Source organism: Chiloscyllium plagiosum, unplaced genomic scaffold (assembly GCF_037043375.1).
Source record: "Chiloscyllium plagiosum isolate Xiang-an unplaced genomic scaffold, Cpla_swu_hap1 HiC_scaffold_9, whole genome shotgun sequence".
Classification (NCBI taxonomy): domain Eukaryota; kingdom Metazoa; phylum Chordata; class Chondrichthyes; order Orectolobiformes; family Hemiscylliidae; genus Chiloscyllium; species Chiloscyllium plagiosum.
Window position 1 is genome coordinate 42168232 of NW_028270147.1, and position 124602 is coordinate 42292833.

At 41.3% G+C, this 124602-nt stretch overlaps 4 protein-coding genes, 1 long non-coding RNA gene and 1 pseudogene across 9 annotated transcripts in view; 3 read left to right on the forward strand and 3 right to left on the reverse strand.

Annotated features, from left to right (window-relative positions):
• Positions 1–40197, reverse strand: part of gpbp1l1 (GC-rich promoter binding protein 1-like 1) — a 95794-nt gene extending 55597 nt beyond the window's left edge. Inside the window, exons 1-3 of one of the 2 annotated variants that reach the window (XM_043699127.2) lie at positions 40002–40197; positions 3913–4743; positions 1298–1416 (exon numbers count right to left, since the gene is read on the reverse strand). In XM_043699127.2, the coding sequence (XP_043555062.1) occupies positions 1298–1360 (63 nt within the window). In that variant the 5' untranslated portion in view covers positions 1361–1416; positions 3913–4743; positions 40002–40197. The remainder of the gene's footprint in view (positions 1–1297; positions 1417–3912; positions 4744–40001) is intronic. The other variant, XM_043699128.2, reaches the window with a different exon arrangement.
• Positions 40198–45877: 5680 nt separating this feature from the next.
• Positions 45878–45990, forward strand: LOC122554816 (U6 spliceosomal RNA; annotated as a pseudogene).
• A 5437-nt stretch (positions 45991–51427) lies between these two features.
• On the forward strand, positions 51428–57888 carry tmem69 (transmembrane protein 69). Its single transcript, XM_043699130.2, has 3 exons — positions 51428–51537; positions 52431–52483; positions 55827–57888. The coding sequence occupies exons 2-3, from the start codon at positions 52439–52441 to the stop codon at positions 56535–56537; spliced, it is 756 nt and encodes a 251-aa protein (XP_043555065.2). The 5' UTR covers positions 51428–51537; positions 52431–52438; the 3' UTR covers positions 56538–57888.
• Positions 57889–60853: 2965 nt separating this feature from the next.
• Positions 60854–91759, reverse strand: ipp (intracisternal A particle-promoted polypeptide). Of its 4 annotated transcripts, none has more exons than XM_087990576.1 (8): positions 91274–91757; positions 82400–82831; positions 69425–69580; positions 67641–67808; positions 66146–66283; positions 64385–64507; positions 63108–63328; positions 60854–61327 (listed from the first exon to the last, which is right to left on the reverse strand). In XM_087990576.1, the coding sequence occupies exons 1-8, from the start codon at positions 91551–91553 to the stop codon at positions 61103–61105; spliced, it is 1743 nt and encodes a 580-aa protein (XP_087846702.1). In that variant the 5' UTR covers positions 91554–91757; the 3' UTR covers positions 60854–61102. The 4 variants fall into 4 exon arrangements, with proteins under 4 accessions (XP_087846702.1, XP_043555077.2, XP_043555079.1 ...); XM_043699142.2 differs by having other exon boundaries at positions 91226–91757; XM_043699144.2 differs by lacking the exon at positions 91274–91757 and adding an exon at positions 85084–85606.
• A 422-nt stretch (positions 91760–92181) lies between these two features.
• Positions 92182–99629, forward strand: LOC148149130 (uncharacterized). The gene is made up of 2 exons (XR_015758144.1): positions 92182–92715; positions 98508–99629. It is a non-coding gene; the product is annotated as an uncharacterized LOC148149130 (long non-coding RNA).
• LOC122554315 (riboflavin-binding protein-like) lies at positions 99614–121188 on the reverse strand. Its single transcript, XM_043699145.2, has 7 exons — positions 121097–121188; positions 116777–116938; positions 115422–115521; positions 109991–110119; positions 108834–108942; positions 101887–102139; positions 99614–99750 (listed from the first exon to the last, which is right to left on the reverse strand). Exons 2-6 carry the CDS (start codon positions 116919–116921, stop codon positions 101888–101890), a joined length of 735 nt encoding a protein of 244 aa, XP_043555080.1. The 5' UTR covers positions 116922–116938; positions 121097–121188; the 3' UTR covers positions 99614–99750; position 101887.
• Between the last annotated feature and the right edge of the window lie 3414 nt (positions 121189–124602).

Consider the following 124602-nt stretch of genomic DNA (forward strand, 5'->3'; position numbering starts at 1 on the left):
GCTGAGCATCAGTGGTGCAGGGAGTGGATGTTTGTGAATATGGTGTCAATCAATGTGACTGCATTGTCCTACTTGGTTTCAACCTGAAGTGTTGTTGGAGTTGCACCTTGATAATTGGAGATTGATATTTCATCTCACATCTGACTTGTGCCTTGTAGCTGATGGACAGGTTTTGCAAAGTCAGGTGGTGAGTTACTCATCACAGTATTCCTTGCCTCTGACCTACTTATGTAGTCACTGTTTATGTAGCGAGTCCAGTTGAGTGTCTGGTCAATGGTAACCCCAAGAATGTGAATTGAGTGATGGTAACACCATGGAATGTAAAGGAGCAGTGGTTACATTTTCTTATTGGTGATGGTCATCACCTGTGCATTTGTATGGCATTACTTGCCACTTGTGTGCCCAAGCCTGGATATTGTCCAGATCTTGTTGCATTTGAACATGGATTGCTTCAGTATCTGAGGAATCACAAATGGTGTTAAACACTATGCGAACATGAGTAAATATTCCCAATGCTGACCTTATCTTGGAGGGAAGGTCATTGACAAAGTAGCTGAATATGCTTGGGCCTACAACACTATCCTGAGGAACTCTTGCAGAGATATCCTGGAGCTAAGATGACTAACATCCAACGACCACAACCATCTTCTTGTATGCCAGGTACTCTAAGCAGCAGAGAACTTGTCCCCTGATACCCACTGATTCCAGTTTTGATTGGACTCTTTGGTGCCACATTCAGTCAAACTTAACCTTGATGTCAAGGACTATCACTCTCACCTCACCTCTGGAATTCAGCTGTCAGTGTTTGAACTAAGGCTGTAATGAGTCACTGAACAGGTTATTGTTGAGCAGATGCTGCTTGATAGCACAGTTGATGACACATTCCATCGCTTTACTGATGAATTAAATGCTCTTTCCCATCATAAAATGGTCCAGAGCGCTTCAAAAACGGACAGTGACCTTCATAAGACGATGAGCAAGCAAATGATTTAGTAAAAGAGTTAAGCTTTAACAACCTCTTAAAGGAAGAAACAGTGCAAGAGATGCAGAAAAGTTAAGGAAGGGAGGGAACTCTTGAGCTTAGGGCCTAGGTAGCTAAAGGCATGGCTACAAAACGTGGACAGACTAAAACTGAAGATGTTTGAGTTACTGGAATGGGATGAGCATTTATAACTCAAAGGGTTTCCAAGCTGGAGGCCAACAGGCTTTATGAAGCAAGAACAAAAGTTTTAAAAGGGCATATTGCTTGACCACTTAAAACAACATAAAATCTAAAGGGTTAAATATTGTACTATACCTTGTTTGAAGATTGAGATGTTGGAAAATTAAGCCAAGCAGGAACAAAGTCATGCTGCGCCATTTAGGTCCAATGACTTTTGTCAACGAAGTGAGGCATCAAACCTCATGGCAAGGATCCTGCAAAAGAAAAAGGTGTAAAGAAGGGATGAAGCAAGTATCTCAACAAATACACAAGTGTAACTGCTGAGAATGGGCTTACTCTTTTCATGATTCAAGTGATTTGTCATATCAATTTCTTCAGTGAGTAATTTACTACTTTAAAGTTATGAAATAAAATAACAATCTGGGCAAAATAAGCATTCACTCACAGGAGCTAATCTCAACAGAGACTGCTGAAGTTCGAAGAAAGAAATGACGTGGAGGAGTCGGCATTGGACTGGGGTGGACAAAGTTAAAAATCACACAACACCAGGTTCAACACATTTATTTTGGAAGCACTAGCTTTCGGAGCACTGTTCCTTCATCAAGTGGTTGTGGAGTCTTATACTCCACAACTACTGATGAAGGAGCAGTGCTCCGAAAGCTAGTACTTCTAAATAAACCTGTTGGACGATCATCTGGTGTTGTATGATTATTAACTTTGAAGAGAAAAAAAATCACGAAAAAAAATCAAAATCTTGCAGTTAAGTGCAACAACTGATTATGGAACAATAAGTGGGCCAATCCCTTGATAAATTAACGGGCTAGGCTACGTGATTACTCAGTCTTTTTTTTTGAGAAGATGGGAAGTGAATTTGTTGGCATTTACTGGACTGTAACTGGCGGAGTTCAAAAACCCCCTGTTTATTTTGTTAATACTTCCAAAACAAAAGCTTTTTGTACGAGTGAAACTGAACACAGATAGAACATAGAAGAATACAGCGCAGTACAGGCCCTTTGGCCCTCGATGTTGCGCCGATCCAAGCCCACCTAACCTATACTAACCCACTATCCTCCATATACCTATCCAATGCCCGCTTAAATGCCCATAAAGAGGGAGAGTCCACCACTGCTGCTGGCAGGGCATTCCATGAACTTACGACTCGCTGAGTGAAGAACCTACCCCTAACTTCAGTCCTATATCTACCCCCCCTTAATTTAAAGCTATGCCCCCTTGTAATACCCGACTCCATACGCGGGAAAAGGTTCACACTGTCAACCCTATCTAACCCCCTAATCATCTTGTACACCTCAATCAAGTCACCCCTAAACCTTCTTTTCTCTAATGAAAACAGCCCCAAGTGTCTCAGTCTATCCTCATACGATCTTCCTTCCATACCAGGCAACATCCTGGTAAACCTCCTCTGCACCCGTTCCAGTGCCTCCACATCCTTCCTATAGTATGGCGACCAAAACTGCACACAATATTCCAGATGCGGCCGCACCAGAGTTTTATACAACTGCATCATGACCTCAGGACTCCGGAACTCAATTCCTCTACCAATAAAAGCCAGTACGCCATATGCCTTCCTCACCGCACTATTTACCTGGGTGGCAACTTTCAGAGATCTGTGTACATGGACACCAAGATCCCTCTGCTCATCCACACTACCAAGTATCCGACCATTAGCCCAGTACCCCATCTTTTTGTTATTCTTCCCAAAGTGAATCACCTCACATTTAGCTACATTGAATTCCATTTGCCACCTTTCTGCCCAGCTCTGCAGCTTCTCTATATCCTGCTGTAACCTGCCACATCCTTCCTCACTGTCAACAACTCCTCCGACTTTCGTATCATCCGCAAACTTGCTCACCCAACCTTCTAACCCCTCTTCCAGTGGAATGTGGATACTGTGGAATGTACAAGAATGAATATTGAGGAAGGGTTATAAGACAGAAAGTCAAACAGATCAGATATCAATCTTTAAAATGAAACATTTTAAATTCCATGAGAGGTTTAGTTTTCTTTTGGGTGCCACTGGAAACCAAGAGTGAATGCTCCATACATAACTCAATGTCCCACACATAGAAATATAATGATTGTGACATTAGTACATGTGTATTAAAAATCTGTTTACTGTACACTGGACAGAATATTAGGACTATTATGAAATATAGTATAGGTTAGCGCAGTCATTTCTTAAAGAAATAAAAAGGAGCCAACTGACTGATCTCAGTGAACCTCCCTCTAATCGCTGTCAATCCCACAACGCTCTAATTTTGCTTTTTAAATGGTTCTGTGAAGCGACGTGGAAATATCCAATAGCACGAAAAGCACTTTATTGGTGTTGATTAACTAAATAGCAAGCTTTCATGGTATGGCAAATTATTCCAAGGTGATCCTCATACTGTGAAACATTTTACACTTGACAATAACTGAACATAGCTACGACTAACGAGCAGTACTTTATGACCAAACTCTCTCACTGAGTTAAATTAAGATCAATTTAAGAACAATTTTCAAAATCACATTTGGTACAGACATCAGTGCCTTGGTATTTTCATGCTTATTTATAACAAGGGAAGAAACACTCATTTGATGCAGAGATTTCACTATTTCTAGTATCTTACATTCAAGATCAGAAATTTACACAAAATTATGATTTAACAGAAAACAAGTGCACTGTTTGAAAACTGCCAAGTAAATTCAGTTTTCAAAAGTTTGAACCACATGGTCATGAAGAAACAACTTACCTCCAAGCAGAACTTGTGGGCCCTCAGCTTTGATGTGTCCAGTACAGGAGCTCCCTGATCTCTTCAAGGCAGATTTGAACACTGTAGAAAGGGCTTGCAGGGTGATCTGGTCAGTGAAGCACCAGAAGCAGCACTCCGTGCTTGCCTACACCTCAAACCCCCTCAGCTGTTCATTTTATTGTCAGTCTTTCCCAAGTATACAGAATAATCTTAAAATTTAAAAGTTAATTGTTTTTAACTGAGAAGAACTACGCTCACTTCATTAATGTTCTCTGTGTCACACAGAGGAGGGAAAAAAATTATATATTACATAAAATAACAAAATGACTAAGTCTCTAGTCAACAATGATTTGATTACAACATACCCAAAAATAAAGGAGTACCCAGATTATATTTTGTGAATTTACTAGATTTTCACCTTCACAAATTTAGTCTTAACATTCTTTTGCTTCTTCCCATATCCATCATTTTATAGCTGTGTCTAGGATACACTGTGTGTACTTTTAAAAGTCCTTACAGTGATTTTAAAGGTATCTGAATAGCTGCCACCCAGCATAAGTGTGTCTAACATCTACCTTAACATATCCAAATATTCAGCCAACCAAAACAATAAAAAAAATTAAAATGCTTCTATCTCCTTACAAGAATTTTTCAAAAACATAGGCCAATCTTTACAACACTTTCAAATTTACTTTTGATTTTTATATTTCAGAGCTGACCATATTAAAACTGACAAATTATGTAAATGATTCTATTTCTTTTCTTCATCTGCAGCAAAACAAAATGCTTTTTCTGGTACATTCAATGCAACCCTCTCATTTCCAGTAGTACCTGCAATAAAGCAAAACAATAAAAATTATTTAGCTGGAGAATTCTTTAAAGAACTGTATGTTCTTGAGCAGCATGGTTTTGTTAATACTCTATCTAAAAGAGATAAACAAAGAAAAACAAATATTACATAATATTATTTCATGGTAACATGAGGAAACTCAGTTGTCTATGGCCCCAGGGTAAAGCTTCAGAGGAGCTCTAAGAAAGTTTGACTCCCAGGTGTAGAGTATGCAGGTTTACTAGCATGTGAACATAGAGTCATAGAGATGTACAGCATGGAAATAGACCCTTCGGTCCAACCCATCCGTGCCAACCAGATATTCCAACCCAATCTAGTCCCACCTGCCAGCACCTGGCCCATATCCCTCCAAACCCTTCCTATTCATATACCCATTCAAATGCCTTTTAAATGTTGCAATTGTACCAGCCTCCACCACTTCCTCTGGCAGGTCATTCCATACACATACACCCTCTGCGTGAAAATGTTGCCCCTGAAGTCCCTTTTATATCTTTCCCCTCACACCCTAAACCTATGCCCTCTAGTTCTGGACTCCCCGACCCCAGGGAAAAGACTTTGTCTATTTATCCTATCCATGCCCCTCATAATTTTATAAACCTCTATAAGGTCACCCCGCAGTCTCCGATACTCCAGGGAAAACAGCCCCAGCCTGTTCAGCCTCTCCCTATAGCTCAAATCGTCCAACCCTGATAACACCCTTGAAAGGGTTCAGAAAATATTTACAAGTTTCACAACATCTTTCAGATAGGAAGGAGACCAGAATTGCACGCAATATTCCAACAGTGGCCTAACCAATGTCCTGTACAGCTGCAATATGACCTTCCAATTCCTGTACTCAGTACTCTGACCCATAAAAGAAAACATACCAAACGCCTTCTTCACTATCCTATCTATCTGAGACCCCACTTTCAAGGAGCTATGAACCTGCACTCCAAGGTCTCTTTGTTCAGCAACACTCCCTAGGACCTTACCATTAAGTGTATAAGTCCTGCTAAGATTTGCTTTCCCAAAATGCAGCATCTCGCATTTTTCTGAATTAAACTCCATCTGTCACTTCTCAGCCCATTGGCCCATCTGGTCCAGATCCTGTTGTAATCTGAGGTAACCCTCTTCGCAGTCCACTTCACCTCCAATTTAGGTGTCATCTGCAAACTTACTAACTGTACCTCTGATGCTCACATCCAAATCATTTATGTAAATGACAAAAAGTAGAGGGCCCAGCACCGACCCTTGTGGCACTCCACTGGTCACAAGTCTCCAGTCTGAAAAACAACCCTCCACCACCACCCTCGGTCTTCTACCTTTGAGCCAGTTCTATAGCCAAATGGCTAGTTCTCCCTGTATTCCATGAGATCTAACCTTGCTAATCAGTCTCCCATGTGGAACCTTGTCGAATGCCTTCCTGAAGTCCATATAGATCACATCTACTGCTCTGCCCTCATCAATCTTCTTTGTTACTTCTTCAAAAAACTCAATCAAGTGTGTGAGACATGATTTCCCACGCAAAAAGCCATGTTGACTATCCCGAATCAGTCCTTGGCCTTTCCAAATACATGTACATCCTGTCCCTCAGGATTCCCTCCAACAACTTGCCCACCAGCAACTTCAGGCTCTCTGGTCTATAGGTTCCTGGCTTGTCTTTACTGCACTTCTTAAACAGTGGGGGCACCACGTTTGCCAATCTCCAGTCTTTCGGCACCTCACCTGTGACTATCGAAGATACAAATATCTCAGCAAAAGGCCCAGCAATCACTTCTCTAGCTTCCCACAGAGTTCTCGGGTACACCTGATCAGGTCCTGGAGATTTATCCACTTTTAACCGTTTCAAGACACCCAGCACTTCCTCCTCTGTAATCTGGACATTTTGCAAGATGTCACCATCTATTTCCCTACAGTCTGTATCTTCCACATCCTTTTCCACAGTAAATGCTGATGCAAAATATTCATTTAGTATCTCCTCCATTTTCTGAGGCTCCACACAAAGGCTGCCTTGCTGATCTTTGAGGGGCCCTATACTCTCCCTAGTTATCCTTTTGTTCGTAATATATATGTAAATACCCTTTGGATTCACATGAATTCTATTTGCCAAAGCTATCTCATGTCCCATTTTGCCCTCCTGATTTCCGTCTTAAGTATACTCCTACTTTCTTTATACTCTTCTAAGGATTCACACGATCTATCCTGTCTCAACCTGACATATGCTTCCTTCTTTTCCTAAAGCAAACCCTCAATTTCTTTAGTCATCCAGCATTCCTTATACCTACCAGCCTTCCCTTTCTCAGTTCCACCCAAATAACTTCCCTGAATATATTTCCGGGAATATCTTCCCTGTAATGCTATCTCTTATCAAAAATGCCACTCCTCCCTCCTCTCTTGCCTCCATCTCTATCCATCCTGTAGCATTTGTATCCTGGAACATTAAGCTGCCAGTCCTGCCCATCCCTGAGCCATGTTTCCGTAATTGCTATGGTATACCAGTCCCATGTTCCTAACCATGCCCTGAGTTCATCTGCCTTCCCCGTTAGGCCCCTTGCATTGAAATAAATGCAGTTTCATTTTTTAGTCCTACCTTGTCCCTGACTGTTTGACTCTCTTCTGTTCTCAGCTGTACCCGCCTCAGATCGATCTCTTTCCTCACTATCTCCCTGGGTGACACCCCTCCCCCCCACCTTACTAGTTTAAATCCTCCCAAGCAGTTCTGGCAAATTTCCCTGCCAGTATATTATCCCCTTCCAATTTAAGTGTAATCTGTCCTTCTTGCACAGGTCACTTCTACCCCAAAGAGATTCCAATTATCCAAAAAATATGAATTCTTCTACCACACACCAGCTCCTCAGCCATGCATTCATCTGCTCGATCCTCCTATTCCTGCCCTCACTTGCTCGTAGCACTGGGAGTAATCCAGATATTACTACCCTGGAGGACCTCCTTTTTAAATTTCTGCCTAACTCTCTGTAATTTCCCTTCAGAATCTCAACCTTTTCCCTTCCTTTGTCATTGGTTCCAATGTGGACAATGACCTCTTGCTGGCCCCTCTCCCCCGTGAAAACATTCTGCACCCTCTCTGAGACATCCTTGATCCTGGCACCAGGGAAACAACACACCATTCTGCTTTTGTCTGCTGGCCACAGAAACGTCTGTCTGTACCTCTGACTACAGAATCCCCTAACACAATTGATCTCTTGGAAGCTGACGTACCCCTCATTGCATTACAGCCAGTCTCAATCCCAGAAACTTGGCTGTTCGTACTATGCTCCCCTGAGAATCCATCACCCTCTACATTTTCCAAAACAGCATACCTGTTTGAAATGGGTATATTCACAAAAGACTCCTGCCCTAGGTGCCGACCTTTCTCACCCTTCCTGGAGTTAACCCATCTATGTGACTGTATCTGAGACTTTCCCCCCTTCCTATAACTGCCATCCATCACATACTGTTGTTAACGTCCAGAAAGATAGTACAATTTAATCTTTTCACATTACAACTGAAATTACACTTATAAAAACAGAAAGCCCTTGCAGCAGACCACACGACGCCGCAGTCCAAGCCACTCTCTTCCCCCAGAACACAGACTCAAGCAGTCTCAAATTTTGCCACTCGGGAACTTGAATCCCTTGCACACTTTACTCCTCCCGTGGGCTTAAATCCCAATCAAACACAGAGGACTCGAATCTCAACTGCACACAGACGACTCAGATCTCAATTAAAATCAGAGGACTCGAATCCCATATAAAACACAGAGAACTCAAACCCCAATACAGCATGGAGGACTTGAACCTCAATTTAACCCAGAGGACCCTAACCCCAATACTGCGTGGAAGACGCAAACCTCAATTTATCAACAAGGTTCCCTTGGGAGACTGGTTAGCAAGGTTAGATCTCACAGAATAAAGGAAGAACTAGCCATGTGGATACAGATTGGCTTAAAGGTAGAAGATAGAGGGTGGTGGTGGAGGGTTGTTTTTCAGGCTGGAGGCCTGTGACCAGTGGAGTGCCACAAGGATCAGTGCTGGGTCCTCTACTTTTGGTCATTTACATAAATGATTTAGATGCGAGCAGAAGAGGTACAGTTAGTAAATTTGCAGATGACACCAAAATTGGAGGTGTAGTGGACAGCGAAGAGGGTTACCTCAGATTACAATAAGATCAGATGGGCCAATGGGCCGAGGAGTAGCAGATGGAGTTTAATTTAGATAAATGCGAGGTGCTGCACTTTGGGAAAGCAAATCTTCGCAGGACTTATACACTTAATGGTAAGGTCCTTGGGAGTGTTGCTGAACAAAGAGAAAGGAACAAAGGGACCTTGGAGTGCAGGTTCATAGCTCCTTGAAAGTGGAGTCACAGTTGGATAGGATAGTAAAGGCGGCGTTTGGTATGCTTTCTTTTACTGGTCAGAATATGGAGTACAGGAGTTGGGAGGTCATGTTGCGGCTGTATGGGACATTGGTTGGACCACCGGAAGAGGCTGAACAGGCTGGGGCTGTTTTCACTGGAGCGGCGGAGGCTGAGAGGTGACCTTATAGAGGTTTACAAAATTATGAGGGGCATGGATAGGGTAAATAGGCAAAGTCTTTTCCCTGGGGTGGGGGTGTCTAGAACTAGAAGGCATAGGTTTAGGGTGAGAGGGGAAAGATATAAAAGAGACCCAAAGGGCAACCTTTTCACACAGAGGGTAGTACGTGTATGGAATGAGCTGCCAGAGGAAGTGGTGGAGGCTGCTACAATTGCAACATTTAAAAAGGCATTTGGATGGGTATATGAATAGGAAGGGCTTGGAGGAATATGAGCCGGGAGCTGGCAGGTGGGACTAGATTGGGTTGGGATATCTGGTCGGCATGGATAGGTTCGACCGAAGGGTCTGTTTCCATGCTGTACATCTCTATGACTCGAACTCCAATACAGCGCGGAGGATTCAAACCTCAATTTAATCCAGGGGACTTGAACCCCAATACAGTGAAGGATTTGAACCCCAATACAGCGCGGAGGACTCAAACTTCAAATTAACCCGGGGATTCGAACCTCAATTAACCCCCCCAAAACAGCACAGAGGATTTGAACCTCTGTTTGTTAGTATACTTGCAGGCATGTGTCTCTCGACTGAACTAATTATCGTTCAAGGAGTCTGTAGCATAGAGAGCGATTGAACGAGGGGACTGTTTCCGACACACAGGAATATCAAGAGGGACCAAGGTTTAAAATCTTAGCTGGTGCGCCTGTCCGTCTCGAGATACCAATGTTCTGGGTGATCTAATCATAACTATTTGTTTGAATCTTGCCAACTATGCCAAAATCGTCCTCCCGTTCTGCCTCAGTCGAAGCAAAACGCTCAGAGACACAGTATAGTTTTACCTCCTTCATCTTTATTCCGGGCCCTGGAGGGAGAGAGAACGATCGCCCATGTTCAGAGAGACATGAGTTCTCGGTCTTCTCTGGAACAGCAGATTCTTAATGAATTATATAATCATTTTACAGGGAGGACCATCCAGATAAGGCAACATACATATTGATTGTAACAGTCACCCAATCAGCGAGTGTCAATAGTAAAGATTAAGCCCATCTACTGTGACACAATTAATGTTCTTAACCTTGTTAACTGGCTTCACATAATGAATACGTTTCACTGAGTTAACTGACTTTACATACTGAATGCAACTTTATCTTACGAAAAAGCGTTTTTTCACCTCGTCAACCCACTACCTTAGTCTCCAGCACCCCATTGGTTACTGCAAGTTCTTATCTGATCTCAGTAATGCTAGCTGAATCTTTTGTTTCTCAAAACGTAACTCTTTCCTTATTGCTCATATCCTATATAATCTCACCAAGGAACTGGTTTTCTTGCAGAGGGTAGCAAGTGTCTGGAACTCTCTACCACAGACAGGTGTGGAGGCTAGATCACTGAAAATGCTGAAAGTGGAGATAGATGGATTTTTACAAAAACAAAGTCAGCAAGTTGAGGGCTATGAGGAGCTAGAAAAAGAAAACATGAGTTGAGGCTATGTACAGATTAGCCATAATCGCAGAATGGTGGGACAAGCGCATCTATTTCTTGTGTCCTATTAAAAGCTCTCTCAGGAATGAAACAAGTCAGTCATCAGGGCAAAACCAGATCAATCATTTACAAAAAACCGACAGATATGAACTGATGGAAATGATTATTTGTAATATTTGGAATCATTCCAATTCTATCACTTGTGAAACTTGCTCATCCTGACAGTTATTTCATTCTCTTTTACGCAAGCATTAACAAGAGCTTTGAAATTATACGTTCTATATATTTCCAACACCTTCCAGTCAATAATAATGTACTGAGGTTGCTGCTAACCACGAACAACAAGATCTTATCAGATGGGTTAGTGGGCCGAGGAGTGGCAGATGGAGTTTCATTTCGAATCATGTGAGGTGCTGCATTTTGGATAGGCAAATCAGGGCAGATACTTTATGGTAAGGTCTTAGGGAGTGTTGCTGAACAAAGACACCTTGGAGTGCAGGTTCATAGTTCCTTGAAAATGGAGTCCTAGGTCGACAGGATAACAAAGGTGGTGTTTGGGACGCTTGCCTTTATTGGTCAATGCATTAAGTAAAGGAGTTGGGAGGTCATGTTGCAGCTGCACAGGACACTGGCGAGGCCATTTCTGGAAGACGGTGTTCATTTCTCGTCTCCCTGCTATAAGGAGGATGTTGTGAAACTTGAAAGCTTCAGAAACGACTTACAAGTATATTGCCAGGGTCAGAGGGTTTGAGTTTTCAGGAGAGGATGAATAGGCTAGGGTTATTTTTCCTGGAGTGTCAAGAGGCTGAGGGGCGACCTTATAGGAGGTTCTCCCTTCTGCCATCTGGCAGAATATATCGGAGCATGCAGTCTCTCATGGCCAGACTGTGCAACAGTTTCTTTCCCCAAGCCATTAGGCTCCTTAACACAGTATGATTGGACTCTCTCCTATCGTAAATTGTTTGCATGACTTCAAACTGCTGCTAGAAATATATCGATTATTTATCATTCTTCTTTTACACTATAACTTGTGCATTTTGCACTTCTTCTGCACTTTGTACAACGTACGATTGTGTAGTTTGTGCTGTCTATGTCGCGTCCTCGGTCCTGGAGGAACGCTATCTCATTTGTACAGTATCAGTTGTGTATGGTAGAAATGATAAATAAAAAGCTACCCTACTCTGCACTAAAATTATGAGGGGCATTGATAGGGTGAATAGACAAGGTCTTTTTCCTGGGGTGTAGGGAGTCCAAAACTAGAGTGCATAAGTTTAAGGTGAGAGGAGAAAGATTTAAAAGGGACCAAAGGGGCAACTTCTCCATACAGAGGGTGGTGCGTGTATGGAATGAGCTACCAGAATGATGGAGTGATGAAGGCTGTTACAATTACAAAATTTAAAAAGGCATCTGGTTGGATATATGAATAAAATTTTAGAGGGATAGGGGCCAAATGGGACGTCATTAATTTAGAATATCTGGTTGGCATGGACTAGTTGGACCAAGAGGTCTGTTTATATGCTTTACAATTACTGAAAACTTTGAAATAAAATATATTGAGATTAATTAATATCAGAAGAAATCCTTCCACTGCTTGGAGTCATACTTGACACAAAGGGGGCAAACCATCTAAGTTTGAAGATATCATTGCAGGAGTTCCTGAAGATAACATCCAAGATTCAACTACAGTCAGCTGCTTTTGCCGAAAGAAGGACAGGTAAAGTTTTTTCTAATAATTTCAGTCTTCAACTCTTTGAAATCATAAATGCCTGTACGTATCAAGGAACTTATTATATATGAGCTTCAGCCACTAAGTATCAAGCAATATTTGTGCCAAAGAGTATAGGAGTAAACACCACTGAAAACAGTTCAAAGCAGAAAGCTGTACGATTCTAATGAGGAGCTGGATACAGTACTTGGGGCTAAAGGGATCAACGAAAGCAGGAATAGGCTACTGAGTTGGGCGATCAGCTCTGATCATAACAAATGGCAAAGCAGAGTCTACTCCTGCTCAGATTTTTCTCAATAATAGTAAGGGATGGACAATAAATGCTAGTGAAACCCACATCCCAAGAACAAACAGACTGAAGTGAAGAGTCAAAATACCAAGGATGATCATCGCATGACCATCTTCAACTTACTTCCCAATGATACCGAGCACCAGGAAGATTCACCAGAATTAAACTCTCAACTACACAGATGTCGTAAATGCTGTTGGTAGAAACACCTTTAGACTCCACAAAGTTTCTGTATTACCTAAAGGGCATTTTATTGAACACTGTCCATTTGCTTGGCTGTGTGCAACTGAAATATTTAACAAAACTTGCATTTTTCTAGCAGCTCCAACACGGTAAACATCCTAAGAATTTCAGTACCATTAATACCACCCACCATTTCAATTGACACATCATCCATTTGCTAAATATCTACCTACCTTGTATTTTAGTTGCAATGTATATTATCTCCAGCATGAAACAAAGCAATTTGCCATGTGCAGCAACTTGCAAACTCATTCTCCACTACACAAACAGACAAACCAGCAAATGCACAGGAACACTATCATTTTCATAATGTAGTAGCCTGCCCAAGGGAAGATGCTCATCACTTCACAAGCTCATGCCCATAAGTGTCCTCTACTTTCAATTTCAAATTGTCTAAGCCCATCATTCTCCTCCTCCTCTTCATACACAACCCTCTAATCTTCCTTCAATCACACCTTCAGCCAATCCTCATGCAATAGATTACTTTGTTGCACTTTTTCTTCCATCTGAGAACTTCTTCATGCTCTAATACAGGAACAAAAGAATTAAGAGCAAGAGTAGCCAAATCAGCTCAAGCCTGCAATAGCATTTAATATAATTATTGCTGATCTCATCTTGGCCTCAACTCCACTTTCCTGTCCAAAGTGCATAACCCTTCAACTAATTTCTCGTTAAAAATCAGTCTGTCTGCTCCTTCAATTTACTCTATGTCCCAGCATTCACCATACTCTAGGGTACTGATATTCATTCCAGCTGACCTGCCTATTCTGTTCCAGAACCACATTCCATTCAAGATACTCCAAAATACAGTCAAGTTGATTATTTTCTTAAGATCTCTGTTCATTATGGTCAGCATTTACTTATATTTTGAAAATGTAGTCTTTTCCACTACCACTTTACCTCTAATTTTAGATTAGATTTGATTCCCTAAAAGTATGGAAACAGGCCGATCAGCCCAAGTAACCCATCCAGACCCATTCCCATAAAGTTATCCCTGACTACCTAATACTATGAGCAATTTAGCATGGCTAATTGAAACCAGAGCACCTGGAGGAAACCCATGCAGACGCAGGGATAATATGCAAACTCCACACAGACTGTTGCCCAAGGCTTCAATCGAACCCGGGTCCCCGGCGCTATGAGGCAACAGTGTTAACTACTGAGCCACCGTGCTGCCCATTTGTCCATGACATTTACCAACCTCTGACCAGATGCTTCCCAGCATTGAATTGAATTTATTGTCACAGTGAAAAGCTTCGTCTTGCGAGCAATATAAGCAGATCACATAGTTCAGTAGCATAGCTCGTAAATAGAAAGTAACCAGCGGCAAAAACAAAAATGCAGGTACAGGCCAATGTTAACAGTTTGTGAGTCCATACAGTATTCTAACAACAGTAGGGTAGAAATTGCTGTGAAACGGGCTGGTACGTGTATTCAGGCTTCTGTATCTTCTCCCTGATGCTAGAGGTTGTAGAAAAACATTGCCAGGGTGAGATGAATCTTTAAGAATGCTGGCGGCCTTTCCTTGACAGCCAGCCTGGTAGATGGATTCTATAGATGGGAGGTTGGCCTTTGTGATTGTCTGGGCCGAGTTCAACAATCTTTGTAACCATCTTGAGTAGTACAATTGGCATACCAGGTACTTAAATTGTGGTATCTGTTCCAGCTGTGAACTATTTCTTTTAAAAAAACATTTGAATAGATTCATGAATAGAAAAGCTTTGAAGGGATATGGGCCAGGAGCAGGACTACTTTAGTTTGGGACTATGTTCGGTATGGACCAAAGGGTCTGTTCCCATCCTGTATGACTCTATTAATATGAGTCCCACATTCCACCATTGTTATTTACAATCTTCACAGATGGTGTCTCTTATTTAAACATTTATTTCAATTCTGTAGGCTTTCACTGCTTCATTTGTTCATTCTATCTACAAGTATTGTTATGGAGATCATCTGCTACTTTAGTCACTAGGATCTGGTCATCTGCAATGCTTCAAGATATTAAATAGATTTCTTTATCCTTTCATTATATTACTTGTATTTAAAAGTTCAATGCAAAATCATTGTGGGAGCCAATGGAAAAAGCATTCATAAGAAAACAAAAACTCTGGTCAAATGATCAAGAAATTAGCAGAAAATTCAAGTAATAAATGAAAAAAAGCAGAAACAATTTGAAAAATATAAAAGGTACAGAGAAAACCCTGTTGCCTGGAATCCTCAGATTATTTTTCAACAGAGTAATCCAGCAATTAATGTTTAATTTCCATCAGCATAACGCAATGTTTGATACGAGATCCACAACAGCCTTCATTAAAATCCCTCATATTTTCCCACCTCATTGATCAAAAAACCTATGTCTACCATGTCTAAAGAAACACTCAAGCCAATGGACATAATGTTAAGTTGACCACGTCCAAGATTTCACACACTAGCATTCAAACTGGGTTTATCAAAATCAAAATTATCCAGGGACATAAAGATATTTCCATACACACCAATTTCACTGTTCACTCTCACCCTCGTGGGTAAGTAGACCTGTGCAGTTCCATTCACAATTCTTAAAATATGAAACAGTCCACACCTCTCTGTCGCCAGACCCGGACAACACTTGGGATGGTAAATGACAAATAGGTCCAAGCAACAAGCAACTTCAACAAGAGATAGAAAGTGACATTTAACCACATTAGCATTGCTGAATTTCCCACCATTTACATCGTGCAGGCGAGTAGGCCATTGAGCCCCTTTTCTCAGCAACCAACCGTTTCAGCACTGTTGCCAGATCAGACATGAACTTACCATCGTGACTTACAAGTCCCAAGAACGATCTCAGTCGAGACATATTCTATGGTATAGCGGCCTTCATGGTAGCCTCCATGTTCTTTGATGCCTTTTTTAATCCCTTACCTTCGATTACATGGCCCAGATAGATATTTTTAGAGAATCTGTAGACTAATTTCTTTCTTTTTATTTGTAGGTTGTGCTCCTGTAACTTTATTTTTAGGGTTTCTTCTAGGTTTTTCAAATGCTTCTCTTTGGAGGATCCAGTAACCAAAATATCACCCAGTTAATACTGGACGCCTGGCAAATCAAAATCTCAAAACATGCTTCATCGCCCCTGGAAAAGTACCGGTGCTGACATGATGCCAAAAAGCAGCCAATTTTAGCAGAATAGTCTCTTGTGTGTCACGATCAGCAACAGTGGCTAGGACCCCTTTGTGATCTCCATCTCCAAGCAGGCCTGCACAGATCCATTTTTGAGAATTTCTTTGCCCCAGTCGACTGAACAGGTCCTCATTATGTGGAAGTGAGTATTGATCCAGGCACAGGGCTGGGTTGACTGTTGAGATAAAGTTAATTTGCTCTGCTGACCTGCAAGAAATTAAATGCCCGGGGGGCAGGGTGGTGTGTCTTGGTCCTATAGGTGGAATGTGGGAATGTGGGAGGTTTACATTCCCTTCCCTTGCCATTCAGGGATTATTTACATTTTCATCCCTGATTCAGAAATCAATGAGCATTACAGTTGGAATTTGACTACTCCCCTATAGTTACAAAAAAAATACAATTCACACCTGATCTGGCCATTAAGGAATGATCTGCATTACATTGTTTCTGGAGGTGAGGTGGTCACTGCATGGTATCTTGAGTGGCATGTGACTGTGAGGGAGTGACTAGGGGCGTCTTGTCAGCATTACTAACTGCGATATAAAGATTTTGTATAAAGAAGGACTGTTTCCTTTGTTCAGAGAGAGACTCCTAGACACACCTTGCAAGCATGGTGAGGAGTGTTCAGAGTTTCTCCACAGCTTGTACTGTACTGTGCTTAATAACTTCAGTTGTTGTTCACAGAAGTTGGCATTTGCAATTGCATCAAGTGTGTAAGGACCTCAGGCAAACAAGAACTTAACAATGTGATCTTAAAGTCATCAAAAATCCTCACTGCACCATGTGTTTTTAAGACTGTGATGAATGGAGCAGCCCACTTACTGATGGTTACTGGCACCAATGCTTCCAAGCTCACCTGCTGTTCCAGTCACACCTTCACTTTAGGCCGGAAGGTGTACGATTCTGGGCATACTTCAGACAATTGGGGTGAAATCCAGGTCTCTCCCTGTTAGCAACTTCTATTAGATGGCGTTGCAAAAGAGACCACAAATTAAATGGCCCTGCAAGGCATCTTGGAGGAATGCTCCAAATTTGCAATGTTTGAGGCTACCACAAACTGGGCAATGGACTTGCCTTTGGAGTATATCTGTTTATAAGAACAGAAACATTCCATGATCATCAGTGGCTCTGATGCAAAAAAAATCTCCCCAACACTTCGCATAGTTCATAGAATCTAGAATCTCTATAGTGTGGAAAGAAGCTGCTCAGCCCATCAACAACATCCCATACAAACACAACCACTACCCTATCCCCATAACCCTGCATTTACCATGGCTAATCTACCTCGCCTGCACATCCCTGGACACTACAGACAATTTAGCATGGCCATTCACACAAACAGCACATATTTGCATTATTTGGGGGGGGGGAGAGAGGAGGAGAAGATGGGGGGTGGGGGAGGGGGCCGTGAACCAGAGTACCTGGCAAAAACCCACATAGACACCAGGAAAACATGCAAACTCCAAACAGTCACCCAAATTTGGAATCAAAACCAGGTCCCTGGAGCTGTGAGGCAGCAATGTTAATCACTGAGCAACTGTGCTGCCTTTGTTCTTGGTATGGTCTTCTCCATGGGTTTCTCTTGTTGCACCAAATTCCTTCAAAACATGAAAGTCTTGCTCCCAATGGTATTCAAGAAAACCGGCACCATTATGTCTTCAGCCACCTTATTTGTCTTTAAATATGCATCAAAACGTTTGGTGTACAGATTCCAGTATTCTGTTTCTTCATTAAATGGTTCCATGTCTCGTCACCATTTGCATTCCACGTCCTGTCAGCAAACGCTCTGTGTGCCGGCTGCTCTGTCACCGACTTTGTTAACATGCAGTTTTACCCTGTCACTTGCAGCCTGAGTCCCGTTTCAACTGTTCCCTGCAATAAGCTCCCGGGTGAGTACTTCCCTCTTCAGCAATCAGCTGTGACTACAGTCCCCTCAGGACTCCACTGGCCACAGCATACCGCTCTTTCCTGCAGCCAGAGTCCCTGCACCACCACTTCCCTCGATGTCCTTCTTCCCGACAAAAAAAAGGGTTCACGCATAGTTTGGCCCAAATCCTTGTCATCAGTTGTTGTGCTCGTGGTTCACTAGAACCAGAAAGAGACCGCAATATATGAAGAGGATAAACTTGAACAGTGTCCCAAATTGTCCATCTAGCTCTCACCTCCAGGTCATCTGACCTGCTCTCTTAAAAAGAGACACACACAACTAAGTACATACAAAACAAATGCTTCATGCCTAATTTTTTGTTTTTTGTGTGTCTGCTACTGCTTAGCATGGTTGACCATTATGGTGCACTGGATTAGTGGTGCTGGAAGAGCACAGCAATTCAGGCAGCATCCAAGGAACTTCGAAATCGACGTTTCGGGCAAAAGCCCTCCATCAGGAATAAAGGCAGTGAGCCTGAAGCCTTTAATGCTGCCTGAACTGCTGTGCTCTTCCAGCACCACTAATCCAGAATCTGGTTTCCAGCATCTGCAGTCATTGTTTTTACCATTATGGTGCACTGTTTGACGATACTGCAGGCTGCCAGAGATGTTTCATTAAAAATCAGTTTTCCAACTCATAGAAACCTGAGGATGGAATATGGATCTGTCCCTGACAAACACAAATACAAAACAAATATTTTCAATAAAAAAAATTTACAAAGCTTCCATTCTACTGATTTCCCCATGAATGTATTTATGGTTCTAGTCCAAATAAAGGAATGAGTCTGGTCCTTATTAAAATGTTGCTTAATTGCTACTCTCACATGCACAAAGTCAGATGGAGTGACTTCATTTGTAGACATAAGTCCAGCATACATTTTAGCTTAGCCTTAGTGTAAAATTTAGCAAGCAGATGAATAGGACATCCTTATCTTACATATGGTGTACTGGATACTAAAGTTTGAGTTTACAAACGTAAGGAACAGAAATGGCAGAACAAGACCAAAATGATCCATCAAGTCACCACACACTTATGATGCTTGGTGCCTCATGATTTGACCATTGAGAAACATACGACCAGATCGTATGAGGAAAGGCTGAGGCACTTGGGGTTGTTTTCATTGGAGAAAAGAAGGTTTAGGGGTGACTTGATAGAAGTGTACAAGATGATTAGGGGTTTAGATAGGGTTGACCGTGAGAACCTTTTTCCACGTATGGAGTCAGCTATTACGAGGGGGCGTAGCTTTAAATTAAGGGGTGGTAGGTATAGGACAGATGTTAGGGGTAGGTTCTTTATTCAGCGAGTCGGGAGTTCATGGAATGCCCTGCCAATAGCAGTGGTGGACTCTCCCTCTTTATGGGCATTTAAGCGGATATTGGATAGGCATATGGAGGATAGTGGGCTAGTGTAGGTTAGGTGGGTTTGGATCGGCGCAACATCGAGGGCCAAAGGGCCTGTACTGCGCTGTATTCTTCTATGTTCTATATCCCTCAATGTGCAATGTCTGGGAAAACAACAACAAAACAATGGCCATTATCACAATTACAGGGTTTATCAAGATTATTAAATTTTAGGTCAGTGGCTTTAATTTTAGGGCAATATATCAGTCACGTGATCTGATTTAAAGCCTGCGCAGCTATTAACCTGGTTCAACTGTTAGAGTTAAAAAGAGTTAAAATTCTTTTATTGCGAAGGTATTGCAAGATATTTAAACAAAAGCAAAATATTGCAGATGCTGGAGAGCTTAAAACGAAATAAAGTACTGGAGAAATTCAGCAGGCCTGGAAGCATCTCTGCTGAGACAAACAGTTAATGTTTCAACTTCAATGTGATTTATTCAAAAGAATCTGAGGAAGAGTCACATTGTAACTTCTGAACCAATGAACTCAAAACATTAATTGTTTTTCTCTCCACAAATGCTGCCAGTGCTGCTGCATTATGCTGCACTATTTTGCTCCACATAACTTCAAGTCGTTGGCTGAAAGAATGAAAAGCTAGATTTCATTTTAAATATCTTTTACAGTCACAAATGACTAAATAATTATTATTGACAAGCATGGCATTTGCTCGGAAACATTGGTATTCCTTTGTATAGACCAGATTCGGAGACTCTCAAAATCTCAGAAAGGTGTTGAATATAACAGGTTAGATTAGATTAGATTACATTACAGCGTGGAAACAGGCCCTTCGGCCCAACAAGTCCACACCGACCAACCGAAATGCAACCCACCCATGCCCCTACATTTACCCCTTACCTAACACTACAGGCAATTTAGCATGGCCAATTCACCTGACCTGCACATCTTTGGACTGTGGGAGGAAACCGGAGTACCCGGAGGAAACCCACGCAGACACGGGGAGAACGTGCAAACTCCACACAGTCAGTCGCCTGAGGCGGGAATTGAACCCGGGTCTCAGGCGCTGTGAGGCAGCAGTGCTAACCACTGTGCCACCCACTAATCAGTAATCAGTAGTGCTGCAAACTATTCAGTTACTTTCAACAAGAAAGGAAAGTGGGGTCAAGGATAGTTAATTGGCATTTTTGCTTAGAAAAAAGGAAAATGAGTTTCATTTTGCCATGCTGAAGAAGACAGAGCTAGCCATTTTTAAAAGTCAGGTTATGTGCTTTCCTACAAATCAATGAATGTCATAAACAGACAGCAGTTGCACATTGTCAGCAGAGAGAAGAGGCTGTCTGCCTTTGCAAAGTACAATAATGCAGGAGACCAGACCTAGTTGAACTGGGGCACTCAATAGCGATGAAGATTCTGGGGGAATTATTTCACATATTGGACTATAATTCTGTGAAGAATGCAATGGTTAAGTATAAATACTGAATAAAAAAGAGTAAAGTTCTTCCCTAATTTAAGTTGCAAGTTTCCTAACAAGAAGAAAATAGTATTTTGCCAATAATATTTGGTTTAGTCATTTGTCACTGTAAAAGTTTCAAAAAGTGAAATTTAGTACTTCATTCTTTCAGTCAAAAACTTAAATTTTATTTTCTTTTTTAAAAATGATAAGCTTCTACATAGGCTGTAACAGCACTTAGTGCAAAAAAAAATGGATTTTTTTTAATCCAACTGTGTTTGGTAACCAAATACAACCCACAATCAGGAGGGAAAAAAAATTATCACATGGCTTAAGAAGTGACAGCCAATCCAAATTTATTGAAAATGTGAAGTATGACTAACTCATCTGATGAAATCTGTTCTGACAAAAGGTCACAGACCTTGAGAAAGGACACGAAGGGAAAGCATAGAATTAAAGAAACCAAAGAATGTTAGAAATAAAAAAGGAAAAAGTATTAAGTAAGATAGCTTTGCTGAGAAAAGCAGGAAGTCCAGCTCTGTACAAGAACAAGTTTAGGCAGCTACGAAACTTAAAAATTAGTCATTAAGGAGGAACAAAAGACTTTGATAGATCACTTCAAACTTAAAGTACCAACAAGGAAAGACAATAGGGGTTTGAATAAAGAGTTTACTGACCAAGCATGTGAGGTGGAAAACAATGAGGAATGGGTTTAAGATATAAAACACAGTCAGTAATCAGGTTTAAACAAGGACATGAGGTCACGAGTATGTGACCAAACTTTAGAGGATATCAACACTTAATGTCATCACCCGAGTCATTACAAAGGCAATTTCGTTATCGCTATTCTAGTAATGTGATCAAAAGACTAGCAAGTTTATCACAGGCACAGCAGGAATATGGTGAGGACATCATGTTCATCAGCAAGAGTTTGATTGACATGCTTAGTGGGCAAAAACTGTATAAATACTAAAGATTGTGAGTGCCATTTTCAGAGTAGCCTGAGAGAGCATGAGGTTGGTAAGTGCTGGTACCGCTACTTTGCTGAGGTTTTAGAACTCTCCTTAGACTAGGGCTTGGTGTCTTATTATTCTGTAATTGTGATACTGTAGTAAATGTTTAAATAAATGTGTTAAACCTTTAATGGACTGCTTGTAAGAATTTTCCAGGCAATTGAACGATCTCAGGGAAAGAACCAGGGAATGTTGCGTAGACTCCAGTAGGGAGCCCTCCCTTACCCACTGAAGTTCTCGTGGAGGCTTCAACAACCTGAAACGTTAACTTGTGTTTTTCTCTCAACAGCTGCTGCATGAAATGCTAGGTATTTCCAGGGCTTATTTATTACATCCTTCATTAAGTCCTTCAAATGAACTAATGAGGAGAGCACCAATTTAAAACTGAGATGAAGAGAAATTTCTTCTGAGGGTTGACAGCTTTTGGAACTCCTTGTTACAGACAGCTCTGGAGGCAAAGTCCTGGAGTATATTTAAAGCTGAAATACACGGATTCTTCATCAGTAGGAGAGTGCTGATTCAGAAGGTGTTACATATTCGGATTTTCACAAGTAATTTTCTAAATTACCACATAGTAAATATATTAGCAGTATTAAAGCATACACTGAGGATGGAAAATTCAGAGAGTATGGTGATTTTTTTTCCCAGATGCAATGCAAGTGCACAATGCTCTTCCACAATAGTCAACATCAGGAGCACCGCTCTTTTTAATTATGGCTTAGTCTTAGATAGAAACCTTAATTTTCATGTTCGGAGACAAAATTTAACTTGCAAAAGTAGTCAACAGTATCGTAGTAAACCTTGGGAGAACTTACACTGATGAAACATGGAAATATTCATGGCAGATTACATTTAATGCAAAGTAGTATGAAATGAAGCACAGGCAGAGGAAACACAAGCTGCAAGTTTCAATTTTAAAATGGGGGTGCAGGAACATGAGTGCTAGAGATTCATACATGCATACCTGATGCTAACCAAGGAAGTTAAGGAGAGTATGAAGTTGAAAGAATTAGCATATAAAGAAGTCAAAGTAAGTGATAGCCCCAAAGACTGGGATAAATTCAGAATCCAGCAAAGGGAAACTGAAAAGATAATGAAAACAGAAAATAAACGACAAAGACAAACTAGTGAGGAAAATGAATAGAAACTGACAATACAGCTTATTTAAGTTGCCTCACAGCACCAGGGGCCCGGAAATCGATTCCAACTTTGGACGACTGTCTGTGTGGAAGTTGCACATTCTCCCCGTGTCTACATGGCTTTCCTCCGGGTGCTCCAGTTTCCTCCCACAGTCCAAAGATGTGCAGATTAGATAAACTGGCCGTGCTAAATTGCCCATAGTGTTCAGCGATGTGTAGGATAGGTGCATTACTCGGGGTAAATAGTGTAGGGGAATGGGTCTGGGTGGGTTGCTCTTCAGAGACTCAGTATGGAGTTGTTGGGGTAAATGGCCTATTTCCACACTATAGGTATTCTATGATAGCTCTGTGAAAAAAGGATGAGAGAGGTGAAAGTGAACATAGGCTCTTTGGAAAAAAGGCAGAGGTGGGTTCTGCAGATGCTGGAGGCTAGAGTGGTGCTGGAAAAGCGCAGCAAGTCAGTCAGCATCTGAGGAGCAGGAAAATCGACGTTTCGGGCAAAAGCCCTTCATCAGGAATGAGGCCGCTCCTGATGAAGGGCTTTTGCCCGAAACATCGATTTTCCTGCTCCTCTGATGCTGGCTGACCTGCTATGCTTTTTCAGCACCACTCTAATCTTGATCCTTAGAAAATGAACCTGGAGAGACTGTTTTGGTGAACAAGGAAATGGCAAAAGAGTAAACAGATATTTTCCCATCACTGAAGTAGTATTAAACAAACAAATGGGGATAAAGGCAGATAGGTAGGTCCCCTGGGCCTGATGGCTTGCATCAAAGGATCCCAGAAGAGTTGTTACAGGGATTGTGGATGCATTGTTATAATTTTTGAAAAATCCTTGGATTTTGGAGAAATACAAAATGATCAGAAAACTGCTACTGAAACTAAAACTGACACCCCTTTTCAAAAAGGGAGGGGCAAAAAGCAGGCAAATCAATTATTAAGGAAGTAACAGCAGAACATCTGTAAACTCATAATTTAATCAAGCAAAGTCAGCATTATTCACGAAACAGAAATCATATCTTCATTTATAAGAGATTTGAGGAAGTATCAACCAGAGTGGAACCAGCAGATATGTTGGATTGAACTTCCAGAAGGTGTTCAACAAGGTACCTCACAAAGGTTAAGTCATAAATTAACAGCTTATTGTGTTGGAGGTAATATTTTGGCATGGATAGACAATTGACTCATGTGCAGGAAACTGCAAGTGGAGATATGGGGTTCTTTTTCAGGTTGGTGACACATGACCAGTGGAGTCCCACAGAGATCAATGCTGAGACCACAATTGTTTACTTGAGGAAGGAATCAAATAGCCACCTTTGCAGTTGACCCAAAAATAGATTGAAAGACAGATTTCGGAGGGGTACAAACAGCTGAAAGGGAGATATTGATAGACAAAGAAAGTGGGCAAAAAAAATTGACAAACGGAGTACAATTTGGGAAATGCCAAGTTGTTCATTTTGGATGGGAGAACAAAACAACAGGATATTATTTAAATATAGAAAATCTGCAGGGATCTGCAACACAAAGGGATTTGGAGGGTATCTTTATGTGAAACAAAGAGCTAGCACACCGGTGCAGCAAGTAATCGGTAAGGTTAATGGAGTGTTGGCCCTTATTTTAAGGGATTTGGAGTATAGGAATATGGAAACACTACTGCAACCATACAAGGTGCTGACAAGATTACATCTGGAGTACTATGAGCAATTTTGGTCTCCTTATTTAGGGAAGATATAATTTCAAGGGAGGCAGTTCAGAGAAGATTCACTAGGATGATTCCTGGTTATGGAGGGAGTGTCTTATGAGCAACGGCTAAACAGGTTGGGATTTTACTCACGGGAGTTTTGAAGAATGAGAGGTGAGCTCATTGAAACGTACAGGATTCTTAAAAGATTAAATGCTGAGAGGATGCTTCCCCTCACAGTGGCATCTAGGACCAGATAACAGTCTCAGAATAAAGGGGCACCAATGTAAGACTGAGATCCTTCCGCATATTTAAGGCCAAGACAGATTTGTGATCAGCAGGGAAACATGAATGGAGAAAGCAAAGTGAACGTGAGGGACATCAGATCAGCCATGATCCCACTGAATGGCAGTGCAGGATCAAGGAGCCGAATGGCCTACTCCTGTTCCTTCTTCTTATGGTCTTACCTCATGAAGTAAAAACAATGACTGCAGATGCTGGAAACCAGATTTTGAATTAGTGGTGCTGGAAGAGCACAGCAGTTCAGGCAGCATCCGAGGAGCAGTAAGTGGCAGAACAATCTAATAAAACTATCAAACAAAACGTTATTGGATCCTTAGATTTATCAATCAATAAAGTGAACACAAAAGCAAAGCCAAAACTCAGAAATTCATTATTTTGGATTTTGAGCATAATTCTGAGCACGACACTTTAGGAAGGATATTATGCCCTTGGAGGAATTTAGTTTTAAATTCACTAGTGGGATGTGGGCCCATGCTCAGTTGCCCAAGAGAAAATGGTGGTGAGCTGCCTTCTTAAATAACTGCAGTCCATTTGCTTAGGTACACTCAATGTCCTCAGGAAAAGAATTCCAGGAGTTTTACCCAGCTGCAGGAACGGCAATATATTTCCAAATCAGTGTGGCAGGTAACTTGGAAGGGAGCTTGCAGATGGTGGTGTTCACACATATTTGCTGACCTTGTCCTTGTAAATGGAAGTGGTCATGGGTTTGGATGGTGCTGTATAAGGATCTTTGACGAATGCCTGCAGTGCATCTTGTTGCCAGTACACACTGCTGCTACTGAGAATTGGCAATAGAGGGCTGTATGCTTATGGATGTTGTTCCAATCAACCAGGAGACTGACCAGAACAAAGTTGGTTCCCTCAATACAATATTGAGACGAAACTGGAGAGATGAGATTGTTTTCCTTCAAGATGATAAGGTTAAAGAGGAGATTTAATAATGATTATTCAACATTGTGAGAAGCTGTGGTATATTAGATATGAAATAATTTCCATTGGCATGAAATTTCATAAGCAGAGGACACAATTATAATTAAAGATCATTGACAATGACAGAGTGGGGGGGAGGGTGTTGCTGCACACAAATGGGAAGAATTCTTTTTAAAAATATTCAATGTTATGATCTGGAATGCTGTACCTAGGTGAAAGCAGAGTTAAGAACCATCTTCAGAACAAAACTAAATAATATATATCTGACATTAAAGCTACATTTCAGTCATTTGGGAACACAGTCAAGCATGGCTGCATATGGTACCTCCTACATTTCAACCCAACTGAAATTGGACAACCTATTGGCAAGGCAGCATCATGAACATCTGCTTTGTGGGGCCATGAACAGGGATCATCTCCTACACCATTAGAAAAGCATCAACTGGGTGGAAACAAATCATTAGATATGATAATTTAGACATTGGGACTGACAATGAAATAAATGTTTATAACGCTCATCCTGTCACTTAATCCAGGCAACTGAAACGAAGTCGCTATGTCCACATGTGACTCACTGGTCTGTTGGATAGGGAAGGTTATTTATCAAATACACCATGGACTAGATGGCTTAAGCAACTAGATTATCTGCAGAATGGAACAAGTAATTGAGATGGTAAAGTAGCAAGACGCCGACTGGGTTCTCTCTCTCTCTCTCCAGACAACTGGAATTATTGTTGACTTTGAACATGAGACTTTAAACAGAACAACTCAAATCAGCAACTGTGGTCTCCAAAGGAACAGGCAAAACATTCTGCTACATCTTTAAATTTCTCTAACATGAAAAACAGTAATACCATCAAGATCAACTTAAAGCCATTTCAGTCACCAAACCTTAAGAGCCATACACCATTTCAATTTTCTTAGACTCTAAATTGCTTAATCTACCTTCACACTCTAATCTATTTGTGTCAGTGTGAGAAAGTCAGAGCCTTTTCTGAATTATATTTGAGTACAATAAAAACTACCTTAAGAAAAATAAGAAAAATTGACTGTGTTTTGTGATCTAAGCACTTACAACAGGAAACACACTAAATTGGCAAGTATGCCTTTTTCAAATAACCTGTCGTCGTCAAATGTGGAGTAGGAGAAAGTTAAGTCTCGAACTACCCAAATAACTCTTTCATGGAGCTGGCACAGGCACAGGCACAATCGAACACCACAGAAGGCCTCTTGTTCTAAGCTTCGATCTCTGCCTCAGCTGAATTAATCCAGATCCCTTCATCTCCTTGCAAAATGACAATTCAACAAACTATTCCAAATGTTCACTCTTATTTGGCAAGGAAGAAACTTCTAACATTCAGAGAATTCCTATCTCTGCATAGTTTAAACACCTCAAACACCTCTGCCCGATCCTTTCCAGGCTATCTAATTGAAATAATCAACTTGGGCAAGCTATCCATCTTTCCTAAGGTGTCCTACTTATAATTGGGCACAATACTTCAAACTAATGATTTTCTGAAGGTTTAATCCTGTTTCGGTATACACTTCCTCTAGTTATGAAGCCAAGGATCAAATAATTTTAAAACAGTTTTATTGGATTGTCCCACCACCTCTTAAGATATGCATGCATGAATTCCTAGAACATACATGTCTGCACCGCCTTCAAAAACTTAATTTTTCAGTTTCTTCATAGATTTTATGACAATCGATGGATTAGCTTTGATTTCTATATTTATTGGGTGAATCTAAATTCCACCATTTACCATTGTGGAATATGAACCCATGTCCTCAAAATATTAACCCATGTAATCTCTGAACTACCAGTCAGTGATATTACCACAAAGCCACCATACACATTTTGCTTTGAACTTAATACAGCCAAATCTTTAATTAAACTTGGACAACTAAGATTCTTTAAGCCAGAAATTAATTTTATATGTACCTTCTAAAACTTGCCCAAAGTCAATATTTCACATATTATATGAAGAATCAATTTGGGCACACCACTCCCAATAGTTCAACCAATGATCTTCATGACAGATTGGTATTATAGAAGATAGAACAGCACAATACATGAACAGGCCCTTCATCCCACTATGTCTACACTGACCGTGATGTCATACTAAACTAATCCAAATCTCTGCCTGTTCATGTGTCTGTCAGAATGTCTCCTTGACATTGCTATTGTATCTGCTTCTATCACCGCCCCTGGCAGCATGTTCCAGGCACCTATTGGTCTCTGTAAAAATACTTGCCTTGCACATCTTCTTTGAAAACTTTCGCGCTCTACCTCAAATCTATGCTTTCTAGTATTTGACATTTCCACCCTGAGTATCTACCCTAGATATACCTTTCAATTTTATTTACTTATATTGTGTCACTCCTCAGCCTCTGACGCTCTAACAAAAACAATCCAAGTTTGTTCAATTTCTCTTTATAGCTAATATACTCCAATCCAGGCAACATTTTGGTAAAACTCTTTTGCACCCTTTCTAAAACCTCTACATCCTTCCCATAATGTGACATTCAGAACCCCACACAATACTCCAAATGTGGCCTAATTATACAATTCTTTAGTTCTGAAGGAGGTGACTGGACCCAAAAATGGGGTAATTCTGATGTTTCTCCCTGGATGCTGCCAGACTTGCTGAGTTTTTCCAGTAAATTTTGTTTTCATACAGTTTTATATAGCTGCAACATGGCTTGCTAACTTTTATATTCAATGCCTTGAACAATGAAGGCAAGCATAACGTATGTCTTTCTACTACCTTATACACCTGCATTGTCACTTCCAGGGAGCTATGGACTTACATCTAAGATCTTTCCATATATCAATGCTCCTAAGGGTCCTGTTTTACATTTCCTACTCCTATCTGAACTTCCAAAATGCATCACCTCACTTGCCCAGTCTGCCATTTCTTGGTCCAACTTCCCAACTGATCTATATCCTCAAGTATCCTTTGACAATCTTCCCTCACGAGTCAAAACTTCAATATTCATGTAATGTGCAAATTTACTAATCAGACAATTTATATTTTCATCCAAATTGTTTATATATATTATAAACAAGAGAGGTCCCAGCAACAATCCTTGTGGAACATGACTGGTCACAGACCTCAAGTGAGGAAAACACCCCAGCACAACAACTCTGTCTTGTATCAAAAAGTCAATTTCGTATCCAATCTATCAACTCACTGTGGATCCCATGTGACACTCTTTTTAGACCAGGCGACCAGGAGAGATCTTGTTTACATGCATTTTACTGAAGCATTTGACAAGATCCACTTCCTCACCCTCAATTATCTTTGTCACTTTCTCAAAAGACTCAATCAAATTTATCAGACAAGACCCCCCCTGCACCAATAAGTCTATTCTTTTCCAAATGAGAGTTCTTTAAGATACACTGAGTGGTTTGCTTTCATATTACTTATTACTCTATTAGCTGGAGCCATGACTTTATGATATTATTCTTTGAGTTCATAACCAATGTGTACAATAATACCCAGGTCCTGTTCTCACTCATTCATTTTCAATATTATTCCTTGTAAATGACAGGAACATTCGGTGTCAGTCCTATTCACATGAATCACAATGTATTTATCTACATCAAATGCCATGTCATTTTTTGGCCCACTTATCAAACACACTCCACCCCCCACTCCGCAACAGATTGTGTTCCTTTCCAGTCTTAGGTAGTGTATTACTTTTAGGGTAATGAGCAAAGTCACTAAGAATGTCCCCAACACCACCATCCAGGTCATTACAAGAAAGTGGAATGAGCTTAACACAGGAATCCTGAGTCCGTATCAGTGCATCAAATCTGGGCTCATCCACAACCATTAACTGAGAAAATGAAATATATACAATAATGAGATCAAAAGAAAGTGATGATTACAAGCCTTGAAGAAAGCTTTTAAAAATGACCTGCTAAAATATAATTATTTTAACATCACTTTGACAAAAATTAATCCTAAAGAAAAGAAAGTCACGCTTTATTAGTTCTGGGAAGAACTACAATTAGACACAAAAGATTCAAATGCAACAGAATAAAACCCTCTACAATCAGTAACTTGGCCAATTTGTTGAGGTTCAACTAATCAAAAGAGGTAAATAGCAAATCCCTAATTAGTTGGCAAACTTAATTTTGTAAATCCTGTTCCTATTTCAAAAAACATCCCGACTACAGTCAAAAGATAGGGAACTACAAATTAGCAGAGAAATTCAGTACACTCATTGAGAAAACATCATGGTCTTAAACCTCAAGTAAACCACCAAATTCAAAGCACGTTCGGTAACATACATAGATCTATAAATACAAATGAAATATATAGATCTTATACATCCGATGGCATTGTTGATAGACACAATGCTTAAAGCTCAGAAATATTACTTGTTCCACACAAATCAACAGAAGAATCTGGACACAACCTGGTCTAAGTTCATAAGGCTTTACTGCTGTAAGAGAAGTCAAGTTAGAAGCTATTTTCTTTTTCTGCAGAAACCTCTCACGAATGCAGGAAAATTGCTTTTGCCCCCACCTTCCACTGTAATGTGAGACAGTGAATTGTGACAGACATTTATTTTAAATAGCACTGATCTCTGTTGCTATTATTAAAGTATTAGGGAACGAACCCACTTGGCAAAGAAATCACACATACAGGTTGCTGCATTAGAGCAAGATGGATTTAGATTTAGATTACTTACAATATGGAAACAGGCCCTTCGGCCCAACAAGTCCACACCGACCCTCCGAAGAACAATCCACTCAGACCCATTCACCTACATTTACTCCTTCACCTAACACTACAGGCAATTTAGCATGGCCAATTCACCTAACCTGCACACCTTTGGACTGTGGGAGGAAACCGGAGCACCCAGAGGAAACCCAGGCAGACATGGTGAGAATGTGCAAACTCCACACAGACAGTTGCCTGAGGCGGGAATTGAACCCGGGTCTCTGGTGCTGTGAGGCAGCAGTGCTAACCACTACGTGCCGCCCCAAGCAAGATGGATGATTGTGAATATTTTAGATGCCAATGCATCAAAATGAACATAACCCCCAACTGCTGGCATGAAAAGTCTTATAATACATCAAGATGTACTCGAAATAGTTTGATGTGATCCATAGAATGTGTCAAGGTTATAAGTTGGAATCTGACAACCCCCCAGGAAATATAGACCTAGACCAGCACATTTGTGTTTTTGATCATGTTAACCACCTCAAACTGCAAGATTCATAACTTGATTTCCATTGTTTCTCATTAGCTTTGAGCAAAGGAGAAGGTAAATCCCAGAAACAAGGCTCCTGGTTTACCAGTTCCTCAAATTATCCAGATTGTGGCTGGAGACTCAAGGTCCACATAAAACCTCACATATAATACAAATCTGGTTTAGTTTCAGTACAGTGTTTCACTGCAGCTAATTTCAAATCAAGGAGATACCACAAATTAAATGTGCATTGCTGCTGTTATTTCTGATAAATATGTTCCATATAGTATATTCCAAATCACACTCAAGTGCTTAATTTACCATTTTTCAAAACCTGAAATAATTAAAGCTACTTTAAGTTGCATGCAATAATCTAGATGTATATAAACACATTCTAGTTCGCACTTGGCATTCAAAAGGAAGGAAGGGAAGAAAGAAGGAAGGAAGAAAGGTGAATACAAGTGAGTTTCAGATCCTCAAGACAATACGAGTACTTCACAATATATAGTCAATCTGTACCATTTGCAGATAATCTGTGTAGAGAATGATTTCTCAAAACAGCAAATAGATAAATGATCAGATTTTTAAGAGGTATTGCTTAAAGGAATGGATACTTGGACAACAGCAGCACTTTTCTATTAGAGCATTGAACAAATTGGTTAAACCAAACTCATTTGTTTAACGTCCTTCAGGTCAGCAATTCACTCTAGCCAAGAATCTGCAATTGAACGTTGGAGCCATCAGACGTAGATCTACAAGCCACTGTCAAAATTTTGTTTCATTGCTGCCATCTTTGACCAACAGGACCAATCTTGAGGGCTACAGCTGAGAAAGTAAACTTATTGTAAGATGATGGGGAAATCAAACTAAGCAATGACTTAGTTGATTACATTCTCACTTTCTGGGAAGATCGATCTAGTAGATGTGGATCAGGTGTTTCCTCTTGTGGTGCAATCTAGAATGAAAGGTCAGTTTTAGGATTGAGGGTGGCAACTTAAAAAACAAAAGATGAGGAGGAACTACTTACCTCAAAAGATCATGATTTTGTGGAATTCAATACCCCAGACTGTGGTGGCCGATGGGATACTGAATAACTTTGAAGAGATAGGAGATTAACCATTGATGGGTTAAAGGGTTATAAGGAACCCATAGGAAAGTGGGACTGAGACAGAGACGAGACCAGCCATGATCGTATTGAATGGCACAGCAGCCTTGAAGGCTGAATTGCCTACTCTTGCTCCTAGCTCTATGTTCTTACTTGCCGGTCTCTCTCACACTTGTTTTAAGACTGCATCAATAAAAAAGATCATTACCCAGTCCTGAAAGATAAATTCATCTACACCTCCAAAATGCACAGAATATCATAAGCATCATGTAGTGACAAGTTGAAAATAGTCCTAGCAGGCTAAAACTGTGAATCTAAAAGACATTGTGGGTAGTCAGCAGCAGCTGTATTGTTCTCAACCACGATCTCATAACTATGCACTTCATAACCAAACTTGGAAACAAATCTTGGATCTCTGGAGAGTGAATAGGCCATGCCAAGAACATGGATATTTAGGATGGGCAAGCTGCATGAACATGCCCATCCTCAACGATGGCAGAGTACAGAATACAAGAGACATGCTGAAATGTTTGTACATGCATTCAGCCAAAACATCAATTGTGGGGAATTTATATAAGAGACATAGTGACCGAGCACATGGACAGGTATCAGCCAATCAAGAAAAAAAACTGGGCATTTTTAAAAGTTCTGCCACAGAAATGTTAGCATAAGTTAGCAAGGCCAGGATTTGGTGTCCACTCCCAACTACCCTTGGTCATTAAATTGCGGGGGTTTTCAACCAGTGATATTAAAAAGTACAGCAATATAGTTCCAAGAAAAATGGTGTGGAGCCTGTGTGGGAACTAGCAGTTTCTGGTGTTGTACATTTGCTGCTGTTCTTCTTCTAGATGTTGGCAAGAACAGTTTTGGAAGGTATTGTCAAAAGGAGGCTTGGTCAGTTGCTGCAGTAGATTTTGGCAGCAACAGTGTGCATTGGGTACATGTGCCAAAGATGCAGGGAGTGAATTAGAAGGTGGAACATGGTTGCACTGTTAAAAGATTAAATTGGACTACTTCTCCAGACATCAATGTAATATTAAAGGGTTAAACTGCACTGACTGAACATTCTAGAAGTGGTGGGGACAACATTCATGCAGAAATGCAGATGACTCCTACTTCATTTAAACAGTCTTTTGCTGCTACTGTCCTATTATTATCAAATCGAACTACCATTCTTCACTTCCATTCAAAAATGTTTTCATAGCCATTCCCTGAAACTAGGTATGTCACACCTGCATTGTCTTGGGGAATCACGGAGTCAGGAAATCATCTGCATAATTATTCCCCAGGATTAGGGCATTTACATGGCATTATCTCTGAGGATGACCTCATCCTACCATTGTACTTGGGGTAACATGTGGTTATAGGGGGAGTGACCAGAGTATTTGTGAGTATTACCAACTGACCTGTATAAAGGTATTCTTTGTTCAGGTTCTCTTTGACTCAACTTCACACACCTGCAAGGAGGGTGAAAGGGATCACCTAGCTTGTACAGGCTTTAATAAGTTAACTGTTTGCAGAAGTTGGTGAGCGAGAATTGTACTGTGTGTGTGAAACCTTGGGAAAAGAACCTAACAGTGCAAATCAAACAGACTGCTTGATCCTTAATAGGTGGTGTTCAGCTGCTTGACTGTATCCTTCCAGGCAAGTGGAAAATGTTTCATTAAACTTTTGACTTGTGCCTTGGTGGACAGACTTTTGAGGAGTCGGGAGAGTTACTCACCTCAGAAATTCCAACCTTGGGCTTGTTCTTGGTACAAATACTGCATTTACAAGTGGCATTGACAAGTTGCTGAATGGTTGCATCAACTATGTGCTGGTGAGGATTTTAGTGACAGTCATCATAGAATCCCTACACTGTGGAAGCAGGCCATTTGGCCCATCGAGTTCACATGTTGTTAAACTCAAGGGGCCAACTGTTCTTGGTTATTGACTGTCATTTATGTTCCCTCTAAGGTGCTGCCCAAGTGGCCAGATGATATTCCATGAAGTGTTGTCCTGAACCTCTGCCACTCCACTCCTTGAGAAACTTTCTACTTAAAGCAGCACTGCCCAGAGGGGTGACTGCATCCTAATGATTGAGCACATCCCCTCTTTGTAAACAATATGCCTGCCTGAGCTGTTGCAGAGCTGCGGAGGCAGTGAAAGTCACTTAGAAGCAGCTGTTCACTTGTCTGTCACACTCAAACCAGATAAAGAGATGGGAGGATGCAGTGCGACCAGAGAAATGGAGTGAATTTAAATTTTCACACCAGACCACAAGGTTATTCAGTGAAGAGGGATGCAGGCAAGCTGAGCCGGTTGCTAAAGTTGGCCCGTGAGTTTGGGAGAGAGGGGAGGATGGAAAGATGTAGACCATTTTACTGTAGAGCCATGTTATCACATTACTTATTTCTTATTTAAGAACCTTTTCGTGTCTCTTCCTGCAAAAGGATATGTTTGGAACCTGATCCATTTTATTTCCTCATCCCCATTCTTGTATCTTGATTTTAGTGCACATTTTAAATTTAGTTCCCCTGAAGGATGGCAAACATTTGAGCAAACTTTGACTGCTACATTAGCCTACGCCGGAATGTTTTCTGGATCATGTCCCATGTAGGCAGAGAGTATTTCGCTATCTGAAGTACAAATAGTATCAGACACTATGCAACCAAAAGAACTATATCCTAACTTCTGACTCCATGATTGAAGAAAGTACACGCATAAGTAGTTGCATATGGTTGCACCTCAAACTCTACCCTGACAGTCTCCTGCAGTGATGCTATCTACATCAAGACGATTGATGGTTATCAGAGGACATTTTACATTATGCTAGGTAGGTTATTGCTTGGTATTAGCAATAACAATAACATTAGCAAATTTGCTGATGATACTAAGCTGGGTGGCAGGGTGAAATGTGATGAGGATGTTAGGAGATTACAGGGTGACCTGGACAAGTTAGGTGAGTGGTCAGATGCATGGCATCTGATGCATGGCAGTCTCTGCCACACTGGACAAAGCAGGCCCTGAAGATCCCTATACTTGAAGTTAAAATTCAGTTTTGACTCACAGACATCAATGTCAGTCAGCTCTTTTAGAGGGGTAGTTTTAAACGATAACACCAACACCTCACTTGGTTTCACTCCAACCTATCCAATGCAGCACAACACAATGACTTTTGCTTCTAACCACCCTCAATCAGCATCTCATTTATAACTCAATATTCTGCTCTGGACCACAACCTATCCTTCAGTTATCATCTCTATGTGATTGCCAGCATATCGTTGTATGCTGGTACAATACACAAGTTTTAATTCTGTCATACAAAAAACATTAAATCATGTCGATACTGGGAATTTGAAGTAAAACCAAAAACACTGGCAATACTCTAGATCAAGCAGAGTTAACATTTCAAAACAGAACTGATGAAAGGTAATTGATCTAAAACATTAATTCAATTTCTCCCTCCAAAAGATAATGCATGAGCTGTTAAGTACTGCCAACACTTCTGGCTTCACGATCTAATTCTCTGACATGGGCTTTAATTCCACGGCCCTTATGCTTATCAGATGTCAAAGCTGAGGAGGAGAAGTTTATTCCTTGAACAACATGTGCAAGACCAGGGCCATCTGACATCCACTGAGAATGCCTTATTACTTTGAGTCCAGAAGTTTGTTAGTATACTACTGAACTTTGTTTATTACTGTCACATATACCATGATACAGTGAAAGGTCTTAATTTGCGTGCTATACGGATAGATCATACTGTACAAAATGCAACAGGCTAACAGAACAGAGTGCAGACTACAATATTACAGCCGCAGAGAGAGAGAGATTAGAATTAACAGTCTGATTACAGTGAGGAAGAAGCTGTTCTTAAATCTGTTTGTACATGTATTCAAACTTTTCTATCTTCTATCCAAAGGAAGAGCACTGAAGAGATTATAACCAGCGTTGGAGAGGTCTTTGTTTATGTTGGCTGCTTTTCCGAGGCAGTGGGAAGAACAAATGGAGTCAATGGATGGAAGGCTGGTTTGCATGATGGACTGGGCTGTGTTTGCGATTCTCTGTAGTTTCTTGCGGTCTTGGGAAGGGTAGTTGCTGTACATGCTGTGATGCATCCAGATAGGACGCTTCCAAGGTGCAACTATAAAAATTGGTAAGACTCCTTGTGGACATGCTGAATTTCCTTAGCCTCCTAAAGAAGTAAAGATGCTGTGCTTTCTTGACCGTTGCATCGACATGGGTGGACCAGGACACCGATTGTTGGCAATCATTACTCCCAGAAAGTTCTCAACCATCTTTACCTTGGCATCACTGCTGCTGAAAGGGGCATATCCTCCACTCCATTTCTCGAAGTCAATGACCAGCACCTTTTGTTTTGCTGATGTTGTTAATGTCAAGATTACAGTGGTGCTGGAAATGCACAGCAGGTCAGGCAATATCTGAGGGGCAGGAAAATCGATGTTTTAGGCAGGATCCCTTCATTAGGAAAGCCCTTCCTGATGAAAGGCTCCTGCCCGAACCGGAAGCTGCCTGACCTGCTGTGCATTTCCAGCACCACTCCAATCTTGACTCAAATCTACAGTCTTCACTTCCGCCTGATGTTGTTAACATACCCACCTCAATCACTTCCACTGGGAGCTCATTCCATATACATACCATCCTGTCTAAAAATGTTGCCCAGGGAGAAAGTGAGGACTGCAGATGCTGGAGATCAGAGCTGAAAATGTGTTACCAACACCTTCCACCCAGACCTCAAATTTACCTGGACCATCTCAGACTCCTCCCTCCCACTTCCTAGACCTCTCCATTTCTATCTCGGGCGACCGAATCAACACGGACATTTACTATAAACCGACTGACTCCGACAGCTACCTAGACTACACCTCCTCCCACCCTGCCCCCTGTAAAAATGCCATCCCATATTCCATATTCCTTCGTCTCCGCTGCATCTGCTCCCAGGAGGACCAGTTCCAATACCGTACAACCCAGATGGCCTCCTTCTTCAAAGACCGCAATTTCCCGCCAGACGTAGTCGACGATGCCCTCCACCGCACCTCCTCCACTTCCCGCTCCACCGCCCTTGAATCCCGCCCCTCCAATCGCTACCAGGACAGAACTCCACTGGTCCTCACCTACCACCCCACGAACCTCCATATATACCGTATTATCCGTCGTCATTTCCGCCACCTCCAAACGGACCCCACCACTAGGAGGGATACATTTCCCTCCCCTCCCCTATCAGTGTTCCGAAAAGACCACTCCCTTCGTGACTCCCTCGTCAGGTCCACACCCCCCACCAACCCAACCTCCACTCCTAGCACCTTCCCCTGCAACCGCAAGAAATGCAAAACTTGCGCCCACACCTCCCCCCTTACTTCCCTCCAAGGCCCCAAGGGATCCTTCCATATCCGCCACAAATTCACCTGCACCTCCACACACATCATTTGCTGCATCTGCTGCACCCGATGTGGCCTCCTCTATATTGGGGAGACAGGCCGCCTGCTTGCGGAACATTTCAGAGAACACCTCTGGGAGACCCGGACCAACCAACTCATCCACCCCATTGCTCAACACTTCAACCCCCCCTCCCACTCCACCAAGGACATGCAGGTCCTTGGACTCCTCCATCGCCAGACCACAGCAACCCGACGGCTTGAGGAAGAGCACCTCATCGTCCGCCTAGGAACCCTCCAACCATAAGGGATGAACTTCGATTTCTCCAGTTTCCTCGTTTCCCCTCCCCCCACCTTGTCTCAGTCCCAACCCTTGAACTCAGCACCACCTTCCTAACCTGCAATCTTCTTCCTGACCGCTCCACCCTCACCCCCACTCCAGCCTATCACCCTCACCTTAACCTTCTTCCACCTATCGTATTTCCAACGGCCCTCCCCCAAGTCCCTCCTCCCTACCTTTTATCTTAGCCTGCTGGACACACTTTCCTCATTCCTGAAGAAGGGCTCATGCCTGAAACGTCAATTCTCCTGCTCCTTGGATGCTGCCTGACCTGCTGCGCTTTTCCAGCAACACATTTTCAGCTAAAAATGTTGCCCCCCTAGTTTCCCTTTCTTCAGATTGGCTAGATGATCCAAGGTTGGATGGTCACATCTTATCTAGTTTCAGCCAATTTCAGTCTTCTTTTCAGATAGGGTTTGACTCAAAAAATACAAGCTTTGAAACCAAAGTTAGTGCATCCAACAGGACAGCTGGCATCTATTGCACATGCTACATGAATCACTGATTCATCAAACCATGGATTCCAGCATACTACAACCAGGGACTGCAACCCCAAATCCTCTGCTTTGCTACTCTTCTCCTATGTTAAATATACATAATAAATCAGGTGTTCTCCCAGATGTATGCATTATTCACATTCTAAAAGCATCTATCAGAAAATTCAAAAAAGCTGTTTGCTTCCTTATAATCTCATTACATCCCAGTTGCACTTCATAGACATTTCTGTATGTTGGAAAATGCCAACAGCAGTGCTTGCTCCCACAAGTGGGCAACAGTGTCAGATAGGGCAATTAAAAAGAGCAATGCTATGATATGGAAATGTGTTTCTGCATACCCCAATGTCAACAGAAACTCTTCATTCTTGAGTAAGCAAATTAGAAGGGAAAGAAAACCAAGGTGAATTGAGAGTGGTGTTGATATCATTATGAATGAGGTAGTAAAGAATGATTGCTCTTTAAACCTGCAGAACAGGTTACAATGCATTTAAATTGGTCTGACAATTGAGGGATGTTTTGAAGTATACTCTTGTTGCCTATAAATAAATGAGATGCTTGCACTTTCCTGACCAAAAAAAAGTGTTAAATCAAAAACTATTCGTTCTGGAAAGAAAATAACAGCCTGCATCATTTGAATCATCAAGTTTTAAAATGTCCATGGGCAACAGGAAGATCTAACATTCCCAGAATCAAACTGAAAGTGTTTCGACATACTAACAACGCTGAATGTCCTGCCAGCTCCCATATAAATGCAAACTGTTGCTAAAAATCAAGAGCTACGTGCAAAACTCAATTCAAACAAATGCAAACCAGCACTACTATGTTGCCAGTGAATTATGACAACTCTAAATCATTTTAGTTTATACGAATCAGGACTCCTCGCACAGGAGGGAAGTGTCGTTTTGGTGCAAGGTAATATTGCACACTACCAGAAATGGCAGCTGTGGGTGGCTAAACAAACAGACGAGAATCGACACTTTCGTGTCAACAGTGTTATTCATACTATTTCACACTTCTGGGGAAAGAAGAATGTGAAGGGGAGATTCCTGACTTTCCAGAAACAACAATTAACAATAGAGATCTACCAAGCAAGTCGTGAGCACATCCAACGTCAAAAGAAAACAATAATTCAAAAGTCCACGTCTGCCTCGAACGTTTCATACTGCTTAAATTAAAATCATAAAATACAGCCCACAGTGCGATGCATAAATACATAAGCAGTGGACTTACAACTGCAAGTTTAGGCCAAAGACAAATGTCACGACAGACAAAAAAAAACTTGACCAAACACTATAAACCTTTCCCGTTTGAGGAAGAAAGTTAGAGAACAAAAATGTGCGGTGAATATTTTCCCTTTGGTCCTGAACGCCTACAACAGTAAGTGTTGATGGGAGGATGTGAAGAAGCTGCTGAAACCACGATAATGATAATAACAACAAACACTGGGGCCAAGATGGCGACAAAGCAGGCTGCAGGGCAATAACATTGGCTGCCTACCCACCTCCACCGGGGGAAACACTCAGCGTCACTCCACTTCCATTCCAGTCCTTTCTTCGTCTTCTCTCTCTCCAGCCCTGCGCATCAATCCAATCTATTTCCGAGGGATCGGTGTCTAATTTTCAGGGAAAAAATATATTTCCCTTATCAGCCAGTCCAATGCTACTGCGCCGCAATTTTTTTTCCTCCTGTCTAGGTGCTCGTGCTCGACGCTCCTCGCGCTAGCTAGTGCGCGCGCGGGGATTCCACCAAAACACGGAAGGAGGCGTCCGCGAGCGCGCGTCACCTCCCTCTCGGACCTCGACGTCACAATCAGGGGCCATTGTTGTGTTTCGCCAGCTGCCAATCATCCGAGTCCTGGGTGGGTGTGTCTGTTCGCGCTCTCTGTGTGCGGCTGCCTGTCGCAGCTTGGAAACAAGACCAAACACGGAAGGAGAACGCTGAACTCGGGGAGAGTCAAATCCCAGTGCTTTGCACTGAACAATTTGCCCACTTTTCTCCTCTCTCTATCCCCAGATCATTGACTGGAGGTGTCTGGCTGCAGCTCTGATGAGGGGAGTCATAAACCTGAAAAGTTAACTCGCGCTTCTCTCCACACCATGCTTGCCTGATTTGTTGAGCAGTTTCTGTTTGCAGGGGAACAATGCAGTGCGGGGTTGCGTGTGTGGCACGGTGTCTTGAGCCATCAGGAGGTATTTTCTTCTCACATTTCACACTCGTCGAAGGGCCGACATTTTCTCACGATTTATTAACGAGAAGCGCATTGACCATTATCAAAAGTTTTGCTCCACTGTTACAATGCATCCTGCTAATTAAAGACAAACGGCTTGATATTAATTGTTTCTGTCTCCATAGATGCTACCTGACTTGGGTAGTTCAAAACCTTTACTTTTCGGGCGATGACTTTTTAAAATTAGATTGGTTTAAACCTAGTAGTCCAATATTTCGCAGACTTTTTCTACTCCGTTATGTCATTTCCAAGCTTGAAATTTGTTCTGGCCCCTGAAGGAGGACTGTGAGGGCAGACGCTTGGCTGTAATGTTGTACCATGGTCACAGTTCTGCGGCGGTCATTATTACCTTGGAGTTTGCGATTCCAGCATATCGAATTGCAACCTCCACTTGGGGCCCCACCCTACTGTTCTCATCTGCCCTTCACCAGGACAATTCTACATTTGCATTACTACACACTGGATACCCGCTTCATTTTCATTACAGGCTATACCTCTGTTTCACTAACCCTTAATTTTTCATAGTTAAAAATCACACAACACCAGGTCTCCGAATCATGATTAATTTTTCATGTGTTGGATTTCAAACACCGGACATCTGTAACATATTTGTGAACTCGACGTTTTATAATGGATAGAAATTAGATGATGGAAATGTGTTGCTGGAAAAGCGCAGCAGGTCAGGCAGCATCTAGGGAACAGGAGAATCGACGTTTCGGGCATTAGCCCTTCTTCAGGAATGAGGAAAAAGGCCTCAATTGCATTTTGTGGTAGAGAATTCCACAGGCTTACCACTCTTTATTCTCAGTCATAAGTGACCTACCCCATATCCTTAAACTGTGATCCTTGGTTATGGATTTTAGAGTCATAGAGATATACAGCACAGAAACAGCCACTTGGTCCAAATCTTTTTCCTCATTCCTGAAGAAGGGCTAATGCTCGAAACGTCGATTCTCCTGTTCCCTAGATGCTGCCTGACCTGCTGCGCTTTTCCAGCAACACATTTCCATCTCTGATCTCCAGCATCTGCAGACCTCACTTTCTCCTCAGAAATTAGATGAGTCCATTCGGCCCATTAGGCCTGCTATGTCATTCGAAATGATCGTGGCTGATCATTCAACTTCATAATTGTAAGAATAAGGAACTACAGAATCTGGATATCTGAGACAAAAGAAAAAGTTCTAAAGAAAGGTCTGCCAGCATCTGTAGAGAAAAAAATCACGTTTTGAGCCAAAGGTCACCACTTCAAATATTAACTTTTTCTGTTTACAGGTGCTGCCAGACCTGCTGAGTTTCTCTAAGACCCTCTTTTTGTTTCTCATCCAACTCAGCAACCTGTTCCTGCTTTCTCTCTGTACCCTTTGTCCCCTTTAACTCTCAGAGCTAAATCTAACTTTTTCTTGAAAACATTAAATGTTTTGGCCTCAATTGCATTTTGTGGTAGAGAATTCCACAGGCTTACCACTCTTTATTCTCAGTCATAAGTGACCTACCCCATATCCTTAAATTGTGATCCTTGGTTATGGATTTTAGAGTCATAGAGATATACAGCACAGAAACAGCCACTTGGTCCAAATCATGAATGTTAACCGGATATGCTAAATAAATCTAGTGCCATTTGGCCATATCCCTCTAATCCCTTCCTATTCATACACCAATCCAGATGCCTTTTACATGCTCCACCACTTCTGGCAACTCATTCCATTCACAAACCACCCTCTGTGTGAACAATTTGTACCTTGGTTCCCTTTTATAAGGATAAGGAGTAGCAAAATGTGATGAAGAGATATGGAGAGAAGGCAGGAGAATGGGAGTGAGGAGCATATCAGCCATGATCAAATGGCAGAGCAGACTTCGAGAAGGGCAGCACAGAAACCAATCCTTTGGTCCAAACCATCCATGCCGACCAGATATCCTAACCTAATCTAGTACTATTTGCCAGCACATTTTTGGCCCATATCCCTCTAAACCCTTCATATTCATATACCCATCCAGATGCCTTTTAAATGCTGCAATTGGAGTAGCTTCCTCCACTTCCTCTGGCAGCTCATTCCACTCTCTGTGTGAAAACATTGCCCCTTAATGCCCTTTTCTATCTTTCCCCTCTGACTCTAAAACTATGCCCTCGAGTTCTGGACTCCCCCACCCCAGGGGTAGGCCATTTAGGACAGAGATGAGGAGAAACTTCTTCACCCAGAGAGTGGTGGGTGTGTGGAATGCTCTGCCCCAGAGGGCAGTGGAGGCCCAGTCTCTGGATTCGTTTAAGAAAGAGTTGGATAGAGCTCTCGAGGATAGTGGAATCAAGGGTTATGGAAATAAGGCAGGAACAGGATACTGATTGATGATGATCATAATGAATGGTGGTGCAGGCTCGAAGGGCAGAATGGCCTACTCCTGCACCTATTGTCTATCCTTCCGATAGGAAGACCAGAATTGCACGCAATATTCCAAAAAGTGGCCTAATCAATGTCTTGCACAGCCAAAACATAGCCTCCCAACTCCTATCCACAATGTCCTGTCCAATAAAGGAAAACACACCAAACGCCGCCTTCACTATCCTACCGACCTGTGACTCCATTTTCAAGGAACTATGAACCTGCACTCCAAGGTCTCTTTGTTCAGCAACATTCCCTAGAACCTTACCATTAAGTGTATAAGTCCTGCTCTGATTTGCCTTTCCAAAGTGCACCACCTCGCATTTATCTGAACTCCATTTGACACTCTTCAGCCCATTGGCCCATCTGATCAAGATCCTGTAGTACTCTGAGGTAACCTTCTTCGCTGTCCACTACACCTCTAATTTTGGTGTCATCTGCAAACTTAATAACTATACCTCCTATGTTCACATCCAAATCATTTATATAAATGACGAAAAGCAGTGAACCTAGCACCAATCTTTGTGACACTCCACTGGTCACAGGCCTCCATTCTGAAAAGTAACCCTCCACTACCACCCTCTGTCTTCTACCTTTGAGCACGTTCTGCATTTAAATTTCATGAGATCTAACCTTGCTAACCAGTCTCCCATGGGGAACTTGTCAAACGCCTTACTGAAGTCCATATAATCACGTTCCACTGCTCAGCCCTTTTGTTGTTTCTTCAAAAAGCTCAATCAAGTTTGTGAGACATGATTTCCCACGCACAAAGCCATGATGAATATCCCTAATCAGTCCTTGCCTTTCCAAATACATGTAAATTGTGTCCCTCAGGATCCCTCCAACAAATTAACGATCACTGATGTCAGGCTCACTAGTCTATATTCCCCTGGCTTTTCCTTATCACCTTTCTTAAATAGTGACACCACGTTAGCCAGCCTCCAGTTTTCCAGCACCTCACCTGTGACTATCAGTGATACAAATATCTCAGCAAGGAGCCCAGCAATCACTTCCCTCGCCTCCCACAGAGTTCGAGGGTACACTTGATTGGGACCTGGCGATTTATCCACCTTTATGCAATTCAAGATGTCCAGCACCACCTCCTCTGTAATATGGACATTATTCAATATGTCACCATCTATTTCCCTTCATTCTATATCTTCCATGTCCTTTTCCACAGTAAACACTGATGCAAAATACTCGTTTAGTATCTCCCCCATCTCCTGCGGCTCCCCACATAGGCTGCCTTGCAGAACTTTGAGAGGAGAAGGAGAATCGACGTTTCGGGCATAAGCCAATTCCTGAAGAAGGGCTTATGCCTGAAACGTCGATTCTTCTTCTCCTTTGATGCTGCCTGGCCTGCTGTGTTTTTCCAGCAACACATTTTTAAGCTGTGATCCCCAGCATCTGCAGTCCTCACTTTCTCCTAGAACTTTGAGAGGCCCTGTTCTCTCCCAAGTTACTCTTTTGTCCTTAATTGATGGGTTGAAAGGCCTAATTCTGCTCCTATATCTTATGAATTTATATACCTTTCCTCCCTCACCTTAAACCTATGCCCTCTAGTTTTTGACTCCCCCACCTCAGGGAAAAGACCTTACCTATTTATCCTATCCAGGCCCCTCATGATTTTATGAACCTCTGTAAGATCATCCCTCAGCTTCTGAAGCTCCAGGGAAAATACCCCCAGGCTATTCAACCTCTACCTGTAGCTCCAACCCTGGCAACAAGCTTGAAAATCCTTTCTGGATCCTTACAAGTTTCACTAGAACTGCACACAACACTGCAAAAGAGGCGGAACAAATATCCTGTAATCAGGAATCATATCCTTCTTTGATCCCAAACATGGACATTTTTAAAAATCTGCAAATCCCTCTCTTGACATCTTAGATCATCCTTCAATAATCCTTCCCATTTCTGAGATCCTCATTTTCTGCTATTCTCTTATTCCTTCTCACTGGTTGTCTTTCACTGACTTGAACTTCACATTTGCATGGACAGAAGATCTGGCTGACAGAAAACAGAGTATGCATAGTACATCGTTGATTGGCAGGTTGTGATAAGTGGAATCTTACTGGGGTGTGATGTGGGGTGACAACTTTCCACAATTTACATCGATGATGAAGATGACAGGATTGAAGGCACGGCAGCTAACTTCCCAGATTGTACCAAGAAATGCAGGAAAATATGAAGGCATAAGGAATTTTGAGAATGATTCCGATATGTTGAGTGAATGAGCAAATATCTGGCAGATGTCGTAAAATGTGGGGAAATATAAAACTTTTAATTTTGTGAAGAAGAATGAAAAATTGGAGTATGATTTAAAAGGAGAATAATTGCAGAATTGTGAAGTGGTGATGGATTTAAGTTTTCTAATGGGTGTGACAAAACGTTTGTGAGCAGGTACAGCACATAATCAAGATGGCTAACGTGATGCTATCTGTAATTATGAGAGAAGTTGAACATCAATGTATTTATACCTCCGTAATACAGAACATTTATGATGTCACATCTTGAATAGTATGTGCAGTTTTGGCCTTCTTACTAAAGGAAGGATGTAAATACATTGGAGGCAGTTCAGAGGAGGTTTACTTGAGTGATACCGGAAATCAGTATATTGTCTAATGGTCACCCTGTGCTCATTTCTACTAGTGTTTAGAAGAGTAAGGGGTGATTTGACTGAAGCATGTAAGACCGTATAAAAATATAAGTGGTCTTGACAAGAGATGTATGCAGAGATGCTTCCTCTTACACAGGAGTCCAAAATTAAGGGGTACTGTTTTAAAATTAGATGAGACAGCACATATACTAAAATTGGAACAATACAGAGAAGATTAGCATGCCCCACGCGCAAGGATGATACGCAAATTCGTGAAACGTTCCATATGTTTTCTCTTGAAAGTGGAGTTGCAGGTAGATAGGATAGCGAAGAAGGTGTTTGGTATGCTTTCTTTTATTAGTCAGAGTATTGAGTACAGGAGTTGGAGGTGATATTGCGGCTGTATAGGACATTGGTTAGGCCACTGTTGCGTGCAATTCTGGTCTCCTTCCTATCGGAAAGATGTTGTGAAACTTGAAAGGGTTCAGAACTAGAGGGCATAGGTTTAGGGTGAGAGGGGAAAGATATAAGAGACCTAAGGGGCAATTTTTCACACAGAGGGTGGTATGTGTATGGAATGAGCTGCCAGAGGAAGTGGTGGAGGCTGGTACAATTGCAACATTTAAGAGGCATTTGGATGGGTATATGAATAGGAAGGGTTTGGAGGGATATGGGCCACATGCAATCAGGTGGGACTAGATTGGGTTAGGATATCTGGTTGGTATGGAAGGGTTGGACTGAAGGATCTGTTTCCATGCTGTACATCTCTATGACTCCATGAGAAGATTTCTTTTCGGGGGAGTTGTGTGACTTGGAAGTCTGATGTTGGAAGCAGGGACAAGTAATGTTTAAATGCAGCGGTAGCAGATTCTTGTTTGGCAAGATGAGAATCATAGAATGTCATTTGGCCTATCGAGTCCACACCAGCCCACCAAAGAGCATCCCACATATACCCCCTCCCTCCCTTATCCCTGTAGCCCTGCATTTCCCCTGGTTAGTCCACCTAGCCTCTACATCTTTGGACACTGTGGGCAATTTATCCATAGATCTACCCAACCTGCAGGTCTTTGCACTGTGGAAGGAAACGAGAGCACCTGGAGGAAACCCATGCAGACATGAGGAGAATGTGCAAACTCCACACAGCCAATTGCCTGAGACTTGAATCAAACTCAGGGGCGTTGAGGCAGCACTGAGGCATTGTGCCACTGAGAGATTGTGGAACTCAAAACATAAACAGATCAGTCATGATCAACCTGAATGGTGAAACAGGCATTTTCTTTAATGATTGTAATGCTAAAGCTGCTTGGATGTACTTTGTGGAGAAAATGGAAATAGTATGCCAGGTTGTGCAAGCAAATGAGGATGGTTTTCTTTGTATCAGAAAACAAAGTAACACACGTTCCTTCTTTTACACATCACTTCACTATTGAGACTGGTCTAGCTCTTTTGCTATCCAGATAGAGAGACTGGATGTACCCTGAAAGATGCACATTGGGACCACTCGGACATTTTAATGCAATGCCCAGGAATTGTTTAGGAAGATGAAACTTCCAATGGGCAATTACTTAGCATCTGGAATCCTCTGAAGTCCTAAAATCAGAGCCAGCATGTGAGATTTTGGAGTGTTTTGACTGACTTTTTTAACCATTAACGGAGAAGGTTAGTAGAATTAAAACATGCTCCAACTCCTCGGTAACTAGACTACTGACCTAGTCACTCAGACTTGGCCACCCCTCACTAAAGAAAACTGAGCTGCAGCATCTCCAAACTTTCACATTTTTCAAAACTATCTATTTTTAATCATTATGTATTTCTCTTTCTCAATTTGTTATTGAAACAGAGTTCAATGTTTAACTGATATTTAATAACATTCAAAATTCTGCAGCTTTGCACATGCAAAAGTTAAACACTCATCATAATTACGTAACCACTCAATAAAAGCTGTTGTTCTGTATCAGCAGATAGTGTTGGATTATATTGACATTTAGCTTTTGAAGTTTCATTGGTTTTATTAAGATTTATTGTTTTGTTAAAGATGCTTCATATTGTACAAAACTGAAAATAAATTTACAGACACCCATTCTTGCATCCTTCAATGGTTGAAAATGATCCTGTATTTAATTAGGAGTGCAATTTTTTTATTCACTGCTGGGACATGGTTGCTGCTGGCTGGCTAACATTTATTGCCCATCCTGAGTTGCCCTTGAGAAGGTGGTGGTGAGCTGCAGTCTATGTAGGTTGCCCACAATGCCCTTAGGGAGGGAATTCCATGATTTTGACCCAATGACAATGAAGAAACAGTGATATATAAGTAGAAAACGAGATGAGGTCCTGAAAGAAGAATTCGGGGAGCTAGGAGAGAAGAGGAGGAACTCAAACGTAGTGATCTCGGGATTACTACCAGTGCCACGTGCTAGCCAGCGTAGAAATGATAAAATAGGCAGGATGAGCACGTGACTTGAGAGATGGTGGAGGAGGGAGGGGTTCAGATTTGTTGGACATTGGGACTGGTTCTGGGGAAGGTGGGACTATTGCAAAAGGGACGATCTACATCTGAACCAGACCGGAACCAATGTCCTTGGGGGAGTTTTTGCTAAACTAATGTGGCAGGGGACTGGGAACCAGAAGAGAAAACAAGTAGGCAGCGAGGTGGAGACTGTAAGAATCATGAAGATAGCATTAATAAAGGGAAGAGTAGGCAGAGAGCAGATAAGCGCAAGAGAACTGGTGGCCTGAAATGCATCTACTTTAATGCAAGGAGTATAGTGTGTAAGGCAAATGAACTTAGGGCTTGGATTGGTGCCTGGGAGTATGACATTATTTCAATCACAGAGACTTGGTTGAAGGAAGGGCATGATGACTGGCAACTAAACGTTCCAGGATATAGACGCTTCAGACAGGACAGGGAGGGAAGTAAAAGGAGGGGGGGGGGGGGGTGGAGTTGCATTGCTGGTCAGGGATGATATCACGGCTGTGCTAAAGGAGGACACTATGGAGGTCGTGGGTAGTGAGGCATTATGGGTGGAGCAGAGAAATAAGAAGGGTGCAGTTACATTGTTGGGGCTGTATTTCAGGCCTCCCAACAGTGAGTGTGAGGTAGGAGAACCAATAGATCAACAGATTATGGAAAGATGTAGAGGCAATATGGTAGTGGTGATGGGAGGTTTTAATTTTCCCAACATTGACTGGGATACACTTAGCGTCAAAGGTCTGGATGAGGTAGAATTTGTAAGAAGCAAACAGGAGAATTTTCTAGAGCAGTATGTCAATAGTCCGATGAGGGAAAGGGCCATATTGGACCTTGTACTGGGGAACGAGCCAGGACAGGTGGTAGAAGTTGCGGTGGGGGATTTCTTTGGGAACAGTGACCACAATTCTGTAAGTTTTAGAATACTCATAGATAAAGATGAGAGTGGTCCTAAGGGAAGAGTACTAAACTGGGCCAAGGTCAATTATATCAAAATTAGGCAGGAGCTCGGAAATGTGGATTGGACACAGCTATTTGAAGGGAAGTCCACATTTGATACGTGGGAGGCTTTCAAAGATAGGTTAAAGATAATGCAGGATAGGCATGTCGCATTGAAGGCAAAGGATAGAAAGAGTAAGATTCGCGAACCATGCATGACAGGAGAAATTGTACGACCAGCCAAGAGGAAAAAGAAAGCATACATAAGGTCTAGGCAGCTAAGAACAGAACAGGCCCTGGAGGTATATCAGAAGAGTAGGACAAGTCTTAAACGAGGAATCAAGCGGGCTAAAAGGGGTCATGAAATAGCTTTAGCAAGCAGAATTAAGGAGAATCCCAAAGCATTTTATTCTTGTATAAGAAGCAAGCAGGTAACTACAGAAAGGATTGGTCTACTAAAAGATAATGAAGGAAGGCTGTGTGTCAAAACTGACAAAATGGGTGAGATTCTGAATGAATACTTTGCATTAGTGTTCACTGAGGAGAGGAACATGAATCTTGAGATTAGAGACAGAAGTTTGATTCGTCTGGATCACGTTGCCATAAGTAGGGAAGATGTATTGGGTAGGCTACAGGTTATTAAGGTGGACAAATCCCCAGGACCAGATGGGATCTACCCCAAGTTGCTGAGGGAGACAAGAGAGGAAATAGCTGGGGCCCTGACAGATATCTTTGTGGCATCTTTAAATACAGGCGAAGTGCTGGAGGACTGGAAGGTTGCTCATGTTGTCCCCCTGCACAAGAAGGATAGTCGGGATATTCCGTGTAACTACAGATCAGTGAGCCTGACATCGGTGGTGGAAAAGTTGCTGGAGAGAGTACTGAGGGATAGGATCTATTTATATTTAGAAAAGAATGGGCTTATCAGTGATAGGCAACATAGTTTTGTGCAGAGGAGATCGTGCCTTACCAACTTAATAGAGTTCTTCGTGGAAGTGACCAAGTTGATAGATGAAGGAAGGGCTGTTGATGTCATATACATGGACTTTAGTGGTAGACTCATGGAGAAAGTGAAGTCACATAGTGTGCAGGGTGTTCTAGCTAGGTGGATAAAGAACTGATTGAGCAACAGGAGAAAGAGAGTAGTAGTTGAAGGGAGTTTCTCGAAATGGAGAAAGGTGACCAGTGGTGTTCCGCAGGGGTCAGTGTTGGGGCCACTGTTGTTTGTAATATACATAAATGATCTGGAAGAGGGCACTGTTGGTATGATCAGCAAGTTTGCAGATGACATGAAAACTGGTGGAGTAGCAGAAAGCATAAGGGACTGTCAAAGAATACAGGAGGATACAGACAGTATCAGATGGCAGATGGATTTCAATCCAGACAACTGAGGTGATGCATTTAGGCAAGTCTAATTCTAGAGCGAATTATACAATGAATGGAAGAGCCTTGGGAAAAGTTGATGGGCAGAGAGATCTGGTAGTGCAGGTCCATTGTACCCTGAAGGTTGCTGCACAGGTGGATAGAGTGGTCAAGAAGGCATATGGTATGCTTGCCTTCATCGGACGGGGTATTGAGTATAAGAGCTAGCAAGTCATATTAAAATTGTACAGATCGTTGGTTCGGCCGCGTTTGGAATACTGTGCACAGTTCTGGTCGACACATTACCAAAAGGATGTGGACGCTTTGGAGAGGGTGCAGAGAAGGTTTACGAGGATGTTGCCTGGTATGGAAGGTGCTAGCTCTGAAGAGAGGTTGAGTAGGTTAGATTTATTTTCATTAGAAAAGAGGAGATTGAGGGGGGACCTGATTGAGGTTTACAAAATCACGGAGGGTATAGACAGGGCGGATAGAGACAACCTTTTTCTCAGGGTGAGGGATTCTATAACGAGAGGTCATGCTTTCAAGCGTGGTGACCCTCAGGTTAAACCACGACTAATCGACTCTCTCTAATGTAAGAGCAGGCCGTGCGGTCTGACAGGAAGGACTATGGTGACTTTACCTCACAGACAAGACAATGACAGCTGCTCGTTTATCATTTCCTCAGCGACACGAGAGTCAATGTTGAAAATACGTCGGAAGAAAGAAAAGCAGGCAAAAATCTACTATGAAAATAAAAAAAAATGAAAGCCTGTCATAGTAACAGCCAGCAAAAGAGAGGCGGGGAAAAGGGAACATGCAACATTTCCGATTGTTATTTTCAAAACGCTGAAGGACCAGGTTTGTATTTTCCAGCATTTCCCGGTTGTCACCTGAAAGTGGAAAGTCTGTGACCTTACCGTGACCTCCTCCTGAACCGGAACTGAGGGACCATGACCCGGAAGGCGATGCCTTGGTCTGAGACAGGGTTTCTCTGCCTGTGACAGGGATTCAACAATAATTTGGGTTTAATTTCGCAGGGAACAGGGATCGGCCGCTTGCTTTCTGTCGAAGGTAAGAGCGAGTTTCTCTTCAGTCACGTTTAGGGTCACATCCAAAACGCCTTTGTCTTTTCGATCGAAAACCTTTCACAAAGTAAAACCGCCTCCAGGCGTTTCACAGGAAAACTTACCCCACCCCCACCCCCCAAACAAAAATACAGCCACAAGAGTAGCACGAGGATGTTTTACGGCACATAACCAAAAGCTTGGCAAAGAATTACATTTTATAGCAGCGTCTTGGTTGTTTCTGGATAAAGGGTGTCGGTGGTGGACAGGTCACTCACCACCTTTCCTTGGTTTTGTTTTGGGCTTTGCACCTGTGAACTGAATCCAGTTTGGGAATAAAACATTCTCCTCGTTCAACATTTTACGTGTATAGCATTAGGGAGAATGGGCACCATTAAAGCACCATGTGAGTCGCTGGTATTTTCTAAGTACTGTCACCATTTAGCGATGTTTCTGCATTTTGTAGAGTCGCTTTACTTTAAAGAATCGGGAAGACGTTATAGTTAGGAAATTGTGATGAATTTCTGTTAGTACGCGGATTGTAGTTAGCACTTGTGTGGCTCCTATGTGATTTTCTTATTGGAGGAGTTCAGTTCAAATTAGTCATTGCAAACCGGCATAAAAATTGCAATTTTAAGCATAAAAATTGAAAATGGAGATACACCAGTAAATACACAAAGTTAATTATAATTTTTCATTGCTACCAGGGGACTGAAATACTGTATCTAAATTCAAATTGTTGTCAGGCAAAATATAAATTTAAAGTTACGCTCTCAGGATTAAAAGACCACTTAAGCTATATCTACTTGATTTTTCAAAAAACTGCCTTTACTTTCACCCTGGCTATGCAGTTAATTAATTATAGAGACATACATTAAAATGATAATTCATTTTTTGCAGGTGGCAAGATGTTTGCTTTCTTGGTGAGAAGATGCTGGCAAACAACTGGTAGAGTAAGTATTGAACTTGTTTCAAGAATACATTTCCTGGAACTACACAAACTAAATTTCAGGGTACTGTGTGCAGATCTTTAACATTTCCAGTACATATTAAGTTGCAGAAATAAATGCTAAGCACAAAGGATCATAAGCCAATGCAAAAATACTATTAGAAATCATCTATTCGAACAGTAAATACATTTTGGAAAGGCATGTTCAAAAGTTTTTTATTTTATTTTTCATGGGATGTGGGCATCATTAACAGGCCGGCATTTATTGCCCATCCCTCAAGGCACTACTTGAGTTACTGCAGTGCATACAACTACAATGCTGTTAAGAGGGGAATTCCTGGAACCTTAGTCAGAGACAGTGAATGAACAGTTTTCCAAGACAGGATGGTGTACGCCTCAAATGGGAACTTGTTGATGGTAGTGTTCCCACATGTCTGCTGTCCACGTTCTTCCCAATGATGGAGATCGTGGGCAAATGAGGCACTGTTGAAAGAGCATTGTTGAGTTGCTGCAATACATTTTAAAGATGCTGCACATTTCTGCCATTGTGGGTCATTGTTGAAGGCGTGTATGTTGAAGTTGATGGACAGGGTGCAGTGTGCAGACTGCATTGTTCTGAATGGTGTTAGCTGCTTAAGTTTTGAAGTTGTGCTCATCCAGTAAAAATGGAGTATTGCATCACACTAATGTGTCTTGTAGATGGTGGACAGACTTTGGGGAGTCAGGAAGTGACTTACCCACCTCAGAATTCCCAGTTTCTGATTTGCTGGGATAACTTAGGTATTTGGCTGCAGCAGTTCAGTTTCTGGTCAATGGTTAATATTGTACAAAAGATTTAAGCCAATAAAAATATACTAGTGTCGGGATGGACAGGATTGGTGAGGGGTAAAAGAAGAACAGTTAAAATTCTTGTAATTGCAAGAACATTTGAAGTTTTCAATTAGTTGTTCAAAATAATCATGCTGCAGATGTTTCTCATTAAGAGTACTTCACAGAGATTTATAAGATGATTTATGATTTTTATTGCTCTCCTATTTACTGAAGAATTTGCTAATCTCTCGGCATCTGAAATCTCAACAGTAATACTTAACTTACACAATTGCTTTCATGTATTATGATCAAGTGAGATGGTGAACTAATTTATTTTGTTGTTTTTAATTCGGTTTCAGTAGAGCATGAGAGTTTTAAAAGGCTGAACTGTCAATTCAGTATGTACCTGACTGAATGTAGATTGTCAGAATTCAGCAGACAGGTATTCTGTTAAACATTTCGAAGGGTTTAGTTTCATCGCAAAAGCCCATCCAGGTAAAAATATTATATTATAGAGTGCTAACTCAAAATTCATGTAGATTCTCTTGAACCATTGTTTCATAGCCAGGGTGAATAATTTTTTAAAATATCCCCACCATCAACTCCTAAATGACCCATCCTTCTTCTTGATGAGGTGGAAAAAAGCTGTTCTAGCCTCCTGTGGTCCCATTGTCTGTATGGATTTTGTGTCTCCATGGAGGAGAATGTGTCTACACAGGTACAAATTAGTTACTTCAAGTCAGTGTTCTCTCTTAGCAAGGATCTTTTTTTAAAAATAATGTTTTATATACGCAGCCAAAGACACCATTACAAATGAATAAATGCACATCTTCATTGCCTGTCTAACAAGTACTCAGAAGCTACTTCACAGGGTATTTTGTACTTGCTGTGGAAGAGAAATTAAACTAAGTGATTAAAAGTGCAGTTGGAAGTGGGTACTGAGGAGGATTTTGAATACAAGGGCAGTTGTGGCATGAAAGAGAGGTTTGAGGAGAGTCCTGGAGTATACTGTCATGTGGAATGGAAGCTTTGCAACAATGGTGAAGCTGTGGATTGAAGATGATTGCATAGTTGGGTTGCTCTGAAATCATGGAATGTTTTGGAAAACTATTGTATAGACTTTAAAATAAATGTGAATCCAACTTAAAGCAAACAATCAGGTAAACGAATAAAATGAATGTTTAGTGACGTTACATTTTTGTAAGAGCTGGAACAATGTCTACTGACTTGATGTTTACCTGGAAATAGTCTCATGTACAGGATTTGGTGGTCCAGAGCTTGAAAGTAATAGTGAAATTGAGTAGCAGAAAGTTGAGTATCATTGACCTACATGTAAAAGCTGACCTCTAAATGCAGATTGTTTAGGGAAATGAAGAATTTTATAACCACTCATGATTCATATGTTGAAATGTAAGTGCACTGTCCTGTGTGGAAATGAGGCATAAAACCCCACAAAGATTCCAAGTTCAATCACAAATTTAAAACAAGATGGCCATTTTGACTCTGAAGTTGGCTTAAAGTTGGAAAGCAATTAGCAATCAGGAACTAACTCCTGCTTTACCAAGATGAATAGTTAAACATGTGTTGATATCAAACCATGATAGATCTGATAAGTTAGTGATGGTGGTTCACACACTGAGAGGAATGATCATTTGAATGAAATGGTAGCACTCATGATCCATTGACAGTTAGCACTTTCGAAGGATAATAGGAATGATGGCAAAGGTGAATCTGTCATTTTGGAGGTCCAAAATGGCCACAATCTAATGGAATAAATCATTTGATTGTGCCATTCACTTTTATCATATTTAATGGCAGTGGACTGAAGCATCAGCAAAAAGGGGGAATTTAGAGAAAAAAAGCCTCCACTATTCCAATAACAATGATGACATTATTACGGTGCACAAAAACACCCTTCCTGCCTAGATCATTTCTAGTTATCTTCCAACAGCACCAAAGTCAGATCCAGTGCAAGCAGAACAAGTCAGTGCATTTGACAATCAGTCCTTTGAACGTCATCAAATCCAAGTGTAGAAAACCTGAAAAACAGCAATGTACAATTTTGTTTGCTACCACAGCCACAACCTAAAATGATTAGTCGTGGTTTGTAATTCAAAAAAGCTCCTTGTCCTTGCCAAAAAAAGGGTAGAAAGTTTAGTTCATAGAGTGGAATTCATTTCTATATTATAGAACACAAATTATTGACTCATGCCCTACCTGCAGTCAGATCCTTGGCTCAGTGTCTGATGTTTCATGCTAAGCCATTTTCTTCAGTTTTATTTCAGTGGTGGTTTGCCATTGGTTGATAGAAGGTAGATCCCAATGAGAAAGGAATTCAGCATATGCTGCAGGCATTAATTTAATTTGCATTCCAGTCTTCTAGCCAACTGAGAGATCTTGTGTCCTAGTTCACTAATATAAATCACATTATACGTTATGTTATTGTGTGCTCAGGATATTCATATCTCAGCTTAATTTTGTACCTTTCTGCAGTTAATACGTATGTATCGTTTTAGTAATTGTTACTGTTTTTCCAGGTTCAGAAATTACTTCAGTTTCCAAATGAATCAAGAAACATCATGTCCTATAACTTATTGAGCCCTTGCACACAAAGAAGATTTAGGAGCTGTCAAGCCGTCAAGTACTTGCAAAAATCTACATTTTTCAGGACTCAGACAAGCAATTTTCATGTATCATATCAAGCATCCAAGATAAAGAAAGCAGAGGAACCAGAGAAACGTGAATTAGACTTACTACGATATGATTTCAGAGAATTGAAAAACAGCCCCAAACCAGCCCTCTATCTTTGCTATGGTGGATTAATTCCTTTTGTATCAGCTCCCCTTGGAATGGCCATAACAGAGACATATTTTCCTGAACTAGCTTTTGCTCAAATTGCATATGGAGCAGCAATTCTCTCTTTTGTTGGAGGAATAAGATGGGGATTTTCAATTCCAGAAAACAGCCCTGCAAAACCTGACTGGTTGAATCTGGGAAACAGTGTGGTTCCTTCTTTGTTAGCCTGGATAGCCCTACTCTTTCATGATAATCTGACTGAAGCAACAATTCTGATTATCATGGGTCTCGGTATAGCATTGCATTATGACTTAGCCTTACTTGAAGGTTATCCAAGTTGGCTCAGAGCTCTTCGAACAGTGCTGACTGTGATAGCAACATTTTCCTTGGTTGCCACATTAATAATCAAAAATACATATCCTGAAAAAAAGCTATTGCCAGATAAAAAATAAAATCTAAAGGGAAGAGATTTTTCCTTTCGTTAAAGCAACAGAAAGGACTTTGTTTTAAAAAAAACTGCAATAAAATTGTAGCAGAGATGCTCATAAATGTTGTGAATTAGTTGTTAATCACACCATTATATTTCAGAGACTCGGGTCACCTTTCAAAAATCTCGCCATTAAAAAGATCTCTATTTAACTTCCATATTTTTGCTATATTTTTGTTCAAGCTGAACATGTAAAAGTACTATCAATTTTGTGACCTAACAAAGAAAAAAATATAATGAATTTTGAATAAAGATCATGTCTAAAGTTTCTTTATCTCTAGTTACAATCCTCACACAGGTTAAAGACTTTTTTTTAGCTGTTTTATGTAAACTATTAATTTAAATTACAGTCTGGCCGATGTTTGCATTTCAGGACATGGTAGAGTTACATAGTGGCATAAATCATTTGTGTGCAGGCTTGATTTGTCAGCAACATACCTAGACATGAACCAGTTGTGCAGATAACTATATTGACCTAATCAATTAAATAAAACTTATATAATTCTAATGATTCGGAGATGCCGATCACCTGATGAAGGAGCGTTGCTCCGAAAGCTAGTGTGCTTCCAATTAAACCTGTTGGACTATAACCTGGTGTTGTGATTTTTAACTATATAATTCTAAGTATCCAGAGAGGTTGATAACCTTTTTTTTGGTAATAGCATAGGTCAACCCTGGCCTCTAATTAGTTATCAGCACTTTGGTTATAGTCAACACTATATCCATGAACTTCCTATTGCCGAATAAATGCATCAGCTCTGCCAGTAAGTCTGCAGTTATCACATGTATTGAGCTTAGCAGAGATTTCTGGTACGTTTTAATGTGAGAAATGTATGACTTATGTTGGAAAGTAACAGAAGAACCCTGTTCAAGGTTTTAACACTTCAAAGTTTAATTAGTCTAAATGTACATTTTGTACTGAAGACTATATATGTTGATAAATTGCACTGTATATTTAATTTGTATTATGGTCTTGAGTCTGGTAGAATGTATTCAATTTTGATCATTGAAAATTAGTGGTGGCATCTGAAATGTTCCAGTAAATGAGAATATGGATTTGCTGTTGAATTTGCAAGATTTGCTACACTTCCATTAAGTTGATGAGGATACATATTCTGGCCTTTTAAAGATCCTAGCACATTTACTGGTGTGGTCATTTGATGTATTTCTTGAATTCAGCATCAATGTAAAAATTGCAAGTGTAACAGTTCTTATGAAATTTTTTTTAAATTGCAGTTTTGACATTTTTGATTGAATCCTTTTAAACATCAGAAGCTTGAGCTGAAGTTATAAATAAAATGCTATCTTGTTCTGTGTGATGAATCAATTAATCTGTGGACCATATCAAGAAAGATACATCTACCTTGGTTAAAATTCTGAAATGTTTGAATACAGGTTACAATTTTCTTTACAATTAGTTTCATATTATGGTGCTTTGCAACTTGGAGGGAGATTTGGAGGTGATAGTGCTCCATTGCATCTGCTGCACTTGACCTGTACCACCTAGAAGGACAAGAGTTGGGAAGGTGCAGTTAGAGAAGCATCTTCTAAACAGTACACATTTCTGCCACTATGTGTCAGTGGTGGGTAGTTTGTCTTGGATGGTGTAAAGCTTTGTGTGATTGGATCTACAGAGGAACCTCGATTATCTGAATACCAATTATCCAAAAATCAGATTATCCGAAGGAGATCGAGGTCCTGATGGAAACATTACAACAAAGACGTGTTTCCAACACTAATCGTGTCTTTTGTTTACAGTGTTTAAACAGGCACCATCTCCAAATGGCTGTCTGCCTGCCCTCTCTCTCTCCCCACACTTTCCTTGGAGTTCTATACAGGGGTGTACCCTAAACTCCACCTCCACATAATCTCTCCAACATTGTTCTGTACAGGGCAAAGGTGGTATATGTCAAAACGTTGTGTGTAGCTGTGTGTGTGTGTATGCTATTTGGAGACTTACCCCACAGAAGCAACTGCTGCAACAGCAATCTTGGTGTACAGTCCAGTTGCCCTGGAAAGGGGGCGGGGAACATTCTTGGATAAGGGTGGAGTTGGAGGGGGTGGGTGTGTATGGGGTTGGGAGCGGGTGGCAGTGTTGGATGGGTGTGGGGTTGGAGGGGTCAGGGAGTCTTTGGGGCAGTGTTGGATGGGGATGGGGCAGGCGGAGTTGGTCAGGGGTGGCAGTTGTTGGGTAATGGGGTCTCGCGCGCTGTGTGCTGCTGCAGTCTCCTGAACGGCGAGTAGACTTTAAAATCTCAGAGCCCCGGAGGAAAGGCATTTAATCAATTAATTGATTATCCGAACGAAATAGTGCCCGCCCATCACATTCAGATAATGGAGGCTCCCCAGTACACACCTCCAGTCAAATGGAGGATATTCCATCACACTTCTGACTCTAACAAGGATGTATCTTCTTTCTTATTGCCTCCCATCCTTGGCCAACACTGTCTATGTCTGGGATAAGGCCAGCTGCATCTGGAGGTGAGGCCCAGCGCAGACCCAAGTCTGCTCCATACTGTCTGGTTGGAAGGACTGGAGTTCTGAACATTTTATTTCTTTATTCTAATTTATTCCTAAGATTTTGTACTTAGATACCTTCTGTACCAAGATGGCATGAAAGTCTGTGATGCTGGACTTTTTATTCTAATTTATTTCTAAGAATCTATAACCTAGGTACCTTTGTACCTAAGATGGTGCCGTCAGCAGCAACTTTATAAGCTTTTCACTCTATTCATGTGAGTACATGAATAATTCTAAAGTTGATATGCACAATGCTGATTTTTAACAGATTTAAAGTACTTAAATTTCTGAAAACTGCAGTACGAGGAAAGGCTGTTGTTTTGAATCGGGTAAGTGTCTTTGCTGGTCCTACTTGCCTGGAGATTTTTTAAGAGCTGCAGCGTTCCTCTGATGCCCTGTGCTGCATTGTTGTTTGTAGATATACACTGCCAGTTAGGGAACACAGCTACCAAAATGGTAATCAGACAAGAATGCAACATTTGAAAAGGCCATTAATCTCTGCAACAACAGTACTTTTAATACCAGCAGTAATACAACACACACAAATCAGGTTTGTATGGGTGGCTCAGTGGTTAGCACTGCTGCCTGACAGCGCCAGAGACCCGGGTTCAATTCCCGCCTCAGGTGACTGACTGTGTGGAGTTTGCACATTCTCCCTGTTTCCTCCGGGTGCTCTGGTTTCCTCCCACAGTCCAAAAATGTGCAGGTTAGGTGAATTGGCCATTCTAAACTGCCCATAGTGTTAGGTAAATGGAGGGGAATGGGTCGGGGGGGTTGCGGGTCGGTGTGGACTTGTTATGCCGAAGGGCCTGTTTCCACACTGTAAATAATCTAATCCAATCTAATCTTAAAACTGGGTTTGCTTAAAAATTCAGGATGATGTAAAGGTCAGTGCAGTAAATTATACAATTAGGATATAATTCTTAAAGTATTGCTATGATATTGGATACTGAATTTCAAATTTGTACGGATATTTATGTAAGGCATTTCATAGGAATGGTGTCCAATAGTATTCATTATTCAGCTACCTAAAGAGAGATATTAGGGTAGGAGACAAAAATTAAATCTAAAGTGTCATTTCAAGAATTGACGAAAAAAAAAGAGGGTAGAGAGATTCTGAGGTGGCAATTTGCAGAGATTAAGGCTTAATTAACATAGTTGCCAATGGTGAAAAGAGTTAGAAAACCAGAAATATTATCATTTCATATCTGAATTTTTTTTAAAAATCTTGTTTTTGTAGACACAAGCAAAACTACTTATTGTGCTGAAATACATTTATTAAGAAAATATATATTTTTAAAATTCCATCAGTATTTATCATTCCATATGTAAAGTACAGTTTTATTCGGTGCATAAAGCCTCCAGGTAACAGGTTGTTTCGCACTTCTGGCACGTGCTGTATTATCAGTAATATGCAAAGCCACCCAATTAGTGTGTTAGTTCTGGACAACACTTATCAATATATTGGGTCACTATACACATACTTTAGAAATATTCACACAGCTGCATTCAAGGAAAACCTCACTGAGCATATTCACAACTCTAAAATGTTTGAAATGCTGAATGTTGCTTCTTGAGAACAAATTCTTGTTTTTCTAAACTGCACTGTAGTAAAAGAAAAACACTGGTTTTAAGCAAATACCTGTTTTGCCTTTGGACTATTTATATTTGCTGTGAGAATTTTCCTGCATGAACTTGGATAAACTCACAACGTCAAATGAAAACCTGGTACCCTGACAGTATAGAATGATGGGGTGAAACTCTCAGTTGTTAAATCAAGTTTATTTCAACTGAAATTATAGAAACGTACACATTTGAGACAAGTAACAGAAGCAAGTTTTTGTAAATTGGATGTAATGTTGCCAGAGTCATCAGGTTGAAACCCAATGGTAGTTGTTCAAACTTACAAAATTTTTATTTATCCCAATTGAAATAACACCTCAATCTGATGTACAGATTTTCTTCATCTACAATCTTTTTGATAAAAAATCAGAAGGAAATCATCAATCATTAAAGCACAGCTACTCCACCATCACATCGGCTAGTTATCATATTCCCGATTTCTATCCATGTGTCGGTATGAGGATCATAAACTTCGACGGAGTCCAGTGTAACAGGAGCTGAGGAATCCCTACCTGATGTCCGTCCTCCTACTGCGTAAAGAAGGCCATTAACAGCAATGACTGAAACACCTGCTCTTGCCATTTTCATTGGTGAAACCTCAAACCACTTCTCCTGGAAATAGAGAGCATTGTTGGGGAAGGGTGTGAAAAATTTTTTTAAAACTCTCAGCTCACTACATCAGATTTTATATCATTACAAGATAGCTAAAACCTTCCAGTGCAACATGTTCCACCAGGAAATAAGGGAGAATCTCATTTGTGGCAAATGCTCAACTCCCAGCAGCAACCTGCTTTCCCAGGTCTCGGTGGGCTACTAAGTTAATAAGGAATTTCTGCAGCTTCCTAAGTGGATGGAGAGGGGCTTAACCTTCGAATCCTTGCAGGCCCATCTCATTTATTCCAACAACACGGGAGGGATGATTCTTGAGTTCGTGCCTCACTTTCCTGAAATCAGCACGTAAAAAAAGCCAATGATAGAGTAATGCTGAGTACATCATTTGATTTGGAAAGGCTGTTGGGGGAGACCAGAAGTGAGACGTACGTAAATCTCAGAGTTGAAGAACACCAATCCTAAAATGTCTTTGTGGATAAGAGTCTTGTAGTCACTGCTCTCCAAAGCAATAGCTACATCTTTTCTACTCTGAAACCAACACATAAACTTGTCAAGATCATGCCATTGTCAACTGATACACAATCATCCAGGATTCCATAGACAAAAAGATTACAAAGAGACTTACAACAGTATTGGATAATCTCTATTTTCTTACTGTAATCTTACCAAACCAGCGGTAATTTTACTTTGATCTTTTTTGAAGAACATTAAGTAAATCACTGAGCAACTTGATTTTATAGTTATACATGTAAAGTTTACTTTTAAAAGCAGTTGTTTCCTTCAAAACAGTTCCTGAGAAGAAGTTTTATGGCCTGCATATTTTGGCAATGTACACTGACCATCATCTGGAGGAACAACTAGTATAGATGTGTGGTGGTGAATGGGAAAGTAGGCAGGATCTTATTGTTGATTGGTCAAGCTGAGACATGTTTCTCCAACATAGATAAGTTTACAGTTGCATGGTGTGCATTAAATTGCTGGGTTATGGACCCAGCACCTACACATTAGGCTCAAAGAACATTGAACCTGCTTCAAATAGAATAACTGAACAGCATCAATTTCACAACTGCCATATCTGGACTCCCACTTATCTATCACACACTGCAAACAAAATACTTCACAGAAGCCACAGAGACCTCTGGACACCACAATCTCCCAAGGTGGCAACATCCTCATCAGTGACATTGCCCTTATTGAAGAAGCACATTATCATCCATTCTCCACAGACAATTAATCAATATCAAGGATGTTAATATTTATTAGATTTGTAAACACAATGACCTGATTGGTCAGATCTCAGCTGTAGTCCCACAACCCAACATATAACAAACTACTTTTTCACCTATTCCAGTCATTTGTCCAGACAGCAGAATATACTCCCTGATAGTCAAGTGCTTTAAGTTCTTCTAAGGAACTCTTACATCAGAACAACTGCTCATTTCAGAGTTGAGAGCATGGTGCTGGAAAAGCACAGCAAGTCAGGCAGCATCTGAGTAGCAGGAAAACTGATGTTTCGGGCATAAACCATTCATCAGTAAGGGCTTATGCCCGATACGTCGATTCTCCTGCTCCTCAGATGCTGCCTGACCTGCTGTGCTTTTCCAGCACCACACTCCAAACTCTGATCTCCAGTATCTGCAGTCCTCACTTCCTCCCAGTTGATTTCAAAGTTTCAGTCGAATTGTGAAATTGTCTTCCTCGATGTTATTGCTCTCACCAAGAAAACCTTCGAACAACTTTATTAGAAAATAAATTATAATGACAAATAAACATTACCCACCTCCTGAAGTGAATATTTCTCTACTGTCCGCAGAGCATTCTGAGTCTCATTCCACCCTCCAACAGCATAAACACAGTCATTCAGAGCAGCTACTCCAACATAGGCTCTTTTTGTCTTCATATCATCTAGTGGTGTCCAACGCCTTGTGAGAGGATTGAACATTTCAGCTGAACAGAGTTCTGACCCTGAGTCACTCAAACCTCCAACAACATAAATTAAACCTACAAAACAATTACAAATATTTCTGATTTGTATTGACAGTTAATTTCTTTCTTTCTGAAGACTGTCAAATCAATGGAAATGTATATTGCATAAGCTTCCAAGTCTGTAAATGAGAGCTTCCCCACTAATACGAGCAATTGTTATTCAAAAGCAATTATTTGTGGATTGGTGTAGATTTGCTGTAATTATTTTCATGTTTAAATAGCTTACTAATTAACACTGAAAAGATGCACACACAAAAATTGAGATCAGGGAGAGCTGCTGCAGGAACCCATTGGGATTCAGACCAGGAAGGAGAAAGCATGGGAAAACAAGTGAAAATAAAAGTCATTATATTTTATTCAATCATCAGTCCAATGTGTTAAGAATAAAATACAAAAATAAATGCAACGAAGTATACTTAGTTTTATAATGTGCTTTCACATTGTAAACTGTCTAAAGGCATTTTACAGGAGTGTTCGCAAACAAAATTTGACATGATTCAATATTCAGTTGAAAGAAATATCTGCTCATCTCAGATAAGCAGTCTGACAATTTAGACCAATTTAGTGTTGGTTGAATAGTATGATAGAGCTGTGTATTATCCAAATACATGTGAACACCAGCATTATATTTTTGGATGATTTTGCCATGGGCAGCATTAGATGAGAAATAGCACAGGGGCAAGAACAGATCTTCTGTAGATATCAGATATGATGTTGCAGCAATAGGAGGAAAATCCATTGCATTTAATCCTGTGGATAGTGAAGAATGGAATAAAGTGACTGAGGTTCCATTCAACCAGATGATGGTGGAGAGGAATTGGGTCAAAGGCTGCAGTGAGGTTGAGTAGAATGAAGAGGGATTGTCTACTTATGTCAATTACATAGGATGTCAGTTGTGACTTTGATCAAGATATTTCGGTACTGTAGCAGAGATGGAAGCTAGATTGCTTACATTTCTAAAATCATTCAACCATGTACAATCTTGACATCTACCTCAAGCAATCTTAATAATCATTTGGTATGAGAAAGTCTAAGAAGAAACTAGTCAGATTTGTGCAAATAGTGCCTTGCCTTGCATTTCACAACACCCGAAGAAGTACCGAGGGACAAGCATGTTACCGATAACTTCCCATTTATTGTCAGAGGGGTCAAATCTTTCCATAGTCTTCCCAATGTCTGCTCCTACCCATCCTCCTGGAAATAATGAAAACATATGCACTGATTATTAATAATAAAAACTCTGGGTCCTCTTGTAAACTGACAAAATCATCTTTCAAGTCTAGAAAAAAATATTAATCACAATTAGAAACATTCTAAAAATTATTACACATTTGTTCATTTATTTGCTAAATTTCTGTAGTTGTTGTCATGTATTCCTCTTTCCAAATTGTACAATTTGAAGAGATTGCGTTCACATTACTGATCTTCTGTACTCAAACCTGATAGTAGCTGAAATGCCTCCATTGTCTGAATTACACTTCTAAAAAAAGGTCTTAGTGTTAAACTTATAAATAAGAATGTAAAATACAAAAGCACCAGGTCATTCAACTTGCCATAGGACAAAATATGACAGTTTGCAATTGAATAGTCTAATTTTGTCTTCTTGTCATGTAAAAGTTGGTAATTATATACATTTTTGATTTGTTTATGGGATGTGGGTGTTACTGGCTAAGACAGCATTTATTATACATTTCTAATTGCTCTTAAAAGTCATATTGAGCTGGCCTCCTGAACCACTGCAGTCTCTGGAGTGAAGTTTAGCCCACAGGGCTGTTAAGAAGGGAATTCCATATTGATCCAGCAACAATGATGGAACAGCAATATATTTCTAATAGTGTGCCTTGAGAACTTGAAGATGAAGGAGTGCCCTTGTATTTCTAGGTGGTAAAGGTTGTGGATTCAGAAGGCATTGCCAAAGGAATTGGTGAGTTGCTGCAGTATATCTTGTCGATGATACACACTGAGATGACCAATCTCTCCAGCAACCACAGCCATCTTCCTTTGTGGAAGCTATGATTCCAACCAATGGAGAGTTTTATCCATTTTCATTAACTCTAGCCAGGGCTCCATGATACCATGATTCCTGAAGAAGGGCTCATGACCGAAACATTGATTCTCCTGCTCCTTGGATGCTGCCTGACTTGCTGCGCTTTTCCAGCAACACATTTTCAGCTCTGATCTCCAGCATCTGCAGTCCTCACTTTCTCCTCCATGATACCATGCATGGATCAAATGCTGCCTTGACATCAAGGACAGTCACTCTCACCTCTGGAATTCAGCTCCTGCGAATATTTGGACAAGACTGTAATGAGTCAGGAGCTGTATGGCTCTGGCACAACAAAAACTGAGTGTCAGTAAGCAGGTTATTGCTGAGAAAATTAGTAGAAACATCACAGCTGATGACTGGGAGTAGACAAAGGGAGGCCGTTGTCTGGGTTGGATCTATCCTGCTTTTTGTGGACAGGACAGACTTGGGCAATCTTCCTCGTTGCTGTGTAGATGTCAATATTGAAGTTGTACTGTAATAACTGACCTAGTGGCAAGGCTGGGTCTGCACTAAACGTATAGACTTCAGTATTTTGTCGTCTAATATCAGATAAACCAAGTACCTCCTTCAGCCATGTGTCCAGTTTACAAAGTTATTGAACTATTAGGTGACTCTCAAACCAGGAACCTCTGGCAGAGTCCAAAACTTATGAAGAAATCTTCTCTTTGACAGCAAGGATATGGGATCACTGAAAGTATCTTTTCCTATCAGTCGTATATGGCTGGTTGATGTGACTTATCGACAGAAGTATTTGATGTATAAAATTAATGTACAAATTTTCCTACCGAGAGCATAAATAGCAGCATGACAGGCACACACAGCGAGTCCACATCGTGGGGAATTCATAGAGGCCACCGCTGCCCATTGTTTAGTTACTGGATCATATCGTTCAGCACAGTCAAAAATCATGGAGTCACTTTCACCTTAAAAATGAAACAGATCACATTGATCTTCAATCTTTTCAAGGCATCACAAACATAAATACTGTCACCGGACTGAAAACTGTAAATTCTTTCTGAACCTATTGTAGTCAGTAAAATTAAAAATGTAATTTATCCTTCAGCTGAATTCATTCCATTAGGTGTTTTGTAAAATTTAACAATATTTTAGATCTCAGTTGTGACTGAGAATAAGTCTCTAGCTGCTAAAAGGAATGTCTTTTCTATGTTACTATTAAATTATGCTGCAAGTGACACCATTAAGATTCTATAATAGCACCAAAATGACTTTTTTGCCCAAGTGTTTCAAATTTCCCCAATTATCCCAAAAGTACCCAAAATGTCAGAGTCAGGAGCAATGAATTTAGCAATTTATTGGAATTTTTCTCAAATTTAATCCCATTTCTTTTCCACCTTGCCATCCAAAGAAATAAGCCTACTGTTGATCAGAAACAAAAACTAATTATAGCAAAGTAAAATGTTGTCCTTATCAATAAAAAAATGTCCTAGATTGAAGGCAGTAAGTAAATTATTGAAGGAAACACTGAGGCACCACATGCTCAATTTCCTTGAAAACTCAGGTATGCAGAAGGAAATTATCTCAAACACAATTTAATAATCCAAGCAAAGCAGCTCACTATATAGGTATAGAAGACTTAAAACTTTGGGATGAAGAAATAATCAGCGTCATATTAAGGGAAATGGCAGCATAATCATGAGGACATGGAGTTATGTATGTCATATGTCTACCACCAATAAACAAAATTGAAACAGTGAAAGTATTTTAGAGGAAGGGTCTGAGCTGGCAAACAGTTTGCTTTTGGGATTGAAGACCTGTTTGATATCACCTATAATAATGGTGAGACATAATAAAAGTAGAAACTGATTAGAATTAACAAATCATTTCCAGGAGTCACTATTTGAAATGTTAAAGACTTGCCTCCTAGCCTGAAAAGTTATCCAATACATCAACTTTAAAGTCTAATAGCTTGGAATTAGAACCATTGTTAGCTTTCGAGAGGAGTATGAGATAGAGAATGAAAGCCCAAGCAGATTAGTTATTTCTCATGTTGCTCTTAAAAACGTGCTTAGTTGAAGTTTTTGAAATACACTTTAACTTTTCAAAATTACAAAATACCAAAAAACACCATTTGTGCCTTATTCCCATTGCAAAAATTATAAACAGGTGGATAAAAAAGGAGACAAAACACTCATCCACATGCAAAAGCAATGAGGGCCCTCTCTATAGATATGAGACAACTCTCAACCACAGAGTTAAGAATTTTATATTCTATGAGCAACAAATTTATTTAATTCTTTACATTCCAGTGATGTTACTTACCACCTATTACGTAGATCATCCCTTCGAGTACTGCAACACCTAATCCACTTCGGGCTTGGTGGAGGGACGACACCGTGGTCCAGTACTGACTGAATGAATCAAACCGTTCCACACAACTAAGAGTTCTGCTGTCACTCCAGCGTCCCCCCTGAAGTCGGGTGTACCCTCCTTGTAATAAGAAATGATTTTAAAAATCATGCCTGCAATCAGATCCTGTACTGTGATCTAAGTATACTGTTTCCATTTAAACATTAGTTTTATTGAATTAAATTCAAGAACAGTAACCTGACATTTGGGATGTATTAACGACGTAAAACAAAACTCAAAGTTTGGCTTTGAATTTGCACAGCTCGATAGTGAACAGTCAGAGTTCACTGACATTACCTCACAGAATATGATTTCAACCTTGGGATTTAGTGCAACACAAATTAAACCAAAACTTCTGAAGCTGTGGTCCATTATCCAATATTCTTTCAGATGTAGTACAAAAGAAACAGTACATTTTTCGATGTGGTTTTTAAAGTGAGTAATAACCTCTGTGAACAACTAGTCTGAACCTGACAATATTCTAGGATGTTGTTCAATGTCTCTACTGCAATTAATTACGATAATTTTAAAATATTGATATTAAAGTTCATGATATTTCAGTTTCTACCTTCACCACTGGTGTATGTCTTGATCTTTATTTCATGCTCAGTAACATTTTTTAAAACTCAACCATCAAATCAAATGCTTTTTGTTCCTGGTTTGGTATTTATAAGAATTGATTAATACAATTGGCTATTCAGGCAGTGTGATAACTTACTTGCTCAAAGCTAGAAACCCCAGGAGAGGTGACGACTCTCACTTGCACAGAGACAGATATATTTGTCATCACGGTTCACTAACTCTTTCAGAACAGCTTTCATTGATCATAGCTTTAACCGTTGTTCCTTTACTGTGGATGGAAAATTATGGATTTTCCTCTAAATATCTATTGATAAGTTTACTGAAAGAAAATTTTGAAAAGAATGCTTTGTTTCTGACAGAGCTTAGAACCACTTGTATGCAAAGTAATGAACAGAATCCTAATAAAAGAGGGGCACAAGAGACATAATGCTCTGATCGTGGAAGGTAATGAAGTAACAAAAAAGGCATTTACCATCAAATTAAAGTTGTTGCATATGAAACTTAGAAATGATTTTGCAATTCAAGAATCGATACCCAGAATTGGATTTAACATACATATCAGGAAAGATTGACATATTTTGTCTCTTTTCACTTCAGAAAGAAATCGTGACCTATTCGAGGTCTTAAAAGTTATCATAGGTTTTGATAGAATGGATTGACAGAGAAGATTCATTCTTGAAAACAGAATAACTAGAAACCACCAATATAAGAAAGTCAGCAAGAATTCAACATCGAATTCAGCAAAGAATAATTTTATCCAAAATTAAGGATAACCATTATCCAAAATTAGTGACTGCAGGAGGTAGTTGAAGCAAACAATGTAACTACATTAAAGGGAAGCTAAAGAAAGTAGTAAGTGTAGGAAATACAATCTCTATATGTTAGAAATCAAACATTACAACAGACCTGAGTCACAAACAGCCTAAAGAGATTGTGAAAGAAGAAAATAAGACATGGTCATATTCCATAATGGCTGCAAAAATAACATGAAATCATTCTAAACTTGCAAATGTGTACAACATACCAATTGTATTGTAACTTGACGATGCATCAGATATTGTTGGTTGTTTTAAATATGATTAGATCTAATTATAGAAAGAACAATTTAAAAAAACCTATTGCATAGAGGTACTTCCTGGCCTTCCTTCGGGGACGAATCTTTGATGCAGGTGATAATTTGTAGAACTTGCTCTCTTTCTGAGGTTTACTGACCTCCCTATATTCCTCCAACAACTTCTGTAGGGCCACGCGTAGACTGAAGTCAGGAATACCTGGGGAAAGAAATAAGATTCTCTTACATTTACTCCCAAAAAATTAATAAATGTGCAGTATCATTGTTGGTGTTGCTATCCCAGCTGTTGGGATAAATCAGATATGACTTGATAGATTTTATTTGTTATTAATAAGGCAGTCATTCACTGAAGCACAAGCATACAATGTTGCAGATTCGGTTTCATCAATAAAAGGAAAAGATATTATGCAATAAAAAATAAAGAGTAAACCAAACTATTTACTAAAAGCACAAATATAAAAATTTCAAAATACACAGTAAAATACAATCCTTTTAATCTTAACAACACCCCTTTACAGTATTCAAAGACCAGAGGGAATTCCTTTCTCTATCAAATCTTTACAGCTTAACTGATGCTTCAATTCCCGATCTCGTGAATCTGATAGCCTCTTCCTCGAGTCTTCACACAACTGAGACTAGACTTTCTCAGCTTCAAATAACATCTTCAAGGCTTGAATCAAACATTTTTGATGTGAAACTTTCAAATTAAACTACTCATACAGTGTTAACCTATGTCTTAACAGTTCTGTACTATTTCCCTGCTTCAGTAGAAACTATTTTATAAATCTAGATTAAAAATAGGACTCAAACATGAACTGAAATAAAAAAAAATTCTTCAGGTTATGGGGGCTTCCCTTCATCCAAAAACAACCACAATACAGAAGTTTAAAACTCACCCAACACCAGGTTATAGTCCAACAGGCTTAAGTGGAAGCACACTAGCTTTCAGAGCGCCGCCCCTTCATCAGGTGCTCCAAGAGCTAGTGTGCTTCCAACTAAACCTGTTGGACTATAACCTGGTGTTGTGTCATTTTTAACTTTGTACACCCCAGTCCAACACCGGCATCTCCAAATCAACACTCCAGAAGGTCCAACTGAAGCCCAATGTATTACACACTGTTTACTTTAGTCACTCTTAAAAAATCACTCAAAGTAATCAAATTTCCATTAGCCTCCACAAACCATAGTTAACCAAACCGTGGCTTCAGAAAGCTCTAAATTTAATCATTAAACCCTTTCATAGACACAAACCAAAACCCGTATGTCACTAACTCAAAATCCAAACTCTAAAATAAATGACATTAAATTTTTTTTATATATCATATCTTACCTTACAAGAGAATTATGTTATGTTTAATTATTTTGACTTGATTAATCAAGTGAGCAATCAAATTATACCCATTTTGACTGTGGTTAGTTGTAAAACACTTTCTCTAATGAAGAACAGCTATGTTGCCCATTACTCTTCATTACTCTCAGAGCATTTAATTAGGTTGAGCGATGGCACTACAATATGACACAGATTCTGCACAACTACAAGATAGGACAGTGTACGTGGATCCTTACTTTCATACAGGTAGTTGTTAATGATATGATGGTGTATGACATAGATTGTTTGATGCCAATGATATATTAACCCATAATTTTAATTTTTTCTCCAATACCTGTGAAGGTATGTTATGCGAATTGAGTTTCTATTTGGAAGTAGGTAGGATGAGAGAAAAGGACTGAAGGACAAGAAATTCAAAACAGTGTTCTTTTGAAATGAGAACTAGGCAACTGCTCAATTTTTCTTAAGGTAACATGGGACCTGAAGCAGGAAAGATTACTTGAAATTTAACAGAAGTATTTATAACATGGAATTAAAACCAACTGGCTACAGCCAAACTTTGCTCTGCTGGTAAATGCACCTTTAAAAAAAATTGTTCATGATGAATATCCCATCCTAAACATCCGACAGCCTACCTATATCACAACAAATACAGAGGTTCAAGAAGATGACTCACAAGGAACTTCTGCAGCTCGTGGTGACTCAGAGTCAGAGTTATACAGTATGCAAACAGACACTTCGGTCCAATTTGTCCATGCCGATCCGATATCCCAAACTAGTCCAATTTGATTTCCAGTGCGAGCAGCAGCGAAGGTAAGACCGTTTGGTTTTAAAAGTGCTTACCGGTAGCGGGCAGCGGTGTTTTTTTTTCTCTCTTCACAGAAAGAGCGGGAGCACCAGGGGGAAGTGACGACGACCAGAGGGGCAGCCGGGAAGGAAAGCGGTGAGTATTTATACTTACCCTTCGAAGCCGTCGGTCATTTCCAGTGCGAGCAGCAGCGAAGGTAAGACCGTTTGGTTTTAAAAGTGCTTACCGGTAGCGGGCAGCGGTGTTTTTTTTTTCTCTCTTCACAGAAAGAGCGGGAGCACCAGGGGGAAGTGACGACGACCAGAGGGGCAGCCGGGAAGGAAAGCGGTGAGTATTTATACTCACCCTTCGAAGCCGTCGGTCACTTCCAGTGCGAGCAGCAGCGAAGGTAAGACCGTTTGGTTTTAAAAGTGCTTACCGGTAGCGGGCAGCGGTGTTTTTTTTTCTCTCTTCACAGAAAGAGCGGGAGCACCAGGGGGAAGTGACGACGACCAGAGGGGCAGCCGAGACCCGGAAGCAGTTAGTGTAAGCTTACCTGGGTAGGTTTTTTTCCCCCTTTAAAAGCGCGAAGGAGAGGAACCCGAGGCACTACACGGGTAGTGCCTCCCACCCGCCCTCCTCCTCTAACCTAATAATAACACCTGTTGTGGTAAGTAGGTAAGTGCTGAATTTTGCTTGTTGTATTCTTTAGACCCAGTTTTTTTTTAAAAATAAAAGTTAGCTTTAGAGGGATGGCAGTGAAGGCAGTGCAATGTTCCTCCTGCAACATGTATGAGGTGAGGGATGCCATCGACGTCCCTGCCGATTACACTTGCAGGAAGTGCACCCATCTCCAGCTCCTCCAAGACCGTGTTAGGGAACTGGAGCTGGAGTTGGATGAACTTCGGATCGTTCGGGAGGCAGAAGGGGTCATAGATCAGAGTTATAGGGAAGTAGTAACTCCAAAGATGGCAGATAGATGGGTGACAGTGAGGGGGACTGGGAGGAAGCAGCCAGTGCAGGGACCCCCTGCGGCCATTCCCCTCAAGAACAAGTATACCGTTTTGGATACTTGTGGGGGGGATGACTTACCAGGGGTAAGTAACGGGGCTCAGGTCTCTGGCACGGAGCCTGTCCCCGTTACTCAGAAGGGAAGGGTGAAGAAGAGCAGAGCAGTAGTAATTGGGGACTCGATAGTTAGGGGCACAGATAGGCGGTTTTGTGGGAACGAGAGAGACTCACGTTTGGTATGTTGCCTCCCAGGTGCAAGGGTACGTGATGTCTCTGATCGTGTTTTCCGGGTCCTGGAGGGGGAGGGGGAGCAGCCCGAAGTCGTGGTCCATATTGGCACCAACGACATAGGTAGGAGGAGTGCCGAGGATGTTAGACAGGCTTTCAGGGAGCTAGGTTGGAAGCTCAGAGTTAGAACGAACAGAGTTGTTGTCTCTGGTTTGTTACCCGTGCCACGTGATAGAGATTCGAGGAATAGGGAAAGAGAACACTTAAATGCGTGGCTACATGGATGGTGCAGGAGGGAGGGATTCCGGTTTTTGGATAACTGGGGTTCTTTCTGGGGACGATGGGACCTCTATAAACAGGATGGTCTACACCTGAACCTGAGGGGCACCAGTATCCTTGGGGGGAGGTTTGCTAGTGCTCTTGGGGGGGGTTTAAACTAACTCTGCAGGGGCATGGGAACCCAGATTGTAGCTTCAGGGTGCAGGGCCTGGAGTGTAGGGAGGTTAGGAACATGGCATCAATTTCCAAGGAGGGTGTCTGTAAACAGGAAAGTGGCTTGAAGTGTGTATACTTCAATGCAAGAAGTATACGAAATAAGGTAGGTGAACTTGCAGCGTGGGTTGGTACCTGGGACTTCGATGTTGTGGCTATTACGGAGACATGGGTAGAACAGGGACAGGATTGGCTGTTGCAGGTTCCAGGATTTAAATGTTTTAGTAGGGTCAGAGGTGGGGGTAAAAGAGGGGGAGGTGTGGCATTGCTTGTCAAAGATAGTATTACAGTGGTGGAAAGGACGATGGATGAGGACTTGCCATCTGAGGTAGTTTGGGCTGAGGTTCGGAATAGGAAAGGTGAGGTCACCCTGTTAGGAGTCTTTTACAGGCCTCCCAATAGTCCTAGAAACGTAGAAGAAAGGATAGGGAAGGTGATTCAGGAGATGAGTGACAGTAATAGGGTGGTTGTGATGGGGGACTTTAACTTTCCTGATATTGATTGGGAAAGCTATAGCTCAAGTTCGTTAGATGGGTCAGTGTTTGTTCAATGTGTGCAGGAGAGTTTCCTGACACAATATGTAGACAGGCCAACAAGAGGTGAGGCCATACTGGATTTGGTTCTGGGTAACGAACCAGGCCAGGTGTTAGAATTAGAGGTAGGTGAGCACTTTGGGGATAGTGACCATAATTCGGTGATTTTTACTCTCGTGATGGAGAGGGATAAGTGTGTACTACAGGGCAAGAGTTATAGCTGGGGTCAGGGAAATTATGATGCGGTGAGGCATGACTTAGGATGTGTGGCTTGGAAAAGTAGACTCCAAGGCAAGAGTGTAAATGATATGTGGAGCTTGTTCAAGGAGCAACTATTGAGTGTCCTTGATAATTATGTACCTGTCAGGCAGGGAGGAAAGGGTCGTGCGAGGGAGCCGTGGTTTAATAAGGAATTGGAATCCCTTGTTAAATGGAAGAGGGCGGCCTATCTCAAGATGAGACGTGAAGGTTCAATTGGGGCGATTGAGAGTTATAGGGTAGCCAGGAAGGACCTGAAGAGAGAGCTAAGAGCAGCAAGGAGGGGACATGAAAGGTCCTTAGTCGGTAGGATTAGGGAAAACCCTAAGGCTTTCTATAGGTATGTTAGGAATAAAAGAATGACTAGGGTAGGAATAGGTCCAGTCAAGGATAGTAGTGGGAAGTTGCGTGTGGAGGCGGAAGAGATTGGGGAGACACTGAATGAATACTTTTCTTCAGTATTTACTCAGGAACAGGGCATTGTCGTCGATGTGAATACTGAGTCACAAATAAGTAGAATGGATGGCTTTGAGGTATGTAGAGAAGAGGTGTTGGAAATCCTGGAAAAGGTGAAAATAGATAAGTCCCCTGGGCCTGATGGCATTTATCCTAGGATTCTCTGGGAAGCAAGGGAGGAGATTGCAGAGCCATTGGCCTTGATTTTTATGTCCTCTTTGTCTACAGGAGTAGTGCCAGAAGACTGGAGGATAGCAAATGTGGTTCCCTTGTTCAAAAAGGGGAGTAGGGATAACCCTAGTAACTATAGGCCGGTGAGTCTCACTTCTGTTGTGGGCAAAGTCTTAGAGAGAATTGTAAGGGATAGGATTTATGCACATCTGGATAGGAATAATGTGATCAAGGATAGTCAGCATGGTTTTGTGAAGGGCAGGTCGTGCCTCACAAACCTTATTGAATTCTTTGAAAAGGTGACGAAGGAGGTTGATGAGGGGAAAGCGGTAGATGTGGTATATATGGATTTTAGTAAGGCGTTTGATAAGGTTCCCCATGGTAGGCTACTGCAGAAAATACGGAGATATGGCATTGAGGGTGAGTTGGAGGTTTGGATTAGGAATTGGCTGGATGGAAGAAGACAGAGGGTAGTAGTTGATGGCAAAGTTTCTTCATGGAGTGCCGTCACTAGCGGTGTTCCGCAAGGATCTGTTTTGGGACCATTGCTGTTTGTCATTTTTATAAATGACCTGGAAGAGGGGTTAGAAGGTTGGGTGAGCAAGTTTGCGGATGATACGAAAGTCGGAGGAGTTGTTGACAGTGAGGAAGGATGTGGCAGGTTACAGCAGGATATAGAGAAGCTGCAGAGCTGGGCAGAAAGGTGGCAAATGGAATTCAATGTAGCTAAGTGTGAGGTGATTCACTTTGGGAAGAATAACAAAAAGATGGGGGTACTGGGCTAATGGTCGGATACTTGGTAGTGTGGATGAGCAGAGGGATCTTGGTGTCCATGTACACAGATCTCTGAAAGTTGCCACCCAGGTAAATAGTGCGGTGAGGAAGGCATATGGCGTACTGGCTTTTATTGGTAGAGGAATTGAGTTCCGGAGTCCTGAGGTCATGATGCAGTTGTATAAGACTCTGGTGCGGCCGCATCTGGAATATTGTGTGCAGTTTTGGTCGCCATACTATAGGAAGGATGTGGAGGCACTGGAACGGGTGCAGAGGAGGTTTACCAGGATGTTGCCTGGTATGGAAGGAAGATCGTATGAGGAAAGACTGAGACACTTGGGGCTGTTTTCATTAGAGAAAAGAAGGTTTAGGGGTGACTTGATTGAGGTGTACAAGATGATTAGGGGATTAGATAGGGTTGACAGTGTGAACCTTCTCCCGCGTATGGAGTCGGGTATTACAAGGGGGCATAGCTTTAAATTAAGGGGGGGTAGATATAGGACTGAAGTTAGGGGTAGGTTCTTCACTCAGCGAGTCGTAAGTTCATGGAATGCCCTGCCAGCAGCAGTGGTGGACTCTCCCTCTTTATGGGCATTTAAGCGGGCATTGGATAGGTATATGGAGGATAGTGGGTTAGTATAGGTTAGGTGGGCTTGGATCGGCGCAACATCGAGGGCCAAAGGGCCTGTACTGCGCTGTATTCTTCTATGTTCTATGGTCCAGTCCCATTTGCCAACCCTTCTTGTTCATATACCCATCCAGATGCCTTTTAAATGCTGTAATTGTACCAGCCTCCACCACTTCTTCTGGCAGCTTGTTCCATACATGCACCACCCCTCCATGAAAAAGTTGCCCCTCAGTTCTCTTTTAAATCTTGCCCCTCTCACCTGAAACATATGCCCTTTAGTTGTGGTCACACCTACCCTGGGAAAAAGACCTTGGCTATTCAACATATCCATGCCCCTCACTACTTTATAAATCTCTGCAAGGTCACCCCTCAGCCTCCGACATGCAAAGGAAAAAAGCCACTCGACTGGGACAACACATCCATCCTACCTAGGACAAGCCAAACAGAGACACCCACGAGAATTCCTAGAAGCATGGCATTGGAACTGGAACTCTATCAATAAACACATTGACTTGGATCCCATTTACCATCCCCAAGAAAAATAACAGGAAATGGTATCACCACAGGAAATGGCATCACCAACCCAATGAAACCTAAACACATAAATAGAAAGCGGGCCATGCCATTAGTGCTTCATCCAGAGGCTTTCTGATAATGTTACCTATGGTGACGAAACATCTGGAAATGAACCTTCCAGCTCAGTGAGCAAACCTACATCCACAACCTCAACCTCAGCTACAAATCTTCTCAACACTTGCTAGTGTTCAGGGTCTCTCCAAAGCTTGTACTGTACTGTGCTTAATAAAATTTCGCTTGTTCACAGAAGTTGGTGTGTTGTAGTTGCATCAACTGTGTAAGTACATTAGGAAAAAGAACTTAAGGAATGCCAAATGCCTTCTTCACCAGCCTGTCTCTCTGTGATTCTACTTTCAAGGAACTATCCACCTGCACCCGTAGGTCACTTTGATCAGCAACGTTCCCTAGGATCATACTATTAACTGTACAAGTCCTGCCCTGATGCTAAAATGCAACACCATACATTTACATACATTAAACTCCATTTGCCAATCCTCAGCCCATTGGCCCATCTAATCAAAGTCTCATCGTATTTTGAGTACTCTTCTTCCATGTCCACAACACCATCAATTTTGGTGTAATCTGCAAATTTACTAAACATACCCCCTATAATCACATCCAAATCATTTATATAAATGATGAAAAGCAGTGGATCCAGCACCGATCCTTGCGCCACTCCACTGGTCACAGACCTCCAGTCCAAAAAGCACCCCTGTCTCCTACATTTATATCAATTTTGTATCCAAATAGCGATGTCTCCCTGTACTACATGTGATCTAATCTTGCTAATTAGTCTACCATGCAGAACCTAGTCGAACACCTTGCTGAAGTCCACAACAATGTCTACTGATATGCTTTTATCATTCTTCTTTGACTTGTTCAAAGAAACACAATCAAGTTTGTGAAACACGATTTCCCACGCACAAAACCATGTAGACTCCCCCTAATCAGTCCTTACCTTTCCAAATGCATATAAATCCTATCCCTGAGAATCCCCTCCAACAAACACCCAGGACTGATGTTAGGCTCACCAGTTTGTCGTCCTTAGCTTTTCCTTATCACCTTACTTAAATAATGGCACCATGTTAGCCAACTTCCAATCTTCTGATACTTCACATATGATAAAAATGATACAAATATCTCAGCAAGGGGCCCACTAATCTCTTCCCCAGCTTCCCACAAAGTTCTGGGACACACCTGATCAGGTCCCAGGGATTTATGCACCATTATGCATTTTGAGATGTCCAGCACCTCTCTTCTGTGATACTGACACTTTTCACGATATCCTCTTGATTTCCCCAAGTTGTCCAGCTTCTATATCCTTTTCCACAGTAATTACTGAGGCAATGTATTCGGTTAGTATCTCACACATCTCCTGACTTCCACACGTAAGTCGCCTTGTTGATTTTTAAGGGGCCCTATTTCCTCCCGTGTTACTATTTTTCCCTTAATGTATTTGTAGAATCTTTTTGGACTCTCCTCAACTCTATTTGCCATCTGATGTCCCCTTTTTGCCATCTTGAGCTCCCTCTTAAGTATACTCCTACTGCCCTTATACTTTAGGGATTCATTCGATCCCAACTATCTATACTTGACATAATCCTCCTTCTTTTTCTTGACCAGAGCTTCAATTTCTCTAGTCATCCAATATTCCCTATACCTATCAGCCTTGTACTTTACACTAACAGAAAAATAAAATCTGAACTCATTATCTCATTTTTAAAGGCCTCTCACTTTCCGTTTAGCTGCAAATAACCTCTCCCAATCAACTTTTCTAAGTTCTTGCCTAATACCATCAAAATTGTCCTTCCTCCAATTCAGAACCTTAACTTTTAGATGAGGTTGATCTTTTTCTATAACTATTTTAAAACTAATGGAATTACAATCATTGGCTGCAAAATGCTCCCCCACTGATACCTCAGTCACTTGTTCTGCCTTATTTCGCAAGCGAAGGTCAAATTTTGCTCCTTCTCTAGTAGGTACATGCACATACTGAATAAGAAAATGTTCTTGTAGTCACTTAGCAAATTACTCTCCATCTAAACCTTTAACACTATGGCAGTCCCAGTCTATGTTTGGAAAGTTAAAATCCTCTACCATTACATCAGTTCTTACTGATATAAAGTCATAGAGATGTACAGTATGGAAACAGACCCTTCGGACCAACCCGTCTATGCCGTCCAGATATCCCAACCCTATCTAGTATCTCTTTGCATATTTACTCCTCAATTTCCCACTGACAATTAGGGGGCCTATAATACAATCCCAATAATCATCCCTTTCCTATTCCTCAGTTCCACCCACATAACTTCACTGGACATTGTCCAAGGAATACCCTCCCAAAGTACAGCTGTAATGTTATTAGATTAGATTACTTACAGTATGGAAACAGGCCCTTCTGCCCAACAAGTCCACACCAACCCGCCGAAGCGCAACCCCTACATTTTACCCCTTTACCTAACACGACGGGCAATTTAGCATGGCCAATTCATCTAACCTGCACATTTTTGGACTGTGGTAGGAAACCGGAGCACCTGGAGGAAACCCACGCAGACACAGGGAGAATGTGCAAACTCCACAGTTAGTCGCGTGAGGCGGGAATTGAACCCGGGTCTCTGGTGCTGTGAGGCAACAGTGCTAACCACTGTGCCACCGTGTCACCCATTACCTTTAACTAAAAATGTCACTTCCCCTCCTGTTTTGCCCCCCACCTCCCCTTTTTTCTATCCTTACTGCAGCATCTATACCCTAGAACATTAAGCTGCCAGTCCTGCTCCTCCCTGAGCCACATTTCTGTAATAGCTATGATATCCCAGTCCCATGTTCCCAACTACGCCTTGAGACCATCTGCCTTAACTATCAGGTCTCATGCATTGAAATAAATGCAACTTAATTTACCTCATTCTCTGCCTTGCTCTCGCCTGCCTTGACTATTTAACTTGCTCCTCTTCACTACTGTAGTGGCCTCAGACTTTGCTATTTTCTCACACTCTCTTTGGGGGTCGCCCCGCTTTATAGTTTAAAGCCTCCCGAGTAGTTCTAATGGCAGAAACGTCTCTCTATGTCCCTGACTTACCAGAATGATCACTGCAACCTGATATCCTCAACCCCCCCCCCCATTACAGTAAGGTTAGTCTTGGTAGCAGAAACCTGGCTGTCACATTCCCCATTCACGTTTCAAGCAGCTTACCTGTTTGAGATGGGAGACTCCTGCCTACCTCACCTGCCATTCCTAGCAGTAATCCATTTACCTGACTATATCTGTGGTCTCTCTATCTTCCTGAAACTGCCATCCATTGCACCGTTGGCTCCTGTAACTTCCTCATTGCCTCGAACTACTGTTCCAACCAATCTATGTGATCCAAAAGGATTTGTAACCAAACATACGTCCTGCAGACATAATCTCCAGGATCACTGAAATTCTCCCTAATCTCCTACATCCTCTGCACTTTAATCTACAGTCCCAGAATATATGGAAAAAAATCAGAACACGCTTTCTCAAATATTCAGCATTAGCACAGTCTTACTGCTCAAAACCATTGCTCTAGGATAATTTAATAGCTATCTTTTATTTTAAAAATTTAACCAAGAGACAGATCTCTGTGGGACTCATTACTGCACAGGACTGTGGAGCCCAAATCATTGAGTATATTTAAGACAGAGATAGATAGGTTCTTGAATGTTAAGGGGATCAAGGGTTATAGGAGGAAGGCAGGAGAATGGGATGAAAAACATATCAGCCATGATCAAATGGTGGACCAGACTTGATTGGCCTAATTCTGCTCCTATGTCTTATAATCCTCATTTTCTCAATGGAAATTAGGACTGAATAACAAATACTCACCTAACCAATGATGTTCTGATGCACAAATTGTTTTTAAAAATCCATGATTTCACTCGAAAAAGCAGTGTTAAGTCACCCTCTTGAGCTACTGCAGACCATGTGGGATAGGTTTACCTGTGGCGCTGGTAGGAAGGGAGTTCGAAGTCAGGATGGTGGGAACTTGCAGATGGTGGTGTTTCCATGCACCTATTGCCAACATCCTTCTCGATAGCAGAGGTCTCAGGTTTGGAAGGTGCAGCAAAAGAATCCTGGATGAATTGTTGCAGTGTACTTTGTAAACAGCACACACAGATGGCACTGTGATGGGAGGACTGAATGTTTAAGGTAGTGCATGGGTTAACAATCAACATGCTGCTTTGGCCTGTCCAGTGTCAAGCTTGTATTTTTGGATTTGTACTCAGTGAGACAAGTGAAGAATATTCCATCACATTTAACTGTACCAACCATCTGACATCTAAAAATGCTGTCAAGAAAACTAGGTCAATAATAACTCCCAGATGTTGATATTGAGCAATTCAGCAATGCTAATGTTAAAGGGAAACAGCTGAATTCTCTCTTGTTGGAAATAGTCATTGTTTGGCACCTATGTGGTGTGAATGTTTCTTGCCGCATATTTAATTGAGGTATTCAGAATTATGAGAGAACACAGCAGATAGGTATAAACTACGTTCATTGTGGAAAGATGGAGAATCAGCTGACATAGATTTAAAAGGTCAACTGAAACTTTCAAAAAGCATCAGGATCATTATCTGAAAAATTAATAATTTGCAGGACTACAGGAATAAAGCAGGGAAGCAGCACCAAATAAACTGTTCCTTTGAAGAGGCAACACAAACACATCCAGCTCCGTGGCCTCCACCTGTGCTGCAGCCATTCGATTATACCAGTCTAAGGAAGAATGTGGATGTGCACTGCTTCATTATCTGAGAAATCATGAGTGGAATGACTACTGCAAACAAAAACAAAATCAAATCCCATTTCTGACTGTATGATGGATGAAAGATCATTATTGAGGCAATAAAATGAAGGCAATCTAAGTCACTAAAGTCATAGAGTCATAGAGAGGTACAGCATGGAAACGGACCCTTCAGTCCAACTCGTCCATGCCGACCAGATATCCCACCCCAATCTAGTCCCACCTGCCCGCACCTGGCCCATATCTCTCCAAACCCTTCCTATTCATACACCCATCCAGATGCCTTTTAAATGTTGCAATTGTACTAGCCTCCATCACTTCCTCTGGCAGCTCATTCCATAGACATACCACCCTCTGCATAACTTCAAGAACTCTTGAAACCACATTTTGGAATATGATTGACCATCAACCACAACTAGTCTTCCTTTGCGCTAGGTGTGACTTCAACCAGTAGAGTGCATTCCCCTCAATTCCCACTGACCTCAATTCTAATAGGGATTCATGATGTCATACTTGTTTAAATACGGCCTTGACAACATGAGCAGTCTCTCTCACTTCATGTGACATCTGGCATTCAACTCCTATGTCCAAGCTTGGAACAGTAGTTAGTATTGAGGTCTAAAGCCAAATGGTGCCCAAAGACAGTAACAGATCTACAATTTAGAGATTACAGGGAGGATCTGAGACAACTGGAGCTATTTTGCAACTGGCCTCATTCTTCCTGGACTGGAAAGAAATGCTATCCTACAATGTCCTGATACAAAATAAATGTATGTGGATATTAAACAAACAGAGTTACATGTCTGTGATACCCTTCAAAGTAATTTCTCCAGGCACACGTTACAAGCAGCCACTAAGAACCATTATATGGTAGTCATTCAAGTAAATCAGAGGAATATAGAAGCCAATTTGCATTAAGCAAAGTTCCACTTGTATATTGATTTTGCAAAGGAATAAGATGCTGCAAAGTGTTCACAACTTAAAGAATATAAAATACTCAAAACCTTATCCTACCTTCAATGTACTTGAATAATCTTCGTGAAGACAACAGAGGAAATCGAACAGGATCCAGAATCTCAATCACATATTTTTTCCTTTTGCCCATGTCTTTGAGAACCCATTCCATAGCAGCTGTGAAAACTTGATATTCATCTTCAATGTGGAGTTCTTCACTTTTTAATATCTTTACAAGTTGATCTTTCTCTAATCCCATAAATTCCTCAGTTTTACATACCTCCAGGAAGTGCACATAAATGTAGCTTTCACTGAACTCCATGAGATCATGACATGCAATTTGCTCAGCAAATTGATAAATTCCAACACAGTTTGAGGGATCAATTTGCCCTTTTAAAAAGGTACTGCACATGTTCACAATCTCAGTTAACTGCAACATATCCGCTGCAAGGATCACTTCTTGTACATTTTTAATGCTGACATCAATGATACCTGTTCAACATGGAGAAGAAGAAAGAACATGAGTTTTAAAGTCTGTACAACACAACCACTGAGGGGTAAGCTTGGCAATTTCAGGAGTGAACCTGCTCATATCACTCTGATGCGACTTCAAATTAAAATCTGCAAAAGTAACTACTCTGCAATAAAAACACAATTTCAACAGAACAGGCACTCAAAGCAGAGTTGTCAGCATATTTCTGAGTTCATTATACAGTCATCAGTCTATCAGCTAGCTCAGCTCTCACTGAAATTGATACATTATTAATGATTTTATTGCTGTCGCACAACATTCCACATGTAATTATATCTGTTCCCTAGCAAGGTAATGGTTGATATTTTCCTCTTGACAATGCTCAGAAATTGTGTTAGAGAAGGAAGTTATTCAACTTGGACCACGCAAAGATGAAGAAACAATATGTGTTCACATCAGCATGATGACTTGGAGAGCTCCATATTCCCCTAACACTGGCGTTTGTCACTTTGGGTAATAGGGGTCACAGAGAAGAAAACTACAGTCAAAGTAATCTGATGAGTCACTGCAGAGTCTCCTGCTGATCACGCATATGACAGGCAAAGTGTACTAGTTATGCAGGAGTTAAATGAAGGAATACAATTCCTGGTGCACCAATAAAGCAATCTGCTCCATCCTTGTTCTAATTAACCTAATTCAGTGTTGTTTCAACTGCACCCATCTATGCAAGCCACAAGTCAGAGTGCAAAATGGGTGGCCGAGACTTCAGGAGTTGAGGCAGCATTCGTCCAGCTTCGTCTCTACTCCTGTAGTCGTGCTATTGACATGGTTGGATCAGTCAAAGAACCATACAACACCAAATAGACCCTTCAGTCCAATTCGTCCGCACCAACCAGACATTCCAATCTAACCTCATCCCATTTGCCAGCATTTGGCCCATATCCCTCTGAACCCTTCCTATTCATATACCCATCTAAATACCTTTTAAATGTTGTAATTGCATCTGCCTCCACCACTTCCTCTGGCAGCTCGTTCCATAAGCATGCCACCCTCTGTATGAAAAAGTTAACCCTCAGTTCCTTTTTAAATCTTGCCTCTATCAAATTAAACCTTTGCCCTCTAGTTTTACACTCCCACACACACTAGGAAAAAATCTCGGCTATGCACCATATCCAAGCCCCTCATGATTTTATAAACCTCTAAAAGGTCACCCTCAGCCTCCAATGTTCCAGGAAAAAAAGTCCTAACCTATTCAGCCTCACCCTATAACTCAAACCTTCCCAGTCCCAGTATCATCCTTGTAAATCTTTTCTGCACCCTCTCAAGTTTCACAACATCCATCCTATAGAAGGGCAACCAGAATTGTACACAGTAATCTAAAAGTGGCCTCACTAATGTTCTGTACAGCCTCAACATGGCATGTCAACTCCTATAGTCAGTTCTGCTATAACGCAGCAGTTCCATTCTCATGCAATCCCACGATATAAGTAAATTGAGCAATAGCAGCACAATTGAAACTAATGGAGCTAGAATCGCATTACAACCATTACACACTTTAAAAGTTTGCGCTTTAGAAACAGTGTCAATTCATCAATCATGTCACAGTCAATTCACATTAACGAAACTTAATGTTCTGACCAATGAAGGCAAGCACGCCAAATGCCTTCTTCATTATCCTGTCTACCTGAAACTCCACTTTGAAAGAACCATGCACCTGTACCCCTAGATCTTTGTTTGGCAACATTTGTTGTGGACATTGGTTATGGGCTTGGTTATGTTACTACTATTGAAACTTTATATGGGCATTATCTTGGCATATAGGCAGAAGTGGGTACTGCAGATTAGAGTCAAGATACGAGTGGTGTTGGAAAAGCACAGCATGTCAGGCAGCATCCGAGGAGTTGGAAAATCGACATTTTGGGCAAAAGCACTTCATCAGGAAGTTATCTTCTCATATGCCTAGCTGGGTAAATGTTAGATAGCTGATATGGGTTAGCCCAGATTATATAATGTTAAAGGCTGGTATGGACTGCTTCATTTTTGAATAAGTCGTAAATGAATTGAAGCACTGTGAAATAACAACAGCAACTTGTAATTATATTGCATTTTTAAATTTTAAAATAAAGCATTTTAAGGTATCCGACACTAAACCACTTTAGCAGATATAATGGCAGGTGGCTAAAGACTTGATCAAAGAGGTAAAAGGAGAATCGTAAAGAAGGAAAACATTGAGGAAGTCAGAGAGGCTTAAGAAGGGAATTCCACAACTTACAGTCATCCCACATCTGACGTGATGACAGAGGGAAGATATTTGAAGATACAGCTGACAATAATTAGGATGAGGACAGCAATCTGTGGAAGATTCTCTTGTGGCACAGTGGTAGTGTGCCTACCCCAGACCAAGAGGACCAGGTTCAAGTCCACCTCTTCCAGAGGTGTGTAATATCTCTCAACAGGTTGATGAGGAAAAATAGGTTAATTTTAAAACAAAATCTTCAGAATATCTACAGATATGTCCTACGGCTGACAGAACCAACTTTCAATAATCCTGACCACCAGTCTCATGTCAGGGACTGGATCACAGTTTTCACTTTAACTTCTTCTACCCTCAGTTCTAGCTTTTGCTTAGGCTCCTTCATACCAATATGAATTTTGTCTTCATGTGGAGGACAGCAAATGCTCAACAATTTCTGGTACATTTTCATTTGTTAAAGGTTCTGTGTAAAAACATGCACTTGTCTCTCTATCCTAGCATTGTTCCATAAATGAAGTCTGGAACCATGAGGCTCTGGCAGAATGCAAAACTCCAACTTCTTTTATCAACAAAAAAACACATCTTCTTGAAGCAAGTTCATCATGCTCCTTTGACCCTTTCACCTCTAAACTGCTCACCATACAACTTCCCTTCCTGGTCCCAGTTTTGGGTGATAAGGTTAATGATTCTCTCTTCAGAGAGAATCATTAACTTTTAACTTCTAACTCTGTCATCATGCTTCTGTTGAAAGAAAAACCCCTTGGACATACCATCCTTGCAAACTGCCACCAAATCTCTGTACTCCCTTTCCACTCTAAAGTCATAGAATCCCAATCGTGCAAATTGAGGTATTCAACCCATTAAGTCTGCCCCTCCAAAGTACAGTTTATGTGACTGTGACAAGGATAAGCCTTTCCTCATTACCCTTTTTGACGTGTCTGCAAGCTTTGATACAGCTGACTACGCCACCGTGCTGGGTGGAATAGCTATTACCTGATTCCATTGTTATCTAATTATAGTGTAATAAATCACTTGTATTGGCTTCTCTTCCTGCTCCCTGACCATTACCTCCGGTATCCCCAAGAATCTATCCTTAGCCCCCCAACTATTTTTCATCTACACACCATTCCGCAGCAACATCATCTTAAATGTGTTAGTTTTTTTAATGTGACTGACAGCATCCATCTCTACATCCTCTCCACTATTGCTCACTTATTAGACTCCTTCTGCGACATTCAACACTGGGTGAGCTGAAATTTCCTCCAAATAAATATTAGAAAAACTGAAGCCAATGTTTTCAGCGTCCACCACAGAGTCACTTCTCCAGCTACCAACTCCATTGCTCTCATTAGCAACTATGAGGCTTTTACACCAGTTTCACCATTTTGATACCATATTCAACTACAACATGAACTTCTGACCTCTTAACACTTATATCCCATATTTCCACCTTCGTAACACTGTCTGGATGACAGGATATCCATTTCGAATTAGTCTGTAATTTTAAGATAACTTTCTTGCTTTACAACCTTTGTCATGGCAAATATAAAAGTGGTAAAGACTTGCTAACATATCTGCATAATATACAGATTCATCAAATTAATTCTAACTAAATTTAATTTTAATCTGGTAATTTTGTGTTACTTAAGACAATAAATCTTGAAAATCTAGCTGCATGTGTAATTAATTTATCGACCTAATATGGTTAGCAAAAATCTCTTCCTTCAGCAGTGGTAAAAAGAACAGTTGTAAAGAGAAAAAATAGATTAAAACTTTTGGTGTACAACAGGCCCTTCAACTAAGAAACTAGGACAAAATGTGTTTGTAAAAAGCTACATTGTTTCAACAATTTACATTTATATAGTTTCTCCAATTCAGAAAAAGTGCCAAGGTTCTTTACAGTGAATGTCAAATATAAAAGGGTTAGAAGAAAGTGGGGACTGCAGATGCTGAAGATCAGAGTCAAAACGTGTGGTGCTGGAAAAGGACAGCACGTCAGGCAGTATCCGAGGAGCAGGAGAGTCAACGTTTCAAGCATAACCTCTTCATCAGTAAAAAGAGTAGAATCTTTTAAAGAGATGTTAGATGGCCCAAAGCTTGGTTAAAAAAGTGATCTTAAAGTTGTCATGATTGGAATGCGATCAGCCAGGTGGATCTCATAGAACATGAGTTCCCTGACTGTGGTTTTAATCTGGTCCAATCAAGGAGAACAGGCTGAAAGATATAAACAGGAATATCAGGGATCCTGCTCACTCTCAGAGCTAGCTGGGTCGGTGTCATGTGCTACACACATGTAAATAAAGGGTGACTTGATAACAGGCCTTCGTGGAGTTATTTCAGTGATGATGAGAAAACACGCCTCTGAAGAGAATCGCCCGCAACAATTGACTTTGAGTTAAGGTAAACATTTCTGACATGATGCTGTTGGTAAGCTTGATTAGTTTGATCTTATTGTCGAAGATTGGCTCAGCCTGTGGAAAGAATGCAGTCTTCTTTCAGGGCAAACGGCATTAAGGTGGACAAAGAGCAACGAGTAATTCACCTGACTGCTTGTGGACCTGCAGCTTTTTCAGTTATTTGGAGCCTAACATTCCTTGAGGCATCAAACACTAAAACCTTTTAAGAGGTGATGGATTTAGCTAAGGAATATTACAACCTCAAGTCTCCTCTAATTCTGAGGTGCTATTGATTTTACTCAGCAGTTTGAGAATGAGATGAATTCATTTCACAATTTTTGAGTAGGGTAAGATGACTGGCAGAGGCATGTGTTTTGGTTTAACCCTAAATGAGATGCTGTTTGGTGTGTGGGATTAATGATGTGACCAAGCAAAACTGCCTACTAGGTGAAACTGAACTGGACTTTAAACAGGCACACAACTGGCTTTGTCATTAGAAAATGCAGCTAGTGGAGTTTGAGTTACCAGATATTCTGACGAAAGTGGACACCCTCGCCAGGGTGACGAAGCTTGGGAAACACCACTCAAATGAAAGTTAGACTTTGTCAGACCTTTCATGGGCTGTATGTTTTTAGTCACTGTGGGCGCCCATTCAAAGTGTGCATAGAATTCATTCATCAAACACAGGGATGACAATGGAAAAGTTGCATCTTTTGCAATGCAGAGACTCCTGGAAGGGTTGATCACAAAGGCCCATTGTTTGCTAGCAAGGAATTAGAGTATTTTCTATACTTGAATGGCATTCGGCCCGTAAAGACAGCTCCATACTATCCATCATCCAATGGTTTGGCAAACATATGTTACGAAGTCAAAAGCATGGATGTTCTCTTTAAAATAGAAAGTGTTTTCTGAATTTTGAAGTAAATTTGAAGTGCAGGCTCAGCTGCCCAAATGGAAAGGCTGGGAGACGAACTGTTCCAAAATACACTTAGCAAATAGCTGTTAAATGAGTTTTGGTGCTGTTTTGAGAACAATTCGAATTTAACCAATCACTTTAAATTGCACCCAGGATATTAAAATCCAATGGAATGTGAATTTTATTGTTTTGCCACCCAGATTTGTCATTGGAGTATTAAACAAAACACTGGCATTTTGAAAATTGGTTAGAGAGCAACTGCCATTGATCAGGGAGCAAATGCTGTCGAGTCAGACAGATAATTGCCCATCTAACTTGATGCTCTCAAAGAAATGAGAGCAACATGTTAGGGAATCCCGATCAAGGTACCTTTTCATGTAAAACATACTCGCAGCAAAAAAGATGACAACCCAGGGAGATCAGAAGCTGGAAGATTGAAGACAGCGGACAAGACAGAGACTGTGTGATCATGACATTAAGTTAACGTAATTTTTAACAATTATTAGAACAGCCTATTTTATGGCATTGGGGCCAGAAAGTAAGTAGTAAAGAAAAGGGAGGGTTTGGATTTGTGAATAGCTGTTGTTTAGTGTTCATGATTAGAATTAATAAAATAAATTGTTATTTTTCTTGAAATAGTGGAATTTCAGAGTTTTCTGTCACTCATATTTTAACAGATTGCGAGGAGAGGTGAGGTTTTCAGGGTGTTTGGTTTAATTAACTCAGGGGTTAACACTACGAAGGCAGATTTAAAGAAACAGAATCAGGAACACCAATGCTGGACACAAGACTCCTCTCAACAAGAAAGGCACTTTTGTCAGGGGATGAAGTTTGGTGTCGAAACCATGGGAATGGTCCTGCATGGGTAATAGGCACAGCTGACACGAGGTCAAGTCCTGTGACATTCAAAGCTCAGGTAGGTGAAGCGGTCCTCAACAAGCATGTGGACCACATGAAGGCTGCAACTTCACAAAATACAGGATAGGAGCAAAACATATTTGGCCTCTCAGAACATCTGGAAAGGCTCTCAGAACCATTACACTAATGCCCCCCCCCCCCCACCGCACCTAGCATTGAAGAAATCAGGACAAGATGGACACTGCAGACGTCACAGCCTCAACACCATTACTGCCTGAAGATGAGGTTCAGCCGAAATGCTCTGGGTGCAAGAGGTGGACTACTGTCCAGTACACATCACTAGTATCTGTGGTACTGTCTGAGGAACTGGACCTGGCACAAAAATGCCACAGGAGAAGCTACAGGAAAAAGTATGGGCCTTTGTTCCAGGACTTAGAGGCAGAGGGACGCAGTGACTAGGACAGGTCAGGGAAATGCATTCCCTGATTAGAGTTGTTAACCTGGTCTAATCAGGAGGCCCTGGCTGACAGACACAGCCAGAAGGCGGGTAGCCATTCCTCAGCGCTGTCACCCCGGGCGGGTATCGGGGCGGACAGTCCTAGAGGTGGTTAAAAGGTGCTGAGGGTGGTTAGTGAAGCCGGAAGGTGGGTAGGCCATCCTGACCGCTGTCACCCCAGGTGGATACCGGAGCAGGCTGTCCTTAAAGTGGTCGAAACGTGTGTCAGGACTGACCGAGAACTGGAAGGGGCATGGGGCAGGCTGCCTTAGAGTGGCCGGAAGGTGGGAGGGATGGGGCCTTGCTGGGTCTGTATTGTATGCGCGGTTTTTATGTAACAGGATTGTCTCATGTACAAATGTCATTGTTGATGTCTTTTCATATTTGAAATTGGGATTTGGGGTTTGTCCTCATTTCCCTGTAAACTGGTTGAACGGTAGGGTTTGGGGCCTGGCTTTGCTGCTCCTCTCCCTTGTAAAATTACTGTTGTATACAGCTGCAAATGTTAACTGTTTTTCTGTAAATTCTTTTGTAATTGGTTAATAAATAGCTTGTCACAGGCCACTTGGGTGTTTCTTTTCTTCCTGGTGGTGGAAATTTGAATAAAGATTCATGCGCCTTGTGTCTTTCATGGTGCACACACACAACCTGGGTGCTGGGGGAAAAAATAAGCACTACCGCAGTTAGGCAGTAGTGTGGGAGGAAAAAAAAACAGGAGTGTCAGAGGTTCTGTTCACTCTGAGAGCTGGCTCTTGAGGGAGCTGGACCAGTGTCAAGGACTCTCCTCTTGATTGTTTAAAAAAAAGGAATGTGTTCTTCCTGGTGGTGGAAATTTGAATAAAGATTCATGCATCTTGTGTCTTTCACTGTGACTCACACCTGCACACACACAAGAAAAAAAATAAACAGGAGGGTCAGGGGTTCTGTAAAAAAAAAGAAAAATAACCAGGAGTGTCGGGGGGTGTTCTGTTCACTCTGAGGGAGCTGGGTCAGTGTCAGGGACCCTCCATGTGTAAAAAGAGGGGGACTTGGTGATGGGGTACCGGTCTCCGTGGAGTTAATTCAACTTTGAACCTGGAGGTGTGGCAGAAAACACGAATGATGCTCTGAACTACAACAGGGCATGGGTAGGCTGGCACACATGCCAAGAAAATTTTAAAAAACAGGAATGTCAGAGATTCTGCTCACTCAGACCTCTGTTGGTGTCGTGCACTATGTACATTTAAATAAAAATGACTTGTTGACAGGATACCAGTCTTTGTGGAGTTACTTCAAAAGTTTGGAAACAGGACTTCACTTTGGACCATTCCTGATGAAGGGGTTATGCCTGAAACGTCGATTCTCCTGCTCCTCGGATGTTGCCAGCACAACACTCTTCTTCCTCTTTTTACAAATACTCAGTTGCAGTTTCTTCCTCCCTTCGTCTAGGGTTTTATTCCCGTTGAAATTTATTTTGGCCCTTTGAGAAATGACACGAGTCCCGCGGACAGTTACCCGTGTAGATAAACTCCAGGAGTAAGCGGAAGGTTTCTGCCTCGATACCGTGGATCTGGATGAGACTTTTGCTGGCTTCCTGCATCCCTCCTGCGAACAGCACTGCGAAATACGGGCTGCTAGCGGCCAGGATCAGCTTGTGGACGCTGAAAAGCTGCTCCTCCACCTGCAGCTGCACGTCGCAGAAATCAGCCCGGCCCCTCATGCGGTTTATCTGGGCGAGCAGGAGCCGGGCGTGTTTATCACAGGCTGACCGCGCCGCCTCACAGCCTGGGCCTGGGCCTGGGCCTGAGGCTGGGCCCGGCTTCGGGTGAACGCATTGGGCCATCGCTCCGTTACCTGGCAACAGGCACCGCCGCCTCCGCGGAGCTGTCAGACGGTGGGGAACTCCTCACACACCACCGCTCTGCCCGAGCACCGCACCGAGCCGATTCCGCTCACCGTCATCGGCTTATCTCCCCTGACAGGAGGAGTAATCGAGCCCCGCATGGCGGGTTCCGTCAAGGCTGCTGGGCGGGGCCGAGTCCTCCCCGGCTTCTGCGAGGGGGGGGGGGGGGGGGGAAGGAGGACACCGCGAAAGACGGAGTGCAGCGCGGAGTCCTCCGTGACAGAAGGGGGCGCAACGTGGTGGAGTCCTCCGGGGCTGATGGAGGGGAGGGTGGTGGAGGCTTCCGGGACAGACGGGGGCGGTGTGGGTTGGAGTCCTCCGGGACAGACGGGGGCGGTGCGGGTTGGAGTCCTCCGGGACAGACGGGGGCGGTGCGGGTTGGAGTCCTCCGGGATAGACGGGGGCGGTGCGGGTTGGAGTCCTCCGGGACAGACGGGGGCGGTGCAGGTTGGAGTCCTCCGGGACAGACGGGGGCGGTGCAGGTTGGAGTCCTCCGGGACAGACGGGGGCGATGCTGGTTGGAATCCTCCGGGACAGACGGGGGGGTGCAGGTTGGAGTCCTCCGGGACAGACGGGGGCGGTGCAGGTTGGAGTCCTCCGGGACAGACGGGGGCGATGCTGGTTGGAATCCTCCGGGACAGACGGGGGCGGTGCAGGTTGGAGTCCTCCGGGACAGACGGGGGCGGTGCAGGTTGGAGTCCTCCGGGACAGACGGGGGCGGTGCAGGTTGGAGTCCTCCGGGACAGACGGGGGCGGTGCTGGTTGGAATCCTCCGGGACAGACGGGGGCGGTGCTGGTTGGAGTCCTCCGGGACAGACGGGGGCGGTGCTGGTTGGAATCCTCCGGGACGATAGGAGGCGCTATGGGAGCAGACCGGAACTGTTAGAGGTCAGGAGCAAAATAAGTTAATTTTGCAATGACCTATTTTGAAATATGTGAATTGCAGTGTTCAAAGACTTATTTGTCAGGATGTTTTGTATCTGTGTGACGTTCAAAGCTATCAAAACAAATAAAACAGATTGCGTACCACAACATTGGTACATTGATTTGCAGATTCATCACCTCCAAATATAAGTATTGCGAACTCAGGATGTGTTACAAAGTAAGTGCTGCTTGTTGGACAAGGGTAAGTGTTGGTCAAGAGGGTGCAGGTTGAATTATTTTTCACGTGTACCGAGGCACAGTGAAAAGCTTTGTTTTGTGAGCAATACAGACAGATCACAGAGTTAAATAGCATAGATAGTAAATAATAGATAAACAGTAGCAAAAACAAAAACACAAGTACAGGTGAATGTTAAGAGTTTGTGAGTCCATTCAGTATTCTAACAAGTCGGGTAGAAATTGTTACGAAACCGGCTGGTGTGTGTGTGTTCAGGCTTCTGTACCTTCTCCCCGATGGTAGAGGTTGTAGAACAACATTGCCAGTGTGAGATGGATCTTTGAGAATGCTGGCAGCCTTTCCTTGACAGCGGGCCTGGTAGATGGATTTTATAGATGGGAGGTTGGCCTTTGCGATTGTCCGGGCCGAATTCACCACTCTCTGTAACCGTCTCCGATCTTGAATGGTACAGTTAACATACCAGGTAGCGATACATCCAGACAGAATGCTCTCGAGGGCGCACCTATAAAAGTTGGCAAGGGTATTCGCTATCATGCCATATTTCCTCAGCTGCCTAAGGAAGAAGAGATGTTGTTCGGCCTTTGTAACCAATGCATCCACATGAAGAGTCCAAGAAAGCTTGTTGTGGATGACCACTCCCAGATCTTGACAGTCTCCATTCGTTCCACCTCTGTGCTGTTAGTATGTTGGGGGGCATGAGTAACATCCTGCCGAAAGTCAATAATGAAGTCCTTGGTTTTGTTGGCAAGGCTGAACTGTAGACAATGAAGAGGATTCTTACGTAGCTGTTCTTGGTGTCAAGATGTTCCAGGGAGCAGTGAAGGGCAAGTGATATGGCATATTTCAACATGTCAAATGAAATAATAGGATGGGGGTGGGTAGGGACATTATCAATGAAATAAATGTGTTTGGCAACAATTAGGATCAAGATTAATTTATAAGTATTTAACATCTACATGTTTTGTTATTGTTCAAGGAAGCCAAATCCTTGTGTTTATCGCTGCTGTTATAAGCTCTTCATAAAAAAAGTTTAAAGCTGTTTCCATTACTCTGTAATATCAACAAACACAATTACTCAGATTATGGAGTCAGTGAAGGAATACCAACCAAAACAGAAGTTGCAGCATAAGCTCAGCAGGTCTGGCAGCATCTGTGAAGGGTGCTGGAAAAGCACAGCAGTTCAGGCAGCATCCGAGGAGCAAGAAAATCGACGTTTCGGGCAAAAGCTCTTCATCAGCTCCTCGGATGCTGCCTGAACTGCTGTGCTTTTCCACCACCACTCTACTCCAGAATCTGGTTTCCAGCATCTGCAGTCATTGTTTTTACCTAGCATCTGTGAAGAGAAATCAAAGTTAACGTTTCGTGTCCGGTAACCTTCCTCAGAGTTATTTTAAGCAGCACTGATTTATCAGAGATAGAGTTGTGGGTGGGGGCTGGAATAGGACTGGAACAAGGAATGTTCCATGTACCCCCATGAAGAGACAGGCATAAATGGGACACATATGCATCTTGGCCACCCTTCTGATCTGAAGAAAACGAGAAAAGAAAATTTTGTTTGTATGCAGACGATTGGGCTGGGGAGGAGGGGGAGTGAGTAACAAAAAAGGTGGAGACAGAGCCCAAAGAAAGAGAAGAACGATTGGACAGACAAAAAAAGTGAATAGCAATTTGGCCAGGAGAGTGAATAGATGTTAGTGGAGATTGTTAGTGGCTAACAATATGTAGTGTATAATAATGGCAGACTCTGTGATAACAGGGGCTGGTGTGTGGGGTTGGGGCTACGACATGGGAGGGTTCAGGCCCTCAAATTATTGAACATGACATTGAGTCTGGAGGGCTGCAGGGTCCCCAAGCGGAAAATGAGGTGTTGTTCTTCCAACTCTGCACTAAGCCTGAGAGAGAGATGTTGGCCAGGGAACAGGGTGGTGTGTTAAAGTGACAAGCAAATGGAAGCTGCCTTTTTTGCGGACAGAATATAGGTGTTCTGCAAAGTGGTCCCCCAGTCTATGCTTGGTTTCCCCAGTGTAGAGGACACCACGTTGTGAGCAGTGAATCCAATAGACTCGATTACATGAAGTGCAGGTAAAGTGCTGCTTCTCCTGGAAAGTTTGTTTAGGCCCTTGGACAGTGAAGAGGTAAATGGGCAGATGTTACAACTTCAGCGGTTGCAGGGGAAGGTGCTGTGGGGCTGTGGAGGAAGTGTTGGGAGTGAAGGAAGAGTGGACTGGGGTGTCCTGAAGGGAATGGTCCCTGTGGAAGGCAGACAAGGGAGGGGAGAGGAATATGTGTCGAGTAGTAGCATCTCACTGGAGGTGGCAAAAATGGCGGCTGATGATTTTGTGGATGTGGATGCTGGTGGAAGGTAGGTAAGGAAAAGGGAGAACCTATTGCTGTTGCGGGAGGGAAGAGTGGGTGAGGGCAAAAGTGCAGGAGATAGGTTGGACCTGGTTGAGAGCCCTCTCTAAAATGGTGCTGGGGAATCCTTGGTTGAGGAAGAAGATGGACATTTCGGAGGTTCTCTTGTTGAAGTTGGTCTCACTCAAACATACGTAACAGAGACGGTCGAACTGGGAGGTTGAAATGGAGTATTTACAGAAAATGGTGCAAGGACATATAGTCCAGGTAGCTGGGAGTCAGTGGGTTTGTTGTAGATATTCGTGACCAGTTTATGCCCAGAAATAGAAACAGAAATGTCGAGGAAGGGGACCCTGAACACTCCGGACTCAATATTAAGTTCAATATTTTTGGGCCTGAACTTTCCCATGACCTCGCCCCCAATTCACACCCCAGGCCTTGTTATCACATAGTCTGTCATTACGTACTACCTATTGTTAGCCACTAACAGTTTCCATTAACTGCTATTTGCTGTCCTAGCAAGATCGTTACCCACTCCTATGTCCAACTGCTCTTCTCTCTTTTTGGGCTCTATTCCCCACCTATCATTTACCCCTTACCTCCTCCTCCCACCCTATCTTCTGCATATAAACTGACATTTTCCAATTTACTATCAGTTCTGAGGAAGCATCACTGGATCTGAAACATTAACTCTTGATTTCACTTCACAGATGCTGCCAGACCTGCTGAGCTTTTCCAGCAACTTCTAATTGGATTCACGGCGTCCACAGATCTTTTGGTTTTTATTTAGTGAAGGAATGACGTTTGACGTAAATGGCACTTTGAATCTGTGATCTTTACTTTGCAACTTGCAGTATAAATTAGCTGAAAGCTGCATACAGCAACTATATGAAGTTGGCAACCATTGTTTATCAATTTTACCAATCAGATTGAAAGATCTTTATTGAAGCACAATATTGGGGATAGCAATTTGTATTATTGCCAGACTGTTAATCCAGAGACCCAGGTAATGTTCTGGGGACAGGGGTTCAGATCCCGCCATGGCAGATGATGAAATTGGAATTCAATTAAAAAGTCTGAAATTAAGTGTCTAATATTGACCATGACTCCATGGTTGATGATTGGGAAAAGCCCATCTGGTTTACTAATGTCCTTTGTGACTCCTGACTCATAACAATGTGGTAAAAACAATGACTGCAGTTGCTGGAAACCAGATTCTGGATTAGTGGTGCTGGAAGAGCACAGCAGTTCAGGCAGCATCCAAGGAGCAGCGAAATCGACGTTTCGGGCTTTTGCCCGAAACGTCGATTTCGCTGCTCCTTGGATGCTGCCTGAATCATAACAATGTGGTTGACTCATAATTGCCCTCTGGGTAATTAGGGATCAGTAATAAATGCTGGCCTAGACAGCAATACCCTCATTCAGTGAATGAATAAAAAAGGAAGAGGTCAAACCAGCAATATGCATTTTTCATAGGGAAGTAACACAATTCACTACTGTCCACAATTTTCTGTTTCGAGTATTTTGGTCAGAAAATGCTGAAGTGTAGGTAGTGAAGGAACAGTGCAACTCAGACAGAATGTTAAATCACCCCACTATTGATGTGCATGGATGTTCATTGACCTAAGCCCTGGCTTCAAATTTCTTTGCTAAACTCCTCCACTGTCCAAATTGGCTTGCTTCCTTTGCTAATGTTTCTACTTTAACCGACAAAACAAGAGAAAACAAGAGCCTTGCACCTATATTATACAATATAAAGCACTTTCTATTTCAGAGTATTATATAAATGTGAGTTGTAATTGCCTTTTCGTCTAAGAAGTTGGAAAGGTTCATTCGTTATGAGCTTTCCAATCTGAAGTTTTGGTTTGGTGATTGTTCACAAATAGTCATTTGGTAGTACCTGACTTGAATATTGATGATAAAAATACACATTTTGTCAAAGATTTTCATGTTGTACTCATCAGGACAATTGGCAAGAATACAAATTCCTAGGGAGTATCAATCTTTCCACTGCATGAGAAGAACATGCTGTTTGATAGAGGTGTTGCCATGAAGAATGCACCCATTTAACACTGAAAGACAATTGATAGTTATGCTTTATTAAACTTTAAATGAGGCATTGCCTTGAGAAATGAACCAATGAATAGCTTTCAATTGTTTTGATGAGTTGAAACAAGCACACTGTGTATACATATTCTTTATGTCTACAAAAAACTGGGCCATGTGTATTAATGTATACCAGTGCTGTGTGGTTATGTATGTTCAACCGTCACTTTAAGGATCCATCACATGACGTAATGATATCATTGGCCATCTGGAGAGAAACAATTTAGTCGTGAATACCTCCTTAATAAACACTTGATATTTTAAATGCTGCGGTAACTCATCCTTCTTGAACCATAATAACCAGTATGTCATACTGACAATCCTAAATGGCTAGGCGAAAGTGAGAACTGCACACACTGGAGATTAGAGTCGAGAGTGTGTTGCTGGAAAAGCACAGCAGGTCAGGCAGCATCTGAGGAACATGAAAATTGATGTTTCGGGCAGGAGCCCTTCATCAAGAATGAGGTTAAGAGGCTCGGTGGTGGAGAGATAAATGGGAGGGGGGTGGGGCTAGGGAGAAGGTAGCTGAGAGTGCGATAGGTGGATGGAGGTGGGGGTAATGGTGATAGGTTGGAGAGGAGGGTGGAGTGGATAGGTGGGAAGGAAGATGGACAGTTTGGACAAGTCATGAGGGCAGTGCTGAGTTGGAAGATTGGAACTGGGATAAAGTGGGGGAGGGAAAATGAGGAAACTGGTGAAATCCACATTGATGCCATGGGGTTGGAGGGTCCTGAGATGGAAGATGAGGTGTTCTTCCTCCAGGCATTGTTTGGTAAGGGAGTAGCGATGGAGGAGGCCCAGGACCTGCATGTCCTCGGCAGAGTGGGAGGGGGAGTTGAAGTGTTCGGCAATGGGGCAGTGGGGTTGGTTGGTGCCAGTGTCCTGGAGATATTCTCTGAAGCGCTCAGCTAGTAGGCTGTCTGTGTAATTCTTCACACATACACTATTATCTGGTAGATGTTGTCCAATTGTAGAATTTATTTTCTTGCAGAATGTCCTCATGAATGTAAGACAAACAATTTCAATAAAATGTGCCCTTTTTCAGTAACATTTAAGTTGACCATGACCAAATGATTATTTGTGTGTCTGAGACAGAGATCCAACAAAGACCAAATTTGGGATAGAAACAACAAAGTTCAACTTCCAGCTTGATTATGAACAGATAAGCTTTCTCCTGAATTTCGTCAAGGGTGTATTATTAAATCCAAGGATGTGCCGATTTTTATTGGACAGCTTGGTAACATGGTTACTAATTTACACCATGACCTGTGCTAGATTTGGTTTGACGGGTGAAAATTTCTTTCATTTTACAGTTTGAATAATCTGTGCCACAATATTCAATTGGAGGAACTCAACTGGACTCATCATATAAACATAATGGCTATAAGAGCAAGTCAGAGACTAGGGATACTGCAGCGAGTTACTCACCTCCTGACATCCCAAAATCTATCCACCATCTACAAGGCACAAGTCAGGAGTGTGATGGAATACACCCCACTTGCCTTGTTGGGTGCAATCCAACAACACTCAAGAAGCTTGACACCATCCAGGACAAAATCACCCGCTTGTTTGGCAACACATCTACAAACATTCAATCCCTCCACCACCAGCGCTCAGTAGCAGCAGTGTGTACTATCTGTGGGATGCACTGCAGAAATTCACCACTGATCCTGAGACAGCACCTTCTAAACCCATGACCACTTCCATCGAGAAGAACAAGGGCAGCAAGTACTTGGAACACAATCACCTGCAAGTTCACCTGCAAGCCACTCACCACCCTGCCTTGGAAATATACTGCCATTCCTTCACAGTCGTTGGGTCCAAATCCTGGAATTTCATCCCTACCAGCATTGTGGGTCATCCCACAGCAAGTGGACTGCAGCGATTTAAGAAGGCAACTCACCACCACCTTCTCAAAGGCAAATAGGGGTGGTCAGCCAGCGACGCTCAAGATCCACAAATGAATTTTAAAAATTCCTTCAGTGAATGATGGCACTATAAACAATACCTGTTTGAAACACGTCTTACACCATAAACCCAGTTTAATGGAAGCAGTTTAGCAACATAATTAATGAGTGGAAAAGCACAGCAGGTCAGGCAGCATCCAAGGAGCAGGAGAATTGATGTTTCACTTATGCCTGAAACATCGACTGTCTTGCTCCTTGGATGCTGTCTGACCTCCTGTGCTTTTCCATCACCATAGTGAAAATACCCTCAGCAGTCCCTTTCAATATCTCAGATGCTGTTATGTGCACATGCTTCCCTGGAGTGAAAATCAGGTGTAACATTTCTCCCAAGATGATAGTGAGGTGAAATTTCCTGATTCATTGTGGAATTTAATTATTTGGAAATAAAATAGTGGCAATGTCTCAAACCTACACTGAAAATGAAAATTTAAACATCAAAAAGATGATGGGAATGATTTTCAAAAAATATTTATTTGTATTCTTTATTTGACAAATTTGTTATACATTTGGCTGTTCAAAATATTAAGCTTTTTTCTGTAAGTATATCCCTGATCAGCAGCAGTGGAGTTGGTTCTTTGCAGTGCTGTAACTGAAAGGAAGGTACAAATAGCATAATTCTAAACAAAATAAAGCATACCGGAAAGGATCTCATTGGACAGGCATAAAATTAAACAAAAGTATCCAGACAATGAGATTTGATCTGAGAATTATAAACCTCGTTAAGTTTGTAATTAGATGTCCTTGAACTATTTCACTCATTAGCTCACAGAGTTCATTTGATGAACATTGATAGTACTCTGTAAATCCTCATGCAGAACTAACTTTCATCACAGCTAACATCCTTACTCAGATGAGATGGCTTGATCTGTTGACTTTATTACATAATTTATTTTAAAAACTGAAACATAGCTTAAAAATCCTTGATGTCCTAATATAATTGATTGCTTCCAATGTTTATTTTTCCAAATCAGTGTGGAGAACCTGAGCAGCTGGTAGCAACATACATGATCATTCAGATAGACATTCAGTTGTACTTCCAGGCTTCAAACCTTTCAGGGGATTCAGAATCAGCATCTCTATATTTGCATGAATTAACCTAAAATGTCAAATTGTTCTCTTTGGCACGAAATAGATTATATCCTTTTTCTCATGTTTATACAGCAGACAATGCTCCTTACATGAATATCATTAGTAGGCTTTGGAAAAATATAGGGCATCATTGATAAACTGGCAAAAACAAATTAATGACTAAATCTAAACTAATAGAGAAAGTGAAGACACATGGTGTGCAGGGTGTTCTAACCAGGTGGATAAAGAACTGGTTGAGCAACAGGAGACAGAGAGTAGTAGTCGAAGGGAGTTTCTCGAAATAGAGAAAGATGACCAGTGGTGTTCCACAGGGATCAGTGCTGGGGCCACTGTTGTTTATAATATACATAAATGATCTGGAAGAGGGCATTGGTGGTCTGATCAGTAAGTTTGCAGATGACACGAAGATTGGTGGAGTACCAGAAATCATAGGGGACTGTCAAAGAATACAGGAAGACTGGAGAGTTGAGTGGAGAATTGGCAGATGGAGTTCAATCCAGGCAAATGTGAGGTGATGCATTTTGGGAAGTCTAATTCTAGAGTGAACTACACAGTAAACGGAAGAGCTTTGGGAAAAGTTGATGAACAGAGAGATCTGGGCGTTCAGGTCCATTGTACCCTGAAGGTGGCTGCATAGGTGGATAGAGTGGTCAAGAAGGCATATGGTACGTTTGCCTTCATCGGACGGGGTATTGAGTAGAAGAGCTGGCAGATCATGTTAAAATCATACAAGGCTTTGGTTCGGCTGCATTTAGAATACTGTGTACAGTTCTGGTCGTCACATTACCAAAATAATGTCGATGCTTTGGAGGGGGTGTAGAGAAGGTTTATGAGGATGTTGCATGGTGTGGAAGGTGCTAGCTATGAAGAGAGGTTGAGTAGATTAGGATTGTTTTCATTAGAAAAAAGGAGATTGAGGGGGGACCTGGTTGAAGTCTACAAAATCATGAAGGGTATAGACATGGTAGAGATAAGATTTTTCCCAGGGTGTAGGATTCAATAACGAGAGGTCATGCTTTCAAGGTGAAAGGTGAAACGTTTAAGGGGAATATATGTGGCAAGTACTTTTCACATAGGGCGGTAGGTGCCTGTAACATGTTGCCAACAGAGGTAGTAAAGGCAGGCACAGTAGATTCATTTAAGATGTGTCTGGACAGATGCATGAGTAGGTGGGGAGCAGAGGGATACAGATGCTTAGGAATTGGGTGACAGGTTTAGACAGTGGATTTGGATCGGGACGCAGGCTTGGAGGGCCGAATGACCTGTTCCTGGGCTGTAAATTTTCTTTGTCCTTTGTTCATTGTCTGGGAATAAGCCACTTGAAAAATTGTGTAAAAAGACCAAGCAAGGAAGATGAAAATAATTTATGAAACGGGATTCAGGAATTGTGCCATTCTTTTCTGGTCCATTCCTGAGAAACATACTAGGAATAAAAATGGTAAGAAGAGCCCAAAGCAATGGATGTCAGAATAAGCTCGGGAGAATTTGTACAATTGGGATACATTACAGCCCATACTTAACACCGACTTGATCCATCCAAGTCAAATGATCATGGCCACGACATTTAAAACGGAAAATGTAAATAGTTTAATAAATTGAGAGAAGTTTAATCATAACATTTTTGTTAAGTAGTTACACTATTGTGTCCCTTTTTCCTCCTTTTTCACACCTTGCCTTTCCTTCAGATTTTTGAGCCTTCGCTGACAGAAAGGTACTTGCGCAAGTTCTGTATGCATTTCACCTGGAGCTGGTGTTCCTCTACTGAGGATCATTTGTTGGATCATATCACCGTCATCATCATCCATCATTAGACAATGACATGGATATGAAGTCACATTGAATGTCGCACCCCACATATTATTACAGAGGTCCTTTCCATTCTTGTACATCTGCAGAAAAGAATTCACAAATAGATGGTTATCATATCTTCAAATATATTCCGCAGTGGTGAAGATTGACCCTAAGCAGTGTTTGGACCAAAAACAGGGTCAAATTTTCAATCTGCTGATCAGAGATTTAAAGGAAACGTTTTCTTGAAACAAGTTAAACACTGTTATGTACAATAATGGAATAATGATTGCTATTGGTGAGAAATGTTTTAACTTTTTATCGTGAAGGCTGGAATTGAAACTTCCAGAAGTTCAGGATAAGGGGTTACCATAATCCTGGGTGCCCTACCTGAGCCAATTCAAATTTAAGTTCTTGATACATGGAAACTGCCAGTCTCTCTCCCTTTTTCCTGAGCTGGTAATGCTTATAACTGCTGTCTGCTGCTCTCCATTATCACAAGACAATCAAACTATGGTATTGGAGCAAAGTTCCCAGCCTCTCTTGTGATGTGAAACCTATCTCTTGGTTGAATGTGATTAGACTGCAGAGAAGGCACAGCTACAAGCAGTTCCAAATGTACTTTGGAAGTCAATATAAAATCCCAGTGATCATCAGATCTGGCACTTTCTAAGCTCAGCCTCAAGGAAACATAACATAAAGCCAAATGTAATTAATGTTTAATTTCTTATCAAAAACAGAAAAGATACAATTAAACAGTTTCATTTTTGTAATGCCTGACTGTATTTCAGAAATGCTCCAAAATACTGTGCAGTTACTTTGAAATACAATTGTAGTGTTCTGTATAGACAAACAGTCGTGATTGTGTATGAAAATTCCAGAAGAACAACGAAATGAATGACTCAAATGCTTTCAGGTACACAGAGATATGGTGGATGAGATAAGGGCAGATATTGAGCAATAAACTGCTTTATTTCACTGAAAGGAAGTCACCATAACAGACAAACAATCAAAGCAAAATTTTATTTAATTTATTCTTGCCTCAAGGATCTTTGGTATTGTTGTGGATTGCTATACATTGATAATACTCCTAGTTACTAAAATTGATGTCATCCATTTTACACTCCAGCTCCTGGCCGTGTCCGTGTGATTATTACTGAATGGTTACAGCACAGGAGGCCACTGGGTCCATCATGTTTATGCTGTCTCTCTGAAGGAAAATTTACCTTGTGTCACTTCTTTGGCTTCTCCCCATAGCCCAGTACATTCTTCCTTTTCAGATAACCTTTCAAATGCCTCACATGATCCCATCTTCACCACATTCTCAGGCAGTGTTTTCCAGATTATTGCTGCATGAAAAAGCTTTTCCCCATGTTGCTACTGGTTCTTTTGCCAACCACAATAATTGTGTCTCCTTGATCTCAATACTTTCACCAATAGGAACAGTTTTACCTCATCTACTCCGTCCAGACCCAATGATTTTACCTCATTTACTCTGTCCAGATCCCACATGATTTTGTACACCACTATCAAATTTCTTCTCAATCTTGTCTTCTCTGAGAAAGACATTTCTAACTTCTCTAATTTAAAAACACACCATTCCCTAGAATCTTTTTTCCATTTTCTGATGTCTTCACATCCTTCTTAAAGTGTAATGTGCAGAACTGAACACAGTATTTCAGGTGAGGCTGAAACAACTTTCTATACAAATTTAATGTAAGTTTGTTACTTTGATACTCTATATCTCAGAATGCTGTTAGCTTTATTTGTTGCTTTCTCAACCAACTGTCATTTTAATGATGGAAATATATCTCTATGTCTCTCTGCTCCTCCTGTACCCCATTTCAAATTGTGCACTTTATTTATTTTTTCCTCTCCATATTCTCTCTATGAAAATGAACCACTTCACTGTCCAAGATAATGGATATGAATACATGTTAGCCACCTTTAAAATTAATGAATGATTATTAGACATAGCTATTAGACATGAGGTGAGACAGTAATGAGGCTTATTACTGGCTCTAAATACATTTGAACAATGAGATTCCACAAATTGGCTTGTTGGCTTTAATACACGTTTGTAATTCTTGTAACTTGTTCCTTTAAACTGTGTTCATGTGCAGCACAAAGTAACCCTGAAGGATTCCGCAGGTGAAGAGCAGGAAGTTCAGAGGGGATTTGAGGAAAAGATTTTTCACCCAGAAGGTTTTGGTTAGCTGGAACTCACTGCTTAAAGGGTGGTAGGGTAAGGAGCTCTGAAGACATTTAACAACTACTTGGGTGAACAATTGAAATGCTGTAACATACAAGGCTACAGTCCAGTGCTGGAAAATAGGATCAGAATAGATGGATCATTGATGGATTGTGCAGACACAATGGGATTAAGGACCCCCTTCTATGCTGTCAAAAGCTTATGATATTGGTGCAACTGCAGGATCCCTGAATTATAGCCTTGAATGTGTTCCTTTGCTGTATTTAAAAACATTGATGAGGGCAGTGATTTCACATTTTCAGATCAATATACAAAAACGTTACGAAATTGTTGACATAAAATGAAAATATCAACAGGTGAGGCAGCATTTGTGTTATTACAATTTTGTGACGAAATGTACTGGTTTTCTCTGAAGATGTTGCCTGACCTGTTGAGTTTTTCCGCATTTTTGTATTAATTCAGATTGCCAGCATTTGCTGTACTTTGCAAGTTCTTGATGACTTAATACTTTGCTGTGTGTAACTGGGAATAATTTGGTGAGTGCACCTGGAGGCAACTGCAATATTGATAGATTCTAGATTGGATTCTGCCTCAGAGCAGTTTTAAAGGCATGTATACAGTTATACAGAGATATTTGGATTCAGTTCAGAATATTAAATTCCTGCTGCAGGAGCTAATATTCTGCCTTGTGTGAGCTCTGATACCTGATGCAAGTAAAAAAAAGTGCTCTGCAAGAATGTCAAGTTGAGATATCTGTTTGTTACATTGTGAAAGATAAATCCTGGTAAAGAGGCCAGTTTTGTCCATATTTTACATATTCTATAGCCATCTGGCCCATGCAATGTCCTGGACCAGATGTTTTGAACTTATATCAATCATTTGTAACTCACAGTTGTTACATGTCTACTTTATACAACAGGCAATATAAATACAGTAGCGCCTCGACATACGAACAACCCTGTTCATGTACAAATCGGTTTACGAACAGGATTGTACATAAAGTTTTGCTTCAACGTATGTACGAAATTCAAGGAACGAACGAAGGTACGAAGGTTCTGCTTTGCTACGTGCTTGTTGAACGCAAAAGCTCTCGGGCCCCGCGTGATCTCATTCAGTTCGTCTTTGGCGCATGTGTTGTGAACAATCGTCCAAGCATTCTTACGCTATCCGAACAATGGGAAAAATTGATTCAGTTCACGAACTTTTTGGTTCGCGAACCGGGTCCCGGAACGGACTAAGTTTGTAAGTCAAGGCACTACTGTAATGCCAAGAAAATGAATCATACTGAATAATGTGGCAGACAGACATGCTCATTTCTACAGTGATAATTTTTGCACCTACAGAGTAAAGATATAGCTGTCAGATCTACAATCAAATTTATTATTTCCACCCAAGTTTAGTCAAATCATAGAGTCTTTAAATCCTTGGAGAAACAAGAACAGAATGCAGTTATAGTCATCAATCTAATGTATAGCTGTACCTCTGTGTTTTTTGCTATTTTCTTAGAAGAGTACAGGATTATTTTAGTTGGTTAGACAGCTAGCATGTCAGTGTGATTATTGCCAACACATGAGAGTCATAGAGCTGTTCAACATGGAATAGACCATTCCATCCAGCTCATTCATGCCAACCAGATGTCCAAAATAAAACTGGTCCCATTTGTCAGCATCTGGCCCTCCTTTCCTATTCATATGCCCATTCAGATGCCTTTTAAATGTTGTAATTGTACCAGCCTCCACCACTCCCTCTGGCAGCTCATTCCATACACGGATCACGTCTGCGTCAAAAAGTTGCCCCTTAGGTCCCTTTTAATTTTTCCCCTCTCACCCTAAGCCTATACCCTCTGGGTTTGGATACCCCCACGTCGGGAAAACACTTTGGCTATTCACCCTATCCATGCAATCCCTGTTCCAGCGAACGCAAATTCAGGACCTGCCTTCATGCCCTGCCCGTAGGAAAACATATCATGGTAGTTTGCTATGTTTTGGTGAATAATCACCAATGATCTGCCTTCAGGCAAATACTGAAAATGTGTTGCTGGAAAAGCGCAGTAGGTCAGGCAGCATCCAAGGAATTCCTGAAGAAGGGCTCATGCCCGAAACGTCGATTCTCCTGCTCCTTGGATGCTGCCTGACCTGCTGCGCTTTTCCAGCAACACATTTTCAGCTCTGATCTCCAGCATCTGCAGTCCTCACTTTCTCCTTCAGGCAAATACCTCAAGAAGAAGGAAGAGTATACTGCTCATGGTTGAATATATGTGGAGACAGTCCTTTAGCAAGGTCATGTATGCTACTGGATGAGAGAAGTAGGAGAATTGAGTGCATTTGGTCTCTGACTGCGTCGGAATCTGAGGAGATGTGAATGGTATTGAACATTCCCACTTTTGACTTTATGATTGAAGGAATGTCATTCATGAAGATGTTGGGCCGAGGACTCTACCTTGAAGATGGGATTTGTCCTGCTTTTAATGAGCAGGACATACATGGGAAATTTTCCACATTGTCAAGTAAATGCCACCTTGAAGCTGTACAGGAACAGCTTGACTGGATGTAGCAAGTTCTGAGCAGAAGTCTTCAGTACCATTGCCAGACAGTAGTCAAGGCCCGTGGCCTTTAGAGTGTTGAATTCCCTGAGCCATTTTTTGATATCATGTGGAGTGAATCAAATTGACTGTAGACCAGCTTCTGTGATGTTTGGTCCTCTGGAGGGAGCTGTGCTGCATCATCCACTTATTCCTGGCTGACGTTTGTTGCGAGTGCTTTAACCTTTTCACTGATATAGGAGGTTTTAAAGGGAAGTTAAAAGGTGGGGGCGTAGCATTATTGGTAAGGGAGTTAATTCCTGTTACGGAGTTAATTACAACTGTGAGGTGGGATCATCAGATGAGGCAATGTGGGGCAAGCTTAGAAATCATAAAGGGGGGCAGTACACTGCCAGGAATGCAGTCTAGAGCCCCAAAGATTTGGGGTGTGGATTTTGGGGGACACAGACATCTACAAATAAACATATAGACACACATCTGGTGCAAAAACAACAGGACAATAACAGTTGGGGTCTTCAGTTATCTTAATATCAACTAGGATACAAAAGTTTTGAAAAGCACAGAGGGTAAGCCTTCCACATGTCTTAGCCAGAAGGTAACAAACTTGTATTGTTGAGAGGGAGTGCAATTCTAAATTTAGTCTTAGGAAATGAAGTCAAGCAAGTGGATGTAGCAATGGGTGACCGCTTTGGAGATAGTGACCGTAGCACTGCTAGATTTAGAATCATTATGGAAAAGGACAAATATAGAACAGCAGTAAAAGTTTTAATTGGGGGCACACATATAAAATTAAAAGGAGATCTGTCGAAGGAAGGCTATTAATGGAGAGTGGGGAGAAAACGGATGCTCTGAACATAATTTTCAAATGACCAGTGGTGTGCCACAAGGATCAGTGCTGGGTCCACTACTTTACATCATTTATATAAATAATTTGGATATGAACATAGGAGGTATAGTTAGTAAGTTTGCTGATGACACCAAAATTGGAGGTGTCGTGGACAGTGAAGAAGGTTACCTCAGGGTACAACAGGATTTGACAGATTGGCTAATGGGCCGAGGATTGGCAGATGGATTTTAATTTAGAAGAATGTGAGGTGCTGCATTTTGGAAAAGTAAATCAGAGCAGGACTTATACACTTAATGGTAAGGTCCTAGGGAGTATTGCTGAACAAAGAGACCTTGGAGTACAGGTTCATAGTTCCTTGAGAATAGATTTGCAGGTAGATAGGGTGGTGAAGAAGGTGTTTAGTATGCTTTCCTTTATTGGTCAGAGCATTGATTATAGGAGTTGGGAGGTCATGTTGCGGCTGCACAGGATATTTGTTAGGCCACTGTTAGAATATTGCGTGCAATTCTGGTCTCCTTCCTATTGGAAGGATGTTGTGAAACTTAAAAGGGTGAGAAAAGATTAGCAAGGATGTTGCCAGGGTTGGAGTATTTGAGCTATAGGGAGAGGCTGAACAGGCTGGGACTGTTTTCCCTGGAGTGTCAGAGCCTGAGGGGTAACCTTATAAAGGTTTATAAAATCATGAGGGGTATGGATAGGGTAAATAGACAAGGTCTTATTCCTGGGGTGGGAAAGTCCAGAACTAGAGGGCATAGATTTAAGGTGACAGGGGAAAAATTTAAAAGGGATCTAAGGGGCAACTTTTTCACGCAAACGGTAGTGCGTGTATGGAATGAGATGCCAGGGAAGTGGTGGAGGCTGGTATAATTACAACATCTAAAAGGCATCTGGATGGGTATATGAATAGGAAAGGTTTAGAGGGGTATGGGCCAAGTGCTGGCAAATGGGACTAGATTAGGTAGGATATCTGGTCAGTGTGGACGAGTTGGACTGAAGGGTCCTTTTCCATGCTGTACATCTCTATGACTCTATAAGTCAAATTGACTTATAAGACACTTGCCTTCTAACCGTAGGAGTGCTATTACTTACAGTATAGTTACAAAGCCAAAATGTGCTTATTACATTACCTGCATTCCCAAATCTGTATGTCAAGTCCACCAACTGTACATTAAAATGTGGTTCTCTTGTTCTTACCTGATGGTATGGGATACATTCATTTCTGCAGTTATTTCCATGATCATCCCATTCCCAATCAGAAATCCAATTTCTGGCACAGGTCAGGTCATTTCTGCAAGCTGCAAACCTATAGAGAAAAGTTTATTCATTAATATCTGATTTCACTACCACTGAAAAACTGGACCTTGTTGCACAGGTCAGTTACCATCCAACCAGGATTATTGTCCACTTGCTTGATTTCTCCACAAACCCACTTTTTTTTAAGTGACCTGAATAAAACATATTGGCTTTGTTAATGGAGTACTTTTGTCATTACTTTTAAAACAGAACAAATACCTTTCACTTTGGATACAAGATTCACTAAAGAATATAACATTTAAAAGATTGCAATATTTACCATTTCCTCAGTCAAACCATATTACTGTTATATATATTTTACATTAGGTGTTATTGGAAAAATAAAAGCTTGATTTAATATACCACAAAATATCTCACAGCCGACTTGGTATTATTGAAGTACAGGCAATGTGCTAATAAATAGAAGAAATGCAGTAGCCAATATGTATCCAGCAAACATCCATGGAACATCATTATCATAATGACCAGAAAATCTGTTTCTTTTTGTAATGTTGATTGAAAGATAAGTTTTTGGCCAGGTACATGGGAGACTCACTACTCTTTGTTGTGGTTCTGTTCGCCGAGCTGGCAATTTGTGTTGCAGTCGTTTCGTCCCCTGTCTAGGTGCCACCCTCAGTGCTTGGGAGCCTCCTGTGAAGCGCTTCTGTGATCTTTCCTCTGGAGGCTCCCAAGCACTGAGGATGTCACCTAGACAGGGGACGAAACGTCTGCAACACAAATTCCCAGCTCGGCGAACAGAACCACAAGAAGCACCCGAGCTATGAATCTTCTCACAAACTTTGAATTCACTACTCTTCTTCAAAATGGCATGACATGTTCTTTTAGATTCACCCAAGCAACAGGTGGGACTTCAGATTAATGTCTCATCCAAAAATCATCACCTCTCAGTATACCATCTCTCACTACTGTAATGGATTAGTATTGCAGAAAAATGTTTTACTGGCTAACTGAATACCAGTGTTTCACGTTAGTAAAAGATAAAATGCAATAAAAACTGGAATTACTTCAAGAGAAAAGAATGTTACAAAAAATCTTACCAGTCATCACAAAAGCTCTGACAGACTGGAGCTGCAAGAATTGAATAGGAATTATTGCGATTGATCCAGTTGAAGGCATGAGGTGAGCAATGGTAGAAACAATCTATTTTCTTCATATACTCCTCACAGCTAGAGTAATGAATTACATCAGTTAATCAGTAATAACCTTACCATATTTCTTACAATTTATTACAACTTTGTTCAATTTTTACTCTCATCATCTTACCAAAGAAGAGTTGACTCTTAACATGCCATTGCATACAAGGATCTAGGCCAAGTGGTGGAAAATGGGATTATAATAGTAACGTGTTGACTGGCTGTTTTTGACTGGCTCAGATTCGATGGGCTTAAGGGCCTTTTTCTATGCTGTGGACATCAATGATCCTGTGATGACCTGCTCTCAGAGAGAACAATTTCACCTTATTTGTATCATTATAGTAATAAATGGACTGAAATGGTTCAAGAAGGCAGCTCATTGCCACCTTCTCAACAGCAACTAGGGATGTGAAATAAATGCAAGCCTACTCCCCTAAATTAATTTATTAAAAATATGACTTATCCAGCAAAAATATGATTTTGTTACAGTACATTTCCAAACATGTTTTGCTATCTATATTTAAATAAATGTGGTTTCTTCCTTCAAAAAAAAATGTATCAATAGCTAGTACTTGAAGGAGGATTCTTGCTTGACCAGAACTGTATTTCTGCAGATCATATTGTGTTGCGATTTCAAGTACATCACCATCAATACCAAAATGTATCAATCTGAAAGCAAGTGATAAAATTGTTCTCAACTCCAAAGGATGTTTTCCTGTTTATTAAATGGATCACTGAAGATGACGCTAAACTGCAACATTGTGGCATATAAAACATCATCACATTAATATATGCATAATATCATAACTGTAAAAATAACATCTGTTTTACTGTAGTCTAGAAAGGACCATGTCTATGTGATTCTTCAGTATGAAGTTTAGCTCAGACATTTACCTATTTAATTTGTTTAATCGTCTGCTAAAATATAGTACAATAACCAAGTAGCTTTCAAATATTTATTCTTGGGATGTGGATGTTCATTGCTCATCTATTATTGCCCATGGAGCATTAAATATTAACTCCTAATATGTTGTTCAAACCTAGCCGTATCTCTTTACCACCTCATTCAATCCCCCCATTGCTTCTGCATGAAAAATTGCCTGTCCGATAATCACCCATTAATGAGCCACAATCTCAACCACTGAAACACAGGGCAGACTGCAAACATTTGGTAACACCATAAACTCCAGACTCTTGCAAATGATTCAACCCATCCCTGACTATTGTCTCAATCTGAACCTGACTGTTTGTAATGTTCCAACTTCCAGCTTCATTAACAATATAAAACCTGAAAATGATGGAGAAACTTAACAGGTCTGGCAGCATCTGTGAAGTATTGAAGATTGTGCAACTGGGTTCTTTTCGGATCGCACAGACGCATTCTTGTAAATCAAACAATAACTTTTGAAAATTTAACATGTTTTACACATTTACAGGAGAAAACTAAAAACAAAACTCCAAGTATAAACATTGATATACAATTAAATCTTAAATAAATAATAACCAAAATCTATCAAACAGAAAAAAAGAAATACTGAGAGAAAAAAACCCAAAACTCAACTAACTACTCATCTAACCTACAACTAACCAGAGTGTATGATTAAATCTCTTACATTATTCAAGAGAAAAAAACCCGATAGATAACACAGAAATTTAGTAGTGATATACATGCTCGGAATGTGTTAACATCAGATCATAACAAAACCCGTATTCGTGCGGGATTCCTCTCCTAAGGGGCCCTGGACCAGCCAGGTTCACCATCTTAATTAAATAAAGGCCCTTGTTCGGATGACCGAGATATCTGTATTTGTGTAATTCAAGAAGGGCTGCCATATTTTATGGAATAATTCGGGTTTCCTTGGTGCACCATATTTGTGAGGAAGTCAGGGGGAGTATATTCTGTGCCAATTCGAAAGTCTATGAGGGCCCTCAGCCACCCAGTTTACCAAAATGTTTTCCCTTGCACAGAAAGAGAGAATGGAAAATAATCTCTTCCCTGTCGAAATTTCAGGTGTTCTTTATCCAATAAATGTGTCTCCTATAGGAGAGCTATATCAACCCTTTCTTTCTTGAGGTTTGATAATATTTTCTTCCTTTTGATTGGTGAATTACTCCCTGTGACATTCCAGGTGCAACATTTAATCAACTGATTAACCATAATCACCGGGCAAGTCCGAGACCCCCCGGGAGAAGAAACCCTATCCAAAACATCCCGAGCATAGAGCATATAAAATTCACAAGGCTCTTTAATACACTCAGATCAATATAGTAAAAAACTATTTCTAAATAAAAATATATAAAATGTATTTAAACGGAGATCTTCCCCCTTGTTCCCAGGGGGCATCACTTCCTTTCCAAAAGCCCATCATAACCGCTCCCAACCAGTGTCCCACCCTTGACCCAGGCACCCCACGATAGGATAAAGAAAATTCAAATATACTACTGAGCTAGAATTAACAACAAGTACCCTACCTCCCACCCCCCCACCAACACCAACACCTGGATATATTTGGTAATGTATGAACATATATGACTATAAAATTACAGTCTCAGCAAATAATAATTAAATATAGTAATACAATTTAACAGGGGAAAACAACCCCGCTCCTAAGGACAGAGATAAAATAGGATAAGGTAACCACCTCCCCCCCACCTACATCAACTAGACGCCCTGGCCTATATATAGAAAAATAGGGGAGAAAATCGCTAAGTGAAGAATAAATAAATAAACCCCTCTCCCCATACCCCGGAGATAATATTAAACAGTAAGGTAATGAAAGGAATAAAAAGGGGGTAAACCGGGATGGGAAGAGGGCAAAACAACATCAATTAACTCTTACAATTTATCTAAGAGAGTCCAAAAATTCCTTGGCCTTCTCCGGTGATCCGAAGTTATACACTGACCCTTCATGGCTTAAGCGTAGCGTAGCTGGGTAGCGCAAGGAGTACTGAATGTTTAAGTCCCTTCAACACTTCTTCGCTTTGTCAAACGCCTTCCTCTTTCGGACCAAAGCTGGGAAAAGTCCTGAAATAACATAATCTTGGAACCTTTATAAATCATGGTTTGGGGATCTTTCCCAAGATTTCTGGAAGATTCCAAGAGCATCTGCCTCTCCTTGTAGCTCTGCAGCCGGAACAGGACTGGGCAGGGGCGCTGGTTTGAGCCAGGCCCGCACACTGCAACCCGGTAGGACCATTCCACCCCTACCTGGCCTGATCCAGCCTCTAGATTTAACAGCAGTGGAAGCCACTACTCGAGAATCACTGTAAGCTGGCCTTCTTCTTCCCATTCGGGAAGGCCCAGCAAACAAATATTTTTTCAACGACCTCGATTCTCGAGGTCGTCAATGTGATTCTCTAAGGTCCGGACTTGCTGTTCGAGAGTCCGGACCCGATCCACGGCCGATTCTGCTATGGTCTTGGAGGTCGTAACCTTTAGCTCCGCCTCTCCGACTCAGCGCTCGATTTCCTCGATGACTCGGTTGTGCTTTTGTAGTGCAGCCGAGTGTGAATTCCATCTGCTCCGGGACTCTTCAATGAAGGCGTCAAGTTTGGAGATTATTTCCCCAAGGATCACCACTGTAGGTAAGTCCCCCGGGGCGGCTGCGGACGCCTCTGCTGAAGCTGGGGAGGGTGGGGGAGGGACTCCTGCCTGCTGAGAACTGCAGGCTCCTTTCCCCCTAGTCATTTTTACAGGAGACTAGACTGTTTAAATTTAGCACTGAGCAACTAATTACATTAAGTAAAAACTATTTTAAATGATTTGGTAAGTGTGGTAGAGGCGGGTGGCTCACTTTGCCCAATTCTTGGGAGGAGCACTATAGACTCAGACTTGCTGAGTCGCTGCCATCTTGGATCCCCAAACAGTAACTTTTACTTGTACAAGAGCTGGTCTTCCTACTGGTGGCAAGGTATTGATACCCTAACTGTCAGTCTGAGAAAAGCAAAAGGTTTCAATACATACACAGCTTTTATACATATCTGGACAGATGCAAATCATTCCATTCAGCAGATGGATCAGGCAATGGGCACGCGAGACATAGTCACAAAATAGTAACAAGATTTACAGAGGACTGAACAAATAAGATGCGATTACAAATTTACAAATGTAGTAACATCACATTGTGAAAAAAAACAAAAACAAGAGATCACATCAGCTTGAACAATGGTCACTACTGCCTGGTCCAATGAGATTACAATTTCAACCCATTAACTCTTAGTAAACAGATGTACTCCCACAGAAGAGAGAAATGTTTCTAGTCTGATGTGACTTTTCTTCAGAACTGAGAACTGTCCATTCATTACATCACCATCTTCTCCTCTGCTGTTGTCCATCTGCCCCTGAAGCCTTCATCCACCTTGAGTCATCTTCAGACTCAATTATTTCAATGTTGTCTAGGATACTTCTCCTTTTTCAATCGCTATAAACTTCAGCTTGCTGAGAACCTTACCACCTATATCCATTCCCACTCCCCATACCCCTTATCTATGTTAGGTCCCAAGCCACCAACATAGATAACCTTCTCATTCTTGAGTTTAAATCTCTTCATGGCTATACTCCTCTGTTGTTACCTCCTGCCGTCCTTCACTACAGTTGAACTCCCCTTTTTTATGGTTCTGATATTCTGTGAATTCCTCTGTCCCTTCCCTTCACCACTGGGGACCATGTTTACAGCCACCTAAGCCCCACAACTCTGAAATTCACTCTATCGGACTTCAATAATAACAAAAAACAAGTTTTGTTCACCTTTTATAGATTTTCCTTCTCAGCACTGTCTTCCTTTTGTATGTGATCAGACTTTAGCAAATTGTCAAGGGCATTTTGTAATCTTCAAACGACTATATAACTATAAATAGTTGTTGTTGTTAGTACGGAACAGGAGTAACTCATCAGCCAGACTAGTGAGTGATGGCTAGTCCTATTCCTGAAGAACGTTGATGAATTAATTGTAATTTTACCACTTTTTTATAGCTTTTGTAGAGTCATAGAATCATACAGCATGCAAACAAGACCATTGGCCCACAATGTCTTCCTGACCAACAAGCACCAAGCCATACTAATCCCATTTACCTGGACTTGGTGTATAGCCTACTTTTCCTTGGCATTTAAAGTGTTCATGGTGTACAAGTTAGCAGATTTTTAAAGCTTTCACTTTCAGGACTTACTATAGTGGGATTTGAACTTGTGAGTTCCAGGTTGCTAGTCCTGTTTCATAAAATCTGGCTATTGTCTTCAATGACCACATTTTAGATTAGTTCTATCCAAAGGAAACAAATCCTATTCAAAAGAAATTAAGAATTGTGACATTTTTAAATGAGATATTGGTTGCCTTACCTTGAACTCAGTTGACCACATCTGTTCCAATATGTATTATATACCTTAATGACTGGGGATACAGCCAGTTGTTCAGTGTAGTTAGAAAAGCAACATGAAGCTGTTGAGAGAAAAACAAGTAAATAACTTGGAAACATAAGTCCATGAGACTTCTCTAAAATTTGCAGATGCAAATTTCCTAACCGCAGTTAGGAAAACCAGTGATGTTTTCTGAGAAGGTCACAAACTTTGTATGTGAATTTCGCTCATGATCTGCCTGATTCCTTCAAATAGGAATAATACAAAATGAAAGATCACTCCAAACTGACTCGATCAAAATCCTTGAACTCCCTCCCCAACATTGTACCTACAATAAATGAACTGCAGTGGTCCAAGAAAACATCACATTACATCACCATCACTTTCTCAAGGGCAATCAGGGATAGACAATAAATGCTGGCCCAGCCAGCAAAGTGCACTTCCCTGAATGAATAAGTATAGAGGAATTCAACACAGGTTTGATGCCTCAAACTGATGATCTGCATTTATCATTGTCTTCAGGATAAGGAGATGTAATGGAAGGCGTCTCAGTACAAGGAGAGAAGTGCCACAGTCTTTATGACCAGGATACAAAGACACAAGCATAAAATAAGGAAGGAATACAGTTAGTTTATATTTAATTGTACAGATTAATAATGTGAAGAGAAAATGAGGTCTGCAGATGCTGGAGATCAGAGATGGAAATGTGTTGCTGGAGAAGCGCAGCAGGTCAGGCAGCATCTAGGGAACAGGAGAATCGACGTTTCGGGCATTAGCCCTTCTTCAGGAATGAGGAAAGTTTGTCCAGCAGGCTAAGATAAAAGATAGGGAGGAGGCACTTGGAGGAGGGGCGTCGGAAATGTGATAGGTGGAAAAAGGTCAAGGTGAGGGTGATAGGACAGATTGGGGTGGGGGCGGAGAGGTCGGGAAGAAGATTGCAGGTTAGGGAGGCGGTGCTGAATTTGATGGATTTGACTGAGACAGGCTGGGGGGAGGGGAAATGAGGAAACTGGTGAAATCCGAGTTCATCCCTTGTGGTTGGAGGGTTCCTAGCCGGAAGATGAGGCGTTCTTCCTCCAACCATCGTTTCGCTGTGGTCTGACGATGGAGGAGTCCAAAGACCTGCATATCCTTGGTGGAGTGGGAGGGGGAATTGAAATGTGGCCTCCTCTATATTGGGGCCCGATGTGGCCTCCTCTATATTGGGACCCGATGTGGCCTCCTCTATATTGGGGAGACAGGCCGCCTACTTGCGGAACGTTTCAGAGAACACCTCTGGGACACCCGGACCAACTAACCCAACCACCCTGTAGCTCAACATTTCAACTTTAACTTACATTGCGAATACAGTTTGCACTCCCTCATGTCTGGTTCAGGACTAGGCATTGCCTTATGATTTATTCCCGATATACAACTGTCTCCATAGCAAGGAATTGCCAGTAGGAATGTTGCAACAGAAACACTCAGAAATGTGATCTGCATGACCACTTGTTTTCAACCTGCAAAAGAAAGCAAAATACAGTAGATGTGAAATTGTAATGTGCTTCTTTTAGGTTTCTAGATACTTTTTCCATCTCTAAATCTGGAGTCCATTGTTTCTTTATTTGTTTCTTTTCTTTATTCCTTTCTTTACTCTCTTTGGAAAAGCCACAGTTTTATGAGGTCTCCACAAGTTTTCAATATCAGTCCAAGTTAATGAATAGAAAGCCTCTTTGTAATCATGTTCAGATGCTTGATCTAAACTGTGCTTTCATGGAACCTTTCTCATGTTGTATCAAAGCTATCACCTTGATCCAGACTTGTTTATGCATTTATTGCATTCCAGCTCGAGAAGTAACTCTATAATAGCGCAACATACACCTTTACAGTGGATATTAAACTAAACTATTTTCCGCATTTGCTGTGACTTCAAAATATTTATTGAATGTAGAACTGTTCTTATCACGCCACTGGTCTCAGATCAGTTTCGAACACATTCTAGGAGATAGTGAGGACTGCATATACTGAAGAGTCAGACTCAATAAAGTGTAGCGCTGGAAATAACACAGCAGGTGAGTCAGCAGCTGAGGAGCAGGAGAGTCGATATTTTGGGCAGGACATTTCATCAGGACACATTCTAACACCGTTGGTGATTTAAGTTTATCAGCAATTTGTCAATGTTTAGAAATCATTTCTTGCATTTTTAATCCAGAAAGAAATACTCAGATAAATTCAGCACTGAATGCACTAAAAGAGGAAAATCTACAAATATGCCATAAACACAGAGTAAAAAGAAACAAAACATAGAAGGAAAAACAAACAGCAAATCAAGAGAGCAATATAAATAGTTTGAAAGCAGGATTGACAGCAGGAAGAACATGTTGTGAGGCATTACAGAAAAAAAAATGGAAAGGCTCAACAAAATGGAGGAAAACCAAATTACTGGAGACATCATGCAGAAGATTAGGGTGGAACAAAATGTAAAGTGATAGACGCGACGTGGAAGATATATATTGTGAAAAGAAAGAGAGAAGAAAGCTGGAACAGAAAGATAGAACACAGTATGCAAAGGCTGAAAATCAGAAACAATGTGATAAATAGCAGACAAAGATGGAACTCAGGCTTCTAAAGTTAGAAATATAACAAATATACCAGTCAGAAAATGTTTCAATCCACGCACTATTTTTGCACATTTTAGTAGGGTTAGCATTTCAAGAGAAGGAAGAAATCATCAAATCCTTCTGATATCAAATTGCATCTTTCAAGAATGATAACAGAATTAATTTACCTAACATAAGTTTTTTTTCTCTCCATTTTTAGTTATTTCTCTTTTTATTTCCTGTATCCTTCTCAGAGTAAGTGGGTAGGCAAGTATTCCGCGTTCATCTGATTGTCACTCATAAGTTAAAAAGAAATTGGAGGTGCACATTCCGCGCACTGAGTCTGCTGTATTTGATAAAGTCATGGTTGACCTGATTTTATCTTTAACCTCATTTCCTGCTTGCTCCCAAAGACCCCAGACTCCTGTGTCAATTTAAAAAATCTGACTAACTCAGCCTTGAACATAGTCAATTACCCAGCCTCCACCACACTGTGGAAGAGAATTCCAAATCCAACTGACACTCCTCTTTTCCATCTTAAATACAAATGCCCTTATTTTTAAATTGTACTCCCAGTTTGAGATTCCCCTATAAGAAGAAACATTTGTCAGCATGACTCTTTCAAGCCTGTTCTGAATTTTATGTTTCAGTAAGATCCCTCTCATTTCTGTAAATTCCAATAATTATTCCACTTTTATTTGTCATAATATATATATAATTTAGATGAGAATATAGAAGGCATGGTTCATACGTTTGCGGATGACACCAAAATTGATGCTATAGTGGACAGTGAATAAGGTCTTCTAAGATTACAAAGCAATCAATTGGGCCAATGGGCTGAAGAGTGGCAGATGGATTTTAATTTGGATAAATGTGAGGTGTTGCATTTTGGTAAAATGAACAAGGGGAGGATTTACACAATTAAACGTAGAGCCTTGGGTACTGTTGTAGGACAAAGAGACTTCAGGGTTCAGGCACATAATTCTTTGAAGTTTGTGACACATATAGATAGGGTGGTTAAGAAGGCATTTAGTACTCATTCATTGCTCAGACCTTTGACTGTAAATTGGGGCATCATGTTGAGATTATACAAGACGTTGATGAGGCCTCTTCTGGAGTACTTTGTGCATTTCTGGTCGCTCCGATATCGGAAGGATATTATTAAGCTGGAGCGGGTTCAGAAGAGATTAACCAAGATGTCACTGGGAATAGAGAGTTTAAGTTATAAAGAGAGGCTGGATAGGCTGGGACTTTTTTCACTGTAGCGTAAGAGGTTGAGGGGTGAATTTATAGAAGTTTATGAAATCACGAGGGATATAGGTAAGGTGAATGGCAGGTATCTTTTTCCTAGGATGGGGAATTTCAAGATGGGGGGTATATTTTTAAGGTAAGGGGGGAAGATTAAAAAAGACATGAGCAGCAACCTTTTTACAGAGAGTGGTTCGTGTGTGGAATGAACTTCAAAAGAAAGTGGTGGATATGAGTACAGGTACAATGTTTAAAAGACATTTAAGTAAGTACTGTACCTGAATAAGAAATGTTTGGAGGGATATGGGCCAAACGCAGGCAGGTGGGATGTTTAGTTTGGGATTATGGTCAGCATGGATTGGTTGGACCGAAGGGTCTGTTTCCATCCTGTATGGTTCTGTAGGCCAAAACTTACTCAGCCTTTCATCTTAAGAAAAACCTTGTCAGGAATCAGTCAAGTAAACCATCTCTGAACTATTTTCAATGCAACAAGAAGAAAAACTGCATACAGCAAGTGAGGTGTTGCCAGTGCCCCATATATTTGCAGTAAGTTTCCTTAATTTTATACAACATCCCCCTTGTAATAAAAGCCAACATTCTGTTTGCCTTCATAAATACTTGCTATACCCCTGTCTGCTAACATTTTCTGAATCATTTACAAATCTCTCTACACCAGATCATTCTGCACGCTCTCTATTTAAACGGTATAGTGCTTTTCTATTCTGTCAAAGTGGACAAGCTCTCATTTTCCACTCATTATACTCCACATGGTATATATCACATATCAATTCATATCTCTTTGCTCTTTGTATCACCTACAAACATGGCTGCAGTTCAGTTGTTTATGCAAGTTATTGATATAGATCATAAATAATTGAAACTTATCCTTGTGGCACTCCAATTTGCCAATGTATAAATGATTTTCATTCGGAAACCAACTCTGACAAAAAGTGCTTGGCCTCTTAAAAAAAATGCTGTAAGAACTAGGAATCTGTCATGTTTGAGTTACATTGTCCTGCTGTTCTTTGGCATGTAAATACAAACAATATAAGAAAGCCATTTGATGTTATAAACGGTGCCTACACACTTTCGAAACTCCAACCATACAAAAAGTGATTGTCAAAAATAAGATTAATTATTTATTATACACATGAATAAATACAACCTCACTTTAAAATACCAAACTGTAAACTTTAAATTTTAAATAATGTCCACACCAAACATAAGCTGCAGTCATTTTTATTTACATATCAGATCTCACAAGTTTAAGATACTGCCAAAGTAAAAATAGGCTCACTTACTGAAGCATTTAATGACAATTTAGCAACTCCTTTAGAACTGCAAAAAACCACAATTATGCGATTGTATCTGAGATCATATGCAATTCTATAACTTTCATATGCAACATTGATAGGCTATGGTTGTTATGGCAAACAACTTGAACAGAATCTTATAAATTCTCTAATTTTATTTTCAATCAGCAATTTACCTTTACTTGCACCCTCAATAAATGTTATCAATTTGCTGTCCTCAACTTCACAGTGTCTCTCTGTTTTCAATTTAAGTTTCAATACCATTTTAAATATTATGCATATTTTATTAATACAGATTGCACTATTCTAAAGGTAAAAGATGGACAGTAGCAAAAAAAATTCACTTAACTGTGCAATAAAGGTGTCATCTAAAAGCCACGTAATTTTCAACTGTGTTTTAATATTCTATTCTAAATGCCTTCCTAAAATTTTAGATTACTCTTTCATTCCGGTTACCCAGAATTAATATGTTTAGCTACATGATAACATTTATGACAAATGATTTCAGATCAATTACCTGTTGTCGTGACCGTAGAATTCACTGCTCTCCTACTTCTCTGGTATCAGTCATTTTTATATTCTATCAGATATATGGTGTGTCTCTCATTGGTTCACGTATGAGAATGGTGACCTTTACTCTTAGCATACTTATTGAAATTTGGTTAACCTGAAATGATAATGTAACCAATACAAATGTTGACAATGCCTTGGAGATAAAATATTCAGTGTTTTTTCTAAAGCAGCTAAATCATTGCTTCATCGCTTTTGCTGAGCTTTGGAAATTTTGCCTTTTCTGATGCTGAGTAAATAAATTCCTGAAGAAAGGCTCATGCCCGAAACGTCGATTCTCCTGCTCCTTGGATGCTGCCTGACCTGCTGCACTTTTCCAGCAACACATTTTCAGCTCTCAATAAATTTTCACACAATAAGATCAGGTTCCGCCTTTTCTCTCTAGAAAGCTTGTAATTTCTTTTGATCTTTTCATCTTAAGTCACTTAAGAATACAAGAAAATTACAGCTTTGTGACATCAAGTTAATTTGGTATTAACAATGCTTCAGTAATTTCCAAGTTAGAAAATTGTGGATTCTGTAATATTCTTGACCATGCTGTGCTGCTGAAGCATATTTACAAAGTCTGCCGAGTTTAAGGAAAACATTAACTGTACTTCAGAAACATGTCACTGGGGCTTCACCCTGCCATAAGGCTGTAAGAAAGTGCAAAATTACATGATATTGCATCACATTGTGTAATCGTGTACATTGTCCATTGTCTCCTTTACATACAATGATCAGAATTAAGCCCTAATGCTACAATTCCCCATGTTTGTGATTCTACCCATTATAATAGATCTTCCAACAGTCTCTGATTTCAAATTTTTTTTTACAGAGACAACCACTTTAATGACAGGTCTATCTAATGGATTTGAGTCCTCTGTGTGGCCTGTCAGACTCTGCTGGTCAGAAAGAGAGTTGACAGATGGCTTCAGTTTATCAATCAAGCCATCATTCCTCAAATATAGGTAAACATAGTCTTGTACAAGTAAGAAATGACTTTAGGTTGCTTGCTGGATAGAGCTTTTATTCCTGATGAAGGGCTTTTGCCCGAAACATCGATTTCGAAGCTCCTTGGATGCTGCCTGAACTGCTGTGCTCTTCCAGCACCACTAATCCAGAATCTGGTTTCCAGCATCTGCAGTCAATGTTTTTACCTCCTTTTAGATCCTTTGTGCATGCCTGGTCTCTGTATACCATCGCATGCTGTTGACAAAGCATCTGTGTGAGTGAAGAGACCATCATACATCCCCTTCTGGAATATACCTTGTCAAAGGAGGTCAGGAGAGAGATGCAGTAGTCTTTGTTGAGGTTCTTCCTGAGCAGATCCATGATGCAGAACTCTGTGCTCTAAGGACTCTTCCCTGGAATGCACACTGAGACAAACATTGACTACGCCTGGAGGACCATCAACTCAGTGATGGATGCTCTTTAGTGTGCCCAACATTTCGTGGCCTTGCAGTGTAAAGACTTAATCTTCACTGAATGTTGCAGACTGGCACATTCCATGATCCAGGACTACATTGTGAGGGATGCACTAAAGGTTGGGGCAGCTGCTGTCAATGGGCAGTGAGGGAAGATCACCATTTAAGGTCTTTCTGCCAAAGTATAACGGTTGTCTGATTAGTTGTGAGACTCTCTCATTGCCTCAAAATCAACATAGTTTCCTCCATGAATAGAAAATGTTTTCACAATAAACTGGAGGCCTGTGACCAGTGGTGTACCACAAGGATCGGTGCTGGGTCCACTGCTTTTCGTCATTTATATAAATTAGTTGAATGTGAACATAGGAGGTATAGTTTGCAAATGATACCAAAATTGGAAATGCAGTGGAAAGCAAAGAACATTACCTCAGAGTAAATGGGATCTTGATCAGAATGGCCAATGGGCTGAGGAGTGGCAGATGGTGTTTAATTTAAATAAATGTGAGGGGCTGCATTTTGGAAAAGCAAATCAGAGCAGGACTTATACACTTAATGGTAAGGTCCTTTGGACTGTTATTGTACAAATAGACCTTGGAGTGCAGGTTCATAGTTCCTTGAAAGTTGAGTCGCAGGTAGTTGGAAAGTGAAGAAGGCATTTGATATGCTTTCCTTTATTGGTCAGAGTATTGAGTACAGGAGTTGGGAGGTCATGTTGCGGCTGTACAGGACATTGGTTAGGCCACTTTTTGAATATTGGAAGGATGTTGTGAAACTTGAAAGGGTTCAGAAAATATTTACAAGGATGTTGCCAGTGTTGGAGGGTTTGAGCTCGAGGGAGAGGTTGAATAGCTGGGGCTGTTTTCCCTAGAGCGCTGGAGGCTGAGGGGTGACCTTATAGAGGTTTATAAAATCGTGAGGGGCATGGATAGGATAAATAGACAAGGTCTTTTCCCTGGCGTGGTAGAGTCCAGAACTAGAGGGTATAAGTTCAGGGTGAGAAGGGAAAGATATAAAAGGGACCTAAGGGGCAACTTTTTTATGCAGAGGGTGGTACGTGTATGGAATGAGCTACCAAAGGAAGTGGTGGAGGCTGGTACGATTGCAGCATTTAAAAGGCATCTGGATGGCTATATCAATCTTCATGGTTTTATACACCTATATAAGGTCACCCCCTCAACCAGCTATGCTCTACTGAAAAAAGTCTCAGCCAATCAGTCTATTCCCCCCATTCCCAGCAAAATTCTAGTAAATCTTTCCTGAACGCTCTCCATTTTAATAATGTCCTTCCTATAAGTGGGTGACCAAAATTACCCACAGTAGTCAAGAAGAGACCTCACCTACATCCTGTACAACCTCAAGATGAAATCCAAACTCCTATAAAAGGTCTGAGCAATGAAGGCAAGTGTGCTAATTGTCTTCTTAACCACTCTTTTTTTGGATTAGTGGTGCTAGAAGAGGACAGCAGTTCAGGTAGCATCCAAGGAGCAGCAAAATCGATGTTTCGGGCAAATGCCCTTCATCAGGAATAAAGGCAGAGAGCCTGAAGCGTGGAGAGATAAGCTAGAGGAGGGTGGGGTGGGGAGAAAGTAGCATTGAGTACAATAGGTGAGTGGGGGAGGGGATGAAGGTGATAGATCAGGGAGGAGGGTGGAGTGGATAGGTGGGAAAAGAAGATAGACAGGCAGGACATGTCATGGGGACAGTGCTGAGCTGGAAGTTTGGAACTAGGGTGAGGTGGGGGAAGGGGAAATGAGGAAACTGTTGAAGTCCACATTGATGCCCTGGGGTTGAAGTGTTCCGAAGCAGAAGATGAGGCGTTCTTCCTCCAGGCGTCTGGTGGTAAGGGAGCGGCGATGAAGGAGGCCCAGGACCTACATGTCCTCAGCAGAGTGGGAGGGAGAGTTGAAATGTTGGGCCACAGGGCGGTGTGGTTGATTGGTGCGGGTGTCCCGGAGATGTTCCCTAAAGCGCTCTGCTAGGAGGTGTCCAGTCTCCCCAATGTAGAGGAGACCGCATCGGGAGCAACGGATGCAATAAATGATATTAG

Bases quoted from the DNA above. Each gene is read 5' to 3' on its own strand.
- tmem69 (XM_043699130.2), top strand. From the start codon at position 52,439: ATGTTTGCTTTCTTGGTGAGAAGATGCTGGCAAACAACTGGTAGA. The intron at 52,484-55,826 runs GTAAGTATTGAA...CTGTTTTTCCAG, and splicing joins GCTGGCAAACAACTGGTAGA to GTTCAGAAATTACTTCAGTT.
- ipp (XM_043699142.2), bottom strand. From the start codon at position 91,553: ATGGCCCAATGCGTTCACCCGAAGCCGGGCCCAGCCTCAGGCCCAGGC. The intron at 82,832-91,225 runs GTAACTGTCCGC...CATGTTGAACAG, and splicing joins CCTGGAGTTTATCTACACGG to GTATCATTGATGTCAGCATT. The intron at 67,809-69,424 runs GTTTTTTTAAAT...TCTTATTACAAG, and splicing joins GAAGTACCTCTATGCAATAG to GAGGGTACACCCGACTTCAG.
- LOC122554315 (XM_043699145.2), bottom strand. From the start codon at position 116,921: ATGCAGATCACATTTCTGAGTGTTTCTGTTGCAACATTCCTACTGGCA. The intron at 115,522-116,776 runs GTAAGTTAAAGT...TTCTCTCAACAG, and splicing joins GTGCAAACTGTATTCGCAAT to CTTCATGTTGCTTTTCTAAC. The intron at 110,120-115,421 runs GTAAGGCAACCA...TCATTACTCTAG, and splicing joins TGTGGTCAACTGAGTTCAAG to CTGTGAGGAGTATATGAAGA.